This window comes from Syngnathus floridae, chromosome 3 (assembly GCF_059516105.1).
Source record: "Syngnathus floridae isolate MCC-2025c chromosome 3, RoL_Sflo_1.0, whole genome shotgun sequence".
NCBI lineage: Eukaryota > Metazoa > Chordata > Actinopteri > Syngnathiformes > Syngnathidae > Syngnathus > Syngnathus floridae.
Genome location: NC_142415.1, coordinates 19,546,359 through 19,668,254, shown reverse-complemented (window position 1 = coordinate 19,668,254; position 121,896 = coordinate 19,546,359). Strand labels below are relative to the sequence as shown.

General features: G+C 45.9%; 3 protein-coding genes and 2 long non-coding RNA genes across 11 annotated transcripts; 3 read left to right on the top strand and 2 right to left on the bottom strand.

Moving 5' to 3' along the window:
- Positions 1-5,253: 5,253 nt before the first annotated feature.
- LOC148400979 (uncharacterized) lies at positions 5,254-33,079 on the top strand. Of its 2 annotated transcripts, none has more exons than XR_015857680.1 (4): positions 5,254-5,472; positions 6,212-6,439; positions 7,172-7,232; positions 32,539-33,079. It is a non-coding gene; the product is annotated as an uncharacterized LOC148400979 (long non-coding RNA). The 2 variants fall into 2 exon arrangements; XR_015857681.1 differs by lacking the exon at positions 32,539-33,079 and adding an exon at positions 27,505-28,564.
- tshz3b (teashirt zinc finger homeobox 3b) lies at positions 7,718-28,683 on the bottom strand. The gene is made up of 2 exons (XM_088371765.1): positions 28,519-28,683; positions 7,718-13,079 (listed from the first exon to the last, which is right to left on the bottom strand). Exons 1-2 carry the CDS (start codon positions 28,556-28,558, stop codon positions 9,547-9,549), a joined length of 3,573 nt encoding a protein of 1,190 aa, XP_088227891.1. The 5' UTR covers positions 28,559-28,683; the 3' UTR covers positions 7,718-9,546.
- A 7,379-nt stretch (positions 33,080-40,458) lies between the features above and the next one.
- LOC148400978 (uncharacterized) lies at positions 40,459-111,957 on the top strand. 2 transcript variants are annotated; one of them, XR_015857579.1, is made up of 7 exons: positions 40,459-40,671; positions 40,758-40,847; positions 77,762-77,863; positions 82,081-82,203; positions 101,973-102,090; positions 103,518-104,707; positions 111,754-111,957. It is a non-coding gene; the product is annotated as an uncharacterized LOC148400978 (long non-coding RNA). The 2 variants fall into 2 exon arrangements; XR_015857578.1 differs by lacking the exon at positions 103,518-104,707.
- Positions 109,050-112,640, bottom strand: LOC148400977 (uncharacterized protein F13E9.13, mitochondrial). 2 transcript variants are annotated; one of them, XM_088371418.1, is made up of 7 exons: positions 112,491-112,640; positions 112,288-112,370; positions 111,989-112,169; positions 111,732-111,882; positions 111,321-111,448; positions 111,039-111,253; positions 109,050-109,983 (listed from the first exon to the last, which is right to left on the bottom strand). In XM_088371418.1, exons 1-6 carry the CDS (start codon positions 112,561-112,563, stop codon positions 111,051-111,053), a joined length of 819 nt encoding a protein of 272 aa, XP_088227544.1. In that variant the 5' UTR covers positions 112,564-112,640; the 3' UTR covers positions 109,050-109,983; positions 111,039-111,050. The 2 variants fall into 2 exon arrangements, with proteins under 2 accessions (XP_088227544.1, XP_088227543.1); XM_088371417.1 differs by lacking the exon at positions 109,050-109,983 and having other exon boundaries at positions 110,106-111,253.
- Positions 112,641-113,216: 576 nt separating this feature from the next.
- ccne1 (cyclin E1) lies at positions 113,217-118,797 on the top strand. 4 transcript variants are annotated; one of them, XM_088371413.1, is made up of 12 exons: positions 113,217-113,624; positions 114,088-114,138; positions 114,318-114,411; positions 114,520-114,582; positions 115,240-115,415; positions 115,516-115,651; positions 115,942-116,088; positions 116,227-116,322; positions 116,421-116,555; positions 116,736-116,847; positions 116,929-117,086; positions 118,030-118,797. In XM_088371413.1, the coding sequence occupies exons 2-12, from the start codon at positions 114,125-114,127 to the stop codon at positions 118,210-118,212; spliced, it is 1,314 nt and encodes a 437-aa protein (XP_088227539.1). In that variant the 5' UTR covers positions 113,217-113,624; positions 114,088-114,124; the 3' UTR covers positions 118,213-118,797. The 4 variants fall into 4 exon arrangements, with proteins under 4 accessions (XP_088227539.1, XP_088227540.1, XP_088227542.1 ...); XM_088371414.1 differs by having other exon boundaries at positions 113,217-113,704; XM_088371415.1 differs by lacking the exon at positions 113,217-113,624 and adding an exon at positions 113,782-113,926.
- Positions 118,798-121,896: the final 3,099 nt, after the last annotated feature.

Sequence of the window (121,896 nt, the reverse complement as noted above, 5' to 3'; positions counted from 1 at the left end):
GTTGTCGTGGCAAAAGTATTTGAACAGCGACAGGAAGTGAAAAAAAAAAATGCGCCGGTCTTCCCTTCTTGCTGCAGCGGAGACGCTTGTTCAGCAAATCATGCACTTTTCCTGTGGCGGAAAAGGTCAAAAAAAGACTCAATTGAAAAACAAGCTTGATTGCAAACTATTTTCGCGGAGGATAAAGAATATGTGCTTGTGATATTGTCCGTGTTCTTGCACAGTTTGTTTCCCTTCTTGCTAATTGTTAGCCTGTCTTTGTCATTTTCCACATTGGGTTAGCATTAAGCCAGTAGGGGCAGTTTGAAGCGTCTTTTTCAGAAAACTGTCATCAAATCATTATTCATCGGGCCTATGATAATGAGTTTGTGGCAAAATGTTTCCAGAGAAATAATACAGTCAAGCGTTTGTGTACGTATACATTTGTGCTATGAAACACAAAAGCTGGATGGATCCCAGCTCCCGAGCAATGCAAAGATGAAATGTGACGTTTAGCTGCTGCTCTGATTAGCTTGCGCTCATTTCCCCGTCATCGCTATTACCTTCCATGAACCGTGTTTGCGTGTGTGCGTGCTACGGAAGCGTTGATGGTGTCAGGAAGGTGCAATTGAGATCATCTCGTCTCACATAGCCCGGAGCAGCGAGTGCATTACGGCTACGTCGCACCATTATCCTCGGCATTTGAAATCTGTGCAAAGGTGCGTGTCTGCTACCGACAAATATATCGGGACAGAGCTCACAATTTGGCACATTACCTTTTGCAAATATAGCTCCTCTTAGCGCATTCCACCTCCTGTATATCTGTCCCATTACTTTTGTTCCGTCGCATCACCCCTTTCCCATAGTTGTCTCAAATTCTTTATAGGTGTCGCAATTCTTTTGCATCTCTATATTTTTGCGTCGTTGTTCCAATACTTTTGCTTTTTCTTCACATTGCAAGCACTTATTTCTGGTAGGCATCCCAATACTTTTGTACGTGTCACTTCCTGCATGTCTCTTAACACATTTGTCCAAACTGCACTTCCCTTTTTCTCCTCCCGTTGGTGTCCCAATACTTTTGCACGCATAGCATATGGTCCAATTTATTACGTGCGACAGCGTGACATTAGCCGTCCATCATGAAATGTAAATGCCATTGAAACGTGTCTATTAAATATAAAAAAGGGGAGTTAGAGTTGATTTGACGAGCTAACAGCATTGTGTCGCCGTCGGGTCTGATCCGTGTCACCCCTGTCAGCGGCGTTCTGTGTCGACGCCTCCCCTCGACTCCCCCCCTCCCATCTCGGCGGCTAATGGGCCTGTCGGCGAGGTCAGAGCACGTGACGGCGACGGCGCCGCGGCGGCTAACGAGCTGACGAGCGGGGTAACGTTGGGGCGAGCCCCCCGAAAAGCAAGTTGTACAACAAGCTGAGATGATTCATGAACCAACAATTGATACGATCGTTCCCTCCGCTTAAGAGTCAATTCATGTTCATTAAAACAGCAGCTGTGTTTCGAACATTGAATACAACAATGCATATTAAAAAGGTTAGCCACTCAGCGAGCCTTAACACCCAACGTTAACGATGGCCGCGATTATTCCTTGGAAATCGTTGCATTCAATTCAAAACTTTGAAGCCCCGATCAACCAATCAGAGGACACCAAAATGCAAATGTCACTAAATTATCATTTGTGAGTTTTGCCTTTTTTTTCCCCCCCCGGTGTGTGTTGGCTACGTGTGGGGCTGCTAATTGTTTTTGTACTTTTGACCTCTTTAAGGTGTTACGTGCGCCAAGCCTGCCGGGCTGATGTGTGGATTAAAACGTCACCGCTTTTCTAAGTGTGTGCGCGCGCGTGTGTGTGACAGTGACGAGCAGTGACGTGCGGACTGACAAGCTCTCTTTCCGTCTCGGCCTGTGTGTCAACGTTGTAGTGTGTCAGTTTCCGTGTCACATCGGCGCGCCGGGAGCTGCTCCGAGATCAGCTCACATTAGCGTTAAACCCTTTGAGTGATTTGGAGGAAAATCCAAATCAATTTGCCGGCGCTCCCTCCCTCTTTCTTTCGAGCAGTCCCCTCGGGCCGGGCCCGCTCGTCCCCCCCGTTGACGTTTCGACACACAAACTTCACACGAAGGCAAAAGGCGAGCGCTCCGAAGAGGCTCAATCATCAGCTGTCGATCGGGCCACCTGCGAGCGTCATCGACAAATTCCATCGGCGGCCGGGAGACATGCCGAGCGACAGATTGAGTGACGGGCCTGATTGAAAGCCGGCGTGGACGCAGACGGGCTCAAGCTGCTTCCCGACACCACGGAATGTGACGTTTGATGGATGCTTGGCGTAAAAAAAAAAAAAAACTGCGGCTGACATGCGGGGACTTAATATAGTTGACTGCGCCAGTGTGTGTGTACCACACATTCTAAATATTATTCCGATAAAACTCTTGTCCCGCCTGCCAATACCAAGCTAGAGCTTCTTTCTGTATCATGGCTTGCTTTGTGACTGGTCCATGCTAACGTCAATGCCAACAGGCATGCGCTAGCTCGGGCCGATTTGCTTACACCGGCCCGATTGTGGAGTTAACCTTAAAAGTCGGGCACATGGCGCTTTCCGCAGCCAAGCGGGAGGGACGGTGGCACGGCCGACGCGAGGGAGGCCTCGGGCGGCGCCCTGGCTGTCTGCTCATTTGCACGGCTCGGAATCTTCTGAGTGGATGGCAAGTGACGGCATGAAAGACGATTGCCAATCAAATTTCACGCTGCGACAATTTTAACGAGGGGAGATTGATGGAAGGAGGACACGCGGGCACACACACACAACATAAAGGTCGAGTAGGGTTTCAAAAAATGATCACCGTCGTACCTGCAACCGAGTATTCGTATTGGAGTGAATCTCGATGTGGACTCGGTATCAGTGAATGGTGCTGGTGCTAGCCACAGTGTGAAAGAAAAAAAAAAGCGCCAGCGAAGGCCCCGAGGCGACAGTGGAGCCGAGGGATTGACACATTAGGAGATGACGTGACTACGCGAGCCGCTATTTGAGCCGTAATTGGCCACGTCGCCGAGCGTTACATTAACGACACGGAGACGAGGACGAGAGCTCTGACAAAACTGTCTGCGCTCGATCCGTCATGGAGCGCAACGGACGGGATGCCGGGACAAATGAGCAAAGTTTCAAGGCCGCTCCCGGTTTCAGTTCGGGGTTTGGATCATTTAGTATTCCGTTAAGTGTCGTGGTGTGATGTCACATGATGTCACACCGACATTACATCACACTGACTCCAGTCTCCGATCCAAATTTGCGCTTCCTTCTTCAAACCCAACTTTGAAATCAAAATTTACATCACCTGCCGCGTCTTTCACGCCAACTTCTCAGCAGCAATTCTTCCCTTTCTAACTTTTGAAAAGCAAGACGTGATTAAAAATTCTCACCTTCGCCCCCTCGTTTCCCAAAAGTCGTCCCCCTCGGATCTCTGCCATTTTACACCTGCGTGGAAATTTCAAAAGCGGAGCGCTGACCTTTACACAAGTTCTACCCGCTCGCCTTTAACGAGCTGATTAATGGAGCTCCGCTCTCACGTGGGTGCTCGTCGCCCGTAAGAACTCACGGGTAGAAAGACAACGTTCGGGCGGGAGTCGCTATGTTTTTGCTGCCGCCATTTGGTTTGCTTCCTTCTTTTGCGTCTCATCTCTTCCGACGCTATTTTGTGACAAAGTCACTTCTTGTGCATCTGAAAGCTTGACTCCGCCCACATCCCGCCGGGACGTTTATTTCTTTAAGGCAAGAGGCCGACCATCTCAAGGCAGGAAAGCGGCGAGACATCACAAAAGATTCCCGCCGAGTGGCGGATTCCGACACGACAGCATTCCCAACAGCCGCTGACTGTTTTGTGTCACATTTACAACTCACTCACATTAGCCCACAGTTAAAAATATATATATTTTTTCCCCCAATCGAGGAATTAAATGCAAGGAAACATTGCTTAAAGTTAAAAAGTAAATCAAATAATGCAGAAGAAAAAAAACATTAAGTAAAACAGCAATATATAATAAAGTCCAGTGAATAGCTTGAAAATAAGAAAAATTCATTCAAGCAAATGCAATAAAACAAATTCTCCAATTAAAAGATTGGGAAAACATGATTCAAATCGAAGCCAAATCCAACGCAATGGCGTTGACATGACCTACAAGGTGCCGTCAATGTGTCTCCATAGATTTGCGACTCATTTGCATCCAAAAGACATTTGCATAGAAACATCAGATGCATCCCAGTCGCCTGTGACGTTCCCTGAGAGATGGCAGCTTTGCTCCTCGCCGTGCCCTCTGTCCACACCTACCTGACCGCAACTTGACATTGCATTAGTGCTAATAACCGTTTTGGTCACGCCGCTTGCTTACAAATGTCTCTCAAATCTCAACTTATCATTTAATTACACTGCTGGTCGGATTGCCTGTGTGTGTGTGTGTGTGTGTGGGGGGGGGGGGGTTAGATTTGATTGCCTTGTCAAGATGCAAAAAGAGGTGAACAATCTGGGAACGTGACGAGGTCATCAAACCCTCAAAGCTCCGCCCCCCCCTCATGCTCAATGCGGCCAACCTGCACTCACTCGCCACTGGAAAACTTTCAAATTTTTGGGCTGAACAAAGAAATTGTGATGCCGCCATAAATCCGTTCAAAGCAACGCAATCCTCCAAAATGGACTCACTAGATGGTGATTAACGACATGATTACAATTTCTTTGCGTATTTCCCGCTTGTTGTTTGGCGTGTTCACGGACGTGACACCCGCCCCGCTTTGTGATGAGCCCAACACAACCGTGCTGTAATTGATGACATTAAACGCTAATTGCCTGCTCCTAATTGGATCAGACTCAATTAAAAAAAAAGGGGGAGGGGTGGCGACCAGGTTCCCCCTCCCACCATCCTTTGTGCTGTTTTTGCACATTGCTCAGCACAGATTTATACGATTTGCTGCGGGAAAGGTTGTCATATTTCAAGAAAGGAGGAGGAGGAGGAGGAGGATGAAGGGGGAGGCGGTGAAACGCGACATCAGCACATATTGTAATTTGGTTTTGATAAGGCCACGCCGAGAGGCCCGCTCTCACAGACTCGGCAGCCATCATTAGCCACGCTAACGTTAGCGCAGGCGGCTAAAACGGAATAGCATCAGCAAATGAGCACAGGTGCGCCGCGCCGGGAACGGCTGATAACGTGCAACACTTCCTGCTTTGTCGCTTGATGCAAATTGAGGCGTCGTCATGTGATGGGGTCAGGCCTCGTCGCCGCTGTTTCATTAGCACTCGCTTACGCCGCCCGCCAAAACGCCAGTGACGTGATGTTCATTAGTGGACTGACAAACAGTGAGGAAGACGGGCAAGACTGCACGTTAGCAGAAAAACTCAAGAGGGTCAACACGGATGGCAAAATGAAAAACTTGAGGCGCTTCGCTACGTCTGTCACGTGCACTTTCCAGTAAGGACTCGCTAAAGTTGCTGGTTAGCATTATTTGTTTTTTTCCATTCGCATCAAATATCTTTCTTCACGTCAAATACATTTTTTCTTTTTAAATTCACACCAAATATTTCTCTTTTGTTCTTTTTTCTTCACATCAAATACGACTTTTAGTCATGAATTTATACTTAATTTGATTTATTAGCTCATTTAATTTTTTTCAAGTTTAACTTTTTCTATTTTTTTTTTAAGCCAGATTTTGAGTTCTGGGTAATATTAAGTTAGGATTTGGGGTTCCAATTTTATCTTGGGTTCTGGTTTGAATCTGGAAGGCTCCGCTACAAAGGTCATCACTGACTTCCTGCTGTCTTTACTTATCAAATTCATCCCAAAGTGAAGCTAGAAACAACAATCAGCACAAATCCTCTCCACTTCTGTCTCCTCAAATGTTAACCGGACCCCAAGCACCTTTCAAATGCACATTAAAACAACACATTAGCATCTTTCAGCACCATAAGGAAAGAAAAGGAGTTGCACAATCCAGAGAGGACATTGACTTTTTTTACCTAATTAAAATCTGCTAATCTAATGCTAATCGGAAATGCCGACCGCAACAAAACTAGCATCAGTGGTGCAATGCTTAGCAACAAATAGTTAAACACAAACAGGATACTGGATATTCTAAATAATATAAACAAAATATAAACAAATATTACTTGCAATAAATGTTTTCATCTTTGCGTGTTCACCGGAATTATTCCAAACGTCCTGCTCCATTTTCAGCTTTGCAAGACAAGAGATGAGGAGACATAAATACAAGCAACCTGACGAGACGACGAGGCACACCTGGAGAAGGCGCAAGCTGATTGGTCGACTCAAAGAAAATGGCTGACGGGAACAGCTGGAAACCGAGTAGACCCGGATAAAACATGACACAACATGGAACAAAACTAAAGCCAAGTCAACAAAAAAAACACAAATTATGAAACTAACCGACGGGCAAAGTGGGAGGTAAGATATTGACGATAATATTGATATCCATTCCAATATATCAAACATTTCTGGAAATGCGTAGTTCGATTTCCCCTTGAAACTTGAAAATAAAAGAACTCACCTCATGAAAATAGGAACATTCTATTCATTTACATGTTTGACATCACAGCTTCTCAACGGAATTGTCCGAGACGCTTCCAAATGTCCTGCTTCCTGTGTGTGTGTGTGTGTGAGCAGGTGAGCCAATCAGGACGTAGCGAAATGGACGCTTCTCATGTCTTTTGTGTAGAGCTGGCTTTTATTTAGTCATGCTGTCTGCTTCCATTGTGAGCGCCTTGTATTCCCAGCATCACCACTTACACACACTTACACGCACACACACCTGGGATGAAGCTATCTGGATGTGCAACCCAGCCGGTCCAGCCTTTTCTGAGTGCGGCATTGTGTGGCTACAAAGGAAAGCCATGTGTTTCCATGCATGCTGCCCCCCCCCCCCCCCAAAAAAAAAGACTCAATCAAGATGTTATTGCCTAAACATTTTTCTTCCACTTCTTCTACAACCAAAGAGAAGAAGAGGAATCATGTTGAATTGTTGCGTTTGAATGTTACACAAATGATGCTGATCCAAAAATGATCAATTAATAATGGTGTGCCAACTGATTTTTTTCTATTTGATTATGTTCTTGCTGCCATTTATGTCTGTCCAGAATGAATTTTTTGATTGGTTGACCTGTGCAAAATGTGTTCCAGGTACCTTCAAGGAACAAAACACATCTGGACGCACGCACGTGTTGAATAATGAGCAACTCTGGTAAGGATGCTGGATTTTATTTCACATTTGAAACCGTTTGGGTGCATGAGAGAGAAATAGAGTTGAATTTAGTGCCTGGTTTCTTTGAGGCTAATGAGAGCTTTAAATATGACGCCTGACATTTTCACACACTGTCACACCTTGTCATTGCAAATGAAGTCCTTGCACACAACTGGCTCTATGTACGTGCGTGTGTGTGTGTGTCCAGGCTTTCTGCATGTTTTGCAGTTCAGTATTATCAACAATATTATACAGCATATGTCTTTGATTTAAAAAAAAAAATCTTAATTGCATCAACTAAAACGACACACTATTAAACATCTTTTTGTGGTATTTTTTTCATATAAAAAAAATACACCTGTGTAAAAAAATATTTCATATTCTTTTCTTTTTTTTAAAATTTGAAACCATTTCGATCGTCGCTGTTGTGTGTTTGGATGTGTCCACAACACTGAAGTGAAAACAAAGCAGTCACAAACCATAGGTGCAAAAAAACAGGTTGATTTTTTTTAATGCTGCGGTAGAAAACAATGTTCTCATAATGATCGTAATAATAACAATGTGAATGTTTCCATTGTCAAGTACAACAACATTGAGAAAGAAAAGGACAGCGCGCGTGTGCGTGTGCTCTTTACATGCTTCGTATTTTACACTTTGTATTTACACGCCAATTAGTGAGGAGGGTTGTGAACGCACCGTCACCATGGTTACCCATCACATCACCCCCCCCACCCCCACAAAGCTGCATTGTGGCCACACGGCCGAGTCAACCAAAATGCTTATAAATAAGAAAATGACAAAGTGACGTCTACCCCTCCCTCTCCCCATTTTTTTTTCCATGTGTAAGGTGATTAAAAAGACTTTTCAACCCTTTGAGCACGACTTTTACTTCCAGTCAGAATGATGCAGTTTTAAAAAACTTTTTTCCTTCCCTTTTTTTTTTCATTTGATTAAATAACACACGTATAAAAAACAAGTCTTGTGCAAAACAATGTCATTAATGTCTTTGTTTACTGTGCACCAGCAGTCATTCTTCTTCTGTTTCTTTTCTTTAAATTAAAAAATATAGGAAGGATGTATAATTTAAACAGGAATTAATACGTCATGTTTTATATATTTATATATATTTACATATTTTACACAGACCTGAAGAAAAGGAGGTCCCTGAACAATCACACAATGTTTTGCCCCGCCTTATAACAATGAAGACAAATGGGTGACAATGTGTAATAATTAAAAAAAAAAAATTTTTTCTCCCTTTTCGGCATTCGAAGAGGGTAAAAGTTAGCATTTGAAGTGCTTTTGTTTCCACAGAGCAATAGGGCCACACTGAAAGCTACAAGTCCAATTATGAAAGAAAACAAACCAAAAACTTCAATGCAGTAAAACAAAAGTCACTATTTTTACATGCTGAGAGAAAGAGATGTTATTTTCTGATTTTTATGGGACGAAACAAATTACATGACAACGCAATTATTAAACTCTTGAAAAACATTTTTGACAAACATTTGTTGTGATTTTCTGAAGGCAAAAATATCGAGACAAAAAAGATCAGGTTTACAACAATGGTCATCATTTTATGAGATGGAAAACGTTGGAATTTTACAATTTTAAAAAAGGGATCATTTCATGTCGGAAAAATCCAAATATTTTGACTTACAAAAAGTCTGACATTTTGAAACATTTTACAAGAGGGGGGGAAAAAAAATCTGAATGATGATGCAATTTAATGAGAATAAAGTCAGAGAATGGCGTGTTCATCGCGATTGGAAAATGATACCGTCGAAGCATTACAATTAAAGCTTTATCGCCAATTTCACAAATAACAAACAAGAACTCCAGTCTGACACTTTCATTTTGATATTTACGTCTCATATTGCCGAACATAACAGCTCTTTGCTCACACTATTATTTGCCCCCGTTATTCTGGGAGGTTGATCGTTCTTTTTGTGACTTTCCAGTGCAGCCGTAAACCTCATACGAGTAAAACCAAGAGATGACTGAAAGAAAATATATCCCCCCAAAAAATCAGCAGATGTTTTTTTCTTGATGCATGCAATTTTACCACATGTGGTCATGTGTAAATAAAAAGCAATTTCATTTACACTACAACATTTGTAGGATTTTTTTTTTCATTTTCTTTTTTTTTCAACCTTCCTATCTTGTGTCTGGGGCTCATATTGGGAGGTTTGTTTCTGTGCCTCCAACACAGGAAATCGAGACCAAAAAAAAAAAAATCTCTCAGCTGTCCTTTATTTGGCAGCCTGTCCTGAATCCGAGTACGGTCAAGTTGGGTAAAGTCACGTGATCCACGCTACTGTTTGTCTAGCTCGCAAACGTACATGAGGTGGTCCTCTGGGGACTTCCCGTGAGTCTTGCTGAGGTGCAGTTTGACGGCGTGCTTGCTAGCAAAAGTCCGGTTGCACAGTTTGCACTGGTGCGCCGCCGCAGCGCCCCCCTCGTCCTCATCGCCGTTGGGGGAGGCCGCCGCAGCCGCCGAATCGGGGGCGGGCAAGGACGAGGGCAGGGTCACGGGAAAGGACGGCAGGGACGAGGGCAAAGGGCGGCTGGACGGATGCAAATGGGCCAGGAGTTTGTCAGAGAGTCCTTTGTGGAGGCGGTGCTGGGAGATCTGACCCAAGAGCTGCTCTCCGGAGAGCTTGGCCAGGTCCCGCAGCCTGAAGCCGAGGTGCGCCTCCAGGTGGCTGACGTAGGTGGACGGGGAGCGGATCTGCGAGGCGCAGTCGCTGCAGAAGAACACCGGGTGGCCCGAGTCCAGGTTCTTCAGGAACTTGGTGCCGCCGGTCCTGCGCAGCTGGTACTTGACGTTGGCCAGCCAGTGGGAGATGGTGGTCATGGAGAGGCCGGTGAAGCGGGAGATGTGCATCCTCTCCTGCGGGCTCAGGTCCGACATCATGTACTTGCCGTCGGCGGTTTGCCTCAGGCTGGAGGCGAACTGGGCCTGCAGGATGAGGAGGTGCTGCGGGTTCCAGTTGGACTGGCGGCCTTTGCGCTTCTGAGCCGGCGACACCTCCTCCGCTTCCTCCTGGGTGGTGCCCTCCACGTCGGAGCGCTCCGACAAGCTGGTGGGCGTGGAGGCCTTGGAGATGGCCTGGCTCTCTGTGAGGTTCCTCAGCATGTCAGAGATGTCAGACAGGGCATTTTCCTTCAGGGGGGATGAGGACATGAAGGAGGCGACGGCGGCAGAGGCTTTGGTCATGGCCACCGTGGGGGAAGGCGACACGCTTTTGTCGGCGTGCTTGCCTTTGGTGAGATCCATCGGTTGGTCGTTGCCGCTGAGGTTCGGCTGGTAGAAGTAGCGATCCAGGTGGTGGTCGCTGGCGGATTTCTTGGCCTGGGCGGGGGGCGTGGACGCCGCCACCGCTGCCTTCTCGGCTAGGCTGTTGCTCATCTTGAAGAGCATACTCATGGGGTCCAGAGAGGGCAGGGCGGGCTTGGCGGCCTTGCCCAGGTGGGCGTTCATGACCGACTGCAGTGCGCTCAGCGGGTTGACGAAGGGCTGCTCCGGGGGCGGATGGTCGGTGATGATGGCCGTGCTGCCGCAGAGGGACCCGGGCTGAGGCGAAGCCACGCCGTTCTCCATGGGTTCCCTCGCACTGCCGTCTCCGTTAGTCTCCTTGTGGTTTGCTCCGCTTGTCACATTCTCGGGGGGAGTTTTACAGTCTCCTGTTTTGGTGTCCTTAGGAGAGTCCCCTCTCGGAGAGTCATTTGCCTCACTGTGGCACGGTGACGGCGTGGTTCTCATGGGGGAACACCTCGCCATACCTGCCGGTTCCCTCATCTTCTCCTCTACTTTTGCCACTTTCTCCGTCACCTTCTTTACAAGCTCCTCCATGGCGTGAAAGTTGTTTTTGGAAAGCGGCGATGTTTGGCAATTGGGAGGAGACACCAGCGTGTGGTTTTTGCCGCCGGGCGACAGGATCTCGGCCCCAGGGAACATGTACTTTACTGGAGAGTTCTTTCCCGAGTTCCCGAGAGAGAGCTTCATGATGTTGGGGAGCTGGTAGGCGGCGTGGATGCTCGGGTAGCCTCCCCAGCTCGGAGCTCCGTTCTGGGCTTTGTTGATGGCGGAGGTCACGGTGTTCTCCAATGACTTGAGGATGTCCAGACCTCCTTTGGGACTTGCGTCCAGATCTTCCTCTGTCAGATATGTGTACTTTGACGAGATGTCAAACTTCTCCTCAGTTTCCTCTTCAATTCCCGACATCTTGTTTGAGTGTGTGTTAACAAAGGATTCTTTAGTACATTCCTCTTCTTTCTCCTCCTTTTTGATCTCCACTGCCATGGCGGCAGGCGAGACGCTGGTGGGAGGAGGGGGAGGAGCCGGGGCGGGCGGCGGCGGCGGCGAGAAGGTGGTGGCGGCCAAGGGAACCGACTGGACTTTCTCTTCTACGGTCGGCGTGGATGCCGGACTGGGCGTCTCCACGATAGGTTTGCCCCTCTTGATTGCAGAGTTGGTGACTTTGATAAAGTGTCCGGTCACCATCATATGGGCGGTGAGCTCCTGCAGGGTGTCATGCGAGCTGCCGCACTCCATGCATTTGAGGATTTGGGACTTGCGGGACTCAAACTGCCAGGCATAGCTGGCGCCGTTCTGGTGCCCGTAGCGGTTGTTGGGCGTGATGTAGGGGTGGGTCGTCCTCTGGAGAAGCTCATTGGCATCAGCCAGGCAGGCCGGTTTGGGCGTGGTCCCTCCATTGGAGTCCGGGGAGCTGGGGACGTCCAGCTCCACGGGGGCTCTTTTCCGAGCCGAAATGATCTTAGCTGCCACCGGAGTCACGGGCTCCTTCAGAGGCACTTTTTGGTAGTGTTTGGTCTTAATCATGTGGACACTTAAATCCTGGAGGGACTCAAAGGAGTGTCCGCAGTACATGCACTTGAGAACCTTCTGCGCATCCTCCTTTCCTTCCATCTCGAGCAAGGAGCGCTTCCTCGGTTTGGACCAGCGCTTGGTGCCCTCGCTGTCCACCTCGTGGTTGTCGTCCCGGTAGTGTCCGGTCTCGTTCATGTGAACCGTGAGCTCCACCAGGGTGTCGTAGGCGCCGCTGCAGTCTTTGCAGCGGAACTTGCTGGCACCGGTGAAGATGGAGCCGTAGAGTTTGGAGCTCTGGCGGTAGAGCTGCACGGTGCTAAAGAGGCTCGGCTCGGCAGACGGCGCCGACAGGGTCGCCGAGGGGTGCTGGGTCAAGGCCAGTCGGTTCTGGTGGTTCTGTGAGGCCTGCTGAAGGGTTTTGGCGACGGCTGTCTGGTGCCAGTCGTATCCGCCGCTACCGCAGCTGCTGCTACTACTGCTGCTACTGCTGCTACTGTGGCTGCGAGGGGGCTTCTCCTGTGGCGGCTGGCTCAGGTTTAGGTTTAGGCTAGACCAGTAGGAGTTGGTCAAGAAAGAGGTGTAGATGGCCTTCATCTTCTCCAGACTGTCAGCCACCGAGCTGGAGCTGGAAAGCACGGAGGCCGAAAGCACGGCTTCATCGCCGCTGCCCGGGATCGCGGCGTTGTCCGCCGCCGTCATGGCTGCGGAGGACAGCGACAGAACACTAGCTGGGTCTTTAAAAAGGAGAATGTCCTCCTCTGTTTTGAGCGGCGGGCTCTCAAAGTCTGACAATCCGTCACTAGATTCGCTCTGATGAGACTCGCTGTCCATCTCTTGGCCCGAGAAGTCGGCGGCGGTGGGCGAGTCACGGAGGTCGTGTCCAGACCCCAGTCGGTCATTCCCGTCCCGACAAAGGAACTTGGCGGCGGGTTCCTCGGCTTCCGGCGCGGAGTCCTCTCCCTCCAGATCGTTATCCAGCAGCGCCGCTTCCTTCTCGTCTTCGGGGACGTATGCTACGAGGAAGCAGAAAGGAACATTCGTTAGAAATGATGCTTGGCATATGTTGTACCGCAGTTTTTTTTTCTTCTCGCAAACACAAGGTCAAGTTCATCCCCCGTCGCCCTATTTTTCTGGCAGACTATTCCTCGTGACAAAGGCTTGCAACACTCAGAATCCCGTCTTTGTTCTGCGCTGGAGAGCATTAGCGAGCGGCAAGAGAAGCAGGGGTAGATGGGGGGGGGGGGAATCAAACATCACTCGCCACCTTCTTCTTCTTCCTCTCAAGGGGCAACAGCTTGAAATTAAAACTAAATTTGAAATTAATGAAGCACGTTGCGGCGGCGGCGGCGGATTCAGAAGTAATAAATTACTTGTATCAACCTCGGAGACGGCACTTCCTGTCTGTCAATTAATACGTGGGCCGCCTCTAATGCTTTCCCGAACAGACACCCTCGCCGTTTCAATTAAGCGTGCCTCCTCACTCATTACGCCGCTCAGCTCGCCTCGTAAATAAAAATGAATGTTACGTGCGACAAATCTCCGTGCCGCCGCCACGCAAAAAGCCATTTGCTTCAATTACTAGAGATTAGAAAAACTTTGGCGTTATTATTTACAGTTTAGCCGGCGGGCCAGCCAGCCAGGGAGCGGGTGTGCGCTTCGGGCTTTCAATTTAGAGGAAAATAGCTTCCGATTAAGAAGCTCGGCAAGGAAAAATCAAGACGAATGAAAGCACGCCGATGAACGTGGGAATCTAGCGGAGGGATGGAAGATCACAAGATGATTAAAAAGCACAACGGACAATCAATTTTATTGCTGGAAAGCTTAGCGCCATTGACTCGATCCTAGCACACGAAAAATGATTGAGTCAAATGTGTGGCACTTGCTAGCATTGCATTAGCATCGGGTAAAAATCACTTGTGGCTATTTTGCAGGATCTGTGTGAAAGTCCGTGGTGTGTTTCCATGCAATATTGAACGCCCTCGTCCGTATGTCATTCTTTGAGCGCCTCCCGTGTTTCGGCGGACACGTCGGCCATCTGTTGCCGAACAACAGCTGTTTACCGGAGACGAGCGCGAAGCCGGCGAGGCCGAAGCGCGAGCACCTGCCGTGGCGAGCGGTCGAAACAAACGCACGGCTTAAATGAAATGACCAGTGTGCGTCATTTGCTTGACGCGTTTGTTTGCCTGCAAGCAGCTGCTAGCGTGACAGCTCAACAGCCATCGTGATGGGAAAAATCGTCAACATGAGGAAAACATCCACAAGAGATTGATGATGACCTCCACCAAGGCCTGAAAACACAGCTGGATGCCTAATGTGTCATTTTGTGGCCAATCTGTGATGAAAGTCATTGATGAACTGTGCTTGAGAACTTGCACTCACGCTGATGACCTCCCCGTGCGAGACGCTCTCTGCATGTCTGCTCGACCAAATGAGTTATGGGACCTCGTGGGACATCATGAACTGGAACTTTAAGGGACACTATAGGACAAATTTGGCTGAAAACAGCACATCCTGGGACTTAATATCGGGGTACGATAAGTAGATGACAATCATTAGAAAAGCCGCTGAGAAATGCTTTGTAGCAAACTTGCTGTGTCAGCACTTAGATGTTCTGCTGCTTGCAAATGGTAGAAAGCAAAGACTTTGCCTTTACCTTGAGCATCTTTCTCTATTCGTGCCTACGGGAAAATATTTCAAATATAGGAAGGGCAAATGAGGATGGATCCCAGTTTTGGACTTAAGTCAACGTCGAGGCTACACACACACACACGGAAAAACGCGATCCACGAGGCTTGTGGCCGACATCCATGTTGTGAGCCTCACACCGTTATGACCTCAGTGCGATAATTTCAACACACACACTTGACGAGGAATATGCACACTCGGGCCAGCATGCAGGTTCTGTTTTAATTAGCAGCAAAAGCGTCGTGCTGAGCGAAGAATGACTTTTATCTACAGGAGGGAGTGCGGCTTGCGAGCCTCCTTTGGCTAAACGTCAACAATATGCTCACTATTTTTACTGTATGATTTATGACAACTGTAAATATAAGTAATCGCTTCATAAAACAAATGTAGTCAAAAATGTTACTCTTATTTGTTACGAATAAATCCATTAACCAACTGTTCAATCAGACGAACGAATAGGAATGAAAAACAACAATATGATTATTTGAAAAAGCGAGCAGGCTATGACACAAAAGCAAAGCATTTGAAAAGATATCAATAATAATGTCATCATCATCCATCGGGACAAGCTACAATGATCAGTATCAGTTTCACGGCAACAGAATAAGAATAATATCGATATTAATAATTGAACAGGCAAGTCTGCCACTTGACGAGATCCTTGAACGCCATCCCCTCCTCGTGATGATGAACTTCACTGAACGCGAGAATCGATAACGCTTAATCGTTGTCATTTGACAAATTAGTCAGCTATCTGTGTGTGTGTGATGTCGCCACCTCTTTTCCCTCTTTTGCTTTTAGAAGCCTGAACAGGGGTGTGTAGACTTTTTATAGCCGCTGTAAATAGGGTTGTCATGGTGACGGCCAACATCATAACAATTAACAATTGGCTTTTGAAGCATTTTCTCACCAATGTGCTTTTTTGTGCTTAAACACTCGCAACAACAGCAACAACAACATGCAGACAAACAGGAAGTTTGGACACACACACACGTCCTGACACGCACTCGGCATGGTGATCTGTTTGGACAGTGCTGATCAAAAGATGTCATCCCATCTCGGGAACGCGCCTGCCTGCCTGGCTCCCAGTAAATCAGCGCGCCACGTAAATAAAGTGACAGGATCACTTTACGGGCCCGTCAAGCAAGCAGTGGAGGCCATTACGGGAACGCCGCGCTCGCCTTCCACACGCTAATGGACGGGAAATCGCGCTTTATGACTTTGCTCACGCTACCTCCGCCAAGGAAAACTTGCTCGGTATCACAAGCTGGTTTATTTATGACCTTTTGTTGACAAAAAAACGAATGACACCTTGTAACTTGAGGTGAAGGGTTTGCTAACATGTTAGCATGCTAATCATCCCAAACTAATTTCAATCAACTTTGGACGTAATCTTGTCCACATTTTCTTTTAGATTTAAATTTCATTGATTAAAAAAGGTCTCTGCTTCCACTCAGATTATCGCCATCTAATCAAATGTGCGATTATGTGCATATACAAATGGCAAAATAGAGGCGGCCAAGTGAAGATTGGGAGCAATAAAATAAATATACCAAAAAAAAAAAAAAAGGTGCGCAACATTACGGAGGAACTACGGGAGGGGGGGAGGCAATAAAGGCCGGGGCGCTTGGAGGCAATTTAGAATGCAAAACACAAACCATTAAAATTGCACATTATCTTTTAATTTAATCTGGAATGATTTATAATCCATCACGCCGGGCCGCAGACGCATCCAATTATTCACCGCTGCTTGATTGACAACAAAGGTGATTTATTAAACTCATAAAAAAAAAAAAGCCAAGCGCGCACACACACACACACAAACAAAATCACACACAGAGTGGTGTTTTTAGGATCAATAGTTTCCTTTTACGTGTGTTTCCAGACATGTTTGCGTGCACAAGGTTACTGTCGTTTGCCAAAAAATCCAACAGTTCAAAAATACCTCTGGCCAGTCATCACACCGTATCGGCCAAAAATACAGCAACATAAAATGAATACAAAAACAAAATGGGAAATAAAAAAAAGTCTGAAGATAAAATCTATAGAAAGATCAATTATATATAGAAATATATTATATAGAAATTTACACATACAAATCATAGATTTTCATAGATCCACTAATCAAAATTAAAATATACAAATGAAAAAAGCCAAATCAGTTAAAGGAAATGAAAGCATCAAATTAAACACATTAAAAATATTTTCCAATGAACAAATACAAATAAAATCTGCATGAAGTTATGATGATGAAAATGAAAATAAAAAGAAATGGAATAAAAACTGCAGGGCTTTTCTACATAAAATGTATATAATCTAATAAAGATATTTTCAAAATGGTAAAAACGGAATGGTCAAATGAAAGAAAATTGTTGTCATGGTAACACCAATTCTTACTGACGGTTACGCTTTTGTTTACTGTAACTTGTATGACATCATATTAGATGTCCAAAGTGTGGCGAAAATAAAGCCCAGTCGCTAACCGATGACGTAACCCTCGGTCGTCATGGTAACTACAAGCATAACAACTCAGGCGCAACAGTAAACCACTGACTTTGGGGCCCAAAAATACACCACATCTGCTAACATACGCACGTCACAAAAGTCAACACACCCCTGGCAGCGTTTGTAGATGTAGTGAGTGGAAGAAGCCAACACACAGCCATGTCCAAAAAAAAAGTGCCGATATATTGTCATGATCAGGTTGTAAATGATGTATTTTTTCTTACTTTGAACTTTGAAGTAGAGCTTGCCAGCAGAATGTTTTGATTTGTGTGTGTAATGTTACAGCGAAGGGAAAAAACCTTAGCGAGTGATATTAGTCCATAATTCCTCATTCCAATGCTGTTGTAGTTCTTGCGCTAAAGTTACGCTCAATACAGCTAGCTAGATAGATAGCTCGCTAGATAACTCGCTAGCTCCATAGCTCGATAGCTAGAGCTATTCCAAACATTAGCATGTTAGCTTGAAGGCCGGCCGCCGGCCGTCACTCGATACTCATTCGAAACAAATGTGGCGGAAGACCAAAAGGCCACGCACGCCACGGCCGACAGGATGTTGAGCGATTTGTTCAAATGTCTTACACGTGTGCGAAAAGATAACATGAGAACTGAATTTACGAGACATCCGCTTCTTTTAAAAAAGCGTGGGCGCCAAGTGTGTTTCACGGGTGATGGAAATGATTCGTGTTTGTTTTGCAGCATAGAACGGACCTTGCCCAACTTTTGAAGCAAGCGACACATTTCAAACACCTCCGCAAAATAAAAACACCTTATTTAAAATCACTTTATCAACACTTCAACACGTAGTTAGCAAATGATTGTACAACCGGTGTAGCGATCTCCCGATGTGTTTATACTAACCAAATCCCGATTCCCCCCCCGAAACGAACAAACTTAGTGCACAATATACATCGTCCAAAAATGTCCATTCGAGCCACTACTTTCTATAGACATAAAAATAGGATTATAGAGGATGACGGAGGGTCGATTACTCGAGCCTGTTTGGCATCAAGTGAAATCTCTTTTTCGACAACAGCTGTTTGCAAACATTTCACGCCACACAATCCCTTGGCGTGTCAAATCCAAACAAAGGCTGATTAGCATGCAGCTAAGCTGCTTTCGTGGCACAGAACAGCCAAACTTTTACAGCAACTTGCCCCCTCTGCCCTGTTGGCACAACACAGATAGAAAAGAAATCAAAGTCAATTCATCAGCTAAAAGAAAGATGTAGTGTCTGTGACTTTAAGAGGCGAGTGACGTGGGTGGCGAGAATCTACATTTTGCCCTCACCGCACGTTAAAGCCACACAAGCCCTCCACACACGTGCGTGTGTGTGTGCACGTGTGGCCAGCGGCGAGCGCAGCAACTTTCGAGGCAGATGCCCAACATCAGTCAGCTTTTAACATTTTTTTTTTTTTTTTTTTTTTGCTTTGTACCTTTTCTCTGCTGCACTCATTCAGCCCCCGGGCTCGCTCCGGGTTCTACACACACACACACACACTTGCACGCACACACACACGACACGACTCAGCAGGGAAAGACGGTGTGCATTCTGACCCGATTGAAGACGGCGCTATTTCGAATGTGCAAGCGTTTTTTGAGAGCAGATCAATCCACATTGCAATTTGTTGTTTGCTTTAGCACGAACGTGTCAAGGGGGCGTGGGGGGGGGGGGGAGGGGGGGCTGCATGTGAGAGTTTGACACCAGACTGCCACAGCGAAATATTGGAGCAGGCTCTTACGGTAGAATGAAAATGACAATTATCGGACAACAAAACGGGCAATCAACACATAATGCGACATTTTCATTTAAATAGAGGCTTTTAAACTCCTCCACTCTCAAGCTTTGACACGCTGACCTCATCTTGGGAGCCCCGATCCCGGTTTTTGGGCCCAAAATGATCTCAGAACCCTAATCCAGACCCGAAGCCCAAATTTGCAGTCTTCTAAACAAACTTTAAAACCGGCCTGACACGGTTTGAAATGCTCAACCTGTCTTGGAACCTTCAGATGGAATGTCAACCTCAAACACCTCGCGTTGTCTTCAAAGCATCTCCAACAAATCCTCAGCGCTGCCTTGAAACCCAACTTGAATCCAAAACATTTGAGATGAGCTTTTTTTTTCTCTTCCTTGTTCACACAAGTACGCTGAATCACATTTCACACAAGTGTTCTTTTTGCGAGACCAAAAAAACATTTGCGTGTGGACGAAAGCGGCCTCGGCGCGCTTGACATTAAAGTGGTGGCTTTGATGGAGTGGGCGGTCAACAGTGAACAAGTTCTGGCCGCTCTGGCTTCTTTTCTCTCCTCGTGCGCTGCTAATGAAGGAGCTTGCTTGTGAGTGGAAGCTCTTTTATCAGCACTCACGCCTGCCTGCCTGGCGTCCGTCCGTCTGTCCGTCCGTCCCCGTGAGTCTCGACGGTTGCAGGTGTCACACGCGCCAGAGCTGCCACAAACCCAAATGGGCCGCCTTAACCCGGCTATCTTTTTAATTATCTTTCTCCCGCCGTTTGATTAATTATCGGGGCGCGGGTGAAAAAGCCTTGACTGACGGCCCCTCTGTCGCCGTCAAATGCAAACAGCTGCCGCCCGTGATCGCCTAGCAACCCGTTGATGATGGATGAGCGCCAGCAGACGTAAATCAGCACATCTGCATGACATGGGAGGGGGATGCTAAAAAAAAAAAAACACTATCTGCTGAGATGTAGCAACATGGTACAAAGATATTTGAAATGCAAGAAGGGAAGGCAGTCACAAATGTACTCATTACATTCTTGTCCTGTAATGGAATGCTAGCTTACAACTACGCGGTAACCGTTAGCTCATTGGCTAACATATTTGCGACTATTGTGCCCTGAGACTATATTAGCCCTGAAACGACCATCGTATGTCGTTGGACAGGCTGGAAACTTGGCTGGGAATGAATGGAACACTTCTGAAATGGTTACTTGAAGGAATAGACGTATATATATATTCCCACTCAGAAAATCCGAGCCACTGGGAAGTGGAGTGGGCTAACTCCATTTTGCCATTGTGCTGAAACGTGATTTAAAGTTTCATGGCTGCAATAAAATCTGGGGGGTTTATAGCTTGGTGATTTATTGGGCCAGAATAACTTCTTCTGGATACTTGTTTTTACAGAAATTGTAGTTTTCCGCAGATTTCGGTTCATTCCAAACATCCGTCAAATCTATCAATATTTTATGAAAGGCGGTAAATAACACTGACTTTTACAAACATGGTACCCGAGCAACTTTCTGAATCTGAACTTAACTTGCTGGGGTGCCGTTTCAGAAATGCGACTTTCATACGTTTTTTTTTTTTGGGGTAGATTTTTAAACGTATTTATTTTGGTATTACCGCACGGCCGTAAAGAATAAGTCAAACAGTGGTCGGGCATTGCAGTTGACCTGTTTTTACCTATCTTGCACTCAACTAATATTTAAAAATGTACAATATGCAGGCAAAAATAAATAAACCATGACCAAACCTACAAAACACAAACAAACTAAAATGAAGCATCCCCCCCCCCAACTAACCCTAACCCAAGCAAACTAAAATGAAGCATCCCCCCCCAAACTAAAAGTCAAAATGCAATAAAAACTAACTACAATGAAAACGTATAACCCTGGTGCACACACACACACACGCACACACACACATTTTCCCCCCAGATTCAACACAAAATGGATGCTCCTCAAAAAAAAAGGCCCGTTGATGGATATGAATGCGACGCTGCCATTCATCACCGCACTATTATTTAGACTGGACGGCTACAGAGCTGTAACCCGAGCTACCGACGCACACACACACCGAACACACACACTGAACACACACACACTCAGTGTATGTGTGTACACAGAGGCAGGAAGCGAGGATAGTCAGGGTCAGGACAAAGAGAGGAAATGAAGGATCACAGCAAAGTGAGAAGACCGAGATGAACAAAAAGAATAAGTTTGCTTCCGACCTGCAAATAAAAAACAAAATGGCCGCGTTCCAACACGATTTCATGCAACCTGGCCGAATCCCTGAGTTGGCTTTCCTGTCCAATGAGAATCTGTCTGTCTGTCAAGCTAGCTATCGAGCTATCTATCTAGCTATCGATCTAGCGATGTTAGCTAGCTAGCAAGCCAGCTATAGTATCTTTTCTAAATGTTGCCTCCCTACACCCAATCTGACACACCTTTGTAAGAAAGGCATCACCGGAAAGGCCCTCAAGCGCACCCGTAGACAACCCCGAGCAGCCAGCTCCAAGAAGCCGCGTGTGCAGCGGCATTTCCGAGGGTGCCCGTGGCTAATTAACGTCGCTAGCTAGCTGGCTCGCTCCGCGGGGGGGTGTGCGGGGCTGAGTAATGTTTTTGATCTTTGTGGCTGATAAGCGCATACTAATGAGCTTTCAAAGGCGGCAAAGACGGGAGTGGCCGCTCCCCGCAATTATTGACAGATGCCTTTTCCTCCTTTTCCTCTGCCGCCGCGCCATAAATCCTGGCCCGCTAATGAGCTTGAGAAGTGCCACCCTGCCAGTCAGCTAATGAAACCGAACGGAGGGGAGAAAGGGGGGGAGGCGACACGTGCGTGTCCTCGGACACATTTTTGCCCCTCTTGAACTGCTCACTGCAGATGTTTGCTACATCTGCGCTAGCGACACCGAGCAGCCAGTGTAGACTAGCAAAACAGGATGAAATGTCAACCAAATCATAAATTTGTGTCACTTCTAAGATGCTTAGTGTCATGATGAGTGTTTTTGTTATGGAGCTTGTGTCTTGAGTCCTTTTTGTTAGTTTCACCTGAGCAGGTGAAGGCTGCTCTGGTGTCAGCCAATCAAATTCCTCGGCCAGCCGTGTCTTGGCCAGGTGTTCCCCATTGCCTCGTCAGTTAGCTTGTATTTAGTTCCCTGGTCTGGGGGCGTTCTTTGGTTTAGCCGTCGCCGTTCATGTCACGAAAGATTTTGTCCTCGTGCTTGCTACTTTGCGTACTTTGATTTAGTCCTTTTGTGCTTTGTCGCAAAATACTGTAACACTCATTGTGTTACAAATTAAAAGCAGATGTTTGATTCAGATAAACAGTCTGCTTTCATGAAGAAATCACAGAATGTTTATTGCTAAACTTGAGAGGCTGAATTCAGAAGACAGAACATTTCCACTGATTCTTGTCAAGATAGTTGTCGGTTGATTTGATCATTTGTGTTTGAGAAATGTCGAGCATCGAGTCTACCAAATGAAAAAGTAGACTCCCCTTTTTAGCTTTTTCTGTTTTTAGCTAGCATTAGACCATGGTACTGACCAAAACGTCCGCCAAAAATCCTAAATTAGCTTAAAAGCATCAAACCGAATCTCCAACTCCCAAAAAGAAATGACCGAGCAGGGATTTTAATGTCAAAATAAAAAAGGACTTCCAGATAAGGAACTAAGGAACGTGTTGTAAGCGAAGCTGACATGTGGCATAAAGCACATCATCTTTTCGCATCCTACAAGAGCGCCACCTCTTGGTTGCGTTTTGCGCAACAGCACGTACGCTGGCGAGCATCTGAAAGTCATCACCACTCAAAATGAGGGAGAATGTTTGTCGAGTGTGTGTGTATGAGGAGAGGAAGCTGCTGTCAGCTTGAGAAGGATGTCAGGCCGGGCTAACTTTGATTACGCTCGCTTCACACACACACACACGTGCGTACACACACAATCGCACACACTTAAACATGCTTTCAAAAATGCACGACAATTAAGGATGTAAAAAATTGAGCACTTTAATGTATCTGTATTGTTTAAACACAAGAATGACAAGAATGCTAAAAAGCTCAAGTCAATCTTGTCTGCACACTCTATGAAGTTTTTTTTTCCCAATCATTTTTAACAATAACAAATATTACGTTTGTTTGTTTCAATTATACTGACCGAATTTGAGAACGTGAAAGACTTTATTATTTTTAATGACACCTTGATAAAACCTGTCACTTTGGTCAAACCTAAGACTGAATATGGTGACCTAAGACTTTTTGAAGACAAAATCACCTTGTTTGAATTGGAAGACGTTCCTAATATTTTTTTTTTAAATTTGAGGGGGTCAGTTTAAGCCACTTTAATCCAATGTAATACATTCCAGGACTTTTTTTTGTCGACTTTTAAAGTACCTTTGAATTTTTAAGGACGTTTTTGATCCCATTCTGATGAAATGAAAGACTTTTTGGAACGCTGTTGAAAACATAAGGCCACTTTCATCAGATATGGCATCGCTTTCATTATACCTTGACCAAGGTTACAAAGAAACCTAATAAAAGAACTAAAATTGAACTGAAACATTTTGGGCGACGGAATAAAATAAAATGTAAATACTGCAATTATATCAGAAATGTTCATAAAGTCATACATGAGCTTTGGGGTCATTTAAAAAAAAATTCTGTGGTGCTGAACAGAAAAAAGATGGTACGACGGTCTTTTTGTCTTTTTTTCCTTTCTACACAACGCAGTGACTTTATTTTTTTATCTTGCACTTGATAAATAGTCAATACATATCAAACTAGAGCTAACACTAAAAGTAATAAAAAGTAAATAAAGCAAAGGGTTTGTTAAAAATTGAAATCGGTAAAAATAAGCAAACAAAGTAAGAGAAAGAAATTCAAAAAAAAACTATAATGAAAATTGCGCCTTGTTTAGGTGACGTGTAAAGACAATAAATATTGAACTCATCAAAACATTCCGCCACATTTGAAAGTACGGCATCCTCTGGCCAAACGCTCTCCATGGGGGAGGAGAAGCAAAGTGGAGGGCGGGCAGGCGGGCCATCTCGTGAGCCAATTTAAGGAATGAGCGCTGATGTGTCAGCTATTGACTGTTGGCTGTTGCCGCTGATGGTGACGGCGCCCGAGGCCAACGCGGGAGAGCAAATGACAGCGTCAAGCGGCGGCGAGAACGTGGAACCAAGGCAGACCAAGGCGCCTCTAATTGACAGCTGTCAACATAATGGATTCGACGCAGAGGGGAGCGGGAAGGGAAGCGTGCTTAGAAACCGTCAGCCACTTATCCTGAACGAAGGACGGGAAGGAGGGGGGCACATACCCGCCTTTCCTAAACAAACCTCCCTCCCTCGTCAGAAAATCTCGCCAGTGATGGGACACTGTGATTTCCTAGGAAGGGCATCATTAAAGTGTGAGGCTCAGGACTGCAGACTCCATCCCCATCTTAAAAGTTTTTTTTTTTATCTTCAAATACATTAACAATGTCATTTTGACAAAAATTATTTTCATTCCTGGAATTCAAATCATCCAAGCTGAAATCTGAGGACAGAGTCAAATTTGTTCAAAATTCCAAACATCAGCCAGGACTGCTTACAAAAAAACAAACACCCAGGAGCTCAATTTTGGAAAGTAAAAACTTTTAATCCAATAGTACTGCAGAGCCTAACCCAAAACATCCTGGACCTCCTTCCCAAAAATTGCCTAACCCAAAATTCTTCTATTGCCGTCTAATCTGTTTTTGTTTCCCAGGAAGCAAATTTAGGAGATTCCGCCCTAAAAGTTCCAAAATTGCCACAACCTCGAGCGAAAAAAAAACAGCACGATCAAGATTGACACTTCTGAGTATATCATCGCCTTCAAAAAAGTCTATTTAATTGCAGGAACAATATTACTAAGAAATGGAGCCATTTCAAATGCTCGTCATCATCAGCGTGGCTTTTAATGACATCACAGCTAACGACAACCACGAGCAGCACGGCTGCTCGTTAAAAAGAAAAAGAAAACGCTGGTGCTTTTCAAGGCATTTTTACTCTCTTAATTAAGACAATAATTATCCCAAGCTGCTTTAAACAAGGTTAATTAGCTTCATTATGTTTACGTGTTTCATTAGCGGCGCCCGACGTGGACGCGGGGCGCAAATTAAACACTACATTGGCACAACGGGGAAAGGGGAGGCCTTCGTCTACGAGGCATTATATCAAGACACACAACTTGTGTGCGTGTGTGTGTGTGTTTAATGCTCTGATACGAGTTGCATTGCTAAGGCGCATGCAGCATGATTAATCTCTCGCTGCTGTGATTTCGTACACACACACATACACACACACACGCACACACAAATATCAGCCGCTTTGCCACCACCATCAGAACCAGGTCCAAACCCATTTGGGCATCGCTAGTCGTCCACTTAGAAACTTTGAATGATTGACCGCGAGATGGTAACTCAATCTATTACGACTTTGTGTCATGAAGGACGACCGCTAGTCACCAGAAACTCTACTCAGCAGGACCTTGTAAAATTCCAACAGGGCCCAAAGAGTAAAGTAACTTTAGGAAAACTGCTAGTCCTTTTTTCCCCTGATTCAAACAAGGAGCACAGTGGTGAGCGTGGGACCTCTCAAAGCCTGGTCCTACCTGCTAGTAGAAAAATTGCTAGGCGGAGCTGGGGGCCCGTGGGAGAGTTTTCGGGCCAACCTTTAACCTGATTTTCCAGCCCATCTCCGTCGAAGCTGCGTGATGGTTGACTGGCGCCACGCTGATCATACACCGCATCGTTCAAATGTGCAATCAAGGACAATCACTTTGCCGTCCTGACCTAACTCCCGCAATCAATCTGCTGGCTTTCTACGCTTCCTGACCACGTGCTTTAAGAACAGCCGGCCGGCAAGAAGGCCAGACTTGGACAGACAGACGGATGGACCGACTATGTATCCCTGACAAACACAACAAAAGCCATTTAGATACATATGGACGGTGATATCATGAAGACCCGGCCATTAGCATCTTTATGGAATGTAAATCCCTTCACATTACCAGTAGATTCATTTCAAACCTTTTTTTTGCGTCAGGGCAAAAAAATATGAGTTAGGTTCAAAATAGGCCTATCAAATAGTTTTAGAATCAAACATACTGTTTGAGTAATAACAAAAATATGCATTTATTAGTTTATTATTCGTCCACTGTGGTGGCCAAAACATTGTAGTGTGTGTGACTTTGAATGTGTAAGGATTGAGAAGCTGGTGAGTGACGTGGGTGTCAGCAATTTGAGTCAGCCATGGCGCACTCAGGTTAGCGGCTGCTTGTGTATTGACTAGCCATTAGCCTAGCCTGCCTTTGTTGCGGCTCACGATCGTTCAAAATTCATTTGGAGGCTATTTTACACCCGAGAAAGATTGTTGTACGTCGAAGCGCTCGGCTCAGTTGGCTTCTCCTTTCGACACATTTCTCGCCCAAATGTCCAAGTGATCTTCATCAAATGTTCATGGCCAAGAGAATGATCATCCGGCCGTCCGTGCGTCCGTCTGTCGAGTCCATTAGCCCTAAAACGCTGCCATCAAGCTAGGCCCTCTGCTCGGTGTGTGCGTGATTGACCATTAGGGCCATTGATGAATGTGGCTGTCAGAGGGCAGACAATTAAATCAAATATGAAGCAAAGTCTCTCCGACGGAGCAAGCCAGCGTTCCGCCTCGCGATTAGCCTAATACTCAATACTCTACCACTCTCACAACTGCCTGTGTGTGTGTGTGTGTGCGCCAAAAGTGTTGCACGCTTGTTTATGTGTAGTGTAAAGTCACTGCAGCATGCCGTGTGTACATGCACCGCTGCACATATGTAATAACGTGTGCTCATGTGTGTGTGCGTGCGTGTGTGTTTTGGAGACTACAGTTTGTGTAAAAAAAAAATAATAATCATAAAAAAATAGAATGTGCCGAGATGGATGGAAGTAGGGCGATGGGCCTCGAGTGAAATATTACAATTCATGCATTAATTATTTTTAATTAACTGGAATGCATGAAAGCTGGCAATAAACGATTGGCATCATATTAGATAAAAAAATACACATGCTTGAAAAATAGAATGAACGCAATGTGGCAAAAGGAAAAAAATTCACAAGAAATTATAAAAACAAGTGACAAGTTCAAAAAAATAAACCCATGACTTACAAAAAAAAATGTGCTGTCAAGTGTGTGTGTGTGTGTGAGTGTGTGCATGTGTGTGAGTGTACGTGTGTGTTTATGCTTTTTTGGGCAACAGGCAGCTTTCACTTTTGTCAAAATTTGTCAAAAGTGCCTCACGTCACTTGACTATGAACATAGATTCCAAAAAGAGACATTAATTAACACCATTTTGTGTTAATTTGTGAATTTCTGTCCATTTTTTTCACATCTTGTCCACAATGGTCAGAAAGTGACACGGCGGCCACCTCTCATGTTTTTTTTTTTTTTGTGTAAATCTTCATCTGCTGTTCCCATACCAAAGAGCACTTCAATCTATTTTTCATTTTTGTTGTGGGAACGGCAGCCAAAAGAGACCCCAACAGCCGCAGTGAGCTCATTTGGACCACAACGCTCCCCAGACGGACTTTTGCTATACTCGGCTTCCATCCAGGTCAAAGTGGCCTCACACGAGAGAGGTCCATCTTCTACCGGGCTGAAGGGCGGACTACGTCCTGGCCCGGACCGCTCGCCCGTCCATCACGGGGCACGTAAATAGACGGTTTTTTAGCATTGACGCAGCCGTAGACAAAAATCGTAGCAAAATCGTATCTTTCAAATGCAATTTGCGGCTTGAACGTCACTCAAAGTTGACAAAGCCACGAACCCATTTGCAACTTCTCTTTCGATCACCTCAAGTAAACGTCTCTTCTGAAGGCAATATGTGACTACGCTTTAATCCAAAGTTGTCAGAAAGTCACACCGTAAACGCAAATGTTACACAAACACGAGCCAAAGTCCATGAAGCCATTATGATCTGCAGACAGCAACATTTTGGTGCTTATAAGCCAATGTGTGGCTTTAATTAAGTCCAAAAGTTGGCCGAAATATGGCAACACCAGTCAATATTGATGAAACCACTTTTCTCAGGTTGGATCATTTTCAGCTCCACTAATATACAAAATGAGAATTTTTGGAGAGGTCAAATAGGTGAGTTTAGAACTGAGACTTTAAATCACTGCAGTCAACTCTCTTTCAAAGACAACCACGTAGTTGCTTAGGCAATTTTGCTATTTTAGAATTCATCTGTAGACAGTTGAAAGTTGCTAGAAAGTGAGAGACACGACCACAAAAGGCTAAATGAGCTCATTTTCCCTCTTTTTTGAAATCTGTTTAAGCTCCAAAAATGTCCCTGAATTAAAAAGAAGACCTCATTCAACTCAAATAAATCAGTAAATCCAATCGGATTCCCCACAATCTCCTTGAAAAGTAAGTAAATGATAGTCGCGGAAGGGTGCGTGGGGGAGACACACACGCGCACGCACACACACGCGCACAAACGACCGTGCGAGAGAGAGCAAGCCAGCGAGCCGGTGCGTACCTGCGGCGCGCCGCGGCGCTTGCTGCTTCCTCCGCGGCATGTCGGCGTGTCCGACCCCGGGGAAGACGCTTCCTCTGCGGCCCCGCTGATGCGAGGCTTCCCGCGGGCTACACTTTCCCCCCCTTCGTCGGCGCTCGCTCAGGACTCCCGCATCGATGGAGCGTGTGCGGGTCGACAAAAAAAAAAAAAAAAAAAAAAAAAAAAAAAAAAGGAGGTAGCGGAGAACCAGGGGTGGGGGCGTCCTTCCTCTCTTGCTTCTCCGGGCTGGCTGATGTCTCGATCGGCGCGGCTTGGCTGCGTGTCGCCGCTTCGGTGCCGGGCGGGGGGGGGGAGTGGAGGTTAAACGGTTCCCCTCCGTGAGCGTGCGCGCGCGCGTCCGTCCGTCCGTCCGTGCTGATCTTCTGCAACAGGCGCGCTTGAGGGGACACAATCAAACGACGGGCGTCAGTCAAAAGTGCGCAAAAAGGGGAGAAAATAAACAGAAAACGGGGGGCGGACGGGGCGCGTGGAGCCTCCTCGACACTTGAACCTCTACGAGGCTGATGATGGGCGGCACGTAACGCGGCTCTGTCTCTCCCCCGTCTCCCTGTCACTCAACCCCCACAACCCCCACCCACCCCCGCCCCCGACGTTTATCACAACAACCAGCGCGCGCACGCGCACTTACTTCAACTGGAACCGAGCCACCACGAGGAGCGTGTGTGTGTCCCTCCAGGTGTTCAAAGCCCCCCCACCCAAAAAATGTACACACACCCCCGGACAAAAACTCAAATCCAGATGATGATAAGGCTGAAGAGGGAGGTTATGTGAGGAACAAGGGGTCCATCAGTGTTTCCCCCCCGCACGTGCACGCGCTCCTCTTCTTTTTTAGTTCTTATGAATCGATGAGATGCGCGCTTGATTGGGTCTCCCTGCTTGAAAGGAAGGCGGGAGGAAGAAAAAGGAGGTGGCACTTTTCTTTTATGGCAATTCTGCTTTCTTCTCTTCTTTTTGGGGAGGGGGTGATATTTAAATGAGCTACACGAGGAATAAAAAGTTGTCCGGGGTGGGAAGGGGGGGCGGGGGGCGTGCGCGTTCTCTTCCCTCAATATTCCCACTTTTGCAGCCAGGAAAAGTTCAGGATGAAGTATAATCCCGTCCTCGCCATGGACAGCGAGGGTGAGTGCTTTTTTCTTCTTTGGTCTTTGTCCTCCGTGCCAGATGTGCTGCGGGAATGGAACCACGTTCCTGGAGAACGTAGGCGGTGGTCGCGTAGCGGAGGCTGGCAGCCGCGAGTATCCGTCCGTGGACGATGTTTTCCCCGCAGATCTCGCCGCGAGTGTGCGCGCGTCTGCAGCAGTGCGCGCCGTTAGATCCGCCCAAGCATCTGTCCGTCTCTCCATTGGCGCATCCATCATCAGTGTCTCTCTCTGGCGCGCACACACACACACACACGCACGCGGGCGTACACACGTGCACACACAAGTACGGACATACACGCGCGCGCGCGCAGGATACTACAATGCCCCCTCCCACCTCGTCGAAATCCCACGTCACAGTCTCACACACAAAACGCTTTCGGTTTGCTGCAGTGTGACTGACACGTCCGCGTGCACGTTGGCTTGTCTGGCGAGAGAGGGAGAGAGCGATTTGGTGCGCGCACGCGCACCGGCAAAAGACTCGCGAATCAATCCAAATGGACAAGTTTTTATTTTTGATTGTTTTTTTTTTTGTATTTGAACGGGAACAACAAGCCGCAGCGGCCACTTGCAGGTAAAGACAACATTTATGTATGTTCAAATTGTTGTGAAATGAAATATAATTACGTCAAACACTCAATTTATAGCGTGGCAGAGTGTTCACTAAATTTTGTGTCCGCGTGCATGCAAATATTTGACAAAGACAGGTGCATGAAAAAAGTTTGGATTCACTTTGTGTTATGAGTTCAATTCGTTATAAATAAATGACCACTCATGCGTGTTTATAAATACTCCATATTGTGTTGGCGACTTTATTCGTATACTTATTTCCTGCACGTCATTCGTGGGAATAAAATAGATTAAAACTCGAGCTCCCATGGATACTACTACAGATGAGAGAAAGAAAAGAAAAGTCGAAAGTTGTCCGCGTGTGGTAACACTTTGAAATCAAAGATCTGACATGATTGAGAAAAGCACCATAAAATGACAAAGGACCACATTGCTACTTTTGTTGTTGTTTTAACAGTTTAAAAGTAGCAAATTGAAAGTAAATGTCACTGCTCAATATTAAAAGCAACATTTTTAAAGAGTGTCAAAGCACATTGCAAAAAGTTTAATTTAACGTCATTCAAAAGGTTTGTTTTACCCATCTCACAATTTTTAACTAAAAAAAATATCCCGGAATGTCACCTAAATTGTATTTGGCTTTCAATTTACCAACTTTTTCTGTAAAACGATTTGCTTTGAAATTAGTTTACATTTGAAAAAATGTCGCGTAAACAAAGTGGGTAGGTGTCTTCTATTTGAGGATACATTGATAGCAAGAATAATGAATTTGAATTGGCGTGATGATCCATATTTCAAGTGTTTAGCGCACGGAGTTTGCGCTTGTGCGTGTCCACTTTTGGCTCACTTGTATTTTTCTAAGCTCACACGGTGATTGATGCATGTGATGTCTTACATGTTTACGTTGCGACTCGTACATGCGTGTCGTGTCGTGGCGTGAGAACCTGCAGGTTGGTTGCGCCCCATTGCTGCGCCGAGATGCGTGCCGAGACCGGAGAGAGGAACCTGAACGTGGATCCGGGCCGGGGGGAGGGAGGGAGGGGGGTTATTGGTGGGGGCGGAGGGGTGGGGGGCGAAGTAAATACTTGAATTCACTTTCGATGTCTAAAATATATTCCTATCCGCAAATGTGGCGCGCTTATCTGCAAAAAAAAAACACGTGTGTAAAGTGGCTCAGCATTTTGAAGCTAAATTGTTAAGAATGACAAAAAAGATATTGTTGACACAAAATGATTCCACTTATTTTGTAATATTTTTCTTCTTGCTGGAGAATAAGCGCAAAACTAGTCATTTTTGGTGTTAATACTGTCAGACGAGCAGAAAAAGAAAGAAAATCTACAAGGATATTAGAAACATGAACAAAAGCAAAAAAAAAGTCATTGGTTATGTGATGCTGCCTAAAGTTAAGTATTTGGTTTGGCATTTAACCCCCCACCCCGACACACACACACACACACACCCGAGATGACAGTATCAAAATACATTTTTTTTTACCCCAATGGATAATCGAAATCTGAGAATTTGGACTATTTTAAGGTAAAAAATCATCCAAGTGATTACTCGATTATGAAAAACAATTATTAATAGGGCAACCAATTAGTTATTTATTTTGGCACCTCAAATTATACGTGGAGAATATATTTCCCTCGTTAAGATGGCGGTTGACTATAATCTAGAAGGGGGGATTACAGAAAAAAAAAGGAAGGGGAAAAAAGTCAGAAGAAGACAAAATGGATGCCGCGTCCTCACCGCCTCCTGCCGGGTCTGGTCGGGCTGCGGCGGAGGCGGGGTCGGCGGGGCAAGTGCTGACCAGCCCTGTTTCTTTCTTGCTCCGCTATTAGTAAGCCACCACGCTCAGACACACACACACACACACACACACACACACACACACACACACACACACACACACACACACACACACACACACGCACGTGATGTTGCTGTGGCCACCGGGGAGCGGGCTCATTTAAGTCCTCCTTGATGCAGCCTATTCATCACTGTCCCGTGCACGGCGCCTCAAAATTAAAGTGCCATCTACAAAGTTAGAGTGAAGGCAGATAACCATTGGCAGAGGTCAGCAGAGGTCAGCAGAGGTCAGCGGCGGTCTCAACCGCAAGCAAGCGCCGCCTCAGCTGGGCCGTGGCGTTATTAGTGCAGCGAGCCAATGGCGGCACCTCTCGCTTTGGTCTGTACTGATCATGGAGTCAGATGGGAGCACTTGGATCAAGGCACCATTGGCGGCTTCATTTTCCTCTGTCTTTGTCTTTTTGAGGCGACCTGGATGCCAGAAGACGTCGCAAGTGCTTGGAAGTCAAGAAGAAAACAAAGGAGGAAGGAGTTGTGGCCGCTTGCTTTCAGCCAGAAAGTGAACGAACACTTGAGCTTCTGATCCAGATAACTGTGGGTAACTCATTTTGCATGGACACAAAATAAAAAACACTATCATAAAAACCATCTTTGTCATTAAATGTGACTTTACAAGCCGGAAATTCACTCAAGCCTGTGAGAATTTGCGCTCTAGCTTGGAGGTTTCACCGTGCGTTGAAGTTAAACACGAAGCCATTTCGAGTCAACTTCGAAATGCACGTCGCTTCAAATAAAAAAGAAAAAAGGAAATGAACAATGGTTGGCGTCATTTATCCAAAAGAAGACACTCAGCTATGGTCAACATGGAATGATTGCGATGTGAAACAAATTGGCGCTTTGACGTCAATTTCGATCGACAGCAGAGGGCGCTAGAGGGCCGATGGCGATGGATGACGCAATTTCACGCAGAAGCCCGGCACGTATGACGGACGGCAAAGGAAGGTTTGCCTTTAGTTGATATTTCGGACATGTATGAAGAGCTCAGTGTGTTTTTCAGTGTCGCTCAAGATGCACTTTTTCGTTTGGCATATTACAACAACATCTTCGTGATGCCAGCGTGAAGAGTTTTCGCAGCGCAAAGTGCGACGGTGCGCCGCTGAGTGACTCACGACTTCCTCCTTCGCCGGTCGCCACACTTGGATTGTGTGTGTGTGTTTTATGTGCGTGTGTGCGGAAACATGCTGACAGCTGCAGCTCATTACAGCCGCTATTACTGATGGCGACTGCTGGGGGAAATTCCTCCGTGCACACAGCAAAGCGCCCTGTTTACCGCGTGCAACGCACACACACACACACACACACATGCGGGACAGAGACGTAACATCTGTAATGCAAACGAGGAAGAAAGGAAACATTTACAGCGTGAGAAAAAATGAATAAAAAAGGAAACATCACTCAGCCGTGCAGACGCTGTTCATGTGGCGTGCACGTAAGTACACACACACACCCACACACACACACGGTACATACAAAAGAGGAGATGAGATCACTCAAGTACTCAAAGGTCTGTTACAACGGCAAATGTTGATGTCTCCTTGGCACACAAACAGACAAACACACACATACACACTGAACTGAACTTTTTTTGTGGTTAATCAGAGGGACAAAAAGTGGTATTTTTATTTCTGAACATCCCCCGTTATGCAAGGGTGTGCACATTTGTGCAACTATAATATCTCATCTGTTTATTTTTTAATTTCATCTTGAGAAGAATTTCCAAAAATACTCATTCACAATAGCAGTGAAAAGGTTTTCTCATTTTTTTACAGGGGTGTGTAGACTTTTCATATGCACTCTATAGAAAGGCCTACGGGTTCTGACATGTACAAACACACACACAGACACAAAATATTTTATTCTCTCACTCTTGTGTTACTGCTGCCAATTCTCGCATGCATAGCTCTAATCTCTCTCTCTCTCTCTCTCTCTCTCTCTCTCTCTCTCTCTCTCTCTCTCTCTCTCTCGCTCTCTCGCTCACATACACACATGCACGTGCACACACATGCACAGCGTAGCGTGTCCAGTGACGTTAATGAGAGGGCTGCGATCCAGCCTCGCATGTGCGGGAGCCATTAAGGAGGACGGACCTCTTTGCTGCACCGCAGGCCGCTCGCTGCTCTCCATTACTGTTACACATCGGCTACGCTGTTCCGCCGGCCGGGGGTCCGCAGGGGGGCTCGGGGAACCACCTGGAAAAGACCCCCCAGGGGGAAGCGCAAACACACACGGTGCAGAAAGAAGGCGCTTTCCTAATTCGGTTGCCGCTGCAAATGACCTTTTCGCCATCACGCGCTAATGCTAACGAGGACGTCGGGCCAAGTCTACGAAACCTGTCCGCGTTTGGTTAAATCATCAAAGGAAGTTGGGGGAGGAAATATTGCGCTCGTTGGTTAGGAGCCGGCTTGTTAGAATCGAAGAAGATGCCGGTCGGCGCCGCCTCGCTGCCATGCGTCTGTCATGTTAATTACGCTGTGCGTTTTTATTAATAAAGCTGCGTCTGCATTTACGTGGCTGATGGCTCGCACGCTTACGGTTTTCCAGCCAGCCATCCATCCATTTTCCTCATTAGGGTGGCAGGAGTCTATTTCTGGGTGAGAGGCGGGGGACAGACAGACAGACAGACAAATAAAAGGAATGCTCACCAGGTTTCATTAAACAAGGGTTAAGGGTCAAGTTAGGATTCCAATCGAACGGGAAAGTCTTAACGGGGCTTGAACCGACGCATTGATTTCGGCCACCCCGCAATGACAAATAGGGTTTGAGCTTGATTATTTGCCAATGTGTTTTGGTATTAACTGGCATTTTTTTTTTTAAATATGTGCCCTAATAAATTTAAACACAATCTGATTCATATTTTTCAAAGCAGTTGTGACGCTGATGGTTTTTAGTGGATTTGATCAGGTTGATATGTGTGGTAGTGTTTTTTTGATTTTTAAATAAATCCGTTGAATACGTTATTGTCATTGTTATTCATATTTTTTTAAAAACACCATTTTGAGATATTTGGGCGGGCGAGGTGTGTGTGTGTGTCCTGACACATGGAAGCAAACAATCTAGGTTGAAGGCGGTCTCTAAGCAAAGTGACCTCACCTATGCTCACTCCCACCATGGCGCAACCTGCCGAAAATACCAAAGGAAAACAACTTTGACCGGAAATCTCAAGTCAACCCCGAGCATGCACAAAACGGAGGACGGGTTAGCGGAGACGTGAGCTGAGCTGACATGAGTGCAAAAGAGCACATATGGTGCTCGCCGCCGCAGATTACCGCGAGGACCACCGGGCGGAGAACGACGGCCGACCGGTGGGATTGCGGGGCGCTGAATGACGGCCGTGAAAACGGGAAGCGGCGTGACGGACGGCGGGCGGACGCTGACCGGCGCATTGCCCTGACAACGCATGGCAGGTTTAGAGGATGTTGGCCCAGGCTTTCCCCTCTCAAGTGTCACTCTTCCCCAGAGAGGATCAGGAAGTGTTAATCTGTGTCTGTGTGTGTCTGTCTGTGTGTGTGTGTGTGTAAGGATTGAGAATTGGATACATCCTTTTATCTGTTCCTTGGGATGATCACCAGGCACCAGCCAGGCAAAATCCACTCACTGGAAACATGAAGAAATGTGTGTGTGTGCATGCGTTCATGCATGTGTGTGTGTGTGTATCATAGTGATTTTCCCCTGAGGAGGGAGCTCAGAGTTGAAAGGTCAAACAAACGCAGGGAGGTTCAGTGAGCAGGCTGGCAAGCGGAACAAAAAGTGTGTGTGTGTGTGTGAGTGCTTCAAGGGTTTCAAGCCAGGCCGCGGATTTTAATACAGTGCTCGGGTGTCAAAATAGATGGAGTGTTCTCGCATGGAATTAAGGTTCTGAGCAAGGATAAGGCTTTCAAAGTTGGGGTTTGTCCCAAAAATGACGACTTTTGAGCTTTATGTTCGGGGTTTCAAATTCAAGGCGCAAAAAAATAATAATTCAAGCCGCCATGATGGATTCAAACGTGAATTTGTGTCTCCGTCCGAATTCAACTAAAGTGCATCCAAGTTGAATTCACTGGAAAGTATATCTTTTGTCTTTTTCCGGCCTTTTTGTCTTTTTTCTTCCCAAGGAGTCACTATTGGTTTTGTGAAAGTGATGAATGATGCAATTTCACATTAAATGAGGCCAAACAGGAAATCGATATTTCCACCCTTTCATTTTTTTCCCTTTCCCTTCGATCACGGCAAGTTATTTATTTCCTCCAAAATGTGAAATAAGAGTGACATCGTGGCGTCGAAGGCTAACGAGTCAAGTGCAGACAAACTTTACAAAGTGACTTTTACCCTAATATTCCAAAATATATTCATCGGCACTTACAAATCGAGAAAGGTGAAATACGTTCCACTGACAACTCTTTACTTTTCTAGTTTTTAACTTAGCCAGTAAAAAAGGCAAACAGTTGACCCGATGATGTCACATTTCGCTTTCGTAACTAAACCCGGGAAGCCGCCTGACAAGGCGACGTGTTAAGAGCCAAACCGTGTCTTTTATTTCTTTTGTGTCGTGTTTTTGCCGCCGTGTTCCAAATCACAACAGGGTGTCGAAATTTCGTGCGGAATCTCATCCTGTCCCGTCCACCTGTTCTTGTTCCCGCCAAGATTTGCACGCCTGACTTCTGGCCTGGAACCGCCGCCAAACACCATGCATCGTGCATTTGAGGGCGGACGCGTCACTTTCCGCTAAGTGCTTCTTTCACTCTTGTGTGATCCGCCTGACCGACTGACACACGGACACGCACACGCACGCATTCGCCATAAACTGGATTGGTTGACAGTAGTTTTGGAGCATTTGTGGGGGGGGACGGCGTGTTGATGTAAAGCGGGTGTGGCGGCGGGCCAGCTTGACAGGAGGCGAGGAGGAAGTACACAGGAAGTACATTAGTTATCACTCCCGTGTCTTCTCCACCTTTTCACTTCTTATCATCGCCACCTGACGCCTCAGACGCCGTCATGTCTTCTGTGCTCCACTTTGGCGTCGGGGTCTGCCCCCCCTCCTTCAAAAGCCGCTCAAGACAACGGGATGAAATATTTAAATGAAAGGCGGCGGGGAGAAAAGACAGGAGGGAGAGGGAGGGAGGGGGTTAGGGGCTGTTTGCGGCGACCGCTCGCCGGAATTGCTTTAGTCGGCCGAGAAGCGACGGCGGATGAGTTCAATCATCCGCACTGTACACTCGCCGCTAGATTCGGCGGAGTTCAAAGTCGTTGCTTCGGAAGGGTAAAGCGCTTAAATGACCTCATGGCGTGACATCATAGTGTGACATCATAGTGTAAGGCGCCAATCAATTCAGTTGGCATTTTTCTTCCCGACATGCAGCTCCTGACCATGACAAGAATCACATTTTAGTTAGCGTAGTCACTCTTTAGCACGTTAGCAATAAATCTGTTTTCATAAGAAATAAGGCTTGATGCACAATCCTTAATTTACCTCAATTTCTTCCTAAATTTCTGTCGATAGCATTGTGACCATTCAAATGTTGAACGATGTCAATCCTGTCAAACAGTGAGATTTTCCCAGCAGGTCATCTTGCTAGCATAGCACCTGTTAGCATGTTATCATTCTGCCTGGAGTATTTCATTAGACGCTAACACCAAGCTAGCTCCTTGTAAGAGTGTTAAAATCTGACTTAAAATTGTCAATCAATGTTTTTCGAACTATTTATTTCCTATGGGCAAATTTGTGGCTTGGAAGTCAACCAATTCCAAAGTTGGACTTGAAAGGTCTCTTGCTCTCTCTCTCCCTGGACATGCGGCCGGCCATTCAGTAGTTGAGCGTTACTTCAAATAAACATGGCGTCTCCCAGCCTCCCCCCCCTCCCGGCAAACAAAATGGAAATGGCGAGGGGATCAGAGGCGTGTGATTGGGCGCAGATGTGCGTCCGTCTGGGTTTGCTTAAAGGGCCGCCGGTGCCAGGAACATTCGGCGGGATTCAATAAATAGAGCTGTTAGACGCGAGCCATTTCCTTGTCACCATGTCAAGGTTTTCCTCAGAGCGGATGTTTCACATTTTGACTGCTTTCACTCTCAGTGCACACAGAATGGCGGCGCGTGCCAACATAGCATCGTCCGTAAACGTTACCTTTTGTATACAGATGTTATGATTGCGCCACTGCCAAACACCATCCTTCCTTCCCTAAAAGCCACCCTGGAAACCTTTTATTACCTCTGGAAAATGTTTTTGAGGAGCATTTTAGCTTTCATAAATGTCGGGAAGATCTTGGGAATCGCTAAGTTTGTTGGTCAATTCATTGAGTCGATCGGTTGGTCAGTTGGGCGGCCATGCCATTTGTCCATGGTCGGCCATTTTGACTGACTTTGTTGGATCCTTCGTCGATCCGTTTTTTAGTTAGGTAGCTATGTTTCCATCCCATGTCCTCTTACCAGGAACAATCTGTAAATCTCGCTCAAAGATTTTCCTGGCATTTGTATGTTTGATATCCTTTTCAATGGCATTCCCCATCTTGTTTTACATCACCCCCCCATCCCTCCTCCGACGAGGCGAAGAAGAAGGTGATCAAATCATCGTACGGAGAAATCCGGGCCGAGTGGTAAAGGTCACGGCGAGGAGTGCGTAAAAATGGATGAAGCCTAATGATTAGCTCAACCTTTAGCTAATCAATAATCATCTCGCCGGCCCGGTCGGCCATTAACCTCGGCCGCTATTGTCTCCTCTGGCAGCTTTACGGCGGAGTGAATATGAGCTCCAATAGATTCCTGTTATTAAGTCTTCTCAGTTTGCCTATCATACTCCAGTCGACGGCCGTATAAAAACAGAGACAAAGTAGCCGTAAAATCCAGCCCCAGAAGCGAGTCAGGCGTGCTTGCACACTTTTCTCTGGCAGTAGATTTCGGTCGGAGTGACGACGCTTTGCTTTGGCTGGAGCTTCCAATTACAGCCAGCTCATGTTATTTCATGCTAGCGGTCGCGTCCACGTCACCAAGCGGCCGGCCGATCTCATCTGTGGGTTTACCCTGTGCTTGCGTTGGCAGATATCCCAATCACTTGGATTCACATTTGAAAAGGCCCCCGTTCCAGTTTGGAGGATTTCCCATACGTCTTTTTTAAAAAATATATTTTTATTTTATTATTATTTGCTGCTATGAGGAGTATGGCAATTTTGACACAGCCGTGAATAACCGCACATATTTTGGTTGTAATGGCATCGCAAACAAATGGAAAAAAAAAAAGAAAATGTGATTTAAAGGACGCCTCCTCACAAAACACACTGGAATCGGTGTGTGTGCGTGATGCCATCTTCATCATCGCATCTCCCTCTTTATTGCCTTTAATGACGCCGCCTTCTCCTTTCATTAATTCTTTATTGATTCCTCCCGACGCCGCCTGAATTATTTTTCAATTACGGCGAATAAAACAAAAAGAAACCATCGTCGACATGTAGACAAACATTTTTTTTCTGCAAATGTTTTTCTTCCCCGTCTTTGTCCGACACGGCGAGATGACGGCGAAGAGAAGCCAGGTAAAGGTCAACGGAGACATTTTGGACAGCTGAGCGTGCGTTAAGAATTCACACAGGTCAGCAGGTAACGCTGGAATTTTTAACACGGCGTTTGGGACGAAGGCCGTGGAGAAAGCACCACGGACGGCCAGGGTGGACGCCAACGCTTGCCCACAGGTCATTAATTACTGCAATTATTCAGCCTGGTATCGCAGACGCGTATCGACTGGCGGCTTTGTCTGACGACGGCGCAGCGGCGGCCGGGGAACGTGAACGTGCGCAAATGAAGCAAGCGTGATTTTCACCGCAAGGTGGCTTGCAGATTGGATTTCCATCTCTTGGCTGATATCTGCTCTTGTCGGGGAGGCCTCTGTTGTCCATTTATATCTCATCACCTTGTGGATTGAAGGCACTTTTAAAATGGATTTTTCAATATATCAAAATATGAAATTTAAATAATTAATTTATTGATGATATATGAAGTTATAGAATATAGAGGTAGACAAGTAGTCAAAGGTCACACAAGAAGCTTCTCTGTGGACAAGCTTCTTTTTGCCAGAAAAAAAAATGCTTTCCAGATTTTTAGTTTTTTGGTAATCAGCAGGAGAGGATAAAAATTAACTGACTTTTTTTTTTTAATTGAATCAGTTATATACAAACAACATGGCATATCACAAACAGTAACATTGACTTGGACTCCAATGTTTTGATTTTGTGAGGCAGTAGTAGAAGAAGTAGTAGTAGAAGAAGAAAAAATAGAAGCAGAAGAAGAAGCAGTAGAAGAAGAAGCAGAAGAAATACAAGAAGTAGATGAAGTAGTAGAAGTAGAAGTGGAAGGAGTAGAGAAGTAGAAGAAGAAGCAGAAGAAGTAGAAGCAGGTGAAGAAGAAGAAGAAGAAATACAAGAAGTAGATGAAGTAGTAGAAGTAGAAGTGGAAGAAGTAGAGAAGTAGAAGAAGCAGTAGTAGAAGTGGAAGAAGTAGAAGAAGAAACTGAAGAAGTAGAAGAAGTAGAGGAGGACAGCAAGGAGTGGGCACACAATTGAGAGAATGTGGCGTAAGAAAGTAAGTTGTTCTTTTTGTATGAATGTATCTATTTTAACTGAGAGGATCTGTTGTAAGAAAGTAAGTTGCTCTTTTAGAAGAAGCAGAAGAAGTAGAAGAAGAAACAGAAGAAGTAGAAGAAGCTGAAGAGGACAGCATGGAGTGGGCAAACAATTGAGATAATGTGGCGTAAGAAAGTAAGTTGTTCTTTTTGTGTGAATATATCTATTGTCTACCATTGTCAAAATTATGAAAGAAACTGTATGCAACATTTGATGGATCATATTCAACAATATGCACAAACCAGGGGAAAGACAAAAGTCTACACACCCGTGTTGAATTGACATGGTTTTGTGGTCTTTTAGAAAAAAACTCATTTACAAAAAATGTCATTTTGTGTTTGTTAGTGTGTATAGCCAAATTGTTGGCATAGGCTAACACTCTTCCTGGAGCGTGCACGTGTTTGTTCGTGCACGTTGCCCTCTCCCATCCATGTGATATACGCAGCACTAATTGTCGGGCCTGGCCCCCACATTCCTGGCCGCGGCCGGCCCACCAACACCGTGTCACTTTAACAACTACAAATTATCGCCGCCACGGAGCCAGCGGCTCGGCGGCGGCGGCCGGGAGAATACAGAAACACGTTTCCTCTCGTAAATCGTCGCCTCTCCTACCGCTGACTGACGTTTTTACCGCGACATTACTGCGTCTGCTTTGAGTCGGCCGAGTCAGACGATTCTCCGGCCCCCCCCCGGCGTTGTTATTTGACCGCCGTTATTGATCCGGCGGGTTTCCCCATCATGGCGACCGACGCTGGTATAAAAGGAGAGATGGTGATATAGGGCCGTCTCGGAACATCTGCTCCGCAGGCTACAAGTGGCTTCGTCTTCTGCTTCTGGATCCAAATTTTTTTTCCATTCCGCTTGTTTCCCACAGTTGTCCAACTTTTTACATCAGAACCACCTGGCAAAATACAATTGATTTGTTCCATGAGCGCCTCGTGACGCAAAACACTGAAATCCTCGTTCCCCATTCAAATGAATGGACATGCCCCAAATCTGTTGCAGCCCGCCCACCCCGGATTGTGAAATCTAAAAAATAACTTTTTAATTATTGTCATCATTCATAATTACATTTGTTGCAGATATACCGTTTTTAAAAATGACATCATTCGAGTGAAAAATCCACTTTCCTTCGCTCCGCTGAAGCTTTCTTTCCAAACTGTTGCAGCGTTCAAACATCACGCAAGGAAGCCGAGCCGGCCCGCGAGGCGAGCTCCCTTGTCGTGCACGCAAACGGTTAAGCCAGATTTTCTCCGGCCGGCCGGGGGCTCGGTCCTTCTCTCGGCGCGACACATAAAATGATCCCGACCGCTCAATCGGATGCGGCCTAAGTAGGTCCGCATGGCCCCGCTCGCAGCCTTAAGTGCTTCAGCGTGTCCCCACAGAAGTGCGCGCCAGCGCCGCCGCCGCCACGGGCCGAGACCCGGACCTGGACCCGAGCCGCGTCTAACGAGAGGCAGATCCAAAGCCGGCCGTGATTGATTTCCTGCATCTTGATTTGATATCCTGAATTAATCATGGGGACTTGAATAATAGATAAAGGCAAAATAAAATACACGGACTCCGAGCACTCAATGGCGCGCTCCGTCTTGTTTGACGTCACGGGGGAAGTGGATGTGGACCGCAGCCAGCCGCCTTGTTTGTGTGCCACTCTTCAGCTTTTAGGTCGTGTGATCTGGCGTTTAGTCACACTCTGCATCTCCTCAAGTCGCTGTCAAGGCAAAATCGATGTCTTCTGAAACTCACACACCAAAGAAAAGTAACTTGTTAACAATGAATAATTCAAAATATCGCCGAGTATGCAAAATGCAGCCCTTTGCGGCGTTTTCCAATCGCAACTGTGAGAAATTACGCACTTAAAGCCCTCCGGGGAACGAAAAATCGACTTTGATCCGACTTTCAGCGACTCGACTTCAAAAACATCTTTATTCGTTCAACCCGTGTAGTTTGTTTGTTGCTTTTGTGAACGTCTCTAACAACACGTGCCCGTGAAAATCCACTTGAAGCAAAACTTGCAAGTTGGACTTTCAAAATAGGATTTGAAAGCCGCCATGAAGGCTTCCAGAGTTCAATAACAACATCCACCTGTTGGGAACCAAAGCAATTCCCTTTTGTTGCATCGCTCACTTGGCGCAAGTCATCTCATAAATGTTAATCCGAGTTTCTATGCCAGTAGAATACAGTCAACAAGAACGCCATCTGCATCAAGCTCATTTGTTAGCCGGCGCAATCGCAGCCTGCTTTGCTCTCTTGAGGAAATATGAAAACACTCGGGCGGCAGAAGAAGGATGAAGCGGTGAGGAGGCGGTCGGAAGGCCATCCTCCGCCTCCCTCAATTGGACACATTTCCATAAAAGAAGAGGCGCGGGAGGCCCGGCCCGGCCCGACCCGTCTTCAAGCCATCAATCTGAATAGTTGAGATTACCCGTAAAAGCACGGCGCGCTCCGTCTTTTTTTCTTCCTACCGTCGCCACGTTGGCTCAATTTTCCTCCCCTTTGCCTTTTTTTGGGCTGTATTTTAATCTAAGCACAAAACTCCAGCAAATATTCATGGCGGCGGCCCACTTTTCCCTCGCGAGCCCTCGGCGGGAGGCCGCGGCGGATGTGACAGCTTTACAGATGACGCAAAATTCAGATGAGCCACATCGGAATGCAAAAAAAACCTCTCGCCAATTATTTTCCTCCTTGTTGATGCGTGTTGCCGTGAAGATCGGCATTAGTTAAAAAAAAAAACATGTGTACAGAAGACAAATGATAACCTTGGACAAAATGTGATTACCCATAGTCATCTTTAATGAGACTCACAAATGTTTGTGTAGATGTATTTTGTAACCACATTTCCATAAACCTCAAAGAAAATTGACTGGGTTGATAAAATCGTGTATAAAAAAAAAGCAGACCACAATTAAGCTAACATCTCACTTGACAAAGTTCCTGTGAAGTATTTTGGATGTGAAAATCAACATATATAGCTATCGTTCACGTATGGCTTCCAACCTCTCCAAAAAAGACCGCAATTCATTTCGTCGATTGCTCGTGACTTCAAAAAGTCGAGAAGGTCGTAAATCGAGGTGGGACTACGCGATATTTTTGTCAGTGTTTACGTCAAGGAGCCTCGTAAAAAAGTGGTGGTCGTCGCTGTTAATCATGCAGACAAACACGCCATTAGCGTTCAAATCTGCATGTGCCTCATTACTAACCCAGATGCTCTAAAAGCGCCACTGGAAGGGGCTAAAGTTCACTTGGAGGTGGGAGGGGGGGAGTAAGCGACGTGCCACTTTAGCTCATTTTCATTATCCCGCCGACGACTAAAATATCTGGCGCATTATGCATGAACAGTTTAAAAGCTCCTCTTGAGCGGCAGCCTCTTGAGCTGCCGTTTTAGTCCATCAAAGTGAGTAACAACGCCAGCCAGCTAACGGGGGAAGGACAGGCTACTGTTAACGTAGCTTCTTGCAAACAAGCGGCCCATCAATCAAATCAAAGACCGTTTAACATCAAAGACGTATTCATGCTAATTTCAACGACATAGCTAGATGGAGAGATAGGTTAATCTGAATAAGTAAGGAAATAGATGACTTTGTGAGCAAGTTTTTGTCAAAACTGTGTCATGTTGACGCAGTGGCGCTAACTGCCTGGGAGGGCGCCACTAATGCATTTTCCTGCAAACAAGAAGGATGGCTGAATCCCGCCTTCACGGATTGGTGGGAGGCGGCGGCGGCGAGGTACACGGCCGCATAGTGATGCCCGGCGCGGCGCTCTCAGTATGGATGGCCCGCGGAGGTTTCCATCATTCATAACGGCGGTGCGTGCTGCGCCGCCGCCGCCAAATTGATCTTGCAAAAGAAGCCGGGTGGCGCTGCCACCACTTCATTAGTCTCCGCGGCAACAAATCACCTGCCAAGCTGCATTGCTGCGCCACGCGCGCTGACCCTTTTCACTCAGCGGGTGTAACGGGCCGCTTTTTATCAAGATCCACACTTTGGGAATATTTGACAGGCAAATATCTCAATCATGGAGGATTTATAGCCTTCCACAAACCATTTTTATAAACATCAAAGATGGCGGCGGTGTCGTCAACCAACATAGTTTACTTGAAGACTTTTCACAATTGAGTCCCTAACGAAACAAGCTTGACGTTTCGTAAGCGTCGTCATCATCCGAGAATTCAGCAACTTTCCGTGAATTTGACAAATTGTAAGCATTGCGAGGCTATCGTACTTTTTGAAACCAACCGGAATGTCTTCGGAAACGTTCTCCGAAGCGTCTGTGCTCAAGCAAACATCAAAAACCCTAAAACGTCGACCACGATCAACTTTGGCAACCGTTTTCTCTTTAACGAAGCTAACCTGTCTTTGTGGGAGGGGGAAAAAAAGAAGTGATGAGAAAAAGCGCTAAGTTGACGATGAAAGTGCTAAAAAGCGGCGATGACAAACAGGAAGCGGCATATTTACGGCGTGGCGTCAGGCTAACCTTTGATTTTATTGTGTTTTATGCCATTTTTGCGCCGCACCTCCACTATAAAAGTGAGTTAAAGCTGCTTTTTATTGCTTGTTTGATCACCATGTTATCCCAGTGCCATCTGTCTGCTTCATTGCAGACAAATGCACATTATGACTCACGGCTCACTTTAGCACAATGCGAGATAGCTCACATCCCATTCATAGCTGGAAGCATATTTGCGCTCAACTTGAAACGCTCGCGGCGTGCAACATTCGATTTCTGCACTTCGAGGAAGTTTGTTGTGCCTGCCTTGACCACCTGGGGGCAGTATATTACATTAGACATAAACAACAAAACCTTTACAAAACATTTCGACTCAATAACCTGCAAAAATAGGCCCCTCGATTGTCTTTAATTGTTTTTCACGGAATGTGCTTGTGATGTCTGTTGGGGTTGCTCCACCATTTGTGTGCTGAAAGCATCGTCTGTGGAGTTTTTGATGATGTGTTAGCATGAAGCTAGCAGGGATCGATTCCGTGCAAAATTTTATGATTAGTTTGACTCAGTTTGAAACCTCTTTTCGGAGGAATCCAACAACCGCTAACTGCCGTTGACTTGAGGTTTCCGCCACCAAGTTTGGGCTCATACGTCAAAGCAAAAAATGAGCCAGAAGACGGCTTGTGTCTCGAAAACCTCTGGGCGAATCACTCACTGGTTCGGTTCAAACAAAAACACAGCTTCGATTGTGGAATTTGAAGCAGCGAGCTAGCCACGAGTCCCTAAACGGCGTTTCGTTCTACCATCCTGACGGGTTGTTGGACTTTGACCATCAGGCCTTGAAAAAGGCGGAGCTGGTAGCAATCAGGCGTCCGCTCCACGTAACGAGAGCAATATGTTCTCTGAGCCGCTTGTTGTCGCGGCGGCGGCGGCGACCAGTCAGCGGGAAGATGGAGCACTCGGCGACAAGGCAACTCGGGCCGAGAGAAACAAAGTGCCCGGGCTGGTCGGCGTGCACAAATCTTGTCAATGGTAATTGATCGGCGCCGGTCAGCCGCACAGGACCCGGGACAAAATCAAGTGGCTTCTCCATAAAACAACGTCCAATATTGATGATGTTTCTGGGGAATGAATGGCCTGGTGCGCCTCGGACTTTTGATGAATGTTTGTTATCGCCGCCTCTACCGCCCCCTCCCCCGGCTTGTCATGTCGCTCGGCCCGCCGCGAGACTTCTCTGCATTTTGATTTCCGGCCATATAAATGCAAACACGTGCACAATTCTTTCCAAACTGCTGACATACATGCAATATTTTTTTTTATTATGAAAAATGGGATGCAAAATGGCAGAGAAATTATACCATCAAAATAATTTTTAGAATTTGTAATCATAATTTTATTGAATTTTTAATCGAGTTATAAATAAAAATAATATAACATCAAACATATATAATAAGAAATAATTTTCACAAATCATTTTAATAATTTCATTTTTAATCTAAAATTAAACAGAAAAAAGTCTGTGATTATGCAAATCTGTGGGTGGCGAAATGCGAGTGCGGTCAAATGTATTTTAATCCCAGGCACACACACACACACAGATGCACACACACAAGCAGAAACACAAACACACAAGCAGGGTTGTTTGTGTGCGTCAAATCCCAAAGTGGCTGTCTGATGTGTCAGCATCTCTCCATCTTTGTGAAAAACAAACTTCTCTCCTTTTTATTGTCTCTTAGAACTTGCATGCATTCCCCCCCCCCCCCCCCCCCCACACACACACTTACACACACTGCTCGTCTCCCCCGAGCGTCTAAAGGCGATGCGGTCACGATGGCTTTGTGCGTTTGTCAGTCGCTGCTTTCCCTGGGACCAGCAAACTTGTGACGAATGTTGAAGGGGACAAGACATGTTTTCTATGATGGGCGCTGGCTGGGTTGGGCGGGGTCAGGGGGGGGTGCACACCCTGATTATGACAAAAACACACACACAGACGCGCAGTGACAGTTGTCTTCTGCCTCACGCAGCGAAACAAACGCATCAGAAAGCTCCACATCAATTATTCAACGTATTTGCTGCACTAAAGCGTGTTGGTGTGTGTGGCGCACACGTGAGGGTGGGGCCGAGGGGGGGTCGCCGGTCAAGCAAGTCCCTCAAGGTTAGGCTCGTTTGGCCGAGCGGGCGGGGGCCAAACATCACGACAGGTGATACGAGCCAAATTGGCGGACCGGGGGAATCAGCACCACCAGCCGGACCCTTCATACTGTCTCTGAAAACACACATTAGGATACAAAAAGAAATCTAGGAGAGCGTGGAAGGAAAAGATGGCCACCTGTCGGCATCCTGACCTTTTCTACGTTTCACGCAAAGAGAAGTTGTTGCCGACGTGTGTAGCATGCGCGATAAGCTGCCACGCAAAATGAGAGGAGGCGGCTAATGGACTCCAAAAGGCCGAGTGCTTGTCACACAAACATTTCCGCTGTCACAGCATTTTATCACAGGTAGCGCAACGTACGCAGGCGTCCCAGGGCAGCCATTTGTCGTCTTTTTGCCGGGAGTGGCGGCGGCGGCCGGGAACAAAGAGGAAGTGACAGCCAGAGAGGACACTTGTGTTTTCACTCTTGTTGCAGCAAATCTCATGTGACACACACACACAAAATAAGGCAGGGGAGGCGCTTGGAGTGGCAGTGCCAACGTGCACGGAAGAGCAGTCAGGAAAAGGCACGTGCCACAAGATGACGGCTGATGGAGGCACTTGCTCACTTTCAAGCGCTCACGTTGCTTGCTTTGCTGCCTTCAATGTTTTCTTTTACCGTTGTTGATTCGGTTTTCATTCTGGTTGGTTGGCCGGTAGCTCTGCGTATTTTAATGGCTGCCCCCCACCCCCCACACATTTCTACACACTGAGCTAATTGACCATCTAAATAAAGTCATTCATCACGGTTGTTGGGTGAAGACGGACGCATCCAGAGAGGTGATGGTCATCAAATTAGTCCCCCCCCAACTGACCCCCCCCTCCCTTTTTCTTCCCTTAATCGCCAGTTGCACTTTATTTTGCTGAGCGGGCACATCGACACGCAAGGCGAGGTGAGCCTCCCTGATAAACGCCCACGCGCCCACGGCGGTTTTGCATGGAGGACTTCCAGCGCGCATTCATCAAAAATAATGACTCGTATGATCAGTGGTAGCCACGATAAACGCACGGCGGCTGTATTCATCATCAACGCGGTGCTGATGAATTGGTTAGCCGCGTCTTGGTCAACGCTAACAACATCCCGGGCGACCGCTCGTTTATTGAAAACACCCCGCCCGCCATCTCCGTGGCCTCGTTGTTCACCTTGTTGCTCAGGTAGGCCGTGCGGCGGTTGCGTTCATTTTGAGGACGGCGCCGCCTACAGGACGGGAGGGGAACATATTCGAAGAAACCAGACTGTTTTTTTTTTTGCTGTTCAGTCGCTCGTTCCGACTAATTGAATGAAGGAAAGCAACGTGCTGCGAGTGGTTGATATCAATCAGACATGACAGAGTTGAAGTGAGGCTGCGACACGAGGCCAGAAGGCTTGGAATGTGCGTGTGTGTGTGCGTACAAACAGGTGTGTGTGTGCTAAAGTATGACAATGTGTTGAATGGCCGCTGGCAGTCAGAATAGATGAATAGCAAGCAGATAGCGTCTCATCCTGCATCTCTGCGGACCCCCGCTAGCGACCACACACACGGAATTTATTATCTGTCTATTGTGGAGCATTTAGAAACATAAACGTGCGCTGGTTGGGCTTGTTCTTACAATGACTTGGTTAGTTTGATCAGTTTTGTTGTTCCTCTGTAAGTTAGTGAGTTCATTAGTTTGGTTGATCCATTTTTAGTTCGCTTGAACGAAAGCAATAATGCAATATGCAATAATACACAATAATGCTCTTCTTATGGTGTTTTGGATATTTTTCCTGTTTTTTCTGGACAAATTGTATTTTTGCAATTTGGTGATGGGTGACACCCAGCTATGTTGGGATGCAAGCCTGAATCCGTGCAGTGCCGTGGGCAGAAGCCCCCAATGCTTGAGAGAGGTTGGAAGACGGCCAATGACATTGAAATGCTTCTTTGTTTTGGTTGTAAAGCAGAGCATAATTGTGGGGGAGGATTCTCTTGTGCGTGTAAAGCGTTGACTTGCCATGTGTGCGCTAATGCGTCTTTGCAAGATGTGTGGAATTATTCTGTGGCCTCAGGTTAAGTCGGACGTTGCCGGGCGACCTTGTCATTGATGCGCTCCTCGCGCTGCTCTTCTTCTTTTTCGTCAGCCCACATTATTTCTGCCACGTCCTGCGCTTTTTCAAGGCCTCAACGTGCGGCGTGCACGCACACACGCAAAAAAACCAAAACAAAAACACTTTTACCAGTTTGGGGAAAAACAACAGCACAGTCCTTTTCCAACTCCCAGATTCATTCATTCATTCATTCATCTTATTTCCTATTTGCGCTCATTTCTTTTCTTCCCCGTCCGTGTACGCCGTCTGTTTTGTTCCCTTCTGCTCTGGGGTGTTGTCTTTTTATTCTGCTATTACGTTGCTGCTATTTTCGATTCTCTTCTCCTTGTGCAGTCCCAGGCTCCCCGATCAAGTTTCTCCCGCTTCGGTTTTCAACTGGCTGATATTGTCTTTTCTCGTTGCCTTTTCTTTCCCATGATTCAAATGTGTCGTCGTTGCCTTTTGTTATAGATTTCTCTTCCGGCCCCCGTTCCAGTCATTGTTGTTGCCATTTTACTTTCTCCTTACGCTCTTACAGTAGGATGTCAATCTCGGGCCACATCGTAGTTGTGGTGTCCCTCGTGGGGCCAATAATGACAACATATTTTTTTTTTTGCAATATCTCATTGTTATTAAAAGGGAAGACAATTTACAATTTTGATATTTTAACAAGAAACATTGAGTTGACACAGGAGTTGCCTTTGCGGACCACATAAAATGATGAGGCGGGCGGGATCCGGGCCCCCGGGCCTTGAGTTTGACTGGTGTCTTCCAGTCCTTTGACCTTCCAAACAGATAAATAGTCTTTCGCCAGGTGGAAAAAAAAGTGTCACATCCATGCATTTCTGTATAACACTTGAGCTTCCATTTTTGTCCATCTCCTGCCTCGTCTTCTTTGGCCCGCTGCCTTCCTCCTCCTCCTCCCCCCCCTCCTCCTCCTCGTGGCAGCGCTAGTTTTTTAAGTTCAGCCAGCGAGAGCATGTCTTCATTAGCTGCATTAACATTCACAGGCTGTAGTAAATTCTGACAGTGAAAAGGTCCCCGTAACCTTTAGTTGTGCGCAAATTTACTTCCCCAGAAAATTACAGCTGGCACCGTCTTAATTAATGCGGCTCTCTTCCCGCCGACGCCGGCAGCCTGTCAGCGGGCCGAGGAGAAGAGCAAGTGAAACGGAGAAGAAGAAATCAGCGGCAGAAAAGAATAAGGGGGATGTTTGGGTGCGCTAAACGGGATTGGCCGAGAAGGGAAGGCGGCGGCCCGGCGCTTTGTGTTTGCTAACAACGTTGCGTCCAAATCGCCACCATCGGCCGCGCTTTGTCATCCAAAAGCGCTCGGGGGACGTTGCTTTCAGGAAACCAATACATATTTTATCCCGGGCTATCTCGTGCCTCGGTCGCAGGCCCGGGAGGAAGCGTGGAACGTCAGCCCAAGAAGGAAGCGTGAATCCATCTTGGCGCTAACAAAAACCCGTTCACCAAAACAAAAAACGTAGGGATAGTACGTAAGTCGCTTCTATCTTGCTAATAGTGGCGCCGATCTCCTCACAGGGTTTGATCATCTTCCCGCAAATGCGTCTCACTCCATCTCGGCTAATTAGCGCAGCCGGCGGCGGCGTCCACGTTGATGGCCAAATGTCAGCCGCCGTCTCCAGTCGCTGGCTAATTGCCTGAATCAGAGGTGCGTTGGGAGGGCGGCCCCGCCCCGCCCCCCACGCATCTACAAGTCAAATTGGCAGGGGAGGGAGGGAGCGGACAGCATTGTGTCCGTGGCCACTCCGGATTTTTGACTAGCAGCTTCGAAACTGCACTTTGCTTGTCGGAGGCCTCCGAACTCAACTGAGGTCTCGTCATGGTTCAAGTTTGGCACGCTCTTCGATCTCCAAGCGCTCACAATGACAGCAATTTTCTCGATTTAGCGCCATTCGCCTTAAGTTAAAGTTCGGTTAAGGGTTAGGGAAATTGCAAACAAAAATGGCTGACTCCCTGACATGGCTTTTGTAGACTTTTTCGTCGACACGGTTTCACGTCACTATGTATTAAATTGTCAAAACTGCAATTGACGCACGATTTGCTGACACGAATCGTAACATTTCGTCACAATGCTCCTAACCCACTTTCCTTTAAAAAAAAAAAAATGGCTGACTTCCTGTGGTTTTTTTGGTCATGACTTATGGGGACTTTTTTGTGGCTCTATTCATGATGGACATGTCTTGCAAATTTCACGCGGCTAAGTGAAAGTGTCTTCGGGGGCCGAATATTCCCAAATATGCTCCTGATTAAACGGACAAATTGCCCTTCAGTGTCCCCCCACCCCCTCACCTCGTCCCACCACCACCACCTTGTTGGCTGCCTCCCGACCCTCCCGATAACGAGACGTCACAGCTTTTCCTCTCAGGTTGTGGAAGGAGCGTTTGTCATTTAAGCGTCTGCCAGCGTGAGAGCAGCAAGACGCTGCCAATTAGCGCCGGCGGACATCGCTAACAAGGTGGCGGGCGGGCGGAAAAGCGAAAAAGGCGGCGGCGGCCCAGACAAACAACGTCCGGGCCCTTGTAATGAGAGGCCCGCTTTTTAGTTACCGTCTGGCACAAATATGTTTGACTTTTATTCAACACACAAAGGAAAGTTGTCCAAAGACTTGCTCAAAATTTTCTTTCCAGCAAAATGTCGGATGTGCCCCGACGAATGAAAACATATTGGGATTCATATTGTGTGTGTGGAATATCAGTTTAGCTGCAAAATTCACCCGTTTTTATCTATCTCGGGTCGCCAGCCATTTTGCCACCGAGGTGACCATTTATAAATCTACTTGAATAATTTAAGAGGGACTGGACAAAAAAAGAGAACAAAAAAAAAGAACCTGGGGTGTGTGTGTGTGTGTGTGTGTGTAGGGGGCGGGGGGTTGGCTCTTGAGCGTTAACTTGCTGCCCAATTTGATCAATCGCCCGCGTCCTGCCTCTTCACTCAGAAAATTACAAATGGGAATCTTCAAATCTGGAGCCGTTTATCATTATAGGTTGTGTGTGTGTGTGTGTGTGTGTGTTGGTTTGTTTTCTCATGTTTTGCGTACATGGATTTCTGTTTGCATTTGAATGGAAAATGGCAGTTTACAGAAAGTGGTTTAAGAATTTATGAGAAAAGATGAAAATGGAAAAAAAATCTAACTATTCTTAAAAAAGGTGAATGAAAAACTGGGTTCCATTTGTAAAAGAAAATGTGAAAAGTTTGGAGGGGCTTTTTTGCAGAGTGTAAAACTTAACATTGGAGTTAAAATGATGCAAAAATACTGGATGTTAAAACGAGTAACCTGTTTGAAAAAGTGAAGTTTACATTTTTTTTTATTTAAAATTGCCAGAATATTTCTTTAAATGATGGAATATATCAAATAGAATGTGATTAAAATTTTATTAAATCAAAAATCAAATAAAAATAGTTCAAGCAAATGAAAAAAATCTTTTCAAAACCGTGAAACAGTAATAGACAGAAAATAAAAAAGGAAAAATGTTTGTTATTTCTAACAGTCCTTTTCTTGAATGAGCATCAAATGAGAAAATTGAGTGAAACACACACACAGGCATGTGTGCGTGCATATGTGCGTGCGTGTGTGTACGTGCACGTGTGTTGACGGTCCACGTAGACAAGTGCTGCTGAGTGAAGCTATTATCTGCTTTGTTGAGCAAAGCATCATTTCCATGAAGCAGAGGAGCTTGTGGTTTGGATGTGTGTGTGTGTGTGTGTGTGTGTGTGTGTTTGTAGTTGGCCCTTGAGGGTAACGTGGAACTTGTATTCCCCCCCACACCTCCACCGTTGCGACGCAGCCAGTCGATGATGATACGTTGCAAAGTCCGCCATTAAAGTGTGATAGATGAAGAGGGGAGGGCATTCATACAAATCAATGAGTGTAGCGTTGGTGTCATTAGCCGCCGCCGCTAGCCGCCATAAATCACGCCGCGATAGGCTGTCGCGCCGGGACCGACCCACCTGAGGAGGAGGCGGGGGCGGCGGCGGGACCGGGTACCGCCGGGTCTTCGGCGACTGCGTCAAATGATGACTCGGCAGATAGCAATTAACGCTAGTTAGCTAAAAGCGCTAGAGTCAGACGGAATTGAAGACGAACGTATGATTAGTTTTTTTCTTTCCATGGGAAGCTAATCTTGAGTTTCGTGTGACTTCACGCATCCAGGTTTTTGCCGGTTTGGCGTTCTGAGCCTACAACAGACTCAAAACTACTCGGATGGACTCGAAGCTGATAGATTGGTCTTGAACATAAACGAAAAGGCGGCAGTTTATTCTTCTCATCATATTTTCTTTGCATGTCTTCTTAAAGTGCCCAAGACGAGGCATTAATCAAGTGGGGGGGGGGAAATTAATCAAAAGAAGAGCGTCCCCTGTCCCCGTGCCACGACCCCGCCACCCAAAGCGGCATCCGGGTGCCAATAGCGGCCTCAGCGACGCGGCCGGCCGGAACCAATGAAGGCCACCGTTCAATAGGCAGCGGCGTGACGGTCACGCCGCCTTCCCACTCGCTTCGCCGCAGGAATTCATTATTACAAAAAAAAATGAAGACATTTTACAAGATTCTATTTGCAACCGAAGCAAAGCCACGTGCTTAGCGTCACGTTTCCGCGTGACTGACAAGGTAGGAGAGGTTTCATGAAAAGATCTTGGGTTCGTGGCCGGCTCGACTTTTTGTCTTTAGTGCGAATGGAGAAGACAAAAAAGCAAGCGCGTCCCTCGGGAGCCAGTCTGCATTTCATCTGACGAAATTAAAAATAATCGTCTATTTACGAACAAAGGGAGGTTTGTCGCGCAATGGCGGGTCGTGTGCGCCACTCGAGCGAGCAATTAGTTCTTCTCATCTTCTTTGAGAAATTGAGATCAGCTCATTTCATATCTGACTTTTTAGTTCATTTTATTTGATCGGTAAGACATGACGATGAAGACCCTGTACGGTGTTGCCAACTTTTAGGACCTAATGGTATGATCCATATCAGGATTTTACGCTAGAAAAGACTACGAAAGCCAAGACGACAATTACAAATATCTAAAAATAACACAATGTACACACGGCTGAAAATGCCGGGTTAAAAATTGAATCGACACAGGAAGTTGGGTCGAATTGGTTGTTTGCAAAAAAACAATTTCTTGCACGAGATTGGTCTCCAAGCTACTACCACGTTGCACCAGTCTATTTGATACCAGGACTTTGTTTTGTTGCACAATGCAGTGATTCATCATCTCATCTATGATGGAAGAAATCTCAGTGCTCTTATTTAAAAAACACTAAAGACGTCACTCAGAGGAAAGACTATCATCATCCAACGGGGGGGGGGGGGGCTGCTATGACGTTCCTATTGGTGGCAGAATGATGGATGGCGTAGGGGGACAGTAAGCCATATTAAACAAAAACAGCGTTTGTGCCACCAAGCAAGCGCTTTTTAATTAGAAATTCCAGATTAGCGCAATCTCTCGCTCAATGTGAATATTCAACAGCTCCGAGATGAAAATGCGCACACGCGGATAAAGATCTAATAAATAAGATTAAAAGGTTTCAGCGTGGTAATGAGAATCAGAAGAATGAAGCTACAAATCAGGCTTTTTCCATGGCGAAATCATCATCATCAACCCCACCCATGCTTACACGGCGTAGCTTTAGCAACTAGCGTCCGTCACCCATTTCCACAAAGTATCCTGGAAGCCCAAATCCAACCTAAAATTCCTTACGGGCATAGATCCTTGACATTATATCGGCATCCCGTTATGATAAATATGCCGCACCAATCTTTTTTTTTTTTTTTTTTTTTTAGCGTCGGTGGAACTGATTTTGGAAGCTACTTCACTTCCAATTTTCCTGAAAGCCCCAAGCAACCATTGTGTTGCATTCAATCTACATCACAATAGGCGACTATAGAAAAGACAATAATAATAATTTTATTTTATTTATGGAAGCCTTTCTCAGCAAAAAAATAAGCAATCAGTTGGACAATTCAAAACATATAACACAATTAACACACATATATATTTACATATAAAGTGAAATGAGAAATTGATATGGAGGCAGCTGATAGAGCGTGAGAAAACTTTTCACAACTTGAGGACAAAAGAAAAAACGAGCCCAAATTTCATTTCAGGCGAAAGTGGTGCGGAATGCGACCAACAGGTACGACAAGGAACTTGGTTTGGCTTCGGAGGGCTTGGTTGTTAAAAGCATCACCACCAGGTCACGCACGCGCACGCACGCACACTAGACAATATCTGCAAGCATAAAAATGTGTAATATATTCCCAGGGCTACTTTTGAATATTAATAAAAGCTCAATTATTAATGTTGCCGTTGGCGTGCCAGAGCTACGAGCTTTAATTAGTGTAGCGCACTCCCGCACAATTACACACTCAGCATTGATGGCCGTTCGGTCACACGGACTTTCTTGTTGTTGTCAACACGCACGCGCTACTCTTTCTTTTCTTCTTCTTGCGTCTCTTCTTTGGCCTCATCACGAAGGTGCTAATGAGACAGATTGAGGCCTTTTTGCCCATGAGGAGGATGAAGACCATATTGAGACGGGCTGGGCTGCCTGGCTAACACAACTTGGGGGTATGATATACATACGCCGGATGCGGTAGAATTTATTTACTGTGGCTCGTAATCGTTCACGTCCCACCTGCGATTTATTTTTATTTTTTTTTGGTCTCCTCTATGAGTGCAATTGAGCAGTGTTGCGCGGCTAGCTGAAGGCTCCAAACGGGCCGGGCGGCGTTGCGACGACGGGATGACTGCCTAATAAGAAATTGATGTGACGCGCTGACTGAGACGTCTCCGCGCCGACGTCCGTTCACTTCACTTCACGCAGACCACCGTTCATTTCATGCCTCGCCGGCCCGCTGACGATCTAAAGAAAATCCTACAAATGGGAGCCTTACACTCGCCACTCATCATACTTGGAATAAAAATCTATCAGGGAAGATAGGACAAAAGCAGAAAGAAGTTTTTTTTTTTCCTTTAGTCTGACAAACCTGTAACATTGTTTTTGTTTGATTCATTTTTTTAGCTTTGAGAGATTCCGCTGATGTAGCTTTTCAAGGACGAGCGCATGGCTTCATCCAGGATGTCCGCATAGTTTTCTTTTCCAAAGTCTGCTTTTATCTGGTTTAGTTTTTATTTTCACATAAGACAAATGACTTCAGTGCCAGCATCGTTTTTTTCCCTGCAAATATCTGGGTTATTTTTGTTTTTGCAGGAATTCGAACGAAAATGCGGGTGAGCCCGCAGCTTCGATTACGGACGCCTGCATTTATCCTTCTCGATTTGGGATTTTTCTTTTTTAAATAGTCTCTATAGATAACGCAAAGCACACCTGTTCTAGTTGTCCTCCATGCACGCACGTCCACACATCCAGCGTGTACTCTATATTTATTATCCAGGGTGGCGCAGTTGATAGATGGGCCGGCTGCTCAATTACAAGGGCACAACATTGCCTTTCCAAGCTGATAGCCTGAAAAAGTGGCGCCTCTCTTTCTCCTCTCATTTTTCCGTCCGGGCGGCGAATGATATAGAGGAGCGCTGCGGGGTACTTCTGTTTGACACGCTCAAGCACACACACACACACGCGTGTGAGATGGAAAGGAGTCCGATGATGGCGGCTGTTTCATCGGACATCTTGCAAGTGTGATGTTGAGCTATGTTTCCACTGCGCCCCGAGGAGAGTGGAAGGGGGTGGGAGGGTGCGCACGGACATATAAAATGGTTGTAAATTTGCATTAGACTCAATCCATCACGATAGGCCTGCTGAGGAAAGGGGTAGGGTGGAGGCCGTGTGTGCTACAAGCTAGTGCCAACGCTGACCGATTTCTATTTAAGTGAGTGTGAATGCAACAATTCGCCAAATCATTTGTCAAGCGGAGGAACCGACGAGGAACCACATCCTGGCTAGTCTCGTCGTAAAAATCTACGTTTCTTTATCCAACCCGTGACTTTATTTGGTAAACATTTTGCCGATAAGTGAATCGTGCTCATCATTTCATGGTTTCTGGTTAGCTTGCCTCGAGTCCACTTGAATGTAAATTGAAGAGCAAAAAGTGTGGGTGGGCAGGGAGTTGGTTGCCCCAGGCCCATCATTTCTAGACAGGAAAAAAAAATCCATGGTGCAATAAACACTGCTTAGTATTTGCATTTTAGAATTCACATTTTGCATACAGTATTTAAACACAGCCTTAGAATATGAAGGTGACATTAAAATATTGTCTTCCTGTCAGCAGCACCCAAGCCCAAGAGAAGGTGGGGGATGGGGGGGGTCCTAAAGTGGTCTAACTAAATTGGTGATCAATCACCACATCAAAAGAGAGCAAGCAACCCCCCAATTAGCACTGCCCCCGTCCGTATTGCCGGCAGCGGAGAATAGAAGCGGGAGCTAATATCGATCACTTTTCAATTAAAGAAAAATTTTAAAAAAAGATCTAGGCGCTTAATGATGATTCCCAGGGAAAAAATAGGTGAGCGCTGAGGGCTGCGGAGAAGGATGGAAAGAGCCCGAAGCGACCACTTCAGAGGGCAAAGAGGAGAGAAAAAAAGTCTTCATTCATCATTATTGTCATGGGGCTTTGGCAAATGATAACAATTTGTCTTCATCGCTATTTTTAGACAATGACTCACAATAGACCATTTTGGGCCAAATGGGAGAGAGCAACAACAAGATGACGCCATCTTTAATGTCCTCTGTGGCCAGTTGCTTAATTAGAACATTCTGATCATTATTATTATTTGGTCTGTTTATACTTTCAAAACTTTTAGGTCACTTCAATCCAATGGTTTGTGGAGAATTTTTGGTGGGACTACCAGTGATTTGAACTAAAACAGCATGGCTTCTTGGGAAATTTTTCTGGCACTACCCATAATGGGCAAGCCTCCCAAATGCTAAAAAATACTTACACAAGCAATAACAGAGCAAATTTTTGGTGGGCTCGAGTCCTCATATTTTGTTTCCATGCTTTGACTTAACCAATGACCAAAATGAAATTCTTAAAAGAAGTGGCATACTATGCAATGACAAAAACTTAAAATCCTTGCAATATATCATCTTGTATGCAAAGTATACATTTGGTAAAAAGGAATGACTGACATGAGCCATAAATGACAGCTTCCAACTCAAATGGAGGACCTCCTTTGTAATTTTGGCTTCTTAAGATTTTTTTTGGTGGGTCCACCCATGAAAGTCATGCCTGTCACGTGGCACACTCAATTTTCAAGAGGTTCGGTGCCTCCGAGTAACAAAATCACCACCCCATCAGACATAATGAGCTTTCACGTATACAAAAGCCCTCAAAATGCTGATTTGTCTTAAAAATAGCAACAAGCAAAAAAAAAGAAGCAATTTTGCTCAGAAGCGGTGCTCAGGTGCTAAAAAAAACAAAAACTGCTGCGCTCGACGGATATGTCACTAAACGAAGATGCATGAGTGAGTCAAAGATGTATGATGAAGGTGAACAATCAGCGCTACACAAAAAGCATAAGTGTTCATATAATTGAGTCTCCGGGGGCAGGGGGGGGGGGGGGAGCTTTCCCACAAGCATGAAAGATGACCATAAACAAACAACTTTGATAGACGGCGCTAAAATGTTGACGAGGGACAAGGAGCCACTATTATTATGGAGTGTGTGCGTTTGCGTGTAGGTCACGGCGTGATGAAGACAAATCGGCGTGTGGCGTGGGGGGATACGCGGCCTAGCTGTAATTGACGTCCGACGGTGACCTCATGTGAGGGGCATCCAAAAAACGCTTAATGGACTGACCCCTCATCTCACCTTTGATGCAGTTCGGTGTCGGAAATGTACGTCGCAAACTAGCTTTGCAAACTAGCGCAGCTCGAGAATTTTGTGTCACGATTTTGTGTGACCGGGCGAAGCCCGAGCGTGCCTTCCCCGAGCGTCCTTCCGGAATGACACATTTTCTGGATCCCGCCCTTTGTAATTTATTACCGGGCCAGCTGGCCCGTGTCGTCCTCATCGCCGCCGCCATGTAGCGAGCGAGCGCCGCCTCTTAAGACGCCATTGATTTTTATTTGATTAAACGTCCTGCTGCTTTGTGGCAAATTAGCAGGACTTTAATCAAATCACGATCGATAGGCGCTTAATAAGCACACCCTGCACCCACGCACACACAGCACACCAGTGAATAATAGCCAGAAAACTGTTAAATAGAAGACGCATAAGCAAGTTCATGTGCACATTTATCGCTAATTAGACAAGCCATAAGCAGTTTTCAAAGAATGACTCCGCTGGCGTGAACTTCGCCTTCTCCTTTCCAGAGAGCGAAATATTAGAAACATGAATGGAAATGTAATCAGCGATGGTGCCATCAACCGCTTGCATGTTTTGGTCTGCTTACCTTTCGCCTGTCTTTCTGGTGCCACACTTAGAATGTTGATTGTGGGTTACAGAAATGTTGATTGTGGGTTACAGCAGATGTTTTGTAACTATGCCTCTCCACTGCCCAGTCCAAAAAAATAATTCATTATGCATGATATAATCTTGAACAAAGTGGGAGGTTTTGATTTATTTTCATTTTATTACATTTCTTGCAAGGTTGTCATTTGGAAATGGGACAATATATTAAATTAGTGTAGCTACTGCTACTTTGTGAAGTACTTTCCTTCAAAAAGGGGCACTCTTCTTTCCTTCTTTCTTTTCGATTGAGCCAAAATGGATTGATACGATTAAAAAATGAACACCATCTTCACTTTCATATCAACACATACATCAAGTGACTTTGTTTGTGCGCTAGCTTGATGCTGTCCATTAGCCGGTATGGGTTAGGGTTAGGGTTTTTTATAGTTTGATAGAGCCGATGTTGCCATCCAGCTTTACTCACCGAGCCAATGCTCATAAGAGAAAGCAAATACGTCCAATTACGGATACGTGAGCTTTGCTTTCCCGCCTATGAGCTCAAGTGTCAGCAAAGCGCCATTGTGACGTCTTCATTTTCCCTCTTCGCCGACACTGCAAGTCAAGCTCAATCTTTGTCGCGTTAAGCAGAAGACGGGGGATTAAAGGCGTTAAAGTGGCGTCTGTCTGCCTCGTTGACGCCCCGGGGCCTCCCGCTAAGGCGCCGTTGTTGCCCATCACCTCTCATCGCGTCACGCCGAGGAGGCGGCCCGGTGAGACGGGCGGCTTGATAAGACGGCCGGCCCGATGAGACGGGCAGCCGTCACCCGAGCCGACAGCCGCCGCCGGCGTCCGTCCCGCTTGACGCGTCGCCTCGCTCGCTCCGTCGACGTATCGGCCGCAAAAGTGCGAGACGGACGCGGCGGTGATGAGATGAGATGGAAAATAGGAAAGAAAAAAGCATGACGCTTGATATCGCACGCCGCTCGGTTATACGGCCAGAGGAATTTTCTTGCAATTAACAGAATCTTGGCTCATTATAGTCACATGATCACAAGGGTCGAGCTGAAAAACGACGTCATTTAGCTTTATTCAACAACTGACCATGGGTCCACCTGAGACGGTGGTTGGGGCCGGACCTGGCCCGCACGCCGCATTTTGACCTTATTAGCACTTTTCCGAGGCCGGATGCCAAGGTGCTTTCTTAATATGGCAGCTCTCGTTTGGGTGCAAGCCAGGTCGAGTGACTGGAATCCCGTGGTGCGCCCGCCCGTCTTTCTGCGTGACGGCCCCTCGCGCTGGCTCCGCTAATCCGCCAGCCGGCCCATCTGATAAGGTGTCTGTCCGCAAGTGGCGCTGACACGCTGACACCCCAGGGTGACGGGCCCGCTTGGCCTTGAATTAAGGGGGCGCCGCTGATACTCTGTAGATAAAGTGACGCTGTCAAAGACGACGGGGGGGAAAAAGGCCAAGCGGCTCTGTCGAGACGGACGAGACGAGTCGAATGACGCCGCTTGTCACTCAGAGCTAAAACCGGCACCGCTCAAGCCGACCAAAGGGGATGCAGCTCGAGTCATTGGACAAAAAGACTGAAATAATTAAAAACACGATGCCGTGCTGTCGAAAATAACCGACGCGGATAGCGACTCCGCTCGTTCCGTACTGTGTCAAGTCCACTTGGCGCCAGAACGTTCCTCTCGTCATGCAAATGTAACATTTGCCGCCTTGAACAAAACTCCCACGTCTGATGAGGTTCTTTTGGCTCGGCCATATGTTAACAGCTTTGTGGCATTTTGCAAAAAGGCCACCTCCAGCGCACGGCTGCTTTTTTTTCCAAAATGGAAAAGTGACGACGCGTGAGGACATGGCGATCCGTCCGTGGCAATTTTGTTCCACGCACTTTTTCAAATCAAAACTACATTTAACAAGACATTTACAAAACTTTGTTATTAAATGCAAAGTGACGAAAAAGATACGATCACCAACATTGACCTGACGGCCTCCGTGTTCATTTCTACAAACAATGAATGCCTTCAGCGTAACAAGAGTTCAAAGGTCACATCTTCAGTGACGTACATTACGTCAAATGGAGGGTTTCCGTCCCCCCCCCCGGCGTTCTTGGTGCGGTCAATCGCTTCCCTTGTGGTGGTTGGTCTGCTCGCTCGCTCGCTCGCTCGCTCACTCGCTCCACCTTTAATGAAGCCCCTTGAAGTCACTAATGTGACGGGCGGCCCTCGATCCATCCGCTGGCATGAATAAAGCATGGCCGCCCCATCTAAACATCATACATTAGTGTTTATGTGGCACCTTAGCGTGGGAACATGAATGAAACATGAAGACGCCTCGGTCTGCCCTGTTCCGACTCACAAAATGAGTCGCCTCTCTCAAATTGACCAGGCTGCTTCAACCAACACTTTTTACAAATTTAAATTGTATTTAAAACTTGAATGCAAGACCACAATGGAAATTTAGTTTATTCACCGCCGGTGTTGCCTGACACGATCATTCCATCAAAATCCACTTAGAAGTTTTTTATTAATTCATTTTTTAATAACAAATCATTATACATATTATTACCCCGACAAAAAAGACAAAAAGGTAATGATCAAAAAAATAATAATTTTGTTGTGAGCCGCCGTTGTCATTTTACGTCAGCGTGGGAACATGAATGAAACATGAGAACGGCCTCGTCTACTAACCACGGGAAAATAAATAGCTCAACCATGAATAATTGATATTAATAATAATAATTGATTGGCCCAGTGTCCGCTTGGATGTCTCACTCGCCCGTTCATGTTGTTGCAACGTCCAAGGAAGAGACACACACACACACACACCCACACATACGTGCACACGCACACCCAGGGTGGCATGTCGCATCAGCTTCAAGCACACTTAAGCTTCATGTCACATTTGTAAGGTTGATTTCGGCCTCAATGAGTCACGGTGCGTTCGTACGCGTCTGTCGGCACATAAACATGGCACAGACACACACACACACACACACACTCCCTGCCGTGCAAGTTTATCCTTCAGCGTTTGACCGTAGTAAAGACGCTGACAGTCATTTGCGAGGGAAGCTTGTAAATCCTCAGGGGGAAAGAGAAGAAGTAAAAGGCCCAATTACTTTTTGATCTCGAGCCGGCCCTCGTGTCAGATACGCATAAACTTTCACCTTCCGGGACCTTATACCAAATAATACAGCGAGAGCCTTTGAAAGCTTTTATTTTGAAGTCCGGCCACAGCGTGCCACGTCCACGTGCATTGAAGTCCAGCTCTTGCTAGTTTGGAGAAGAAAAAAAAAGTAGGTCCCCTGTCAATAACGATAATATTGCAAGAAAAAGACAGCTCCACTACTAAAGTGCAAATGGGGCTGTTTTTTATGAAAAAAATAGAAGAACAACAACCTTGGCAGTGAAGTGGATAAACAAGACACACGCACGCACGCACTGAGCGTCAAGGCGGGATGGAGCGTGAGCGAGGTTGACGGGTCGCCACTCCCGCCCTCATTACGCTAATGCCATGCTACAACATGGCAGGAAGGCGAGCGAGCGAGCGAGCGGGCCGCGCCGACGCCCCATTGGGCGCTGAGTCGTAAGGGAACCAACGTGTCACGGCCGTCTGTTTGCCATTACGAGGAAATGAAGGGTCAAATGCCATCAATTCGTCAGATTTGTTCGTCCTCATTCACACGTGGGAGCAAATCTGGACTCAAAACGATTTGAAAATTCCTCCAGGAGCTAAAATCAGTTAGTAACAGGAGCGAGAAGCCACACAACAAAAGTCGTTTTAATGACGACGGACGTGTTCTAATTGTCAAAGACGTGAACGCGAGCGGCGTGACGTTCCCAATGCTCGGATGCGTCCCGCTCCGTGCTGACAGCTGACGTCGGAATGGCCGTTGGCGCCTCAAAGACGAGCGCCTTGTTGATTTAACTTTGCGACGGGCGTCTTCAACACCGGCGCCCCCGTCCCGTTAATTGGAGGTGACGGCTCACAAATGAAGATAATTCACGTCGGCTGGCCCGGACTGAGAGATTCACTTCCATCCTGTTCATTTTCCGTGTTCAATTTGAGCCGGGCCAAGAATAGCTTTCGAATGGCTCTAAAAAACATTTCATAATGGATTCACGCACTCGCTACCGTTATTTGTCGACGTAACTTCGCCACCACCGGCGTACATTTTCGTCGTTTTTCAACCGGTAGGCGGGCGTGTAAGTTTTGCGAGCCGGCTCGTTTGAAAATCAACTTTGTAAATCGAATCGAGGTTCCTCACGACGTACGTGACATGTAGACATGTACTTTACATGACATGCATTGTCTGTCCTAGACCGAAACACACACACACACACACACACACAGCAATGGAAGCTCCACCCATCCCATCCATTTGCCGAAGTAAGTGCTCTTCCGTAGCTTGACTTTGTTAATCATCAGGTGACAGCTTAACAGCGCCGCTGGAAATCAGCGTTCGCACTCTGCGCAAGTGTGTAAGCGTGTGTGTGCGTGAAAAAACAACATGGCCGTTGTTGAAAAGTTGAATAGAACCCAATCAATAATTCAAAGGCCTCGTCTCGGCCTCACCTGGCTCTCCGCGTTCAGGTTGAATAATTCACAGGAGGCGAGCGGCGGCTCCTAAAAGCCATTATTATGTTCAATAATGACTAATACATGTGCGGGAGACGGCGAGAAGAAGCCCGCTCGGCCACGCCGACGCCAGGTGACGCTCATTTGCATATTTATTAGCTGCCAGAAGACGACCGAAACGAAGCCAACGTGTCGACGAATGTTCGTCAATGACGGTCACAAAATCAGTGTGCGCACTTTACTTGAAAAGTTTTTCTTTTGTTTTCAACAATGACCTTTTGCTTTTTTCCGTTGAGGAGGGATTTTGGAATTTCAGGAATTTTTATAAACTTCCATGCCATTTTGGGGGCGTGAGGGGTGCGGTGAGGCTTGGAAATGTATTTTTTTTTTTTATGTACTTTGAATTGGAGCCTGCTAACAAGTGGCTGTAAATTCTTTAGCATACAAATGACACAATTCATCATGTGCTCTTTTCTACAAGAATAAACACTGATTTTCCCTCACGTTGACCCTGACCAATGGCTGCCCGCAAATGGAAGTTAGCCACCAAAACCGCCCCCACCCCCAAAAGCTTCAACTCCGAGCGCCGCTCGATGGGGCTAATAAACGGCCGGTGTCAAAATGTTGTCAGTCCATTCTTTGCTTGTTTGGGTTCATCTGGACTGGAGGAACGAGGGGGGGGGGGGGTCACCAGCGCATAAGGCAGGCAGGCAGACCAGTGGGGGGTGGCTGAGTGGGAGAAGCAAAATTGAAAAGGTGAAGAAAAATAACACTCAACTGAATATGGAGAATCTTTCGAAAGAACCGCTGCAAAATGCAGCACATTCAAAAATTCAACGCAACTGGATAAGCTTAAAAATAAAAAGACAAATACAATAAATGTGCGTGAAAATCAAAACATACTAGACCAAGAGAATAAGATTGGTTTTGAAAAAGACGATAAAAGCGTGTGCGTGTGCAAGTGCGTGTGTTTGTGGGTTTCGGTGGGTCCGTCTTGCGGGCGTTTTTATTGATTTCTGCCCGCCGTGCTCTTTCTCAAACATCACATTTGGACCCCGTCACCTTTTAAAAGCGCACATACTCTTTATGTAGTGTGCGTGTGTGAAATCGTGCTCTTTGTCTGACGTCGGGGGTCAAAGTTCGCCGAGAAGCGAGACCCGACTCGCCCACGCCGTCCCATTGGTTGAGTCTTGCGTCCGTTGAATTTCGCCTCGATACTACTTGCCGAATAAACAAGGACAATATTTAAATGAGACGTTTATTAGGAAATAGAAACCAAGAAAGATTGAATTAGTAACAATAATAATACCGTCATTAGAATGAAAGATTAAAGAGAAATAACTTAATTAAAAGTGAATTGTAAAATATGTTGTTCCATCTGAAAATTAAGCTAAAAAGTTGAAGAAAAAAGGTGAATAAAATAGAAGTAAAGGTTAAAAACAAGAATAAAAAGAAAATATAAAAGATAGAATTCAATAAAAATAATATAAAACCGAAAAATAAAATAATGAAACTGTCAAAAGTGAAAATAATTTTGAATTCATTTTAGGTATTCATGACTCGCGCTGACGTAATTAGCATAGCATCAACACGTATGCTAGAGGGGCAAAAGTAAAAGGCCGGCGTGTTTCTCGGAGGGAGGGAGGGAGGTGTTGGAAGAAGCCACGCCCTTGACACCCTGCCCGCCGGTGATTCATTGCCCAATTTGACGCCTCCGCGCCGTTAAATTGCATCAGCGCTGCCAAAAATCCACGCCGGAGATATGAAAAATTAAATGTCATCGTGGCCACAGCGAGAAAGAGAAAAGAACTTTTACTCCCCCAACTGAGGTGGTGGCGGCGGTGGCGGCTAAATTGGTCCGTGATAAATGGCGGCGCGGGGCTCCAATTAACCTACTTAAGCACGTCAATGGCGCCGCTCTTCTTTAGCTGTCAACAAATATTTTCCCAAAAAACGTGAGCGTCCTCCGACTGCAGTCGACTCTTTGACTTTCAACTGATTATTTTGCAGCAACTTATTTGAATCGTTACTGAAAAAAAATCATTGTAAAGACGAATGGATTGAGGGATTTCTTTTTTTTGACTTTTTTTTTCCTGTTTTGGTATGTTAAAACAAAAAGGATGTTTTGGAATTTTGCGGCATGCAGGCAAACACAAAGCGGGAGGAGGTATGCTATCTTTAGCGCGCCTCAGCCTCGCTGCGTGCGCTAAATTATTCAGCGTTACAAACCACAATTACGCTTTATTAAAAAAAGATATACTAAATTGAAAAAAATCTCTGCAGTGGTTGATGTTCAGGAATCTTTCCTGCCTTGTTTTTGAATCATTCATTCTCAGGGTGGTGGGGAAGAAGGCTTTTGATTTATTTACATGTTTCTTTACAATGCGTGTTTAGCAATTAGCTGAGCGACGTACATACGGTTAGCATTGCCTCTGGGGGCCCCTCCAAAAAAAATCGATGAGCACTTTTGGGAGCATCCGATCCTCGTCTGCCATTTTGCTCTAACATGAAAAATACATGCGGAATTTACACTTCAAAGTCGACGGCCATTATGTGAGCCATTAGCTCGTCGCGCTCCCAGTGGCCGCCTCGTGAATCATTTAGCGCACGCTTCGTCCGAACCTTCCTTGCCCCGCACATGAAAAATGACATTGTGCCCACAAGCTACTCGATTGCAACCACGAAATTTGTCGAACAAAATAAGCGTATGTATGTGTGTGTATGGAATTGAAAAATATCAATTATTCCCTATACATTTTTTTCCCTCACCATATTTGGGTTACTTTCCAACCCTTACATATGAATCCAAGTAAAGGTTATTTTGGGGGGAAGGTGGGCGGGCTGAACAGACGGCGTCCAAACGGTGAGCGGCTACGTTAGCAATTAAAACGGGCGGCAGCTGGCTTGGGACGAGCACATTCATCATCGCGAGCTGCCATAAAGCGGCGCGAGATGGATTCTTTGATTTTAGCTTTCCAAGAACATAAATCAAAATCTAAATCAACGCCGCGTCACCCGGAAGATCCATCGCCGGGCCCAAAGCCTCTCGGCCGCTCTTGTCCCTCGTCCTCGGTGCTGGCAAATCCATACCTTTCGGGCAAGGCTGTTCGCAATTAGCAAAAGTTACGATAAGCGCTGGTTGGACGTTGTCGACATCAAAATTGAACTGGTTCAGTGCCGTTGACGGTTATAGACGTCAAAAATATGAACTGGGTTGGCAGTCAATGAGTTAATCGAATGGAAAAAATACATATGTTGCTGATATGGATATTTTTTGGAAAAGTAATTCAGCCTGGCCTAATTGTATTTTAGGAAAAACAAAAGTAAGACTTTAAAAGCCTTCGCTGGCAGTTTTTTTCCCGTCACGTTATATTTCATGTCTCATTGATGAAATGTCTGCATGGAGATGCATCACCGCCAACTTCAAGCACAAGATGAAGATTCTCTTGATAGTCCACAAGTCAACAACGGGGGGCAAGATGATCACAAATGACAAATATCCCGACAGAGGCAAATCCCATTCTTTTCATATTTGATCCTCAAGTGATCACTTTGTCAAAGTCTTCCATCCGTCCAGCTTTTGCCCTGTGATTTTGTCCTCCTCATTTAGAGCTGTCAATGTGGACGCATTTGTCTCTGTCACGCCGCGCCGGCCCCTCCCTCACCAGACATTCCCGTATAAATCAATCTGCGCCACTTAAGAGCACATTCAAGCGTAAAACAAATAAAAGCAACACGTACGTGTATGGAAATCAAAAGTCATCCGCCCACAACGCACTTTCAATTACATCACCGACAGCGGCGCCAATTAAAGTCTTATTTAATGTTGAAAGCATATTACCTTCCATTATTACACGCCGCGTATCAATATGACGTCTTATTGCTTGTGTGCCATCACAGCTCATTTTGTTTCCCGTAATCAACGTCATTCAGCTGATATGAGAAAAAAAATATTTTAATGTTTGCCCGTGTAATCATGTGACGCACGTCAGCGTAAATGAAAAATTAATATTACAATATTACAGCGGACACTTTCTAATGTGCTTCTCTGCGTAAAAACACAAAAGCTCCACTCCAGCATGATGTCACGGAGATTCAGTCCAGATTATTTTTTCTTGGGGTTTTCAGAATCGTACCAGATTGTTCTTTCTTTGGAGAAACTCTCGACTTGAGCCAGCAGTGCTGCCGACTTTGTTATTGGCCCAATGAAACACACTGTTCATTAGACCATTGATCAACTCGTCTCATCCTGTCACAAGATTACAGCTGGACGGCAAGCGCACACACATGCGTGCATGCTCGCGCGCACGCACACACCCCTCTGCGGCCAGGCTGAGGCTTGCTAAGTGAGGTCAAAGGTAACATGTAGTAATCCATCTAAGCGGCGTGACAGCGGCAGCTAATAAATCACTTATTCATCCTTTAATCCATTGCTTGTCCTCACTGCAAACTAGCAAATGCTCGCACACACACACACACACACACACACACACACACACACACACACACACACACACGCGAGTGTTTGACTTAATGTGTCAGTCACTCATATCCTGTCGTCATAATTTGTTTTTGCAATTTTTGAGAAGGAATAATGCTTGGCTGAATGAAGTCCATTTTTACAGTATTATATATTTATTTACATTAGATGATATGTTGGAAAAAATAATCGTTGTTTTTAAAAAAAATTAAATATAATAATGCTATGATCTGAATTATAATTGGAATAATAACACCGTTTGTATTGACCAGCGAACAAAAATGTCTTTTCTTTAATGAAGCTAAAGAATGGACCACGTCGGGTTCTGTAAATGTGTCTGCTTTTATATTCATGCTCAACATTTGATTGGTCATAAAAAATAAAAAATATAATATATATTTAAAAAAAGAAGTGTTAGGGGTTTTAATAATTTATGAGTGTGTGAAAGCTCATCAAGATCAAACTCACTTTGCTCACACACTTCTTTTATGTAACCCAAAAGAAAAAGAAGCTTCATGTCCGCTCGTTTAAATTAAAGCTGCCATCAAAAACCCTTCAAGCTTCTTTTTTTATCTCCTTTTTTTTTGGTCTCTCCTCATTGCTTCGTTTAATTGTCTCCTTTCCGAAGCCCGACGTCTCGTGGGAGGAAACGCCAAGACGGAATTGAGAAGGAAGGATTGCAAATGGGAAGCTAATGGACAAAAAGTGAGGAGGAGATACTGGCAAGGAAAGAGTTGATAAACTTGCTGGCACGATGGACGGCTGCGCCGTTGTGGGGGCGCTCACAATGATGCGGCCCCTTTCATTCCTTTGATATGTGACCATCTCATCTCACTTCTTCTCCCTGCTCATCTCACTTCCTCCTTCAATTCCATTTCTTCCTCTCGTCACGATCATTTCCTCCCACTTAGTCTCTTCCCACCTCTGGGTTGTTCTCCTCCCACTTTGCAATTCATCTCCTCCATGCCTGCTCCTCCCTTTTCATCATATGATTGTGACCTGCTGCCCGTGCGGGAAAAAATGGGATGAGATGGGAAGAGGTGGGCTCCAGTCATTGTTTTGGGGGCCTCCGAGCGATGGAAGCTCGGAAAGTGAAGATTGGGGGACGAAAAGAAGAAAGCCATCAGGCTAATATTCCCGTCATCCGTGTCACCAAAAAGGCGGAGTCAGACGCGTCGGTAACGCCGACACCTAATTAGCGAGCGGCGCACTCGGCTGCTTTTAACGCTAATTGGACCATCTCGGCCTTCATTATAATTGACTTCCTCGCCCAAACTGTGATCATGCAGACAAGCAGAACTGAGCGTGCCCGTTAGTGGCCCACAAAGTGACACCAGTTAATGCTTCATTAGAAGCAGCACATTACAAAGCAGACACCCCGCAACCTTCATTGAAGCCCGCCCGTCACAAGATGGCGAATGACAAAACTCAATCAATTAGCAATATCAGCAACTTTTTTTTTTCTTCTTCAAACGACACAAGCTACACAACGTTTTACGGCTTTCGCTCACGGTTGTCGTCTGTCAAGGTTTCCCGCCGACGGACTCAAAGGCGGCGCGGGAAGGATAGCACCTAAGATGACACTTGACGTGAATTATCATAATCGCACGATTACATGTGTACTTCAGATTTGCCTGCTTGTGACACTCTGCAAGTCACACACACATATTTGGTCGCTTTTTGGTGTGATATCCTTCGGTACCTTACAAATAAATGTCTCGAATCCCAAATCGACTTTCCCCGTTGTAATGAATGTAACATTTTTTATTCTGATTGAAAATAGTTTGAGGCAAAATAACGATTACCGTAATTTCCGGACTATAAACCGCACCGGGCTATAAGGCGCACCAGCTAAAATTCTGGGATATTTTAGTTTTTTTCTTACATAAGCCGCACCGGACTATAAGCCGCACGTGCACACAAGTTTTCTACAAAGAAAGACAGTACACAGAAAGCCTTTTTAAAGTTTTAATAACATACTTTAACATGTCTTTCTAAACATTGCCTGTGACACAGCAGTAGTACCGCAGCAACACGGAGGTGTGCACTGCTTTGTGTAATCTCTGAGTCACATGGCAGAGTAAGAGAAAGGGTTTAGACCCCTTTGACGCAGGTCACCTAGCGTGCATTCCTACTTAAACTCATAATAGTCACAAGCAACACAGCCAGAATAAGCAGCAGCCATAGTAGTGTTTCAAAATAGTATTTTTGTTGTTTTTTTCTTCATGATACCGCACAACAGTGGTCCACAGCCTTTTTACGAGTGTATAAAAGTGATCAAGTCATCATAAAAATCATGAAAAAAATCTTATATAAGCCGCACCTGACTATAAGCCGCAGGGTTCAAATTTTTGGAAAAAAGTCGCGGTTTATAGTCTGGAAATTACGGTAATAAGTTTGAATGTTCACTATTTGAAGGAATATCATTCCGGGGAACGGAATGCTACTTTTCTATTAGCCTGTCAATTGGATTTCCCTTTGACTGTTTTCAAATTGTCTTGTATTTACACTCGTGTCATTTCGTTTTTTTCTGTGTGTGTGTTTTGGCTTGGAGATCTTTCTTTCAAGCCAAACACGCATATTGCAAGCTTGTGAATGAAAAGTGGACCATCGGTCCTTCAAGACAAGAAGTTGACGTTTTTTCAGTTTGAACGCAGTACTTTTCAGGTTGTATTTGTATTTTGACTGAAGTACAAGACGCGAGTACTTTTGCCACCTCTGAAGGCGTGGCGTGCTTGACGTATTTACATGACACGTGTGAGGGTAATCATCAGCATCATCTTCATACTAAGCTGGATCAGAAGCCTCATCTTCGTCGTACGCCGGCTGGCTGGCTGGCTGGCTCATGCCGATGACTAAAACCCCCGCCGCCGCCGTTGCCGCGGCAGCCGCCATCAAAGGCGAGGACCCGGGCGTCACTCACGCCGGCGATTACGGCCCTGAGTGGCACCCGACGACTGACACTAAGCGGGCGCCTCAATGCGCCTCCGTCAGGACCTGGCAGGTCCCGGTGACACCGGGGGCCGGGCCGCGTCCCTCACGTGTGAGGATTAGCCCAGCCGCCTGCCATCTCCAAGCCACTCCACGCTCACTCACACACACACACACAACACAGGAGGTGATGTACAGTGCAGCTCAGCCAGGGCTTCTTAAACGACGGCAGGCACAGGCAGGGGAGCCCCTGGCAATCCTGACGCCAGATAAACACCTCAACCCAAAATTCACTTGGAATCATGTTGACATTTATGGATGGATGTTTCAACTTGCTGATGATTAGAGAGAAACCTCTTCCAAAATGGCCTCCAAGTCCATGTCGGAGTGACGTCCTCTCCGGCCGGCCGTCTCTTTGCAAATTCCCTTTCAACAGTTTGAAATGTTAACTTTTGACGCGGCGCCTCGAAAAATAAATAAGTGGAACTTTAACTCGCACGTCTTGATGTGTCAATGGAGGCGGTGAAGGCGAGTAAATAGCTCATCATGTACATCAGTTATTCATCACAAAGTCACAAGTCCTCCGCTTTCTTCCTGCCAAATAGTGACACGTGTACTTCAAGTCTGCATGTTTAAAGCCTCATTCAAAATTCATCACTTCACATTCATTAGACACCAAAGGAAGGAAGGGAGGGAGGGAAGGAGGGAGGCTGGATTGGCTTGGAAATTGGCAAAAGGCGGGAAAAAAGTGAACAAATTAAAAAAACAGCGCTTTGTTCCGAAGCCGCTGTCCTCTTTGTTGATCGAGACTAATTTGCTCCTGGCTTGGGCCGTATTTCTCCTTTATTGTACGTTCATCGCTCATTTGAAATGCTAATCGGATGCGTCCTAACGTATGCAGCGGCCGATATGTTGCAAGCGTGCCCTTGTGGGCATAAAAGTAGTACTTTGGTGCCATCCTGTCGCCTTTTTTTTTTCAAATGTAGGGGACAAAAAAGTTTCCCGATGAATTAGCATCATTAATTTTAGATTTTTTAATAATTTTTTTAATTTTAAAATTAGCAAATAGTCTGAAGAGGGATCAGCCTCTTCTTTCATTTTTATAAAGGCATTTTATCGGGCAGCCCCACCCACCCTCGACAATCGTTCCAAAAGAAGCAAACGTCACCACTTTTTGATTTGAACTCAAAGTAAAATGATTCTTTTGTGATGGACGCTCATCATCAATCGTTCGATTGCATCTATTTATATGAATCGTTTGTATATGGTGACATTCAATCCTCCACCTTTGCAGTTAGCACATTTAATGAGCTGATGTTCGCACATTCACACCTTTAATTGGCTTTGTCAACGTAAACGTGTTTCTCCATTTATATTTGGCCATTTCAAAACAACAGCCGCAATACGTCAAATCAAATCATGTCTATAAAATCAGATACGTACAACTCATACAGTAACGTTCCTTTCTTGGTTATCAAGACTCGTCTTGCAAAAAAAAAAAAAAAAAAACAGCACTTGTGGCAATCTCTCTCTCTCTCTGATTGATTGAATGATGGTGACGGATGGTATGGGAGCGGCGCCTCGACACCGGGAGACTTGCGGGCGGTCACGGCGGCGAGAGTGGCGACGGAAGACTATTAGCTGCGGCGCAATCAAATCTCGCTAGCTTCCGGACACGCTCGTTATTTATGCGCGCTAATACGAGTATATTAAAGCGGCTAAACGGGCTTTAGCGCTCCATCACTCACAGGACCAATCAGACCACGCATCAATCACCACCCCGGGAAACTCGGCTTGCCCGGGGGAACCTGCAATCCGGAGCGAGAGGACAAATTGGACCGAGGTTCGCCATATGTTCCCCGTCCGTTGCAGGCGATTTTTTGCTTACAAATGTGTTCAAACGGATTTGAACAAGCACAAGCATATCTTCTTTATCCTCCGGGAGGAACGAGATGCGTGATTGAGGCTTATTGACGAGAAATTGCTGAAGCAAACATGGCCGAAATGGATCTGTTCTGTTTTGATGACCACAAATGAGTTGATGGCTCCCAGAGGAGTTTGTTTCAAAAAATGGGACAGACTTGTGCTCACATTTGTATTTCAACTTACTTGCAACAGGATGTTCAGTCACCGATTTTTAATGATGATGATGTTGGTGTGTGTGTGTGCGTTTGGTTATTAAGAGCGCCTCCCCGTTCGACATGTCAGCCCATAAAAAGAGCAGATATATGATGTTTTAATACTCGCTTATAAAGGAAAACATAAAAATGCAAAATGCAATATCCAGCAGCTGTCACGTTGATAAACAAAGCTGAATATTGATACGTCTGTAAATTGGAGGGAGGGAGGGAGGGGGGTGCGCAATAATGTTAACATGAAATTACGGTGAACAAAGCGAGTGCTCCGTGCCGCCGCCTGTCACCGCGCGGCCGCTCGTCGCTTTCTCAAAGGCAATAAAGCTTCGCCGCCGTCGAAATTCCGAGCCGCGCGCGTGTGACCGCACGCAATATTGCTCGTTGGCGAAAAGTTGCACCGGGGCCGCATGTCTGTCACAGGTCACAAGCTGCAGCTGGATAATAATATAGCTTTCATGAAAGGACTCGAGCACAAAGTTGCAATAACGTGATTTCAAAATAAAAAAAATCCAAGTCAAACACATCCACAAGCTTCCGTTTCGCTTTGCCGTTCCTGGTGTTTGTTTTTCCAAACCCAACGGTGACCAGAACGGAAACGTCTGACCGTCGACGTACGAGGCAAACTTTTAAGCGAAGCTGTCACGGCGCTCAAACGTCTTCTTCGGCGGTAAACGGCTGCCCGAGTCCATTGTGGGCCCGCTAACAAAGCGCATGCTAACTACATCCCGCTAACAAGGCGCGCACCTTCCAGAGTTAGCGCTTCACGTCTTCGACAAATGGACTCGGCACCTCGTCGACTCGCCTAGCTCGCTCTTCCGTTTTGAAAGGCACCAATCAGCCGCTGTCTGTCATGCATCCCGGCTCGCGAGCGGCTGACAACTTGGCAGGCGCCGGGCGGGCCAGAGCGCTTCATTCATTCGTTCATTCGTCCTGATGACACTCTGCCGATATCCACGCGGCCGAAACGGGAAGTCGGCGGCCGGCGGCGCAGCCAAGCGAGTAAAAAGAAAAGCTCGCCCTGCAACTTTTCGCATCGGGGCGCGCGGCACTTCACCAGGCCTGGCTGGGGTTAGCAGTTTTATTTATTTTATTCTTATATTTTATTTTTCACCGTTATTTTTATTCTCTTTGAAGAAAGGAAAAGAGCCCGGATTGTATCAGAACATTCATTAGCAGTGTTCCTCCGCTATGCAGAAAGAGAAAAACTGCAACATGAAACTCCTCAACTCACTTCCTCACCGTTTTTGGGCACATGTCACAAGATGGCGGCGAAGCACTACTCTTGTTTTCACCAAACTCCACTTGGACGTGTTTTTTCGGCACGACAACGTTCGAATGTGGCGGTGGCTCCTTAGGTACCGCTGCGGGGGAAAGCCATGCGATGGATGCGCGAGCGGGAGATGTCGATGAGCCGCGTGGTGTATCGACGTAGCCGGCGAGGCGGCTCACTGGGCCTGAACTGTTACCGGAGGGGGGCACGGCCGATAATCGCAAACACCGACACGACTCAACGCATTTCATCGCGACGAGAGAAAACAACACTTTTTGTCTCTTTGAAAGACAAAAGCCTCAAAAGCGATCGGATCGTTTTCACCGCGATAAATGCAAAAACACGATATCACCGGCGACGTCGTTAAGTAAATAAAGCCAATCAACACCTTTTGGAGAATGCCTCGAATTGTGTTTTCAAAGTTGACTTTCTGGCCTTCTAATGGGAGGCCGGGCCCAAGTGGCAATTAAGCAAGTGTGCGTGTCTGGCAGCCAAGCAACCACAATCCATCCGCACACCAAAACGAGAAGCAAAACCACTTTGTGACGCTACTCCAGTTCTTTTGAGTAACTGAAGTGAACATGGTCATTTTTGCCCTTGTACCTTTCCGATTATGCACTTTATGACATTTTGGTGTTGAATCTCTCCTTTTTTTGACAGTATTTATCGATACTTTTTGGACTAAACTGCATTTGAGAGTCTGTACTTTCTTTCTTAGGCCCGAGTAAAGTAATCGAAAGCGCACTTTGAAGCGCAAAAGTATCCGTACTTTTCCGAGTATTTTAGTCACCTGCGAAAATGGGGGCTTCTTTCGGCGGGGAGTGAAAGGCGGCGGGCGGGACATTGATCTGCGGCGGGATGACGGATGGCGGGCGAGGAGGTCAAACGAGGACGACGATTGCAGGAAGGAACGCGGGGCGAGCAATGCGCCAGTCGCGCGCCGGGCTCCAAAGTGGGATACATACGAGGCCTAACGCCGGCCGACAGCCCGTGTGATGTTTTCCTATCTTTCATTATCAGGCGGCAGGCCGGCCGCCGCACGTGCCCCGTTGATGTCCGAGCGGGCCGGCCCGGCTGATGGACAGATGGATGGGATGCTTGATGAGCGTCTGGCAGGTGCTTTGTCAGCGCGCCGGGCAATCTCACGGCGAAAGAAAGAAAGAAAGCAAGCGCTCGGGGCGGGGGACGGCGCAATCGAATCAGCGCTAAACGAGGCGGCGTGAGCGCTCTTTGATCACCGCGAACGGCAGCCGCTGTCACTCCAATATCAGCTGCCTCTAATTTAGAAGAATGCCCCGAGAGGAGGTCAATCTCCCGCCTCATATGCGATGACTGATAGATCCAATACCTCCGCAATCAGATAAAACTTTGACAAATGGCCCAGCCCGGACGGCCGGGGCGGGCCCGGGCCTCGTCCCTCCGTCCCGTCGCCCCGCGCTGGCGTTGATCAATGGGGGCCGGCGAGACGCCGCGCTCGGCCCGACCGGACGTGATGAAAGGGCCTGGAGGATATTGCTTTCTCGCCGACCCAAACGGAAAAACCCGGACCAAAGCGAGGAGACGCGAGTGTCCCTTGTTGTCACAACGAAAACAGAAAAAAAACGAGCGGTTTTTAAAAATGAGGAACAAAATTCACGGGTGGAGCTCGAAGTTAATATTTTGCTTCCACCTTTGTTGGTGAGGTCATCGCGTATACTGTGTGCACGTGCGTGCGTGTCAAGTTGGCAACATGTCACAAGTTTAAGCTGCTTAAGTCCACCAAGAGCATCTGGAATCCACTTGATCTTGTTCTCAACTTTTTAACTCGACTGACTTTTGGTGCTGTCACATTAGTGCCAGCGGGGGCATTAGTGAGCTGTCGACGACGATTGAAACAAAGTCGTGTGTTTATTTTGTTTCCTCAATTTCATTTCGGAACAAACAGGAAGCTCTGTATTAGTTGTAATATTTGAATAGTTTGAAAATAAAAAAATAAATCCCATAAAATTAAAATCTGAATCCATCCATCCATCCATATTGGTGTGAGGCTGCCCTAGCTTTGTTTGCACCAGAAGAAAGTTAAAAGCTGACCAGTGCAGTCATTTTTTTCCTCCTCATTATTTGCCACGGGGTTGAAAAGACAAAGCTTCCACAGGCTTGGTTCGATTCCGAGCAAAAAGTGCCCGTCAGGCCGATCAATCATGTTGTTGTTTTCTTCAACCACAACATCTGGTCCTGCAGACTTCCTGCTGTACGTGTGTGTGCGTGCATACGTGTGTGTGAGGCCTGTCATCAACACAGGCCTGATGATGTCATCGAGGGCTGCTCTGCCTGTTTTTCCCTTTGTTATAAATAACAACAGGCCACCTGGACTATGTATGTGTGTGCGTGAGCGTGGCCAGGCCTTAATGATCCCTCAGGCTAGCCGGGCTGAGCTAAGCCTCAAATGCATTCTGACCTAATGGCACAGTGGAGAATTCCTTATTTCTGCATGTGTGGGATATTTCAAGGTTTTCATGATTGTATGCATGGAAGGAAGGAAGGAAGGAACGAAGGAAGGTGTTTTATGTGCACTCATGTGCTGCCTGCCCATGACCAGTGTGTGTGTGTGTGTTAATAGGCCGGCGGAGGATTGCATGGAGGACTGACGCTGGCATAGATGGATGGTCCAGGACAGAGAGTGTGCTGACAACCAGTGAATACGGGCCATCGTTGCAGAAAGGTCAACACACACACACGCGTGCACACACACACTACACACAGCACTACACTAATGTCAAGAGAGTAGAAAAAAAGGAGGTGAAAAATATGTGTGTCTCCTCATTTAGATGACTTTGAAACTTTTGATCGCATGTGGGGAAAAAAAAAACTTTTCACTCTGACGGGACACGAACATCCGGGTTCCTACTCGTGATGTCAACTACTATGAATTGCACCAATGTTCTAAAAAAGTCGCCTTGCCTTCCTTGTGATTATAAGCAATTTTTTTTACTTGGAGTTTTGAAATAACCTTGGCGAACAAAGCACACGCTACTCGGACTTGCTAACTTTGCAAGAGAATGAGAGGATATGAAACGAGCAAGGCGAGGACGCTCGCTTGTGGTCCGGCAGGTCAGATGTCCTCCAACCTCCGTGAAGGCTTTTCTCTCTTTTCTTTTCTGCTCATTTTCTTTTCAGCACAAAAAAACACACACACACTTTGCCGCAACAGAGCGCGATTGTAATCTGAAATAAATGAAGGGGGCGAAGGTGGCGGAGGAGGTTGGGGGCCGCATTATCACCTTGGCTGAGCGTGAGGAGTTGGGAAAACAACAACAAAGAAGAAGAGGAAGACGAAGGTCCAGCAGGCAAATTCATCTTGTGCTGCTACAATCAATCTCGGGCCAAAAGAAATACACAATAACTAGGCAGGAAGAGGCCAAGATTAATGGGCCAGCGACATCTCCACTGACCAGCACCACCTCCTCCTCATCCTCCTCTTTCCCCTTCCCACACGCACACACATAGAGGCCGTGCGGTGATCTATGGCCACTGCTGACTGCTTTACAAGTGCATTAGCGGCGTTAATGAGAGCGAGCGAGCGGGCGAGCGAGCGAATGGCCAGTCACTCAGCAAATGAATGCCAGCCAGGACAAGCGAGCCTCGCCTCGCGCTCATCATTCAACGACACGTCTTGAAACATGCGCCCGCTTTCCAGATTGACACTTTCCTTTATTTTCTTGTTGTAACAATGCCTTCTGGCAAAAAAAAAAAAAAAAAAAAAAAAAATTACACTGTTGCTCTAAGTGGATTGCGTCAATGAAATACTTGCAGCTAAATCTTTTAGATGAGGCTAAATCTTTTAGCTTGAAGAAATAAGACGAGGAAATGTAACCAAGATTTATTTACGCATTGATCAATCATGATCCCGAATAGCATGTGCTAAGGCTTGGCTCGATCGAGGAGTGAAATGCTCAGCCAATAATTCCAGTTAACGGCAGCCAATAGCGACAATAGCGGTTAGGCCCGTTAGCTTTGGCGATTCCCATCGCCGCGAGCGTTAAAATATTCATGCTAGCGGGACCACAGGACTTGCTGCCAGGAACGCGGGCAAATTATTGAACGCTGTGGGCCGGATGTGGCCCCTGCCCCCCAGGTTTGACACCCGTGCTCTATTGTGGTCCACCACCAATTTAAACTCAGTGCTTATTTAGGAAGCTTAAGCCCCGCCCATCACAGAGGCGGTAAGCACTCATTGCACCCCGGCGAGAGCCATACATCAGCGACTTTGTTTAACGAGCCACACGACGCAAAAACGTATCGAGCGTGTCGGGCGCCCACTTGCGATGCCTTTTGGCTAATAGATAGCATCGGGGCGCGTGACCGCTCACTCCGTTCTCCCCCTGCCTGCACCCTTTATCACATCCCCACCTGCCTTATACTGTATGTTTAAAAAAATAATAGGAGCAAACACACCAATCCCAGCCAGATCGAGCACCTTTGTGTGTCTGTAATTATCTGTGAGTGAATGCGATATTGTGCTGTTGTCTCTCCCACACACACACACTTGCTGCTTTGTGTACAAAGAATTAAAGAGTAATGTATTCCAAATGAGAGCGTGTGTTAGCGCTCCATCTTAATCATGGCATGCGGGGAATGCGAGTCGCTGTGTGCGCACGCTTGGTGATCAACTTCTTATTAGAGTAATCCCGTACTTACCAGTTGGCACAATTCACCTTTGGTTTTCTCACTTATTTTGCATTGTTTGTGTGCTTTACGCAATGCTCTAAAAGGCCACTAGAGGGTGCTAAATCGTAGTCATTACTGGAAGTCGTAATCGGTGTCAAGGATGTCGAGGTGAGCTCTAGTTGAGTATTGAGTATTTTTCTTTATATATATATATATATATATATATATATATATATATATATATATATATATAAAGATACTAGATTTTATTTTTATATATATATCTATATATCTGTATATATAGATATAGATATATATATACGTATATTTTATATATATATTTTATATATATATATAAATAAAATATACGTGTATATATTTATATATATATATATATATATATATATATATATAAAGATACTAGATTTTATTTATATATATATATATATATATATATATATATATACGTATATTTTTATATATATATATATATATATATATATATATATATATACGTATATTTTTATATATATATATATATATATATATATATATATATATATATATATATATATATATATATATATATATATATATATATGTATATTTTATTTATATATATATATATATATATATATATATATATATATATATATATATATATAAAGAAAGATACTTATTATTTATATATATATAAATAAAATATACATATATATATATATATATATATAGGTGACTGAGATTGCAAGCATGCTATGCTCTTCACCTGAGATGCTTGCAGAAAATGTGACAAAGAATAAACATGATTTGTATGTTAAAAATAGAGCAAGGAATCGGAATAGGTTGAAAGTGGTCGTGCATGTGAAGCCATGACGTTTGAATGCACGCGACGGCAAAACATCACTTGTAAGGTGCGATTGCTGGCGACAACCTTTCACTTCTCATGTGGCGACACACGCGGGCGCGCTTCTGCTAATAGCAGACAGCGTAGTAGGGTGCAAAATCTCCTCACAATGTGCTCCAGCGTGCATTGTCGGGTGCTAAAAGCCTCTTCACGTTTGGAGCGGATGATGAGGTGCAAACATGCAAAAATGTGAGGCAATTTCAACAAGAACTCAAAATCTGGAGAAAGGCTGCTTGGCTTGTTTCACCTTTTCACCTTTCCTTATATTTACAAATGACGTTCATGTATTTAGTCTATAATAGGTATATAAGTCATGAATCAAAAAATATCTTTAAAATAGTGACAGACCCCAAGTTTGATAAAACGGCCCATGGTTGAAAACACACACCCGCACACACACACGTGCGCACACAAACATGCGCAAAGACCATTAGCATCTCGGCAGAGGTAATTACCGTTAGCACCCAAGGGTGTAACCTTCCTTCATCCCTGAACGCTTCACACCAGTTTGGCCCCAAATTAGAGCGTGTGAGCATGGCCATTAGACGTTCAAAATCCAAAGAAGCACTTTCTTAATTCCCCTGCAAACTCCAAAATACAACCATCACTGTAAACGTGTATCATTTTCATTTGATATGAAATAGCAGACATATTATTGCTAAAGCATTAATACAGGGGTGTCAAATTTTTGTCGTGGGCCACCTCGTAGTTTCCTTCGGAGGACTGTCACTGCCTTGTCTTATATACAGTAAAAGTAAAAGCAGTAAAAACTTTTATTTTTTTATATATTTCTGGCCCCCAGCCTTGACTTTGACACCTTTGCATGAATAGATAATATTGCATGCACTCCTTTTAGTGAAATTACAAAAGAGAGGCTTGATATGTGATCCAAGAGGTACTAGACTTAGACTTAGACTCAACTTTATTAATCCCTTGGGATTACTCCTTTAGGGAAATTCTGTGTCCAGTAGCAGTAAAATACAAAATATACAAAAAAAAATATAAGAGATAAAAATATACAGAAATATGCAGAAATATATACAGTGCAAAAATTAGCAAATGAAATGTAAAAAGGCAAAAAGATAAATTCGGTAAGAAAATTGAGGGAGGTAAAAACACTACACAGTAGTTGCCATGTATTAAAGGTTTTGAAAGTGATAAGGAACTGTGGAGAAGTTTCAAGTTGGCTCTGAAAAGGCCTTCAAGACAGTTAACAGATGCCCTGCCACCGACATGTCAATCAAAACTCGCCGGCCAATGGCAGGTGCACGTTTCCCCACGGGGGAGTCCGCCCGAGCATCCTTGTCATGTGTCCTCCTCGTCTCCAAATTTTGTCTGTTGTGACGTGTCCACTCTGCGCCTTTTAGGATGTGTCAACGCGTCGCCGCCGCGTCAAAGTGTCATCTCCGCTTTGGCGTCTGGGCCCGGCGGGCTCCGCCACTTGGGCGCTACTTTGACGTCCCCTGGCGACCAGGATGACGGAACCAGAGGTGACAGCATGTGTGTGTGTGTGTGTGTGTTGGTGGACGGTGCTAACTAAGTCAGCATGGCGTGGCGGCCTGAGCACAGCAGGGGTGTCTTCAAAGTCAGATGAAATGATGTAACCCCCCTTAATTAGTACTTGCTTAGTTTGTTTGTTCATTATCGGTCAAAAGGCAGTGCTCCTGCTACATTTCATGTGAATTAGTGCCACCCACAGGACGGGAGTGGAACAGCATCACAATTCTTCCAGAAAACAAGTTTGTTCGACACGTGTGGACTTGTTAGCGGATGTCTCCGCTCCACCGAATAGTCGTCCCGATGTGTGTGACTTTTCCAAGTTTTGGGATTGAGATGAAATCCAGATCGTCTTCATTTGGAAGCTTGATTTGGACACGAGCAACAAACGTGAACGTCACAGAATCCGACAGGCCGTATAAAAGAAGTTTCCCGGGGCGGCGCGCTGTAGCTTGGCTCGGCTCGCCTCCATCCATCACCGTGTGTATTCACAGCTGCTCGGCTTGGCTTGCCGCTAAATTAACAAGCTTTAAAAACAAGCTTGACTTTTGATTTTCGTCTGCGTGTCTGGGAATTGTCCTCACGCTTTCGTACGTCTCAAGTCATGGACTGTTCCACTATACCTGCTGGTAATTGGATACTGCTGCTGCTTTTACGTGCGTGTGTGTGTATGTGGGGGGGGGGTTGATTGATCGATGAGGCGTCCCTTGTCCATTTATTTCCCACCTATTCGGAGCTGGTTAAATTTTGGAAAAATGAGAGCGCGCGGGAAAAAAGAGAGATGGCGGCAGATTACACCGAGGTGAGCTCGTACATCTCAAAACGACAAAGGCGCCGTGAATTGTCTGTGAACATTAAGTTATCTAAATGAAAATCAATAGTGTGTGCGGGTGTGTGGGGTGTTCAGTGCACAAGGGCAGTGGCCAGTATGGAAGGACAAGCAACGTGCTTGCACTATATACATATGGTGCTACTTGTGAAAAAAATAACATTCTTTTTTTTTTTTTTGCCATTTGGTTATTTTGTCAGGCTGGGACAGATTAATCGCATTTCCACTCATTTGAATGGGGAGGGATGATTTGTTTCCAAGACACAGCTGTATAATTGAACGGTAAAGTGTTTGAGCAAATCATCTTATCAGCTTCATGCTGGCAGATAACGTGAAATAATCATTTGTCATTCACGACAGCGCTTCCAAGTTTTTGTGAGACTTGTGAAAATGTCGGTCAAATTCGACTGATGCCACTTGAGTCTTTCTGTCCTTAATCTGACACTTTGCCACCTCGATGAAGCAGTCGGAATCCCAGTCAAGGACGTGATCCTTTTCTGTCTCCACAATGAAAAAACGACGAATTAGCATATTATCATACGTGCTCACGCGAGTCCCAGCGCATCATTCCGGCTCGGTGCCCACTGGAGAAATCTTTCCAGAGTTCACGCTCCAGCAGGCCCTCACTTGTCAGCGCTTGCGGGATCATCCCATCGCACCGGCAATTATCCCGACCCAAGCGCCGCAACCGTCGGGTCGGCCGACACGTCGCTGGTGGCTAGCGTCCCACCCAAAGGTGCCTTACAAATTCAATGATTGCAATTTTGGTTTGAAGCAGCCGTTTATTTTTGGCCAATTCAAAGACAAACCTCTTGATGGGATTTGTTCCGATTTTTACCAAATTGGAAAAACCAGACAAATGGACACATCTAGAATTGAAAGGTAAATTCTGAGCATGGCAGCAAATTTCAATTTGCTATTTATTTCTTATTTTATATACATTATATATGATATATTTTTGTTTTATTACTATTTCTTTTATTATTCTAATTGATCAAAGTCGGTCGTAGGTGCTGGACGCAAGAAAAATGCAAGGGGTGCGCTCAGCCGGTCTGGTTCTGAGTCCATGTTGTACCCGCCCCTGCTAAACAATGAGGTGAAGCGTGTAGTTAAGGTAGGATACAAATGTTGGGGGCTCCCCCCCCCCCTCCCCTCCTGGCCTGTTTTCAAGAAGACATAGTTGCTATTGCGCCGGCGAGTTGCACCTCGTAATGTTCTCCCGTTGGATGGAGAGGGCAAAGGCAAGGACGGGAATTTCTCCATTGCTGAGGCAGTCAGGCAGAGCGGCAGAATAAATCAGATGTTCTCTGGGGACCAAAGCCCGCTAAAGCCCCACCCCCAACTTGGGAATGGGAGGAGAGGAGGAGGCCCAATAATGGCCGCCTGGCTTTCACACCGGCGCACCCCTCCGATGACCGTACGCGGTCAAAGTGGTCATTAGGCGGCGAACCCGAGGGACGGCGACAAGGGCGAGTTGCGGTGCACCGGGGAGGACAAACGGCCGTTTGCTTTTTGGCAGAATTTGCGTCCTTAACTCATTCACTACCATTGACGGCTAGCGACGTCATAGTTCCATTTTTACCTGGGCGAATTAATCAAATGGCCAACGAGTGCAACTTTTTTTTCGTGGGTAAATCCTCAGCTCTCTTGGCATATTCCGTATAAATGAAGTTAAAAAAAAAAGATTGCCCATTCTGAGCAGACATTTTCCTTGATTTTTTGTGCTGTTTGATTCTGATTCTGACTTCACGATTGCAGCATGCACACACATAATATTTGTATATGTTATTTAAACGGCGTCTGATTTTCCTAACCTCGTGATGCAAGTTGCAGCAATTTACATTTTCAAAGGCGTTAGCCTTAGCGTAGCGTCCACACACATTAGCTTAGCCCGTTGCTCGCTCCCGGCCATTTGAGCATCTCTTACGAAAGGGAAGAATTGAAGTAATTCGATGTACTTGTCAGACAAAACACAGTCAAACATAAAAACGGCACGACGTAAAGCTTTCCCACATTGAAGAATGCCCCTTAATCAAAGCGTCGCCTTAATGACGAGTCCCAAGAAAAGTTTGTGCCCTCGGCTGGAATCAAATTTGCGCTCGACTTGCCGCGCTGAATTTTCTACTGGTGGGTGGCCACGCTTTAGTAGACACGTCTCTCTCTTTTGGGCATTTCGATTGCGTGCCGCGTGTCGTTTGGTGGCGTTTGCCGGCCTCCTGGCTGGCTGGCTGACTTGATTGGAGCCAATGAGTGACTTGTTCCCCAAAGAGGGATGAAAGGTACAGCTGGCCCGCAGGACGCCTTCACTAATCCTCCCAATGATGTCTGCGGCCACTGACGTTTACCAGACGCACACACACACAATCCATTTTTATTGTATTTGGGTTTGCAGCCGTGTGTTTCCTGGCGTCTCACACATACACACACGCAGACTTGAGAACCAGAATCCATATTATCGAGCGGCCGGTGTCACCACAATTATTCTTTTGAAACCGCCATTGAAAACAAATTACATCTGCACTGCTTTTTTTTTTTCCCGCCGCTTGAGCAATGCTCAGCTGGCCGCTCCTTTGCCGTCCGTGTTAGCGACCCGACGCTAACGACCGCTCGGAGAAGTTGTGTCGTAGAAGCAAAAGGTCTGAGAGAAGTTGCTAAGGGGGAGAAAGGAGTCATTCGAGGAGATGTTTCAGCAATATCGTAGAAATTTAAATGCGAGTAAAATGCACTTATGCTAATGTATTACTGCTGGACAATTTCAAATCATTCGTTGGTGAGGGGCCGTCAGGAAACATATCTGAAATCCGACACGTGTCAGTCAAGGTTGTATCAAGTCATATTTGCAGTCGCACGTGGGCGTTCATGTTCAGCGGGATGATTCATGGTGCGCCCGCTGTTCTTATTGATTACGGAGTGAAGCCCAGGGCAGCCCGATTACTGCGCCGCCACCGCCGTAACCTCGTTAGTCCGTCTAACGGCATTAGCGTGGCGCGCTGGCTATCGGCGGCCACCCGCCGGCAACATGTGACGACAACAACAAACATCCGGCCGGACGAGTAATGAATCCAGGAGGGCGCCGTCGGCCGTGCGAGTGGGTCGGGCGGGCCCCAAAAAGTGTGCAAACGCCAAGTTCGGACTATTAAGAAAAGCAATAACATGGCCGCTCGGGCCAAAAGCCCGCAGCCGCCTCATATGAAGCATTGATTTTACTGTCGCGCCGCGCCACGATAACCATTCGTTCTACACGCACGCACGTGCACGCACAAGAAGGTTTTTTTTTAACAGGAAAGAAGCAAACAAGCACAATTCTTCCTAGCGAGCTTTTTTAATCACACCTTCCATTTTTTTACATGTCATTGTGGGTGGAGCGACCTTTGGTGACTTGCCCGGTTTTAATTCACGAGTGAAAGCACTAAGTTTAAAAAAAAAGTAAAAAATTGGTGTCCATATCTATGATGAGAGGACCCACAAAAAACGCCATTTTTATTTCAAGCGTTCGTTTTTGGTCCATATTTGGAGCGATTTTGTCGGCCTGCATTGAAAGCACCCACAGGAGACTTTTGATATGCGGGTGGAGCAAGACTTGATGACTCGCCCCAAAAATTGTTCATTGGTAGTCCCCTTGGATTGTGTTTTTCCAGCGCATGCCCAAAAGTGAATCTAATTGATCGCTTCTGTCCTGATCAGGGAGATCAGGCTGCAGAAAAAGTGCAGATTGACTTTGGGGGAAGATCATTTATTTTCGGGTTGCCGCCGTGCTCCAGCGGCGGTGGCGGCGGCGGGCTCCTTGAAAGAAGCCGCTCGTCAGCGTGAAAAGAACATGACCTTTAAGTTGGAATCAGCATGTTTGCTGGTGCATACGCTGTCTGTCGACGAGAAGGTTCACTGGGCCGTCAGGAAAGAAGAAAAGAATCGAAAGTGTAATTCACTCACGGGCTGCGTTTGTTTGAAGCGTTGAACTTTAATGCCACGCGCAGGAGAAATTACATTTGTACGCTCCGAACGTTTCCCTTTTTGATGTCACGCCGGCTGAGCTGCGAGAAGTGACAGCTAATGTGCAAATAAACATTTACATACATCGCGTCTCGGAGGTGGAAGAAAATGGCCACACGGCAACATGAAATTTCGTAGGGTTGTTTATCACGACCAGACCCACCAAAACGTCATTTTGATTTGAAGCTGAAATCAAAAAAGTGGCTCCACACTATCATTTTTTTTAAACTAAGCAAATTTGGTAGTCGTGAGTAACCCCACAAAAAAAGTCCCAAAGCCTGAAAAGACAGGAAATCCGCCATTTCTGTGTCAAGCTGCCATTTTAGTACATAAAGTCGGAGTGAAATTAGCACAGTGTGAGCAGATAGGATTAAACCCCCCCCAAAAAAAATACCTGTGAACGACACGCCAACTCTCGCCTCACGTCGGCCTTGTCGCGGCGTGTATCTCGACATTCCGTGCCACGCCGTAATTGTCGGGGTACGTCACGGCGGATTTTTGAAAAGGTTAGTGCGTTGCCAGCTGGGCCGAGGGCGCTCTTGTCGGTGTAAGAACAGACGCTCCGGGCGAAGCCTTGGGCTGCCCTCGGGGCGCACGCGTGTGCGTACCTGACACGCACGCACACAATCACAGGCCGGGCGGGCGGCTCACAGCAGCCTTGTTTATACACGCCACCTTCTGATCAATGTCGTGTGCTGTTATGCCACACGCCGCCTTAACTGTTGTGCACACATACAAATAAGTACAAATAATTGTGGGGGGGTTAGGGTTAGGGTTACCATTCAAAGTTTCAATTAGATTAGAATTCAATCAAGATAATCCTACCTTTTCAGTGACCTTTGTAAAGTAAGAGATTCTTTTATCCATGTCGTGTTCCTTTTTTTTTTTTGCTGTTGCTTATTGCGATCCAGTCAAGAGGATGTTAACTAATTCACTGCCGACCTTTGACCTCTATAACCGTCAGTGGCACTTAATGAGTTCACGTGAAGTCGGTCTACACGTGTTGCTTCACTATTTGTGTTCAAATATACGTTGATTGCAGGAATTTAATGTCGCTCTGCTCACACAATGCTCCGATAACACGGCCTTGTTGGTCATTCGGAAAAAAAGGCGCGCTTAACCCGCAGCGACTTGGCTGGAGAGCGGGCGGGCGGGCAAGTACGAAACTAGCTGTTAGGTGAAGCTAAACACTCATTACTGGGCTCCCTCACATAATTATGATTATGAGTGATTATTTTTTCATGTTGTCGAGTGTCAGCGTGCTTAACAAGAAGGCCCCCCCCCTCCCCTCCCCGCTCATTATCGCCGGCAGACTGACGCTCTCGCTGCAGGTCCTGTTTTAATCTCTCGCCCCGAGGTGTCATTACGCCTGTCAAGTGGGCGACGCACGCTGAGCTCTTATGTATGCACATATGCAAAGTGGACTCATTGTGCATATTTATGGATTCTGGGGATAGGGATGGATGGATGGATGGATGGATGGATGGATGGATATATATATATGGCCATATATTGGACGCTTATGTATGAACGTCTCAAATGGAACGCCCCCGTCCGACCGAGGTCGTAAAGCTTTTAATTTGACTTTTTCTTTGCAAAGTCGGGAATAACCTTAGCCGCCACGCAAAATCATTCCGAGATGCACGCAGATACGGGATAGCAGGAAGGAACCGGAGAAGAAGGGCTCCGATGAAGGCGGCACATGTCACGTCCAATCAGGCGCCGGCGCCGTGGAGGCTTACAGTATTGGCCCTTTTGTCGGGCCCACTCGGCCTTGTCCCGCGCTCCGCCACTGTGACGGCGGGCCGGATCATTTTGGACAGCGTCATTAAATAGCATGTCATTAGCCGTTACGCAGCGTTGGCTCGCTACCTCCGCTTCATTTCCGTCAGATAGATATGGCAGAAATATTTGCATCTTGTACTTTATGTATGCAAAGAAAGTGTTTGGCGCCAATTGACCACCTGTATGTATATCATCCAAATTATTAAATTAGATGTTAATATAATATATTCTATTTTATAAATTAGTATAAAATAATTGCATATCATTAAATTGCTGCCATGTTGTATTATTAATCGTTCTTTGTGGGGATGACGAATATGCACCTGTGCTAAGTCGCTTAAAACAGTCAACGTGATTGGTCAGCCCGTGTCTCTGATGTTTCCGCGTTGTTTTAAATAGGCATAGCTCAGGAATCCCGAAAGCGGTCCGTGCCGTGAAATAGTCCGGGGACGTATGGAGACGTCGATCATGTGTTTGCGGCGGGAAAGGGGGCGCCGGTGCGGAAACAGGATTGGGGCGGGCGGGGGGGGATGAGAGACACAATTGACATTACATTTGCGAGGGTGAGGAGGGGGGGGTTGACTTTGACTGCGGCGCACGGGGGCTGTTAGCTTCTCTTTAAGGCCGTGTTTGTCACGGTGAGGAGGCGGGATAGGTGAAGGCTCCCCGCCGGGACCGTCGGCGAGCCGAGCGGCTAAATTGAAGGTTTATTTGTCCAATTGGCTGTCAAGGTCGGCTCGTCGGCCGGCTGTCCTGAGCCGGCTCACAAAATGCCAAAATCCGGACGAATTGTTTAAAAAAAAAAAAAAAACGTGCGTAGTCGTAGAAGCGTTAAGGGAGGGAAGGAAATCAATGACCTTTGCTTTGCGTCAAAGCTTCCAGCTGCCAGCAACGCTTAAGGTGCTCCTTACTGGTCATTATGGCCGCCCGCTCGCCTTTCACAACAACTGACACCAAACAGCAATTACCTACCTCAACACTTGCACTGCCTCCGACCAGTTGCGTGCAGATGTTGCATTCACACACCAGCACGGTCCAAATTCTATTTGAACTGCAACCGCCGCAGCACATGCACTTGCTGCTCGGATGCGGCTCGGATCTTCTATGTTTCTCGCCACAATCTGCACCAATCAGAAATTGCTTTCAGAACCACCTGACAAGTCCCGGCACTTTCAAAGTAACTCCTGCTGAGGATTCCTGAGGCTGTCCTGCACTTTGGAAGTTCATCAGTTAATTACGTACGCACACACACACATTTCATTTATGTGTGTGTGTGTGTTAGAAGCAGTCCCTCCGGCTGATCAATAGTAAACCTCTGAACCTTGTTGTGGCTTCCAAGATGAGCTCCTCTCGAGAGAGCGCGAGAGCAAATCGGGAGCTACTCCATTGATTTGTGTGCGTGTGTGTGTGTGTGTTTGTGCGTGCGGGAGCGAGACACAAACAAGGCAATTATTCACAGCATGTCCCTGTTAGAGAATTTAGATAGTCCACTCTGTGAGTGGATCATTGACTCGCCAGCTTGTAAATATGCTTAACTCTTTACCTGCCGATTCTTGAATGAGATTCTGCTGTGCGCACACACACACACACACACACACACACACACACACACACAAAGTGATGGCGTTCCTGCAAAGCACCCTGAACACATGAAGCGCTCTTTTGCAACAAGTTAATATTTTAGGAAGAAAAAATATATATACTATATATATATTTTTTTTTAGTCAAGGAAAGTAATTTGTGATAATAATTGCGCCGCAGCTATCATCTTATGAGGAAAGAAAAATATTCTTCTGTGGTAAGGAAAACAAAGTTCAAGCTATATGAGAAAAAGGTTATGTAGTAAGTATGAATTCATTATTTTGCAAAAATTAAAATGAATTTATATAAACATTCCTCCTCGGAAATGTTTCACTGACATCTTTAGTTTGAAAATGTGCACGCTTCATCTCCTCGGGATGCGTTGAGGAGGAGGAGGTGAGGATGAAGAGGCAAAGGCGGGCTCGGTGGAAGGCTGAGGAGGGAGGGAGGGAGGGAGGGAAGAGTAAACAGCCGGTAATTAAGAGCAGAATATTCGCCATCTTTGCACTTTTCCGACCACTTCTGAAGATTCCTTTTTTTTTTTTTTTACACCTCCTTTTCCTTCCTGCAAAACACACACACACACATTGCACACACATACGCACTCCCTAATAATTTTTGCTCGTCAGCCACTCGGAGTCACCTCGGCCAGCCGTGTGTGTGCGTGCGTGCGTCGCAGAGGCCCTTAACGTCTTTAGCGCCAATTAGGAGAAAGGCCGAAAGTGCGAGAGCCCTAACGAACACGGAAGAATCTCTTTAGAATGAGCACGATTCGTTTGTTGGGAGTTGGAGATGAAGGTGAGGTGCATACCACATTTGGAATCGGACTTTTAGCTGCCGTTCTGGACTAGTGGTCTAGTCTAGTTCCCGACACCAAATTGAGAAAAAACGTCCTCGGTTGCCCTAGCGCCGTCCGCTAAAGCCGCTAAGCTAATCTTGGGACATTGAACTTTTTCCATTGAGCGCACGTGCCAAACGATGGGCGAGAAGTCGAAAATTCTCCCGTGCGATAACGAGGCTTTATTTCCTTCCCGCGTTTATCCAAGCCGTAAAGCAACATGTGGTCAGCGTGTGCGTTTTCCCATCCATCGGCGTGGCGCTTTCCTCGGCACGGTGCGCCTTCCCGACGGGGGGGCCGAGGTAGAAATATTTGCCGTCCCCGCGGTGCGCCGGCCGCGGTATTAAAGCCGTATTTCGCGTGGCGGCTGGCAGATAGATGGCGCGTCTTAAACAATATGAACTACGTGTTAAGAAATAAATTGCTTACACCACCGGAATTCTTACAGGAACACTTCAATCCGGACCCCCAAGACCCCGCACATCATTATTTCTCGCACATTTTCCCCCGTGCGAGCAGACACGGGGTACTGATTGTAATAAAACACTCGGGCTGGGAGGGAGGCGGGTGACAGCCAGGCGCTTGTACGCCATTCGTCTTCTTCATTTACGCTCCAGGATTTCTCGGCTTCGGCGGCGGCTCTAATCGACGCGGCCTCAAAAAAAAAAGTCCATTTGAGGAGTTTGCGGGTGCGTCCCTCAGTGAGAAGCGTCGCCACCCCGTGACAGTTAAGTTACGGCCTCGCTCGGAGGCCCGGAGCAGGCTTTGATACAAGCCTGCGTGTTTTCTCGCCATCCGGGCGTAAATCCACTCAATGAGCGACAAACCTGGTGGACTTATTAAACAGCAGCTTCCATTTTTTTCCTCACTATTTGAAGACACGGAGTTACGTGGCCACCCACGCTGGCCTGAGGAGCTTTAGTGCTACCAAATAAAAGCGTCCATGTCGAGCGGGAAGCAGAGTCGGGAAGGTTCCCCGTTGGATTTCGTCATCGTTAGAAACAAGGGCAATATGCCACAAAGTGTCGCCTCGTCGCCAGCGCGGCGGTTTCGCGTCCGACTTCGGGCCAACGTAAAGTCCAAGCCACAGAATTTAAGTTTGAGACGGCATTTGAGCTTTGTGGCCCAAAGTCAGACTTGAAATCCCAGTCAATCGGGTTGTCAATCCCCGACTGAGAAGCCGAGATTTCCCACGGGCCGCAAACGCAGCAAGACACGAGTGTCAGGCAGGGGCTGTTTGGGAGCATAAGTTCTTGTTTTGTTTTGAATCTTCCCAGGAGAGGTGACAGACAGACAGAAAGCAGCGAAATGAATCAAAGCAGCGCCTTGCGGTGGCTTCCCGCCTCCAAAACACCGCCGTCCTTTTCTTCTTCTTGTCTTTTTTTGAGACGCTTTGTGTGTCGCATCTCATCACGGTTGTTGTACTCGCTTCAGCTCTTTATCTGACGCCCATGAAAGGACCATGAAGAGGAACAACAAGGTGCTACCTTGTCTTTATTTTTTCTCCTCGGCTGCCAAAATTAAACAAGCTTTAGCCGCATTCACGCAGACACAAAAAGGACACCAGGCTCGGCTGCCGCTTGACGTGGACGCCCACTCGGCGCCGCTGACTGATGTGGAACGCCATCCAGCGTGTCCCCGACGCTTTTCCGCCCTGCCACTTAGCCCAAATCCCTCGACGGGCGGCGTTATGCCGGCTGTCAGCAGCGAACAACGGCGTTCCTCCTCGCCTGCTCTTTCCCATCGCCGCTGACGGCGGGCGTTGTGTAACGCCGGCTGTCGACGAAAGTCGTTTGGAGAATGAAAACCGACGCTAGCTGACAAAGTGGCTAAATTCTCAGCGACTTCATCTGTAAGAATGAAAAGAGCGTCGACGTCGCTGCCCAGCGTCGGTCGGCCCTGACAGAATAAAAGTCCGAACCTATTCGGACAGATGAGACCTTCTTCCGCGTCTGGCAGAAAAAGACTCCACGGGCTCTCGAGCTAAAATAAAGATAGGCGGGCCATGGTTGATCAATCATCTCTTCATTGGGAAAAAATGGCTAATCGTAGCAGCAATCGTAGTTTTACCTGGAATCGATAGCGAAAGAAGTGCCATGTTGGCTTTTTATTTTTTTTTCTAAAGCTGCCAGGACCCCATGGAGTATTAGTGATATAAATCTCCTGTCTGCTCGCTCCATCATATGATCTTGGAGAGGCTGCGTTTAGATGTTGACGCTTGCTGACAGCTGACTGATGGGCAGGGAGGCCGCATCCATCGCGAAGCCGCGGATAACAAGCTCCGAGAATGACGGCACGCCGGGTGCCACAGGTAGCGAGCAGCCCATTGACAGCAGGCGGGTGTTGTTGTTTTTTTTTTTTGGGTTCAGCCTCGACGGCTCCGTCTTTTAGGGGCTTCCTTCGGCTACGATTGAGAAGTCACTTGCTTGGATCTGCTTCGGTGACGTCTAAAGCCAAAATGAAACATTTCAAAGACCAGTTTAATCCAATTTAAGACCTGCCATTCAAACAAAAAATAATAATAAACAGAAAATGTTTTCATCTGAAGCGGAGATCGCTGCCATTTTATTTGTCGGAACAAACTTGATTTGTTTTGTGAAATGGCTCTGGAAGGAAACCGAAGACAAGTAAAAAATCTTTTCCGCCTTTTCGCAAAGCTTCACGTGAACACCGGCGATCCGTAGTGTTCAATTGTGACAAAACATGAAGTAGTCATCACGGTGTTTAGCATTGTGCGCATACGGAGGGAAGCAAAGCGTTCAAATGCGTCCAGACAAGGCATGGTGCGGCGCCTTTAGCTTGGAAGAAATCAATTTGGAGAAAACATTGACCCCGGCGGAAGATTAGAGACGTAAACGGGGCGAAGAAGGATATGCATAATCCTCTTTTTCATTCCCGTCTTTTTTTTCCCCTCCTTCCGCCCGCTTGTGTCTTTTGAATGCTAATTCCTTTCTGCGGCGGCACACCGGAGCGCACAATAGATAATCTGTATGCTAATAGCGCCGCTCCCGCTCAACTTAACACAGAAATGTGTCACAAAGTCGCTCGCAAGACACAACGGAGCGGCGGGCGGCGAGCCGAGCGTGGCGTCAACTTCCGGAGACTAATGGCCCAAATTATACGTGCTAATAATTCATGCCGAGTGGATGGCCTCTGCGGGCCCGAGGGACCCGCTTCGGCAGACGGAGCTAATATTTGAATGCAAAAAAAAGTATAGGTGGGATTGAAGCACCAGAAAATGGGAGATCGTTTTTTTTAAAGGGTTAAAACCAGGCAATGTTTAAACAAATAACTTTGACTGACTTTATACCTTGAAAGTCAAATGTCGACTCACATTGATCTTTGGGATGGCTACCATCTTGTACGAACACATTTTTTGACCCCGAGCGCCAAACTATTCCAACAGCAAAGCGTGAGGATATTGTTGTTTTCACTCAACTTTATTTCTGCGTAAAATGTAAGATATGTGGAAAAGCCTAAAAAGGACAAGTTGGCAAGAAAAAGAGAGTGCATAGCAAAAAAAAAAAAGAGAATGAAATAGATCCCAATTAAACATGCGCTTTGATCATCGCGACCAATCAGAGGAGAGGCAAAGTAAAGACGTTGTTTTGATTGTAGTCTACATTTAGAAGTGCTGCGTGTGTGCCTTGCGCTTCCTCTGCAGCCTCTCGGCTTCACTAACTTCATCACATTCAAACGCCAAATGACTTAAAGGAGGAAGAGGGGGTAAGGAAAGTGCGTGCGGGAGGGGTTGGGGAGCGAGCGAGCGGGTCGCAGCCACCATCTACAAAGCCCATTTTGTTAATTAGCCGCTGCCACATCAGCGTTTTTTTTTTTCCCCCCACCCCCCTCATAAAACCTTTTGGATACGCCTCATCGCAGGAAGATGTGCCGCTAAAGGCAAGCACCTTCCCAGTGGGAATTCTGCCCCCGTGTACGGCCGGAGCAATTGAGTCGGTCGCGCGCTGCCTCACTTTGAAAAAGCTGAGATCAAATCATCAAAATGATAAATCATAATAAACATAAAATAAAAACAATTTAATTATAACCCTAACCCTAACTCTAACCCTAACCCTAACCCTCTTGAGTGCAGTGTGGTGCATGCAAGGAGTGCACACGTACTTTAAGATACAATCAAAGAAGATCAGTCCATCTTTAAAACGACATCAAATTACATCTCTCTATGGTTATCATCACCCCCGGAAGTCAATGCTAATTGTCTATTCACCTGTCAAAAGTATTTGACATTGACTGCTAGCATTACCACTGGAAATAATTCCTCACGTCACAACAAACAAACAAACCTACAGCGAGGTGCGCAGAGGTGCATTGTGGGAAACAGGTGGCGCCAGGCGCTAAACAACGTGACGGCGTGAGAGTTAATTAGCCGAAGAGCGCTAATTGCCAGCAATCATTTGTGTGATTACAGGCACGCTTAAACAGTCACACGTACACACATTTTGTGAGTGTCAATGTAAACGCAAGAGAGCGCTATTAACTTCAAATCCACAAATGACAAATGATCCGTGAAACCAAGAGACTCTTATGAACGTAAGTTCTTCAAAATTTTATCAAAAGTAGACTTGAGGCAGTACAATCATCAAAATATTGTTGAAGGAATTCCTTTCTAACAGCGACTTCATCTCTTTGAGTATCAAAGTATGACTAATCAACAATTCTCTTGGCGTTCTTGTAATGAACATTTGATATCAACTTGTGCTTCTTCATCATGAAGGCATTTCCCAACATATAGCATACATACGTGTATATATAATTATGATTAATAAGAAAGAATAGGCATGATGTGTTGACACGCGTGCACGCTTGCGTGTCATCTATAATTCATGCAAACATGTTTTGAAATGATGAAAACATGTTTTGAGACCTCAAGTGGATGATGGGGGAGGAAAGGCGTTTTGATAATCATATTTCATATTTGTCCAGTATTTTCTACTGGTGGTTGTATGGAAAATGTTTCTTGGCGCACAAAACAACTCATTAAACTATTTGACGTGATGCAAGTGAAATAACGGACAAATTATCACACTTTTGGAAATTCCGACAAAGAAATATCCCCGTTTTGCTGTAAATACAAAATGGCTGCCTCATCCTGGTATTTTAGCTCACGTGTCTCTCTGGTGTATTGCGACGACAATAGTGAGGCTCTCGCAAGTGGCATTGGCGCTAAAAACGGTTTGAGGGGGCAAAAATGGGCCCTTTGTAAAAAAAGGGGGAAAAATGACACAAATTGACACATTTGGGAACAGAAAAGAAACATCCGAAAATGGACCTAGCGTCTTCAGGAAAGACATTTTTTTTTCTCAATTGAAACAACTGTAATGATTTACCTAACCCTAACCCTAACCCTAACAACCTTCTAATAAGTCAAATACACACCCCAGGAAAATAAGTTGGTCAGAGAGCCAACCAAGCGGAAGTCCGCCGTTGATGGAGAGCGCCAGCGTAGCGGTCATTAGGGTGTTTTATGTAGCCCCAAGCTAGCGTGTCAGCTTCCCCATGCTAATGGGCCCTGGCCCCGGAAAAATGAGTGCGGCGCGGCGCGGCGCTCGCTCTCTCGGGGCTGGCAGAGATCACCTTGCTCGCGCTCCGGCTCCTTATTCTCATTAAACGCAAACACTCCTGTTGGCTTTTTTTTTTCTTCTTTTCTTCTCAGGGCCAAGCTGTCACACGTGCGTCGACAAAACCACATCAGACTTTTAGCTCCAGGAGACCTTTTAAAGCATTCAAATCGACAAGCCTTTCGATGACACGCGTCGCCATTTTTCTTTTTTTGCTGGCAGAATCAAAGAATGAAGAATAGGAAAGGTCATCACTTAGCGGATAGAAAGTCTTGCGAGAATTAACTCGGGGTGACGGGGTTGTTGGTTTGGATATTTTTTTGTGTCGAGATGCATTTAAAATTAGATTATTGAATTAAATTATTAATTAGCATTTAGATGAACAAAAAAATGTGTTTTGAGGAAATAAAACCGCAATCTTTTATGAGAATAGTCTCATTTTTAATTAAAAAATAAATTAAAATTAGGTGCTGTTCTAAAAATAGCTCACCGGTGGCAGGCATCTATTTTTTGGTGTGTATTGATATGCTTAAAAAAAACTTTTTTCATAAACAAAACCTTTTAAAGTCCTAATCTGAAGAGATGAATTTTTGGGCAACCAGAAACTCATCTTTTTTTAAAAAAAAAAACTGTTACAAAATTGAAGTCTAAAGAAAATTTGATCATATTTGAAGTCCTTCCTTGGGATTATTCTCAATATAACAACACTAGTTGCCATGGTTTCAAAAAATTACCTGTCCACAAAAAAACTAAACAAACAAGGAGCATTTTGTATAAACATTAGAAAAATCCACATGCTGGTCCACATTTACACCGGACGATCTTGCGTTTGCGTGTGCTCATTAATCTCACTTAAAGGCGACGTGTTTTTATTACTGCAAGCCAACAAAACAAGCAAACATCTGACACGTTATGAAGCTCCACCACCAGCGTGGCGGCGGTGGCGGTCCTCATAACGTCTCCCCCGGCAAACGCAATCAGCCTCACATAAACTAAAGGAGCAACTTCAAGTTTTTGGGCCGGCTTCCAAATAACGTAACCCGATAAACCAACCAACCAAAAAAAAAAGAAGGCCAACACATTCGCGCTCAATTTCCGTGTCATATTCCCCCCCCTTTTTGCAATAAAAGCTTCCGTCGTCCTCCGCGTGTCTTCATGAAAGTGTCACTCCATATTATTTGTCTGCTATCTCAATTAGCGTTCCTTTCATAAAGGAAGCGTCCACGACAACGATCCGCCTGAATGATGAACTACCGCCGACTATTTACACCACTTCCTGTTACCTGCCAAACATTCCATTATTTCCCGCCACTTTTGATAACTGCTGTGATTTTTTAATCCAGGCCGTATTTCTACTCCTCGTTAACGCTGACTCAGGATCGGTGTCAGTTTCGACTTGGATGTCAGTGCAGCTTTTGATGCAGCGCTCCGGAATGAGCTACTGTGACAGCCATTTTTCTCCGCTAACTTCAGTTAGTATCAGATTTAAAAAAAAAAAAAAGGTGCGAGAATCAAACTTTCCCGTCTTCTGTGCTACTCTGAGTTGCAAATCGGGCGGAATGATGGCGTGGCCGCTCAGGAAGTAATGACCACCGAAAGGAGGGAAGGAGGGATGGTCGAGGTGGGAGACAAAAAGGAGGAGAAGAGGAGGAGAGTTCAATCTCAGACACTTTTCTGCTCAGCATCTGCTTCTCCTCCGAGAGCAATTAGACTACTGCGAGTGTGTGTGTGTGTGTGTGTGTGTGTGTGTGTGTGTGTGTGTGTGTGTGTGTGTGTGTGTGTGTGTGTGTGTGTGTGTGTGTGTGTGTGTGTGTGTGTGTGTGTGTGTGTGTGTGTGTGTGAGAGAGAGAGGGAGAGAGCAGGTCTACCCTGTCGAATAATCGCTGCAGAAAGTCAAAAGATCTTGAGCAAAAACATACACAATCAACATGGCCAATAACAGTTGTGATGCTAACAGGATGCTATGCTAGTACATAAATGATTATTCAAATTAAATGACCTTTCATAGTTGTGGGTACTCTTTCAGCCTAATTTCTACTCAAATACTTTTTCAGAATATTCCACATGCCATTTAAAATGTATTGTACCTGGTAGTATTTCTATTATCTGTTAACATAACAGTTTCTCGGACTCTACCTGTTTTTACCTGTTGGTACTATATATTATCTTTAGCTACCTGATGGCGGTACATGTTTCTTATCTGTTGTTAATTCTACTAGCAGGTAGCAAGCACTGCACGCAGAACGCATGTATTATGTTACATAGTCTTGAGTGGTATTAGTGTTGTGTGTGAGGTCCCTCCCGTTCATACTACAAATAGTGCCATGCACTGAGATTGATAGAGCGCCACCATTTTATTGGAGTGTCTGTCACATGGCCTGCAGCCTCAATGTCTCTAATGGAACCTTCATTTCCTTCATTTCCTCTGGACGCTGCCCCCGCAGGCTGCGTGTAACCCTCGCGCTGACCCGCCGGACGGACAACACGGCACATTTGTCTCGTGTGCGCAAACACACACAAACACACACGCATAAGAGCAGATATGTCTCCTGATACCTCTGAATGTCCCCGAAAGTGACCACAAAGCACAAAATGGCTTAGAGAGTAACACTGCTTGGATTAGCTGTTAGCATTAGCATCAGCTAGCTATTTCTCTTTAGTGACAACTCTACTTCAATTACTTCTTAGTAGTATTTCATCACTGTCCTGCAAAAAAACACATTTTACGTAAATAGGATGTCCGAAACGCCCTGTTCACACATGATCTACGTAAAATGTTAGCGTTAGTTGGCTTACATGAGCACATCATCGCACTTTTCCTCTTTTTAGTCAACCAAACAGCAAAACTCTCTTCGAAAAAAGAAGTAACTGTCCGTTTAGTACACAGCAGAGAAGTATTTTTCTTTCTTTTTGTTTGCCGCGTCTATAAAGTCCACGGGGGGCGCTAATGGCGATAGCATCAAAGTGCTAGCTATCCGTTGACTGTCAACATGAGCGTACTTTTTAAGCACAAGCGCGATTGTGACACAGCCGCTCCGTCAAAGCGTGCGCTATCTTGTCGCATCGTCAGCGTGGGCCCATTGCTCATATGCCACCTGGAGACAGATTACCTAAGCGTAGCTATCTAGCTGATAGCGACCGGCAACGTTTTGATATTTATGAAGAGCTCAGCGGGGAATTGCGTGCGCTCGGGACCCCCACCCCCATCTTTAATCTGAGAGTTGAGCACAATTCATCTGCGGGAGGAATGTCGAGCATGCTAATGCTAACAAACACGTCGTAGAGCTATCGCAATGGAAAGCGCTGAGATTCCCTCAATGCGCCATTTAGTTCGGACGGCTACCACGAGCGTTTTAGGTTTAAGACAGGCTTTGGGCCTTCATAATATACTTTCAAGCTAGCATTGGGGTTATTAAGTGATGTTTCAAAGCAGGTTTTCAAGCCCGAGTTTGGGGTTTCAAATGAAAAGTTCCAATTCAAGCCCGGGTTAACGTTTGAAGAGCTTTGAAATGTCCAAGGTGGCCAGCTTTGAGATGAATGTGACACAGGTGACACATGTGACAGTGTAGGACAAGACAAGAGCATGAGAGTATGGCCACACTATGTTCTACACAGTACGTGATATCTCATCGTGGAGCTCATCCATCATGCTCATCCGTCAGGCCTCCGAACAAAACAAGTTTATTTCGGTCTTAAGTCCCAAAGCTGAGGACGCGCTCGTCCGTCTTCAGCTTACACTCGCCATCACTCACAGCGGACACGCGTCTCCTAACACATCACGCGGTAGGAGGTGGCTTTGTCCTCGCGGCAAGAAGAAGATGGAAAGAGGAAGTCAAAGTCACTAAGTTAGATTCAGTGAATGAACATTTAAAAGTTGCGCAGAATAAACCCGGTAGCTGTGTTTTAAAATTGTTTCCGGCAAGACCCGTTTGGCATAGTTTGTTGTTGTGAGTGCAGATGATGGCGGGAGGAGGCCTTGCAGGGCTTAAGGCTGCTGTCAGGGAGCCAGCGGCGGCCATTTATCAGGTGATCTGCGCTACCACGGACGGGCCGCTATCAGCTACCTCGTATTGATCCCTCTTCTCCGTCTGCTGCCCTCCACTGGCATGCCGCTTTCGTGGAAGAAACAATGCATAGCAAGCAGAAACACACTCAAACCCCCCCACCCCTGCCCCCACCAACATGGCCGCCTTCTCCACCACTTGACAGGAAGTAAGGCCATGTTTACAAAGAGGAAGAAACAATCTGTCCGATTAGCCGTTTGATCAAAGTTTGAGTAAGGTTCGAAGAGGTTCAAGTGGATCTTTCAAATGAGGTGAAACAGAATAACACACACACACACACACACCTCGTCATCAGTCAGTCATCCCAGCGGGCTGCTTAGCGCGCGAGCTGGCGCGCAGATGGCGACGCTACGGCCAATCACGTGGCTTTATGAGGGAGAAAAGCTTTTTTGGACAAGCCAGCCATAACTCTCGTTACGTTTCCCATCTCGACAATTGCAAAAGCAAGTTCCTTCAGCTTTGGCTTTGGTTGTCTGTCACCTTGATCAAATCTCCACTCCAAGCCCGTAGCTAGTTTCGAGAGCTTTGGAGGCGACAGCGGCCGGGAGATAAGAGGCTAATTCTTCCTCTTTTTTCAGTCTTGGATCTGGGCTGGGCCCTGATCTTCAACATATCTCCCGAGACGCTTAGGAGCACTGTGTCATGTTGGGGAAGAGCAGCTCATCCAGACTGAGGCTAAAGCCAGATAAGTTGTTGAAGGAGAGGAGAGGATCAGCACTCCGCCAGCGTTCCTCGTGTCTGCTTTCATGCACGTCACCTTGTTGAAATGTCCCACTTGGACTGTTATGTTTGCAAACATTCTCACAAAAAAAAAAAAAAAATGGACTGCTTGACTTTTTTTTTTCCCCGTTCTCCAGCGGTGAGCACGTATTTTGATTCATGATGTACATTTTCATATATTTTATGTTGGGCAACTTCAATCACGGCACATTCCACTTTGCCTTGGTCCTCTCTCTCAACGGCGGCGCCTCATTACATCCACTTCCTCGCCACTATTTGCATATAGACAGTCTGCCTGCATACCTGTTGCCTCCATTTTAAGCGCACACAGTACAAAAAGGATGCCTGGTCATTTTCTTGCGTTTGTGACCTCCAGAAAAGTCCAAACATGTGGAGATGATGCAGCGGCCAAACAAGAAATGTCCAAATATGCTCGCACAGGAAGTGGACAAGGTGAATGGGAATTGGCCACAAGACCTTCAAGGCTGACACAGGTATGTGTGTGCGTGCGTGTGTGTCCTTTCAAATGTAATGACGTGAAAATGTGCAACACCAAGCACATTTCAAAATGGCGCACTGTCCCTTTAAGTAAACGCTCGACCTGGGTCAGCTTCTTAAAAAACATCACACACAGTCACAGGTGTAGAGCGGGGTCACTGTTAAATTGAAGATATGATATGCCTGTGATAAAGGACAATTGCAGCATAGGCTGGAATGTTTGGAAAATAACCTTCAAGTCCAGGTTAGAGGTTCGAATCAAGGACAAGAAACTACTGCAAGCACGTACACACATGCATGCAGTGTTTCCCCTATTTTTCCCAAATACTATATTTCAAAAAGATCGTGTCTGTAATCAAATGGCTTGTGTGTGTATCGCTGGATTCAGTGTGTGTGTGCATGTGTGTGCGTCCACCTGACAATCCAGTGTCTGATTCTGGAGGCACTTTAGCATGATTAATATTAATGCCACTCCCTTTTATTCAGGACGTCTGCCTGCCACTCGGCCGACGAGCACTTTGCCGCTTGAAATGACGTGCGCTTGATGTAAAGTGTGTGCGTTTGCGTGCGTGTGAGCGAACGAGCGTGTCTCTTTAGCATAAACGTCAGAATCCTTCTCGTCCATCGGCAGTTGCAAACGGGACCTCACCTGGCGGAATCCAACGCCATGGAAATGTGATCATAATCAATGCCTTGTTTAAACAAAAATAACGAAACTTTTCCAGGTTTAGCAGTTTGTAGCTAGGCTGGAGTTTTCAAGGTAGGCATGGATTTTCCAGGCATACAGTTCAGGAAGGATTTACCTCCGTGTTTCTTCACTTTTGTAACTAAATCCTGCAGTTTGGTGAATTGAGATGTTCCACGCGTAACCACGCCAGGAAGCGTAGTGCCTTCAAGTCATCGCTTTGTCAGCAAAGATCTGAAAGTTGTAAGAGGAAAACCTTGTGGAGTTCTCTGCACTTTTATGAAGCTCAATTAAAGCCCCCCCAAAAATGCTATGAAAAAAACAAAATTGTCCGTTATCAACTCTGCTCGTTCGCCGACTTCGGTCCAGACAAAAGGCAGATGCGTGGCGACTTTGTGGCGAAGGCCAAAATGTGACATGTTGACTGGCGAGGGGTGCTCAAGGGGGGCTTCATCATCTGATATCTTTTTAATTAACGCTATCCCACTCAGACACTTGAAGGAGGCAAATACAAAGATAGCGACACGGCCAGATACTTAGCTTTTGACAGCTCTAATTAATGAAAAAAAGGGAGCGACGGAGGGAGGGAGAGAGGGAGGGAGGGGGGAAGATGAGTCGCTGCTGGTGAAGGATTCATTAAGAGCGGTCGCCGCGTCGCTACATCAAACATTCCTCTTTGGACTTCTCTTTATGCTTTTTTTTCCTTTTTTTCTCAACCCTTGCTGCTTTTGTGTGCAGGGAAAAGCAGACAATGCAGTGGGAAAGAGAGGGAAGAGGAGGATAAAAGAGGAATTAAAGCACTGTATCTATGTGTGTGTGTCTGTGTGTTTGTGTGCACGCGGAAGCTGCCACTTCACAACAGGGGAGATGAATGACTTTTTACCTCTGGACACTGGGCCTTAATGAAACCCCCAGAGGCCAAACAATGGCATCACACACACACACACGCTGACAAAAGCAGGCGAGATACAGTATGTCGGTCCTGCTGCATTCACAGACACTCAGTAAAAAGCAAAACACTGGATGATGAATCAAGATGCAAGCAGATTTTAGCACACAAGGTTTAGGATTTCTGCTTCTTTGGGCTGTTTCATTTTATTTGATTTTTTCCAGATTTATCCCTGGGGTTTTACGGGCTTGAGCTTTTCCTTTTTTTTTTTTTTTTCTTGTGAAAGGCACAAGCGCCAACTTCCCCAAAGAGTAGAGTTTGCACCCCCAAATAAATTCTTGATTTTGTCATGTGTGTGTGTGTGCGTGATGGATGAGTGTGATACCAGAAGCTTAATCCCCTCAATGAATGCAGCAAGGCATGTTGGGTCACGGCCGGTCCACTTGTGCCTGGTCGCTCTCCATCATTCCCAATTAAAGGCGTCGCCCGCTCGCCCGCCCGCTCTTATCTGGGCCGCCGCCTCCTCCTCGCGCTCCTTATCTTCTCAGGTAAAATGGTCGCAGGACCGCGCACGCCGCATGCTGATGAATCTCTTCGTCCAAAGTCCCGAATTTTTTTTTTTTGCTATTTTTGACGCACTATTCCTTCTGCACTTCCCATTCGGTCCACATTTCTCCACCGATTTTAAACCCTGCAGAAATATTTAGGAGATCTCCAGAAACAAATTTATTTCCCAATATGACAAAAAAAATAAATCCCAAGTTAATGCATTATCATTGAGATGATGATATTATTTGTAGTACATAAATCTTATTTCAACAGAATTTAATAGGGCACGTGTATGTATGAACAAATGTAGTAGTCGTCACTTTCCTGTCATCACGCGGTCAGGGAAAGAAGGGATTCCGTGTCATTCATGGCTAACAGCGCTCTCTATAGGCCACATGTAGCAGTGCAGCAAGCCAGGAGGAGCGCTCCATTCAACAGTGCACGATGTGGGGAGAGGAATACAGTGAAGAAGGAAGGAGCGCAATTCAATGTACTGTAAGACGTGAGCATCTGCAAAAGGAATACTGCAAGGAGCACAAAGTAGGAGTGAGCCGCTATTTATAACAAAACATGAGCAGTGACCAGGATTGGGGAAAGATCACAAATTGACTTTTTGCTGACTCAGCACTTATTAAGAACGTCAATAGAAAAACATCAAAACACCTCCAGTACGTTATTTCATTTGACAGGCATTTTGTTGCCTCATAAAACCAATTGAAGTTTTCAATTGGAATGAATGGGTGCTCCCCCCCCCCCCCCCCCCCAAATACCCCACAACCCCCCTTTTTTCACATTTTACTTGTAATAATAATAATTTCAATGTATTTGCATGAATGTGTGCCGCATGTTTCCATTTTATATTTCATCTTTTTCCCTCGTTTGGAAACATTTTCAAGAAAATTTGTTCAAATATATGCAAATATTCTTTTTTTCATATAACTCTTCTTCCCATGCAGTTTTTTAAAAAACATTTGTCCATGATTTGTTCCTTTTCCTAAATAACAGCAGTTTAAATGTCTCGGCATGAAAGTCATCTTTGCAAATCCCCCACTTTCCACTCTTTGCTACAAAGTAAAAAACAAACCATGAGTAAAAAAGTAGCTCTGTTCATGCAAATTAGATCTGAAAAAGAAGTCGACTACTTCAAACAACTCTAACTTTCTTTTGCTTTTTTTGTCACAAGTGTTGAAGTCTTAATTTCGAGTGTCCACTTAATTTCCACGCCGGGACAAAGTAACACATTGGAATCCGCTTTAATGTCACAGATGACTCTTTGGGTGTTTTCAAAGATGGTGTCATAACTCTACGTATTAATATGCCCGTGGAGCTTCTTCTTCTATACGAAATCACGCTCCAGTTCTTATTACTGACTGACTTGGAGGAGTTGTTAGTGGACGTCTGCTTGAGGCCAATTAAAGGAGAACTCGGGCTGCCCTTTTGTACGTGTCCCACTGACAAATTAAACTTTACTATAACAGCAGAGAAGATGAAATGAAATCATTTTAATTTTAATTAGCACACCCAACGCCATTTATCACATACCTAGAGCTACAAAAATAGGATTGGATTTCATACTGGCTTCAGAGCTTTCCATCATATATTGTCTGATCAAAATGTCGGTCCTGATTGACCTCTGGTTTTAATCCTTATTATATCGATTAATATCTTTTGCAGTATGAATATATGTGTATAGTGTATGTACAGAATTTATGAAACATAGAATTGACGGCCATTGTAATTGCACTGAATAGATTGCAATGGGAAAAAAAAATACTGCCAGAAAGCAATTACCAAGAAAATTAGGATTATAAAAAAAAAAGTCAAAATATTGGGGGAAAAAAAAAATTAATGCGTGGATACTGAAGCACAAATCTTCGGGTGTTCACCGTATACCACATGCCGGTAAAGCTAAATGCTCAAATGCTAATTCAATATTACCTGGACCTGGTTTTTTTTGGTTGGTATTTGGGTAGTTATGATAGGTCATTTATTTCAAAATGAAAAAAAGGGTCAAATTGGCTTTTCTAATGGGCATCCCCCACATCCGGCGTATCGCTGACGTGTTTGCGTAGGAAGAAGACGACAGGTCGCAGCGGAATGGCCTTGATAATTTGCCATGTTTCCCGCCCGCCCGCCCGCCCTGCCACGCTGGCTCTCGTCTTATTGGAGCATTCATTTTGCTGTTGTCTCATAAAAAGTCTGGACGCCCCGTTGACCTAACGACCCCGCCCACCTGCGCACCTCCAAATATCAAATGCATATTTCACCACGCGCACGCTCACACATAGGCTGTTCTTATTGGGTGCACTAAATCATAAGCTGGACTGCTAAAGGTACTTTAGTTGTGTTTTTTTTCTAGCACCTAGAAGCTAATGGACTGTTTATGACTATGTTTAGCCCACATATGGATGTCATAAACAAGGCTAATAACGCTCGAGCTAACGTGCCATAAATCATCTCCGACGTAAACGCGTCCGACCGTCTTGACCGCGAGCGGCGGGATAAACTTCAAAATTCTGACATTTACAAGGAGCATTATGACAAAATAATGTTCAACATTAAAATATGCTGCCATTTGATGACAAGCGACAAGCATGTGGCAGCTCGCCAGTTAGCGGCCTGCATGAGAAGCTAACATGCAGGAAGGAAGGAAGGAAGGAAGGAAGGAAGGAAGGAAGGAAGGAAGGAAGGAAGGAAGGAAGGAAGGAAGGAAGGATTTCACAATTGGAGTTTGTGGTTGTTCTAACGCGATTGCCGTTTGCCAAGCGTGTGTGGCCTTCTGCATGCGTTGGCTGTGAGACACTTGTTTTATCAATAATAATATATATGGTGAAATGTTTAAAAAGTCAAAATGAACGGAAAACATTGGCGAAAAAATGACCTTTTTCACTGTTGCGCTATTTTCTGGACTGTCTGCTGTACGCTCACTTGCTCCTTTTTGCTCCTCTTATTTATTTATTTGTTGTGTTATTTATTCATTATTTATTCAGCACGCTGTTGTCGACTTGTTTACTTGATTGTCTATCGTGGGCCGTGTCTTGTCACCGTGGGATAGGGGGGAACGAAATTTCGGTTTCTTTGTGTGTCTTTAGCATGTGGAGAAATTGACAATAAAGCTGACTTTTACTTTGAAAACGGTAATCAACATGAGAGAGCTCACTTCCTGTTAATGACTTTCACTTCCTGTCAAGTCCTTCCACCGGGGACCAATCACTGATCATAATAGGAATGATGATGATGACACAAACAGGGCCTTAAATGCACCTGCTGGTCAGTCACTGCTGCTCTTAGCGGTCGGTGGCTGTGCGCTGATTTGTAAGCCGATTTGTTCCTTTATTTCCCCTGGCTGTACACAGCCGCTCGGTCACCTCGCTTTCACACACACGCTCCTACTCCCGGAGGACAATCTGTTGTGAATCGCATTACAGCCATTTCCCATTCTGTAGGTGCACCCCAGCAGAAATCAAATATTTATCACGTTGTATTAACCGTTGGCCTCCACCAACAAAGTCTCACCGCAGCCGTCCCCGACACGCTGAATTCATGATCCCATTAGGCCATTGTGAGCATAGGTACACGCATTCCTGCTGCTGCTTGCTTTTCCAATGTAAAAAGTGTGCAATCAAGATCAGACATGACATTTTGCCACGTCCGCCGCCAACTTCAAATCCAGTATTTTTGTCCTGCTGCAGATTGTCTCTTTGGTTACTGTCCAAGATGGCGCACGTGATGTCATCACACTTCTGGAAAAGCCGCATAACCCGCTTCCACCGCTCGGCGGCCTTTGTCTCGTTGATCCTCGTTGTCGGCAACACGCTCACCGCCGGCTTCTCCTTCTCCTCCCAAAACGTTCTAGTCCCTAAGCTGCTTCAGATGAAACCGTCTGCACAAGATGGACTCTACCTGTTGCATTTTCATTGTGAGCCAACTCTCTTTTAACGATAAGCCCATTTCTGTCGCCGTGGTGAAATAATCTGAAGCCTGCCTCTCCACTTGCTACTGACCTTCCACCGAATGGTCATGTCAAGCAACTCTACCATCGTAGTCCAAAACTTCCTGCGTTCCTGCTTTTACTTTAGGCTCTGCGCTTTCTGCCCATATGAACCCACTTTCCACCTATCTCCTTCATCTTCAACCCCCCAGTCACAAAATTTTAATCGTTGTTAGCTAACTAGCTAAAAAAAAAAAGTTGTCATATTGCTTCTCATGCAGTTAAGTGATTACGCAAGTGAGCCTGGATTGGGAGTTGAATATTCCCAGAATTAATTCTGATCTTGTGATCTTTAGGAACTCAAACATTTATCTTCTGTGTCAGCATCCAGCTAACATCCAAGCTAACACTGAGCCTGGATCGAGAATTGAATATTCCCGGAATCAATTCTGACCTTCTGATCTTTAGGTGCTCAAACGTTATCTTCTGTGTTAGCATCCAGATAGCATCCAAGCTAACACTGAGCCAATAAGGATGGCTTCATGTAAATATTTTGACTCGTTGACTTTGTAGATAACTTTGACTTTTACGAGGTGATATTTCCTGGCACGTGAGATGAACATTGCACTTAAAAGTCCACCATTTCATGATTTGCTCCGGCTCAATAAAAGCACCACTTTACGGCCACTGTAAATCACGCAAAAGAAAAGAAGGGAGAAAAAAGAAATATGCCGGCCGCTGTTAATCTCACACATAAAGCGACCACCTATAAAAACAACAACACACACACACCGAAAAAAAGAAAGAAAAGAGGTCCTCTGCGGCGGGATACCTTAAGTAAATGTCATAAATGTGAGATTGTGTTGTTAATTTGATGCATTAGGCGTCTGACTTGTTATAAATAATTGTTTATTTCTGTAGTAAGACCTCCCGATATGTACTGGCCAAGCGTCCAATCAAATTGACGCTCATTAACGGCGCAGATAAATTAGTTTTACACTTTTCAGTCATTAAAAAGGAAGCAATTAAACGTACAAATAGCTGCTTGGACTGTTTATGCAGCGCCCTGGATTTACACGTGTCCCATCGACAAACTTGTTTGCCCATTTTTTATTTCTTTCTCTTTTGACTGCTTTGTAGAATCATCATTTTGCTTCTCTACTGCTTTTTGGTGTCATCTAAATTATTCCACGTCTTGTCAATCGTTTGAAAAATCCAGTTTGTTGGTTTATTTGGTGCAATTTCCACTAGTCCTTAAATAACTAGATATTTTGTGAAATCGCCAAAAACTGTTTTCATTTACCTAATGCAAAATTTGGAGGGAAAAAAAATCTGAAGAAGCCACACCAGGAAAGACAGGAAGTCAGCCATTTTGGTTGGAAGCTACCAACTGAGGTTCAAGTTGGCCATTTTGGCCAGGGGGGTCCTTCAAACACAGTCGTCCAATTGGAACCAAATTGGAGGCACGCACAACAAACTAAACAGATGGCCGATACTAAATTGACAACGTTCATCACAAGGTGCGGGCGAAGCTTGGCAGCAAAATTTGAAAAAAAGACGGCGAAGACATGAGGTCTTCCTCTCGTCTCGTCAAGCCAAAGAAGAAAATTGCGAACATTCCGTGTCCTTGCTGCTGTTTTGTTCTCAAGGCGGCTGCAGCCAGATTGGCCGGAAAAAGAGAAATCACCCGGGAGTGGGCGGGAAATCAGATCAACGGCAACAATAAAACAGCCACTGGGAGGGAAATGACCCAAGTGCCTGCCGTGCGCTGGTGTGCCACTGTTTGTTTGCTGGCTCCTGTGCCGAGATGGAGGTCATACATCCAGCCTTATTGCCTGCAAAAAGGAACAATATGACAGAAAAATGGAGTTGTCGTTGCGTGTGTGTGTGTGTGTGTGAGGGCACACGCACGCATGCACGCACACTTCACTCCATCATTACAAAGCACAGTGAGGAATGAAGTGAGCGTCTCTTTATTCAAGATTTTTGTCACATGAATAAAATGCACGTGATCGACCTTTTCTGGGTCCCTTTTCATGGTTAACATTAAAATAAAATAGTTTCACACATACACCAGTCAATAAAATTGATTAAATAAATAAAATTAATTAATTAACAGAATAGTATAATGTATTCATCACACCTTTTATAAAAATCTCTATCACAAAACGTAATTTACTCAATTAATCTATTCAATTATTTACCATGGCTAAAATTCAATACATTTCTATTCTTTTTTTTAATTTTTTTAAAAATCTTAATAGAACTTGAGACGTCTAATTATGATATTTACCTTTACTAATGCACACTGCTGGCTGTCTAGCAGCATCCAGTTACATGTAGCAAGGACACCGCACCCACTAATATTTTTAATATTATATATATGTATATATATAAATTGTACAAACCTCTTTTTTACTTTTGGAACAGGAAATGACAATTTTCATTAATACTTTGGTAAAGCAAATATAAATGCATGCACTAAAAATCCAAAGTGTAAAACTTGTTTAATAGATGGATAAGAAACGTGATTTGTTCTTAAAATCGAATAGTGAGCACATTAATGAGGTCAATGAATGAATACAAACTAAAAGGTAAGCGAGCGCTTCCGGGAGGGAGGCTGCTGTATTGTTTGGTGTGTAGCGCCACCTTGTGAACTTTAGGCAACACTGCAGCTTGCCTCATATGTTGATTGCACTTGAACTTTTGATTCGAACCCCATCCTACGTTTTTCAAAGTTTCAAACTAATCTTAGGGTTTCAAAGTAGGGTTTAAAGCTAGGGTTAGGCTTTCAAAGTAGGGTTTAAAGCCAGGGTTAGAGTTTCAAAGTCGGGTTTTAAAGCTAGGCTTTCAAACAGCTCTTCTGCCAGGTAAATGGATGTAAAGTTACTTGAGCTGGAGTTCAGTGTGGCCATCTTGCTCGGAGGCCTCTCATCTGTGCCATGAAGCTGCCGACGCGCCGTGCGTCCAGCTCGTTGCTCCACGAGCCCCCGTCCTTAAAATGGGAGCCCACAATCAGGCCGCTGGCGCCCAGGTAGCGAGTCACATTGTCCTGAGTCACGCCGGAACCCACCAGAACCGGGAGACTCACTGCCTGCGTGACCTCTGAGGAGAATTGCAAGCACACATGAGATTCCATTTGCGTGGAAAAACGGAGGCGCTGGGAACGCACCCGCCAGTTCTTTAGGGTCCGCCTGGGCTCCCGTGGACGTTCCGGTCAGAATGAGTCCGTCCGACAGGAAGAACTCGGCGGCCCGAGCCGTCTCCACCAGGCTCACGTCCGAGGTCAGAGCGTGAGAGCTGTGCTCGCACAAACACACAATCAGCATTCTCTTGCTATCTATTCAATGGATTGACTTAGTCAATGTGTATCATAATTACGTATTCATTTCTTCCTTGTGTTGAAACATTTGAAAATATGTATTTTGTCAAATTATTTTTATTTGATTGCTGTATATATTCATGTATATTTTTAATGAATGATTATTTTATTGATATTTGATTTGAGCAAATTGGCTTTGAATATCGGGACGTCCTACCGGCCATCTTTATCTGCATTCTCACACTAAGGTCAGCAAATAACCTGTGTTTCTTCTTGATGTCAGTGAAGACGAGGATGTCCTCGGCTCCGATGCTCTTGCGGTACCTCAGAAGTTCTCCGGCACAAGCATGGACCAGACCCTCATCAGCCACGTGGGAAAACACAAAGCCCTCCGCCCGGATGAAGTGAGCGCCTGACAACACGACAACAACTGGTCACAGCTAGCTGGAAAGTGAGCGGCTACGTCTGACCTGAATTTCTCCTGAAATGTCCAAGAATTGCGGCGTGAGCCAGATCACCTGATGCGAGAGCGACGGCGAGGGCCTGCTGGTTGGCAGCGGATAGAATCTGGACGCCGACGGGGATGGACGGACAGACGCTCCTCACCGCCGCGCATACGGATGTCATACACGTGCTCACCTCAGGGCCAGGGGAAAGCGAGTACGGGACGTCGTGCATGTTCTCCACGATCACGCCGTCCTACACGGGCAAACAAAGGCATGGAGTTTTTGAGTGTTCCGAGTATTGACCCTTGGGGTACTCCGCATGTGACCCGTTCTCGTGAAGGTCAACGGACAGATGATGTGCTGCTGCTTACCAAGCCTGCGTCACGGTATATGGTGGCCTCCCGACAGGCCTCTTCAATGATTTGGGACATTTTCATGCATCCAAGTGGAGAGCCTGTCAAACACAACATTTCAATTTGTGTTCCCATTGGAAATAATGGAAACCAAACAGTTCTATTCCAGGGTTGCCAAATCAAAATAGTTCTACTAATGTAAGATAATAGATTTGTGTTACCCGGTAAAGCTTTAACGTGGATCATTCCAATAATGACACATTTCAGGTGTCCAAAGAGGTCCAACCACTTCATGTTTGGGCTCTGTGCAGCAGCCAGGGAGCAAAGAACATTTTTATTTTTGAAAGCCACTTGTCACGTGGAGGTCCAAAAGTTCACCGACGAGGTATTGACATCCAACCAGCAGAAACATAAAGGCTCGAAATTTGAGTTTTGCTCAGCAGTGATTTCATGTACTTAAAACAAGTCGTTTATTGGGAAACTGTGTGTGCTCTGTCACTTTTGTTGAAAGTCGAAAAAAAGGTTCACATTTTAAAAGCAGGTGGGGAAATGGTTGCTAACTTATTGAGAAAAAATAGCAAAGTCCAGCAACAAAAGTGCTAAATTGGCATGTCTGCCAGGAAAAACGGGGGATACACTCTGTGACTGGCAACCTGCAGCCGAAATGGGCGCCATGGTGGAAAAAGACGCGCGCAGCCGTCAACAAACTTGGCACTTCTGCTCTGAAAGAACCATCGCGGTCGGCGTGACAGCGAGCCACAATCATCTCCGAAAGACGTCGATCCTCTCCGCTGCTTTTTTACGCCACAATAAGGTCGTTTTCGTCTTAAATGCCGCCAAAAGTGTACCGGCTCGGGGCTTTGTTTACATCTGAGAGACTAGCCACGCGGTGCCGGCCACTTCCGCCTTGCAAGCCCCGCCCACGCAGCTGTCACCCGGCCGTCACGCCTCCCCGCTATTATCAGCCCAAATTCGCAGCAAACTCCACTTTGGAAAACACTCGCAGCGCTTTTCCAAGACTCTCTCGACCCCAAGTGCACTTTGCCGGCGTTTAAGCGACGCGGTGGCGCGTTCCGAGACGGAAGTCATCGTCGGTAGGAGGAGAAGAGCAAGTTTGAGCGCCAAGTTGAATCGCCTCCTCCCCGCTTGACGCGACCGTGGCGCGCAAGCCTGCAGCCCGCTCGCTCATTGCGACCCGCCTGCCGCCGGCCTGCTGCCGCCAAGCTCACGCCGAGCTCCTCCGAGACAACGAAAGCCATCCATCCGTTCCTTCATCGATGCACTGATCGACTCGATTCAGTTCACGATCGACATTGATTGTGATCGCGAGTGAACTTCAAGAGCAGCGTCTTGAGGTGAATACAGCGAGATAATCCGCGCAATTGCCGATTTGACCCATTTCGAGGACAAATGGAGATTGCAGGAGGAAGTTCGGGTAATTCATCGGATTATTCGACGTCTTTTTGAGTTGGGTTTGGTGTTATTTGTGCAACATAGTCCGCGACGCAGCTGCGTCGGCCATGATGATGACTCGAGCCAGATGTCCAAAGTTTGTGAAAGGAAATGAAGACGTGAACAGGACAAATCCATCAATTAACTCAATTTGGTGCATAGTCTGACGTGTTTTGTGACTTGATGCGGAGTGTGCTGTTGACAGGTGTGTTTTTCGGCCACTTTGGGTGACTAAAAGTCAGCCGTGTTCTCGTTTGCCCGCCAGGATGCGCTGGGCTTTGTCAGCTGAGCGTGGGGGTTGGGAGCGTGCTCTTGGGCTCTCTTCAAACTTCTCGAAACTAACTTTGAAACTCCCCTTCCTCGCAGGTTTACTCCCCAGAAGATAGCCGGCCTTGGGACTAGAATGCTGGGTAGTCGGTGAGGGCTCCTTTGTCCTGGTTTTGCACTTCTCGTCCGCGCCAAAGTTTTAGCCTCCTCGGCTAGTTAGCTCGTGGCTAAAGCACCTTGTTCTCGTTTGGTGGAGCTCGCCAACGCGTCCAATTCACACTTTACTGACAACTTTGTGCTCTCCCGTGTCCCTTTGACTTGTTCCCCAGGGAAGAAAGTGAACAAGAAGCCGAGTGTGTTGCTAGCGAGGCGGCCAACGTGGGGACGTTGAGGCCGAGGAAGAGGAAAGCAGATGTTGCCATTGTGAGTGGAGCCCCCTTTCTTTCTTTCCCACCCTTTCTTTCTCTTTCTCTGGAAAAGAAACCCCTCATATATGGAATGTCTAACTAACATGGAAATACTTGACTTCAGCATTTACAAGATGTGGATGAGGACACAGCAGATATGACCAAGAAGAAGCTAAGAGACTCTGAGGTAAAACTTCAAGAAGTCAATAAATTGATGATCATAAACTTGGTTGACAATTTTTGCCCAGCATAAGAGTTGCATTCAATACATGGTAGCAGAATGTTAGCCTAAAAGTGCAATTGTCATTTTTAAATATTTTAGAGAACGGCAGATAAATTCAACTCAAATCAACAGTCTAGTTGCTTCCATTACATTTTTGCCGATCATCAAAACCTCTGACTGATAACCTACACACATGAAGAAAAAAATACCATTAAGAGTATTTAATATGATCACGTAATGTGCGCGCCGATTTAACCTTCCGACGTCTTGCCTAGACGCAAAATGGCGTCTGCACCAAATGGTGCTGAGGTAATATCCTAGCCAGGATGACAGCTTGTGTCAAAGGAGTGTGAAGTTTCACACACACTTTTCCAGCCATTTAGTTTGTTTGACTGGTAGGTTTTAATGAAATGAAAGGTTTTCACGCGTGTCGAAGAATCTCCGCGAAACGCCTTTCTGGCTATTCTACATAATTCGGGCCGTCTCGATGACGTGGTCTGAGATCGTGACTTTTCAAATGATCGGTGTGGCACAAAATTGAAATTTAAAATGACAAATAATCCTGCCTGAGTACCGAAATGAGTGCAATCTTTGAAAGTCTCCCGCGTTGTGTCCATGAAGGCGGCGTGGAGGTCGGAGGAGGACGCCTACAAGAGCCCTCGGTGCTGGAGGTCCACGCTGGCGCGCGAGGACGAACATCAGCAGCAGATCACATTGATCAACGTCGGCTTCCCGCACTACAACTTGACGAACGTCTGCGCTACGCCCGTCCATTGTGCGCCCCTGCCTGCGCTCTGGTCAGTATGCAAGATGGATGGATGGATGGATGGATGGCTGGCGTACTTCTATGACTGCGAGTGGCCCTGATGTGTGTTTTGTCCCACGCTTTTGCTTTAGCTGGGCGAGTAAGGACGTCGTGTGGAACAACATGCTGGCCAAAGATAAGACGTACACGCGCAACGTCAACATGATGGCCAAGCATCCTCACCTTCAGCCCAAGATGAGAGCTGTTCTTCTCGACTGGCTCATGGAGGTGACGCTTTTTTTAGGTTTTCACTTGCGTACTGCTAAGAAATGGGACACTATCACACAACAGCCCTTGGGAGAACTGAAAGAGTGCGAGCACGCCATCCTTAAATTGATTGTCGTTGACTTTAAAATTTGTATCACCAACATACCCCCACCCCAAAACCACATTTTGGCTAGCTTGTTGCTAACATGTATCGTGAAAGGCGGTTGTCTCGTTAACGGAAATGAGCATAAAATGGGCGTTGTTGAAGAAGTGCTGGTTCATTGCGCTCAAGCACCTTTTGGGCTGCTCAGGTGAGCGAGGTGTACAAGCTCCACCGTGAGACCTACCACCTGGCTCAGGACTACTTTGACCGTTTCATGGCCACGCAGAGCAACGTTTTCAAGTCCACGCTGCAGCTCATCGGCATCAGCTGCCTCTTCATCGCAGCCAAAGTCGAGGTACGCGCCGCTTCATGTTCCGCTCTTACAATATTCTCGCTTGACGCCAGCGCAGTCGCGGTCTTTTCATCGGTCGCTCCTATCGCGGCCAAACTTGTTTTGAGATGGCTCAGTCAACCCATTCCTTTGCTTTGGCAGGAGATGTACCCTCCCAAAGTGCACCTGTTTGCCTACGTGACGGACGAAGCTTGCACCGAGGATGATATCCTCAGCATGGAGATCATCATCATGAAGGTGAGGGAGGAAGGCCGCCGTGGGCAAGGCGGGGGAGGGCAGCCATCTTGCCACGGATCCGCCAATCTTGACGTGTTTTTGGCCATCATCATCATCAGGAGCTAAAATGGAGTCTGAGCCCGCAGACACCCGTGTCCTGGCTCAACGTCTACATGCAAGTGGCCTACCTCAAAGAGTCTGACCAGCTGCTCATCCCCAAATACCCTCAAGCCACCTTTGTTCAAATAGCCGAGGTTAGTCCAATAGATTGTTTCATGATTCCCCTTTTTTTTTCCTTTTTTGCTGAAGCCTGAACGTTGTTGAAGGAACTGAAAGGTTCTGTAAGTGTTAGCCTTAGCTAGCCAAAGTTGAAAAAGTTTTTTTCTGCCCATGTCCAAGTATCATATTTGGATGCATGTTTTTTTCGTGTGCAGCTTCTTGATGTGTGCATGCTCGACATGCGCTGCCTGGAGTTCTCCAACGGCATCCTGGCCGCCTCCGCCCTCTTCCACTTTTCGTCTCTGGAGCTGGTGGAGAACGTATCTGGTACGTTGAAGAAGCCTCGCTTTCGTTCCCCACCCTCGCTCGCTCGCTAGCATGCTAACCGCCGCCATTCTGTCTGTGTAGCATTAAAGGGGGCGGAGCTGGAGGAGTGCGTACGGTGGATGGTGCCGTTCGCCATGGCGCTGCGGGAATCGGGCGGCTCGCCCATGAAAACTTTTGCCGCCGTGGCTGCGGAGGACATGCACAATATACAGACGTACGCACCCTACCTGACGTGGTTGGTAAGTCCCTCTCCACTTCCGTAAAACGGTGTGAACCGAACAATAATACCCATGCATCTATAGTCGATTATTATGAAATGATAATCAGCACTTCATTATGGACCATTAAGGAGGGCACATACGGAAGCAGTTGCTTTTCAAATAAGCAGTGATATTATATTTATGTTTTTTAATTTTGCATATATGAGCAGTGAGCAATGAAAAGCTTATAAAAGCACCGCATGCTATGCATACTTTGTGTACACATGTGAAAATACTCAGCATGGTTGAAACATACACTGTCAAAGACAGTGAACAGCAGCAATAGTGACCATTGTAGCATTGTCCATGTCTAATCTTATGGAATAAAAATGTTACAATCAAATTCTACATTAAAAATCCATAAATGAAAACAGCAGCAAAATAATCTAATAAAAATAGTATGACGTTTTAAAAAATTAGACTAGTTCTTCCGATGTTTCATTATATGCATGAGTATGTTTTTATTCTATAATTTATCATTAGCATTATTTATTTAGTATTATTTATAGAATTTATTATATAATTTTTATTCTATTAATTAATATCTACGATTTATTCTAAACTTCCAAAATCACAAGCTCTTCTGATGTTTCCATCTATGTTTGAGTGAAATGTTTGTTTTATTCTCAAAACTCCTGACAACATAACGTATTCCAAATGCATTTTTTCAATGAGTAGTCTCAAACCTTGATGAACTTGATGCCACTGGTACGTGTAAGCTCTTTCTCTTACCACTAGAGGGAGCTCACGTACCACTGGCTGTGTGCATGCATCTTATCCAAAGCTGTATTTAAAATATAAAACAGCAATACTATCGGATTTTATTTTAAAAGCGGCATTAGGACGATGCGCAAGAGTCGGTTTCCGCCCCACGTGCGAGTGGTACCTCCATTGACGCGCCCCGTGTCCTGTTGCGGCTCAGGAAAAGGCGGCGTCCTACCAGGACGCCGACATGGAGCGTCACCGCGGCGGCTGCCACGTACCGTCCGGCGTCCTCACGCCGCCACTCAGCAGCGAAAAGACCGACCAGAGTCCCAACGAGTCTGCCGCCACGCTGCAAGTGCCACCCAGGATGCGTGAGGCCCAGTTCACGCTGGCCCCGTAGAGTCAGCGGATTTTTTTTTTTTCCCTAAAAGGAAAGTTTTTGCGATTTTTCAGGGGGTGGATTTTTTGTGGGTTTTTCATCTTCAAGTGCCAGTCACAGGACGTCTTTTATTGAACTCAAGTGTCTTAATGGAGAAGAAAAAGGCCAGGGGGCGCCCACGGACTGATCCTGGAGTCAGGAGACTCCGTGCTGCTACACAGCCGGGCTTTGCATTATGCGTGTGTGAGTGTGTGTGTATGTATGCATGCATGTGTGTGTGTGATGGTGATTTTATGAGACGGAGCATTGACTTGGCTAGCAAAGGGGCCAAGCGGGTTGAGCTTCAGAAGCGCAACCAGGCTACTCTCAAAAAATTCGATTTTGGGGTGTTTGGATCAACAAGAGACTGGAAGCGCGACAGCGAGGCGGTTTGTTGGGAAACGTCAATATCGACAACCTTAGTGTTAGTGACTCGAGTATTTAACGTGAACTTTTAGCTTCCCCACCCTCAATCTAACCACCACCCAAAAATATTGGTGTGACTTTTACTTTTTTTTTTAAAATGAAGTGCTGCTATGTATTTTTCATTAAAGATGTTTCTCAGCATGATTGTCTGGTGTCACATTTTGGGAAAACTCCCAAATATGGCCTAATGCCACAAAGTCTTTCTAGATTATGATCACGACATAGGACTCAAATATGTACAATGCTGTTCAAAAGGTTGGGGTCACTTAGAAATTATTTTTAAAAGAAAATCCCAAACTTTTGTGCGGTAGTGTATGTATAAGTGAAAATATGACTCTTAGGCCAGCTTTTCATCTGTATGTGACTTTATTCTCACAAGATTACATTTTACAGTTTGAGTCTAATGTCTGAAGTCTAACTTCAATCTCAAACATGACTTTTGATTAAAAGAAGCCTTCAATATAAAAATGTCCTCATAAATTGGGGCGAACCCTTGGTGGTTGTCTGCCGAGGATCAACTCTGTCTCCCTCTTGTGGCCCTTCAATGCATTGCCGACGGCAATGACGACATGCAAATATCATTTTAAAATGTAAATTATGAGCTGTAGAATAAGAAAAATATAATACATTTTTACACATATATATTTTTAATTGAACTCAAAATAAATTCAATTAAAATATATATTTTATTTATTGTCATCTTGACAAAATATGAAGTTCTCACCCCCAAATGTTCTTTCTTTCCATTTGCATTTTTGGGGCTTGTTTTGGATGATGCGGTGTGATAGGAAGCTGCTGACAGCGCCTTTCCACCAAGTCTTTCTTATTCTTTGCCGCTCGTCTTTATGAGGATGCAATTGTGTTTCTCTTTTTGTGCGCCGCTTTGCATGCACTTTGCGTGCGTGCCTTGTGCTTAAAGGTGGTAACAAAAGGTGCGGCGTGTGTTTTGACAGCCAAAGATTTGCCTTGCTTAGCTCCGGCAGAAATGAGCAGATTGGATCTTTTGGCATTGTGATGCATTTATGAAATTCTTATTTAGGATTCAGACAGACAGACGTGGAAAGGAAGCGAGGGGGCCATCCAGCGTGTTTGCCGAGATAAAAGAGCGTCGGGTGTAATCCTTATTGACATGGCGGAGAGCGCTTAAGTCACGCTGCCGGGCCGGGTCGGGTCGGGCCGCCTCGGCCTCGAGGTGCTGACAAGATTGCTCGGCGGCGGCGGCTTGCGGACGCGTGTTGGGCCCTCATCTCACTTCGCTTTGCGAACGGTAGTCACTCGAAAGGTTCCTAAAATCAAAAGGCTTTACTCTCACGGAAATGTATTGTTCTTGTGACGGAACCCGTACGTAGCGCCATCGAAAGCGAATAACACACGCCTTCCCGTTGAATGTCATCAATCAGTGGCGATTGATGCCCTCCCCCCTCCCCAGTCACCCCTGCCTGCCTCTTATTGTTTTGATGTGCTTTCCTCATTCAGCCTGTTGCCATGGCGCTGGGATGGCAATTGAGCAACGTGCTTAATGATGTCTTGGATCATCGCCTGCCTGTCAGAGCCCACCCCCGCCCCCCAGTCCGCATCCTTCTCAACACACACACATTTGTAAGGATGGACAACCGCTGTGCCTGCCCCCAATCAATAATATTCTACATTGCATGAAATGGCATCAACACTTGAATGCATCCTTTTAAACATGGTCGTGATAAATGTGAGCGAGGCATGCTAACAATGCTAAAGACCTCGCCGCATTAGTTCGTCTGTCTATTCCGCCATGGCGTCTGATGACATGTGACTTGAGGGAGATGATGCCCCTCCTCCTCCTTCCCTTTTATGTAAATATGGATCGGGCCGTCGTCAGGGTTGCTTATTGATCAGCCTTCCTGGAAAGCACACTGTAATGTTGGCTATTTTAAAGGTGTGATTTGAGACTCGTTAATCAACATCCTTGAACGTGCTAGCGATAATTTACTGCTGAAATTTGAACGTGAGGTGGAAATGTGAGAATGCAACATATGAACGGAACAGTTTGTTGTGCGAAATGTAGGTTAGGAGTCCTCGCTTGCTTGGATGTTGAGCAGTTCGTCACGTTGGGGCCGGTCTTGTTCGTCTTCCTCAGAGTGGCAAGTGTCAGGAAATATTTACAAGCGATGCCTTGAATACACACGCTATTAATAATTCAATCCACTTTATTCCCCGCTCATGATTATGCCCGATGAATATTTGATATTCTCACAAAGACAAAAGGATCAAGTTCAACTTTGACAAAGTCTCTCATCAAGTCCACGTGCGTGTTGTGTGTGTGCGCGTGCGTGTCTTCAAGCCTCCTCATCCTCAATTCACAATCGATTAGGGGGTGGGACAAATTGTTGATATTGACCCAAACGGCATTTCCGGCATTATCAGTTCGGGGTGGACTAGAATATGGACATTTCATATGGATTAGGAGTGGTACCGTTAAATATGGATTAGGGTGGGACAAAATGCAGACGTGTTGTCGGTATGGATTAGGGGTTGGACAAAATATGGATTATCGCTATCCTTGATGAGGGCCGGCGTATGGTTGTATGGTATCGTCATGATTGACTCGGGATGGAACATGGCAATGAGATCAACCATAGGTGATCTCGCCTCTTTTTCATTCTTTGCTTGGCTCTGATTGATTCCTTCCTTCCTTATATTCCTTACCTCCCTCCCTCCTTCCCATGTTGCGTCGCCGAGGGCCTCACTTATCCACTTGATTTGAGCTGCCCTCTAATGGGGACGTTTAGAGGGGGCTGATACGCGAGGTGGCTCATTGTCAACGCTCTGATGAAGGCGCAATGGACAAGCTCTATTATTAGACAACACTCAGGCCCGCCGAACGCACGCTTTGGAAAAGCGCCTTCGTTTATCCAGCCGTTCATCCATCCTCTAAGCTAACTACCGCTTGCCTTGAGTGCCATTTCCATGGATCCCAAAATATTGCATTTTGCCAATGGTGAGTTTAGTCAAAAATAACCAATGTGCACTTTACAGCATCAAAAATGCAATTGGGCTGAAAAAAAATATACCCTCATGGCCACAATGACTGTATTCATGCTGGTAAAATTAGCAGTACTGTCTTATCAACAGCAGGAGGTGCTATTAGCTCACATTGAGGCCTTTGGCCACATGCGTCACCAACGCTGGGGAAGAGAAACCAAACCAGAGAATGGCAAAAGGAGCCAGCCCAGACAAATAAACAAACAATGAAAGATCCTTTAT

Bases quoted from the DNA above. Each gene is read 5' to 3' on its own strand.
- tshz3b (XM_088371765.1), bottom strand. From the start codon at position 28,558: ATGCCGCGGAGGAAGCAGCAAGCGCCGCGGCGCGCCGCAG. The intron at 13,080-28,518 runs GTACGCACCGGC...GCTTCCTCGTAG, and splicing joins AGCGCCGCGGCGCGCCGCAG to CATACGTCCCCGAAGACGAG.
- LOC148400977 (XM_088371418.1), bottom strand. From the start codon at position 112,563: ATGAAGTGGTTGGACCTCTTTGGACACCTGAAATGTGTCATTATTGGA. The intron at 111,883-111,988 runs GTGATCTGGCTC...TCGTGTTGTCAG, and splicing joins CGCCGTCGCTCTCGCATCAG to GCGCTCACTTCATCCGGGCG. The intron at 111,449-111,731 runs GTTATTTGCTGA...GTGCGAGCACAG, and splicing joins GACATCAAGAAGAAACACAG to CTCTCACGCTCTGACCTCGG.
- ccne1 (XM_088371413.1), top strand. The intron at 115,416-115,515 runs GTCAGTATGCAA...CTTTTGCTTTAG, and splicing joins GCGCCCCTGCCTGCGCTCTG to CTGGGCGAGTAAGGACGTCG. The intron at 116,323-116,420 runs GTGAGGGAGGAA...CATCATCATCAG, and splicing joins TGGAGATCATCATCATGAAG to GAGCTAAAATGGAGTCTGAG.